Source organism: Sciurus vulgaris (genome assembly GCF_902686455.1).
Source record: "Sciurus vulgaris genome assembly, chromosome: 3".
In the NCBI taxonomy this organism is placed as follows: Eukaryota; Metazoa; Chordata; class Mammalia; order Rodentia; family Sciuridae; genus Sciurus; species Sciurus vulgaris.
In genome coordinates this window covers 23,693,172-23,833,121 of record NC_136463.1, presented here as the reverse complement: position 1 = coordinate 23,833,121, position 139,950 = coordinate 23,693,172, and the positions used below count along the sequence as shown (strand labels likewise).

At 43.2% G+C, this 139,950-nt stretch overlaps 4 protein-coding genes across 11 annotated transcripts; 2 read left to right on the top strand and 2 right to left on the bottom strand.

Annotated features, from left to right (window-relative positions):
* Positions 1 to 5,586: 5,586 nt before the first annotated feature.
* ERBB2 (erb-b2 receptor tyrosine kinase 2) lies at positions 5,587 to 27,880 on the top strand. Its single transcript, XM_079134274.1, has 27 exons — positions 5,587 to 5,909; positions 12,082 to 12,233; positions 13,116 to 13,329; positions 14,307 to 14,441; positions 14,746 to 14,814; positions 14,988 to 15,103; positions 15,237 to 15,378; positions 16,196 to 16,315; positions 16,600 to 16,726; positions 18,543 to 18,616; positions 18,707 to 18,797; positions 19,001 to 19,200; positions 19,373 to 19,505; positions 19,587 to 19,677; positions 20,356 to 20,516; positions 22,282 to 22,329; positions 23,406 to 23,544; positions 23,625 to 23,747; positions 23,971 to 24,069; positions 24,327 to 24,512; positions 24,653 to 24,808; positions 24,927 to 25,002; positions 25,272 to 25,418; positions 25,814 to 25,911; positions 26,065 to 26,253; positions 26,518 to 26,770; positions 26,891 to 27,880. The coding sequence occupies exons 1-27, from the start codon at positions 5,837 to 5,839 to the stop codon at positions 27,244 to 27,246; spliced, it is 3,768 nt and encodes a 1,255-aa protein (XP_078990400.1). The 5' UTR covers positions 5,587 to 5,836; the 3' UTR covers positions 27,247 to 27,880.
* A 574-nt stretch (positions 27,881 to 28,454) lies between these two features.
* Positions 28,455 to 29,862, bottom strand: MIEN1 (migration and invasion enhancer 1). Its single transcript, XM_079134275.1, has 4 exons — positions 29,704 to 29,862; positions 29,503 to 29,600; positions 28,980 to 29,056; positions 28,455 to 28,897 (listed from the first exon to the last, which is right to left on the bottom strand). Exons 1-4 carry the CDS (start codon positions 29,790 to 29,792, stop codon positions 28,814 to 28,816), a joined length of 348 nt encoding a protein of 115 aa, XP_078990401.1. The 5' UTR covers positions 29,793 to 29,862; the 3' UTR covers positions 28,455 to 28,813.
* Positions 29,863 to 35,321: 5,459 nt separating this feature from the next.
* On the top strand, positions 35,322 to 43,286 carry GRB7 (growth factor receptor bound protein 7). 5 transcript variants are annotated; one of them, XM_079132917.1, is made up of 15 exons: positions 35,322 to 35,518; positions 39,177 to 39,375; positions 39,466 to 39,616; positions 39,740 to 39,896; positions 40,020 to 40,141; positions 40,234 to 40,311; positions 40,544 to 40,681; positions 40,913 to 41,023; positions 41,247 to 41,345; positions 41,588 to 41,668; positions 41,779 to 41,895; positions 42,062 to 42,122; positions 42,251 to 42,338; positions 42,456 to 42,549; positions 42,762 to 43,286. In XM_079132917.1, exons 2-15 carry the CDS (start codon positions 39,224 to 39,226, stop codon positions 42,906 to 42,908), a joined length of 1,596 nt encoding a protein of 531 aa, XP_078989043.1. In that variant the 5' UTR covers positions 35,322 to 35,518; positions 39,177 to 39,223; the 3' UTR covers positions 42,909 to 43,286. The 5 variants fall into 5 exon arrangements, with proteins under 5 accessions (XP_078989043.1, XP_078989040.1, XP_078989039.1 ...); XM_079132914.1 differs by having other exon boundaries at positions 35,380 to 35,518; positions 39,716 to 39,896; XM_079132913.1 differs by lacking the exon at positions 35,322 to 35,518 and adding an exon at positions 35,580 to 35,787 and having other exon boundaries at positions 39,716 to 39,896.
* Positions 43,287 to 51,518: 8,232 nt separating this feature from the next.
* IKZF3 (IKAROS family zinc finger 3) lies at positions 51,519 to 137,311 on the bottom strand. Of its 4 annotated transcripts, XM_079135403.1 has the most exons (9): positions 136,978 to 137,311; positions 110,412 to 110,465; positions 109,171 to 109,272; positions 104,036 to 104,071; positions 79,680 to 79,940; positions 78,525 to 78,692; positions 76,225 to 76,341; positions 68,013 to 68,129; positions 51,519 to 57,751 (listed from the first exon to the last, which is right to left on the bottom strand). In XM_079135403.1, the coding sequence occupies exons 1-9, from the start codon at positions 136,982 to 136,984 to the stop codon at positions 57,048 to 57,050; spliced, it is 1,566 nt and encodes a 521-aa protein (XP_078991529.1). In that variant the 5' UTR covers positions 136,985 to 137,311; the 3' UTR covers positions 51,519 to 57,047. The 4 variants fall into 4 exon arrangements, with proteins under 4 accessions (XP_078991529.1, XP_078991530.1, XP_078991531.1 ...); XM_079135404.1 differs by lacking the exon at positions 104,036 to 104,071 and having other exon boundaries at positions 136,978 to 137,309; XM_079135405.1 differs by lacking the exons at positions 104,036 to 104,071; positions 109,171 to 109,272; positions 110,412 to 110,465; positions 136,978 to 137,311 and adding an exon at positions 80,865 to 81,055.
* Positions 137,312 to 139,950: the final 2,639 nt, after the last annotated feature.

Sequence of the window (139,950 nt, the reverse complement as noted above, 5' to 3'; positions counted from 1 at the left end):
AGATGATGGTTAATGGAATAGTGACAGCAGGCAGGGAAGGGAAGACTATTTTGAATTGGGTGATCATAGAAGGTCTTTTAAGCTGAAACCTGCATGACCAGAAAGAACTAGCCCAGCAAAGCCCCGGGGCGGTTACCTGTTAGTTGAGGGAAGGGTCAGTGCAAAGGCCCTCAGGCAGAAACAAGCTTGGCATCTTTAAAAAACAGAAAAGAAGCCTCTGTGGCTGTCATGCTGTGAGACTGAAGCAGCAGCCAGGGGCCAGGCCCTTTCCGGTCTCATGAGTCTTGTGGAAATTGTAGGCAATGAAAGACCATTTGAGGGGTATTTCAGCCAGGGGGAATTACATGATCTGGTTTAAGTTCAAAATATTTATTTGGCTGCTGTGGGAAAGGGGCCAAAAAAGTGGTATTTTAGCCCAAAGGAGAAATGATAAGAGGCTTAGACTGCCCAGTGGTAGAAAAAGCATCAGTGTATTGGAAGAGGAGTCGATAGATCTCTAGGAATGATTGGGTATACAGGGCAAGGAAAGAACAGGATCAACGAGGTAGTTTAGTGAGTGCAATCATCTGAAACTGGAATTGTCCCCCAAGAAGGACTTTGGGATTGCCATAGCTGTATGTTTCTGAAAGTTTCTTAGTCTTGTCTTTGTAACACCAAAAGCCAGAGGTGAGCGTGTCCTCATTCATACCCCAGGAAACCCCCAGAAACAGGGAAGATGAACTTGGGGTCCTGAAGGGCCTAGAGGAGCAGGAAGACTCAGAGCCCATGGAACAAGGAATCTGGAATCTAGAAAGGGATGGCTCAATGAATCTATCAAGGGATGAGTAGGGAGGTTTAAGGGGTTACTACCCTCAAACGAAATCCTAAAGCATTAACCAGAAACTGTGAGCAGTAGCAAGCACTTGTACTCAGGAGTGGCAAGTTCCATCTACTCAGGAGACTGAGGCAAGAGGATTGCTCTGAGTTCAGGAGTTTGTGACCAATCTGGGAAACAGTGAAACCCTTTCTCAAAACAACTGAAGCAGGAGGGTTTCTCGAGTCCATGAGTTTGAGATCAGTCTGGGCAAAAGAGTGTGACCCTGTCTCAAAAACAAAAAACAAAAACAAACAAAAAAAACAACAAACCATTGACCAGGAATCACTCTGCCCAAGTCTCTTGTATTTCAGATGGCAAAGTACAGAAGCAGAGCTATCATCTAAGGAATGACCCATGGGCAAACTAAGGGCACATATTCAGTGGCCAGCACAAACACACTGACAGCCTTGCAGGCAGGGGATATGATGGAAGTGCCACCTTGAACACGCATAAAAACTCGGTGAGTCCAAGGACAGAGGAGCACTCTTTGTTCCTTCGAAGCAGCCTTGAGAGACAAAGGCAAACTGGGACCCTTGGTTTTGCATTCCTGAGACACTGGTAAAGAGGGGCTTGCTGTTGACCTAAGCAGGCCCGGGGGCAGTGCAGTTGGCAAATGGGCTCTGTCCTTCTGCTGTCCTGCCGAGTGAGGTCAACCCTGGGCCAGGGAACAGCCTTCCAGTGGTTAGACTACATATTACGGGTATTCATGAAAGGCTGCTTTTAGAAAGGGTCACTGTTTTGTTTTGTTATGTTTTTAAAGGTATTAGGATTGTACCCAGAGCCACTTCACCACTGAGCTAACTCCCCAGCACTTTTTATTTTTATTTTAAGACACTGCAGTCACAGTGTCTGGTCCTGCTCATGCTAGAGAAGGGAAGAGAATGCAAGTGGGTGAGTGACACTTGTCTGTGACTGCAGAAGCTGTATTGTCTGCTAGGACTAGACCTCTCCAATTTCAGTGGGGAGCTGAGCCCAGGATCCACGTACCACCCACATCTCATTAGGGAAATATCACTTCTCACTAATGACCTACATCTTTTAAATACTTCAGTGTGAGGGCAATGGTTAGGGAACATAGTCTTGCTAAATTGGTGAGACTGGCCTCAAACTTGCCATAATCCTGCCTCAGTCGCAAGTAGCTGGGATTACAGGCATGTGCCACCATGCCCAGCTTGGACCGTTGTTCTGATCATTAACTTCTCAATGACTCCCCTTTGGTCCCGGGGAGGCCTTATGCCTATCCTGGGGGACTCCTTCCAAGTAAATAATCCATACACACACCCCCAGTCTCAAGGTCTGTGGGGTAGGCCCCAGTTTGTAGCCTGTACCTCGGACTGTGGACTGAACCATCTCCTCCCTTTTTCTGTTTGTTTGTAGTCCTCTGACCCCAGGCTGGCTGGTAAGGTAGGCAGAGGGGAGGAGACTTCACACACACACACACACACACACACACACACACACACACACACACACACAGGTCTCCTGTGTCCCCCAGTCTCAGAGACTGGTCAATGATTGACTGACATTTTACAGGCCGCTGGTTTCAGACCCTAGCCTGGTAACCCTTAGAGGTCACCTCCAGAAACCACAGCCCCTTGCTGCCTCTTTGGTGTCAGTGGCCACCTCCACTGCTTGCTGGCCTGGTACCTGTGCCTAGAGCTAAGCCTGGGTTTGAGGCCCCCTGTCCCGCGGCCACCCCTCCCTCTGTAGCCCAGTCTCCCAGTCTCTCAGGCCCCTCGCTGGGTTCTTCTCACACAACTCTGCAGTTCCAACAATCCCCCTTTTCTCCCCGAGGCTCCCCCCTCGGTCTTTGTCCTTCAGACATCCTCTTTCCTTGGCTCTCCTGCCAGGCCCGGCTGGACGGACCGTTGAGGAAAGAATCAAATCAGCAGCGCCCACCCTGCCCCCCTTCCTCTCCTCTTGTCAAACACCAGACAAGGTTTTTCCCTCTTCCTTCCCGGCTCTGAATGCGCTTTCTCTCTGGGAGGCCCGGCCCTCCCGAGCCTCCTCCCCAGCCTCCTCCCCGGGGCGTGAGTTCTGACCCCAGCCCCGCCCCCCTGCCCCGCCCCCGCGCTCCGCCCCGCCCTCCCGCAGCCCACTAGGATGGAGCCTTGTCCGCCAGCGCCCGTTCTTCCTGGGATCTGGGATGCTGAGGGTGGACGCTCCTCGGCGTGGGTCAGGGAGTGAAGGGAGGGGGGAGGAGGGATGTTTTTCGATGGAGGGGCCCTGGTGGCTTTTGGAACGAGCCACCTCTTACTGTCTTACAACGGCCTGGGGAAAGAGTGGGCTTGTGGTACCCCTGATTCTTGGCTCGAGAGGATAATGGTTGGAAGCCAAAGCTTCCGTGGCTCAGTTCCCAGCTCGGCTTGGAAAAAAGTTCCTTTACCTCTCGGAATCTCAGGGCTCCTCTTCTGCCAAGTGGGAAAGGATGATACCTGTCTCCTCTGGAACTTCAAAGATCCAGTGAAATGAGGGATGTGGCTCCAGGACAGAGTGGCACAAAGTAGAGGCCAATAAGGACAGCATCCACAGCAGCTTTCCCAGCAGGATGAGCCCTTCCCAATCAGAGGGCATGGGAGGGGTGGGGTCTGGAGGATAAGAGACACCTCTAATTTTGACCTTAACCTCCTGATAGTTTCTCTAAGGCCATAGACACACTTGCCCAGGCACAAGCCCTCCAGTAAATCGCCAGCTAGTGAATACGGAAATAAGGTCAGTGTATCCTCTCCCTGAAGGACTTAGAAGTTGCAGGTCCTGAAGACCTATGGGCTAGGACCTGGGCAGGATGATGGGGTGAGGGTGAGGGCTGGGTTTTGCTGGATGCTTAACTTCTGTTGGTCCTAAGATATCCTAGACAAATTGCTTAACCCCAATCCCAAACTACCCCAAGAGAGAATGGGAATATTGATGGCCGTCCTGAGGGACCACTGTATTTCTTGAATGTTCTTGACAATAATCAGGGAATAAATCCATTTTTTAACATCACACATACATATATACAAAATTACACCTGATGTTACCACAGATATGTTTGGATCTTTTCTATTCCATTCTTTTTTTTTCCTTTTCTTGTTTTTCTTTTTGCAATGTTGGAGACCAAATGCAGGATCTTGCACATGCTAGACAAGTGATCTACCATGGACCTACAACCCTATATCCCATTCTGTTTCTTTAAAAAGAAAAAAAAAAAAAACCTCAACTTATAATCTAAAATGGTAAGAAAGGGTAAACTTTGAGCCCTGATTTGCATATATGTGCCTAACTTTGTATTCCTTTTCTTAAATAGAGTCCCTCAAATTCTATAAATTTCAGGCTCCACAAAACCTGGATCTACTCCAGTATATAAATATGGGATCATATACTGAGCAATTATTGTGTGCCAAGTTCTGTGCTGAGCATTTCCGCAGCATTATCACCTTTAACCCCTAGGACAGTAAGCCAGATCCTATTTTACAGATAAGCAAACTGAGATCCAGAGAAGCTCAATAACTTGCCCAGGTCACCAGCTGCCAAGTGATGTACTCAAGACTTGAACCCAGGTCATCAGGATACCGGAACCCCCATTCTCAACTCCCCTACTGTGGAAGTGCCTGCATAGAACTGTGCTCAGCAAGGCCAGGTGATGGTGAATGCCTGTAATCCCAGCGGCTGGGAAGGCTCCGGCAGGAGGATTGTGAGTTCAAAGCCAGACTCAGCAATTAGTGATGCCCTAAGCAACTCAGTGAGACCCTGTCTCTGAATAAAATACAAAAAGGTCTGGGGGTGTGGCTCAGTGATTAGGTGCCCCTGGGTTTAATCCTCAGAACTGTGCTCAACAATGAAACAAATTAAGAAACTCTAGTATCCTTTGTTTTCTTGCCCCCAATAGGTTCCTATTATCCCCTCTTATCCAGTGCAGGTGTGTTCTTGGCTATAGCATTTCAACTAGCATTGCCAGATTTAGCAAATAAAAATAAGGATGCCCAGTTAAATTTGAATTTCAGATAAACAATGAGTAATTTGTTAGTATAAATATGTCCCATGCAATATGTTGTTGGAATTTTCAACAAAATTATGCCTTCTTTCCATCCCCACCCTACCACCAAGTCTTAGGAAGAGGGTCAGGGATTCCAGGTGGACTTAACAAGCTAATAAAAGGCAAGGAACTGAGAAGAAACTTTGAATGAATTGGGTGTCTAGTGTCCCCCAAAAGAAACAGGAAAGATGTTCTTGGCAGGATGGAGACAGAAGTCCCTTCAATCTGACTGTCTCCTCCCAGATTTGAAGAACCCCTTAAGATCATGCTTTTTTGACTGGTGATACCCAAAAGATTCGAGAAGATATTTCAAGGAATCCTGGAAGTCACAAGTTAGACACCACACATTCCCCTCCTTGACTGTCGATTTTACTTGAGAATGTAGCGGAGAAACCATCATTTGATATTAAAACAAATAGGGTTGTGATGGAGTAGGTTGCAAACTCCCCAGGAAAGTTTAAGATAAAAACTTGAGGTTTCAAAGGGTCAAGGATGGCAGCCTAGAGAATTTGAGCCAGACTCCCTGAGAGGAGGCTCACCCTCGTCTGCTTTTAGGGTTTCTCCACGGAAATGGGTGAGAACGGCAGGCAACCCAGGCGACCGGGCGCTGGGAGGGACGCACCCAGGCCTGCGCCGAGAGGGAGAAAGTGAAGCTGGGAGTTGCCACTCCCAGACTTGTTGGAATGCAGTTGGAGGGGTGGGGGGGCGAGCCGGGAGCGCGCTGCTCCCAATCACGGGCGGCGGAGGAGGTGGAGGAGGAGGGCTGCTTGAGGAAGTACAGCATGAAGTTGTGGAGCTGAGATTCCCCTCCACCGGGACCCTAGAGCCGGAGAGCCCCGCGGGCAGCCGCGCGCCCCTGCCCAGGCCGCCTTTCCGGGCCGCGCGCCCGGCCCTTGCCCCCGCCGCGCCCCGCACGCGCAGCCCGGTGCAGCCCGAGCCATGGGGCCGGAGCCGCAGTGAGCACCATGGAGCTGGCGGCCTGGTGCCGCTGGGGGCTCCTCCTCGCCCTCTTGCCCCTCGGAGCCGCGGGCACCCAAGGTGGGTCCGGTGTGGTGAGGGGACGGAGCGGCGACCGGCCCTGCAGCCAGAGTCCCCGCGACAGCCGGGGCGGGCAGAGCCGCCCGGCGACTGTGCGACAGTCCGGGGACTCGGGGCCGCGGGGCCCACGGCCGAGAGGGGGCGGAGAAGGTGGGGCGGGGGGCGATCACGCTGAAGCGGCGCCGGACAGCCCATTGTAGGGAGCCGAGCTTTCGCGACTCGGAGAGGGCGCCAGGAACTTGTCAGGAAAGTTCTCTGAGATTGTTCAGAAAGTTTTCCTCCGGAGGGTGTTTGCGTGGGGTGTGTGTGTGAGAAAGAGAGAGAGAGAGAGTGTGTGAGTGAGCGTGCGTGTGTTCCCCCTTCTGAGCCTCCCGACCCTTTCTCAAAGCTTTTCCAGTTGGCAGCCTCGCCTCGGGACTGGACTGGGCTGGATTCCTCGGGGGTCCCCTCCGCCCTGCCCCTCCCCCTCCCCGCCCCCCTTCAGCAGATTGGGTTTAGTTACTCCAGCTTCAGGCCGGGTGGGGAGGAGGGGGGCAGTGGGGAAAGGAACCTGTCCTGCCGAGCGCGGAGGAGGGGTGGCCGGTACGTTGCAGAGTAGCCTCATGCTGGGGTCTGGGTTGGGGGGAGGGGCAGGCATTTGTTTTGAACAACTCCCCACCCCCGCTCCTGTGCCGGGGATGGTACCCAGAGCCTCCAGCATGCTAGGCAAACGCTCTAGGGCCAGCTTAGGCACTGTGTGCTTTGGGACTTTTGGAGAGTGTGGGCCATGGAGGTTGGTGGTGGGTTTTCTGGTTTCTAGCTTAGTACAGTGGGAGAGTTCCAAGAAGGGGTGGTTGAGGGAAGGGAAGCTAAAAGAAATAAGGCCGGAAGGGGGTGAAGAGAGGGCTGGGTTGTTCTGCAGCCTCTTCCTTCATGCTGCTTGTGTGTAGGGGGATGACCCCCACGGTGTATATCCTCACCCATCTGTCCATCTGTACCAGTAATGATAAAAGCTGACATGCACTCGGGGCTGGGTCTACGCTGCCAGGCACCATGGTGTGTTGTGTGCATTCCCTCCTTTAATCCTGGGAACAACTTTAGAGTAGAAGTCCTATTAGCATCCCATTTTTCAGGTGAAAACCTGGGCTGAGAGAGGTTAAGTAGCAACCAGTGGTGGTGCTGGGGGTGGGGAAGGGGAGGCTCAGATTGGACTCTGGGCAGTGTAACCACACATACCACATCACAATATTAATCCACCTGGAACAATGGGGGACACCACTCTCTGCATCACTGGTTTATGGGAAAGAAAAAAGATAGGGTGTTCTGGGAGCAGTGGGTAGTCTCCATAGATCAGAGAATCTGGGGAGGCGGTGGGTATCCTGGAGTGTGGTGTTGCCCCGGTGGCCCTGTCAGTGCATCTCTGTACTATCTGTGGGTGCCCATGTGTGTGTCCGAGGCTGTGTGTCTACCCTGAGTTGTGTGGTCTCTATGTTTGTGTGTCTGGCTTTGTGTTGCCAAACAGTAGTCTCCCTGCTGACTTGGGGACACAAGCTGAACTCTGCCCTCTCCAGGAACTCCCTCAAGGTGTTGGGCCAGATCTGCTGTAAACAATGGGAGGTGGCCCTTGCCTCCTTGCCTAGGAAGAAGGCTCCTCTCCAGGGAGCCCATCCTTCTCCTCGCTGTTTCCCAGGCGGCATCTTCACCTCTGACCTTCTGATGAGAAGGGTGAGGCCAGGCTGGGCTGTGCCCTCCTCACCTTGGCCTGGGAGTGGAGCTGGCAGGGAGTGGCCTGGTGCTGCAGAACTGGGATCTGAGGGGTGGGTTCTCTCCACTGGGGCCTCCTCCTGTCTTGCACCCCTCAACATGGGCGCAGAGTCACCGAGTGTGATGTGCAGGTGGAGCATCCAGATTATATCCCAGGACTGGGGGCTAGGGCAGGGGTGTGGGAAAAGGGAGACAGAAGGGGTGTGGGAAAGGGGAAGGCCCAGAAGTTTGGGATTTTGCTGAGAGCCTTTCTTTGAGATCAAAGTTTTAGAAATTGCAGCAAAAACACCCTTTTAATCTTGTAGAGCTCATTTATATCTTAATTCCAGTATGCTTCTTCTAACAGCCTCCTTCCTTCTTTTTACCTTACGTAGGAAAGTACTCATTTTTTGATATTCAAGAAAAATAATTGAAAAGAGAAGATAAAATATAAAAAAGATAAAATATATTGCATTCTGAAGTCAAACAGAAAGCACTTCTTATTTTGGTTTGGGATTACCCACCCTGCTGTATGATCCTCTCTCACCTTAACTTTTAAAATATGTACAGTATGCTTCCCATATGCCAGATCTAATCCAGAGGTGGTTTCACTTGATCTCGACAACATACTGTGAAGTAGGTGCACAGATGAGAAAAGTGGAGTTCAGAGAAAAGAGGAGACTCATCAAAGGCTCCCCAGTTATCCAATAATGTTCTGGGGATTTGGGGACTCTAATGAGGAGGCATCAAGTGTTGGTTAAAGTCTTATTTCATTCAACGGGGAATGACTTGAACCAAGTCTTGGGGCAGCCAGGTAGCACAGGGGAGAAGAGAGCTACCATGTTACTCAGAAGCACGGCCTTCCCACCCGCTTACCCAGGCTGCAGAAGGTGGGCTGAGGGCCTGAGGAGTCTTCTCCCTTCCTGTCTGGCCCATACCTGCTTTCCTCTTGGGTCCTCCCAGTATGGCCAGGGATGGAGGTCAGTAGAGGGCAGAGGCCAGGGGGACACACATGCCTGTGGGCCAGGGAGGCAGCTGGAGTGGAAGTATGAGGGGCCAGTTCGAGGCTGGACTGGGGATCTGTTATGGGGTCCAGGGTAGGTGTGCCTGCTCCAAGGCAATGGAATGACCTGGGAAGAGATCCCCTCCCTGCCTCCACCTGTGGAAAACCCTTCTGGAGTGACACTTCCATGTTTTGCTAGGTCACCCATTATCCCTAGCCCTGGAAGAGAGCCCAAGTAGGGGCAGGGGCTGTGTGCTCACACGAGGAGTGGGAGAATTATTATAGCTCATGTTTGTGTTGCCCCAGTTCTGTTTACAAGGCCTTGTCATGTTTACAGACTGCTCTGGATTCATCCTCTCTTTTAATCTCATGGACCTTCTCTGAGGGAGTAAGAGTTGTTAGGGCCAAGTTTAGGTCCGTAAATATTCTCTGAGTGGCGACTAAATTGAGGCACTGCTGGGTGTAGAGATGACTGATTTGGCTTCTGCCCTGGATGTCTAGGGATGTGCTCAAGGTCACACAGTGAGTGGCTGAGCAAGCATTTTGCTCCAAAGACCCTGAGCCCAGGCCCTGGTCTGATACCAGGCTCCATACTCCAGGTGTGTGTGGCAGGTGAGCTCTGGCCTTATGGGTTGGGGAGCAGCGTGCTTTGGCAATGCCTGTGGTTTCCTGGTAGTGTCAATGGAGATGGAAGGACACTGTTGCTTTTATGCTGTAAGCAAGAGAAGCAGCTGTGGCTGAAGGCCACGGGGAGGAGAATTCACTTGAGAACTCCTAGGGCTGGGGCCACCAAAGTCCAGCAGAAGGGACATGGACTGTAACCAGCTCAGGCAGAGGGATGGATACTGTGACCTCAGATGGTCCCTTTTGGTTTGCCCACCTGGACATATTCATTCATTCATTCATTTGGCAGCACTCATTTATGGGCCCTGCCCTGGCTTTGGACTGGTCCTGCCTCAGTGTTTGCCCCAGAAAGTTGGAGGATGGGGCTCCTGAGAGGCAGGTGCCCTAGGGACAAAGAGCACCCTGTCTGGATTTGGACCATCTGGCCCCCCAAGAAAATCAATGAAGGCAGAATGGCCATGGGAACCTTGGTGAAGACTGGGGAGGGGCAGACTGGTCTGGGGGTGGGGAGTCAGGCAAAAGGTGTCCAGGAGGCCTTTTTGACCTCTCCTCTTCAGCTCAGTGTGGGGCTTGGTGGGCGTGTTAACCTCCAGCTCCCTCTGCATAGGTCTCAGGGTACCAATTTTACCACCTGTCTACCAATGCTTTTTAAGTCTTACTCAAATCAGCCACAAATCAGGTTAACAAAATCTCTAGTGAGGCGGGGCCCCGTTCTTTCTGACCTGCTGCCCAGCCCAGCCACCGTGCCCTGCTTTGTGTGTTGATTGGCGCATTGGGAGAGTTGGTGTGTGTTTACGTTTGTGCGGGGAGTGGCATGTTATTTGTGTGTGCAGTTAGGCTTAATGGCAAGAACGTGAGATCTAAGTCAGACAGACCTGAGTTCGAAGCCAACCTCTGTCACTCACAAGCTTTATGACCTGACCTTGGGAGGATCTAATCCCTGTCCGCCTGTTTTCTTCTTTGCAAAATAGAGGTGGTAGCCCGAGTCTCTGGAGGATGAGGAGGCTCCACTGAGTTTCTACTGAACACACAGTAGGACCTCAGCTCCGTTGCTGGTGGTGGTTGTCACTGTTGTTTTCTGTTGCTTGGCTGCCACAGCTGGTGTCCCTTGGAGGCTGCAGAAGGCCTAAGGGGTGGACTGTCTCAGGGGGTGGGTCCCTGTCCCCAGCTTGGCCAGGGCCTGGGGTCTGGGCCTAGAGACAGCTGTGTCTGTAAAGCAGCTGAAGCTGGGAGGCCGAGGCCGGGGGAGGTCCTGGCAGCAGCACGTTATTTTGGGCCTGGCCTGCCGCCCCCAGCTCCTGTTTCTCTTGGGAGGAGGGCCTGAGAAAGGGGAGTGGGTGCAAGTGGGTGTGGCATGGAGTGGGGAGGCCTGACAGTCTCTCTCTTCATATGGGAGATGGACCCTGGAGCTCTATTTTGGGACCCTCCCCCTCCTTCCTCTTTGCCTCCTTTTCTATCTGCCCAGAGAAGTGCCAGTAGAGATCACTGTGGGTGTCACTGAGAGGCTACCAGCCTGTGGCCATTGGCAGGTGGGAATCCCAGGGACTTGCCCTCCAACCTCCCCTGCTCTCTGGAGGCAGGTGGAAATCTTTTCACCCCCTAGTATTTGACCTTAGGCTCCAAGTCCCTGGGAGAGCAGGTCCCCTGGCGTCAGCTCCGGTAGCTGGGTATTGGGCTGTCCTTTGAATCTGCACTAGTCCCTGGGAGGTAGAGCAGCAATTGCCAGGAATTCTGGGCATCAGGCACCTGTGGGCCTGTGTGTCCAAGGGTGCCCTCCCCCTTCCGCTCCCCAGCCTCCTGGGCAAGACGCACCAGGTGATTCATCTTCTCACCAGAGCAGAAAAACAAGTTGAACTGGGCACTTTAATCTCCCCCCTGCCGGCAGGCCTGGTCCTAACTGCTGCCCAGAGCCCCCTCCCAGGGTAGTTTACCCTTCCAGTACACCTGGGCTTAGTGGGTGCTTCTGATCTCAAGGACACCAGGCTGAGATGCAGGTGGGGAAGGTGTGGCAGTTCATCCTGATGCCCCTTGGCGGACGGTTGGTGCTGGGCAGGTACACAGAGCTGACGTAGTGCCCCGGTGGCAGGAGTTTCGTGGCGTAGATTGTGCCAACTGGTTCTGGAGCTTTGCCCCGAGGAGGTGGCAAGGGTGAGGGTGCTGGCGTCAGAAGCTGTAGAGCACGCTTCTCCCTGGCCCGTGATCTGCAGCTGGGGTCTCTTAACTGGGCTCTGAAACTCCCTTCCTCTGCATGGGGGAATTCCAGAGGTCCTGCAGTGATGACCAGCCCCTGGGTGCCCCACGCTGCAGCTATGACTCCAGTTTACTCTCCTTTCCCACTTGATGGGTCCCATTGTGGCGGCCCGTATCCCTTGCCAGGAGGTGGGCACGTGGGTGTGTTGGGGCATGCCCTGAGTTGGCTTGGAGAGGCGCAGGGGGTATCTAGAGGGTCCGTGATTCATCGTCACTTCTTGGGGGATTTTTACCGCTTGGCCCTGGGTTGTGCCTTTGGGACAAAGGAAGGCTTTCTTTGCCAGCTGACACCCTGTATTGGCAGCAAGCCCTACAGGGCTGACACACTGGGGCCCCTCTGAATGCTCAGGGTGGCCCAGCCAGAAGGACCGTTGTCCCAAATTTCCCTGATCATCCCAAACACAAAAGCTTTCTTCTGCTGTTGATCCCGTAGGTGCAAGGACCTGGGAGGAGGGGGCCGGCAACCATGCTTTCTTCCTGTCACAAATGGCATGACTCCCAGGAGTGGTGTGGAGGAGGGGGCCAGCAGAGGTCACTGGGCAGTGTCCTGACCCATCTGCTCTCTTCCACCAGTGTGCACGGGCACAGACATGAAGCTGCGGCTCCCGGCCAGTCCAGAGACCCATCTGGACATGCTCCGCCACCTCTACCAGGGCTGTCAGGTGGTGCAGGGTAACTTGGAACTGACCTACCTGCCTGCTAATGCCAGCCTCTCCTTCCTGCAGGTGAGGCCCATGGGCAAGCTAGCCAGGCCACCCGGTGGGGCTGAGCTCTCTGCTTATTGGTGGGTGGTAGAAGAAGGGACTCTTTCCCTATATTTCCCTCTCTTGTAGTTCCTCAACCAGGAAGTCCTTTCTGATGTCTAACCCCCATTCCTTCTGCAAAATTGGTTGACTCCCTCTGTAATGTGACTGGCCATGGACATCTCTGAGTGGGATGCATTTCTGTTCCTGCTAAATTTTGTACTATATCTCGCCAGCATGATCAATTCCCCTCTCCATCTGTCCCTCTAACCGTCGTTATCCCTCTCCCACCTAGAGTGGTAGAAAGGGTTGGTGGGAGATATGGGCTCCGGGTCCAGTTCTGCCACTGACCAGGGATGTGAGTGTGGTCTAGGCTCCTTAGCTTCACCAGGTCTCAGTTTCCCTATCTGTCTATTGGGACCAATAGGCATCCTGGGGAACCCACTGTGAAGGTTACAGAGAAATACCTGTGGAAAGGTTAGGAGCAGAAGAGAGACCAGCCTGCTGTGTCCTGGAGTGGGGCTGCATGTGCACTAGGTGGCAGATGTCATCTTACCTGGGTCTTCCCTTTTATAGAAGAAGATCCTGAGATGCAGAGCAAGTATGCAGATACTTGCTCGCAGCTTACAAAGCGCTCCCACCCCACCCATCAGCCCCAGCATTATCTTTCTTGATCATCCAAGAATCTGGTGAGGCCAGATGGGGAACGGCCTCCATCTCTGTTTCATGCCTGAGGGGGTAGGCCTGCTCAGTGGCTGGGGGCCTTACCAAAGATCCCCGAGCAGCCCCAGGAGGCCCAGGGGGATGGTAGTGGTCCAGGGCCCAGACCCGCCTCAGCCCCCAGCCTGCCCTGTTCCCTCCCAGGACATCCAGGAGGTGCAGGGCTACATGCTCATCGCTCACAACCAAGTGAGGCGAGTCCCCCTGCAGAGGCTGCGGATTGTACGAGGCACCCAGCTCTTCGAGGACAGCTATGCCTTGGCTGTGCTAGACAATGGAGACCCTCGGGATGGTGCCACCCCTGCCCCGGGGGCTGCCCCGGGAGGGCTGCGGGAGCTGCAGCTTCGAAGCCTCACAGGTAGCCCTCAGCATCATTGAAGCCTTCCCCGGGTTATTGGGAGCTGAGCGGGCGCTCCTAGCCGCAGAGGAGGTTGGTGCGAATTATAATCAGTGTCCCCGCTGGGTAGAAGCGGCAGGGTCTGGAAGGAGCCCTGTGAAGATCAGAAAGAGGGCTGCAGTGCGGTTAGTGGGAGAGCGCTTGTCTAGAACCCGCCAGGCTCCGGTTGCATGCCCAGCCCCTCACACACACAACAACAAACAGGTCTCCTTTCTCTCCACTAAGTCGCGGCCTGTGCGGGCATGCGCGATTTAATCATTAGAATGCAGCCTGGGTGTTTGCCCCCACTTGACTGAGTCCAAGTATGCAGTCAACCACTTATGGAATTCTAGGTGACGGCCCTGGAGGTGACAGTGTCCCAACCTGTGCATGCCAGGTGCTCTTCATGCAGGATACAATAATCCTGTGAACCCTGCTCCTAATCCAGCTGAGTTATTCTCATTTTACAGATGAGTAAACCGAGGCTTACAGAGGATACGTGACTTGCCCAGGGTTATACAGCAAGTGACGGGTTAATCTGGGTTCCAGGCTTTAGAGCCTCTTGTTTTTTGTGGTGCTGGGGATCAGACCCAGGCTCTCGCACGTGCTGAGTTGTTTTTCTACCACGGAGCTGCACCTCCAGCCCCAGTGACCCTTTTTTACCACCAAGCAGTGTGCAAGGGTGAGGGGAAAGAGAAGGAGAGCATCCATACCCATAGGAACACCTGGAGTGTCCGTTCACTCCTGCCTGGTCTCAGGTTGTCCCTGTGCGTGTGGTGGGCGGAGATGGCGGGGCGGATGGGTGTCAGCAGGGTTGAAAGATTTGAAAGATGTCTTTCTGCTTTTTGGGGAGCCAGGGGGTTGTTTAGGAGGCCTGCTCCCTGCAGAAGGCAGGAGGCCCCAAGGGAGGACAGTGGACCCATGAGAATAGGATCCACCGATTACTGCCTACCCCGCAGAGATCCTGAAGGGAGGCGTCTTGATCCAGCGGAACCCCCAGCTCTGCTACCAGGACATGGTTTTGTGGAAGGACATCTTCCACAAGAACAACCAGCTGGCTCTTACTGTGATAGACACCAACCGCTCACGGGCCTGTAAGCCACGTCCCTCCCTGCCTGTGTCCTTCCCTGCGTGTGGCCTCTTCTCTGACAGCCCACCCAACCCAACTCCTGACCTACAGCCACACTCCTGCCACAACCTCCCACTTCCCCTTTCTCAGTCCCTCCTGCTGTTCCTGTGTCTCTTGTCTCTGTGTTTGTCCCTCTGCTTCCAGCGCCGCTAGAGGCCTCTTCTGGGTCTCCTGTGGCGTCTGCCTCCCGCTTTGTGCTGTGTGTCTCTGGTCAGCCCGCCCTCTCACCGCACTCCATCTCCTGCCGCCTCTCCCTGCTTCTCCCCTAGGCCCACCGTGTTCTCCAGCCTGTAGAGCCAACCACTGCTGGGGAGAAGGTTCCGAGGACTGTCAGAGCCGTGAGTCTCAGGGAGGTCCAGCATCTAGGGCGGGGTGCAAAAACGGGTGACGTGGGAGGGGTGGGATAACAGGTCTGGGGTGACTTCCCTGGAGCAGGAAGCCAGAAGCGGATGCTGGTGAGGATCAGAGCCTGGGCCGCTCCATGGCCCTCAGCCTGTCTTTTGCCCAACAGTGACGCGCACCATTTGTGCCAGTGGCTGTGCCCGCTGCAAGGGCACGCTGCCCACTGACTGCTGCCATGAGCAGTGTGCCGCTGGCTGCACGGGCCCCAAGCATTCCGACTGTCTGGTATGTGCCTCTCTGCCCACTGGGCCTCCCCACCAAGGTGCAAGCAGGTAGACGCTTGGCCTGGTATGCCCTGTTGCCCCTGGGACACCAGGGGAAAACAGCTCGGTGACATCCAGCTGCTTGTCCCCATCAGGCTTGCCTCCACTTCAACCATAGTGGCATCTGTGAGCTGCATTGCCCAGCCCTGGTCACTTACAACACGGACACCTTTGAGTCCATGCCCAACCCTGAGGGCCGTTATACCTTCGGTGCCAGCTGTGTGACCACCTGCCCCTGTGAGTGCTGGGGAGAAAAGCATGGTTTTAATCCTTTGTCTGGAGGACCGTGTGTGTAGGTGGCGGTGTGTTGTGATACTGTGTGCCCTTGCTTTGGAGGGCTGTTCACCGGGTTCTTTTAACAGCTAAGGAGGAGGTGATAGTAAAGATAGGCAGCTGAGAGCCCAGACTGGGAGCCAGACTGCTGGGTTTTAATCTGGCCCTACCGCTTACTAGGCATGTAGCCTGGCTTGGCCTCAGTTGTCTCATCTGTAAAATGGGACAATAATAGTTCTAACCTCATAAGGGGATTATAAAGTTTGCATGAGTTACTATTTGTCAAGCTTTTAGAACACTGCCTAAAAGCTAGTTTAAGCATTTCTAAAGAATAGTTTTTATTTTATGGTCTGCAGAGATCTGGGTTTTATTTAATGCACCTCTATTCACTGATGGACATTTAGGGACTGGGCTTGGACCTGGGGAATCTCTTTCCTTATCTTGTGGGAGACTGTAGTGGTCCAGCCTGCACCTCCTTTTGGTGGGTGAGAGGACAAGGTGCACAGCCAGACCCACTCCTGGCTCTTCCACTTACTAACATAATGACCTTGAATAATTTACATAACTCTGTGCTTTGGTTTCCTTTTTGGCAAAATGAAAATATAACAGAGCTGATCACATTCAGTTGTCGCAAGAGTTAATGAATGTCAAGTGCTCAGACACAGTAAGGGCATTCAAGTGTTGGTTGATAGTACTCTTCTTGTACCTGGGCGTGGTGACACTGCTCATGAAGAGGTACAAAGGAGAAGAGCACATGGATACACGTTTCTTATCTCTGCAGACAACTACCTATCTACGGATGTGGGATCCTGCACCCTGGTCTGCCCTCTGCATAACCAAGAGGTGACAGCAGAGGACGGAACACAGCGGTGTGAGAAATGCAGCAAGCCCTGTGCCCGAGGTACCCAAGCCCTGCTCCCAGGCCAACTGCATTTCCTGTCCCTGTGCATACCCAGCCTGGTTCAGGCCACTCTGTTCTACCATTCCTTGAACCCTTCTGGAACCTGGTCCTTTTCTCCCACTGTCTCTGCTCCTGTCCCTCCCCAGATCAGTCCCCCCAGTATCCCTGTGTGTCCTGCCTGTGTGGGGAAAGGATCTGGGGCCCTGGTGTGGACTGCAGACAGGACCCTGGTGCTCCACATGGGGCTGACACAGCTCCTTCACCCCTGGCCCCTACTCCTGCAGTGTGCTATGGTCTGGGCATGGAACACCTGCGGGCGGCGAGGGCAGTGACCAGCACCAATATCCAGGAGTTTGTTGGCTGCAAGAAGATCTTTGGGAGCCTGGCGTTTTTGCCAGAGAGCTTTGATGGGTAAGGGTGGGCGATGGCCTGAGGCAGTGTCAGGGCAGATACCACATTCTGAAGGCCTAGTCATAGCAGCAGCATCTCTGGGGGACAGAGGGAGAGAGAGGTAGGAAGTCAGGAATGCAAAGGGGACAGGTGGAGGACCAGCAGGAGCCGGGAAGTAGAGGGGAATTTTTGCAAATGACATGTTATCCATGAACATGGTCTTGTATGGATATCAAGCCATTCAGATAAGTAAAAGTCCCTAAGTTTATAGCAGCTTTATTCATAAATAGCCTCAAATTGGAAATGATCCAAATGAGTATCAGTTGGTGAACGAATAAGCCAACGGTGATACATTCAGAGAGTGCAGTCCTGCACACAGCAAAAAGAAATGAACCGCCCGTACACACACTGGGAATGGATCTCAAAAAACATTATGTTAAGCAGAAGAGGCCAGAATCATACAGGTTCTACACCGTGTGATTCTCTTTAATGAACAGATAAAACCACTCTTTGGTGAGCTGGGATGGCACATGCCTGTAATCCCAGCAGCTTGGGAGGCTGAGGAAGGAGGATCTCAAGTTCAAGGCCAGCCTCAGCAACTTGGCAAGACCCTAAGCAATTTAGCAAGACTGTCTCAAAAGAGGGCTAGGGATGTGGCTCAGTGGTAAAGTGCCCTTTCAGTTCAATCCCCAGTACCTGGCGGGAAACAAAACACTGTTGTGGGAAGATCAATGGTTGCCCCAGGCAGAGGCCTGGAGAGGGACAATAGGGTATTTCTGAGGAGGTGGAAATGTACTGCGTTATTGATGGGTGGATATATGAGTGAATGCAATTGTCAACAGTCATCACACTGTACACTAAAAATCTGCATTTTATTGTATGTCAATTATGCTTTGACTAAAAATAATACTCAAAAAGAAGAAATTCCCTTCAACACTTCCTTCACTTTTATTCCCCAACCCAAAGGGAACCACTATCACTTGTGTACATTTGTAGACATATATACAGAGAAGCAGTTTTCATGGTTGGGCTGGGAGGATGGATTATTTAAACAGAAGTGTGTTGTGAGTAACCATGTGCCCTTGCTTTGGAGAACTGCTTGGTTGGTATTGTACTGCCCGACTCTTTTAACAACTGCTGAGCAGGTGGCAGCAAAGACAGGCAGCTGAGAGCCCAGACTTGGTTTGAAACCAGGCTCTACCACTTATGAGTCCTGTTGCTCTGTCTCAGTTTCCTCATCTGTAAAATGGGGTCAACAATAGTCCTGATGTCATAAGGTGGTTATAAAGTCTGAGTTAAGGGTTCGGGATATAGCTCAGTTGGTAGAGTGCTTGCCTCACATGCACAAGGCCCTGGGTTCAATCCCCAGCACCACAAAAAATAAAATAAAATGAAGTCTGGGTTAAAATTGGTTATACCCAGAACAGAGCCAATAGATGCTGAACACTGCTAGGTTTTCATTCTACAGTCTGTGTACATCAGGGTTTATTTAACAGCACCCCTCTTCATTGGTGGACACTGAGGTCATTTTCAGTTTTTGCTCACTCAAACAGTTCTGCCTTGTAAATGCCTCTGGCAACAGAGGCCAGCGTCTCTGGGCCACATTCCTAGAAGTAAAGATTTCTAGATCAAAGGATACAAATATTGTTTTGATAGATGCTGCCAAACTAGGGCCTGAGCTTTGAAGCTCAGAATGGGAACAGCTGGGTTCAGTGGTCAAAGGGGTTAAGTGAGGGCCTTATGGGGCAGTGGAGAGTGGGGTGGCAGGGCCCTCTCTGTATGGGATCATGCCCTGGTCCTGCTTCCTGGTCCTGCTGATTCCTCCTGATCCTTCCAGGGATCCTGCCTCTAACACGGCCCCTCTACAGCCTGAGCAGCTCAAAGTGTTTGAGACCCTGGAGGAGATCACAGGTGGGCTCCGGATGTCTGCATCCTGGTCTGTGGGGGCCGGACGGGCTGTCACCCTGTTTCCACACCTCTGACCTCACGCTCTGCCTGCAGGTTACCTGTACATCTCAGCGTGGCCAGACAGCCTGCCTGATCTCAGTGTCTTCCAGAACCTGCGAGTCATCCGGGGTCGAGTTCTGCATGAGTGAGCACCGGAAAGTGGGGAGGGCTCTCTGGGAGAAGCTCTGAGTGTGGGTGGGTACCCCTGTTCCCCAGGGACCCTGCAGTAACCTTTCCACAGGAGTTCGCAGGGTGTGCTGGGGACAGGAGGAAAGCAAGGGCAGCTCTTGCTGACCTGGAAGGGCTGGGGGTCAGTGCCCCTGTGTCTGAGTGCCCCTCCTCCCACAGTGGCGCCTACTCATTGACCCTGCAAGGGCTGAACATCAGCTGGCTGGGACTGCGTTCACTGAGGGAGCTGGGCAGCGGGCTGGCCCTCATTCACCGCAACACCCGTCTCTGCTTCGTGCACACGGTGCCCTGGGACCAGCTCTTCCGGAACCCCCACCAGGCCCTGCTCCACAGTGGCAACCGGCCGGAGGATGAGTGCGGTGAGACTGGGAGCCCAGCACTGGGGGCCCCTGGCAGCAGCTTCCCGTCTCTGCACAGACTGCCAGGCCCTGGAGCCCCATTCTTGACTTGGCCCATAGCCCCTTCCCCTGACTCATGCGGACCCACAGTTTCCCCTAAGAGTGCCCTCTGACCCCTTTCTCCTAACTGCAGCGGGTGAGGGACTGGCCTGCTACCCGCTGTGTGCCAATGGACACTGCTGGGGGCCAGGGCCCACCCAGTGTGTCAACTGCAGCCAGTTCCTTCGGGGCCAAGAGTGCGTGGAGGAATGCCGAGCGCTGCAGGGGTATGTGGGGCAGAGGAGCAGGGAGCTGGAGGGGTGTGCAGGTTCTGCTCAGGCCCCTTCACCACGCATCCCTTCTCCCAGGCTCCCCAGGGAGTATGTGAGTGACAGGCACTGTCTGCCATGCCACCCCGAGTGTCAGCCCCAGAATGGCTCCGTGACCTGCTTTGGATCGGTGAGGTGCTGGTGTGCTCAGAGCTGCGGGGAGGGGTACACAGAAGGGGGACCGGCAGGAACCTGGCAGATTGGTGAGAGGTGTCTGGAGAGTGCTCAGGACTCAGACCTGGACGGCAGAGGGCAGAAGGGCAGGGAAGCTGGAATGTGGGGACTGCCAGCCTAGGGCTGCCCCTTCAGACTGGGAGCCTAGTACCTTTCAGACTGTGACAAGGTCCCCAGGAGGTCTGTGTTCTTGGCTGTGGCTGAGCTAAGGAGATCAGACCTGTGCACTCTGGCATCAGATTCTCTGGGTTCAAATCCAGGCCCTGCTTCCAACCTTGGTTTTCTCATTTATAAAGTGAATGTTGTAATGGTACTTACCTCGTGGGGGTGTGGTAAGAACAAAATTAAATAGAGTTTGGCACAGCACCTAGACACTGGAGAGGCTTTCTATGTAACAGTGATTGGCATTACTCGCTGTTACGCCTTGGGTAATACATAGCCCTCTCTGGGCACCTTCAGTTTCTCCTCTGAAACCCCTGCTTGGGATCAAGTTTTGGAGGAGGGGTGCTGAGGGAGGGTACACCAGATTGGGTGAAGAGTAGGAAGACAAATCCTGCTGAGTGACCAGGAGCAGGGCACAAAGGGGGCCTATGGGCCTGATCCTGCTGCCCACAAACCTTTTCTCCCCATCCAGAAGGCTGACCAGTGTGTGGCCTGTGCACACTACAAGGACCCTCCCTCCTGTGTGGCTCGCTGCCCCAGTGGTGTTAAAGCCGATGTCTCCTACATGCCCATCTGGAAGTTCCCGGATGAGGAGGGCATGTGCCAGCCCTGCCCAATCAACTGCACCCACTCGTGAGTCTGGGGGCCTCTTCTGGTGAAAGAAGGGCTTTCCTCACAGGAGCCTCTCTGGAAAAGGGGGACAACTCTACCTTCACGTACTCAAAGACTTAATTTTTCATATCTTTTTTTTTTTTCTATTCACAAAAGTAGCATGATAACAAAATTTAAACCAACACTCGAACTATAAATGAAGGTTGCTAGTAGATCTATCCTCGGTTAATAATTTGGAGCCGAGCACAATAGAGCACACCTGTAATCCCAGCAACTGAGAAGACTGAGGCAGGAGGATCACAAGTTTGAGATTAGCCTCAGCAACTTAGCGAGGCCCTAAGCAACTTAGGGAGACCCTGTCTCAAAATAAAAAATAAAAAGGGCTGGGGTGGGCTGGGGTTGTGGCTCAGCAGTAGAGTGCTCGCCTAGCAGTGTGAGGCACTGGGTTTGATCCACATATGAGTAAGTAAAATAAAGGTTAAAAAGAGAAGGGGCTGGGAATGTGACTCAGTGGTTAAACACCCCTGGGTTCAGTCCCTGGTACCAGAGTAATGATGATGATGATGATGATGATGATCATGGCGATTCGGAATACTTTTCCTCTATTTTTTTTCCCCATGCTGGGGCTCAAACCCAGCATATGCATGCTACGCCTATGTTCTACCTGTGAGCTACACTCCCAGCCTACTTATCTGTGTACATTCTTACATATTTCTTTTTCAAAATGGAATCATAGACCATACATATCATTTCCAATTTTTTTTTTTTTTTAAACAGAATCTCACAATGTCTTCCTATGTTCTAAATATGCACTTTCACTTGACTCCTCTAGCGAGCTCTGCTCCCTGCGGGGAACCACTGGATTAACTTCTGTGTGTATATCCTTCCAGACTTTTTACATTCTTACATATACATGTATTTCACTTATATTAGCTTGAATCATATAAAATTGTTCTTTGTGGGGCTAGGGTGTAGCTCGATCCCCAACACCAAAAAAAAAAAAAGATTGCTGTTTGTGTCAGTCCAAAATGGTCAATTTCATATAGTTCAACTTTTCTGTTTATCTTGTGTGCATTTCTTAATGTAAATGGACCATGCTCTGCATATTATTCTGAACTTTGCTTTCTCTCTTTATTTCATGTATCCTTTCTTGTGAGTCCATATAGATTTATCTTCTTTTTTAAAGCTACTCACTCTGTAGCATGGATATAATTTAACCCGGTCCTTATTTGAAGGCTATTGGGCTTACTTCTTCTTCTTCTTTTTTTTTTTAACAGTTTATTGCAATTCAGCTCCATGTGCAGAGGAACATCCTGCGCATGCCTCCTAGCACGCTGCCATTGGCATTTTTAGGGTGCATACTGACAGGTCGCACTGCTGATTGATTGCCTGGTGTTGGGGATTGAACCCAGGACCTTGCACAGGCTAAGCATGTGCTTTACCACTGAGCTACATTCTCAGTTCCATGTTGTTTCATAGGCATTTCCAGATTAGTGTCAGAAGTTATGCAGTTTACCCTGGGAGTCTTTCATGGAAGGAATAATTGAGCTTCCAGGCCCAATGCTTCTCTGGGTGCTCCCCACCCCTACCCACCACAGGGAGGTACAGGGGAGCCAGGCATGTGGGCTCCTGGTCTGGAGAAGGAATTACCTTGTGGAGTGATAGAAAGAACACTGGTGACCTTGAGCCCAGTTTCTGTCTTTGTCAAAATGGGGAGAATAACCCAGCCACACTCACCCAAGGAGGCTGGTTCCCTGAGTTGTTGATGGGACTCTCTTTCCCGCAGCTGCGTGGACCTGGATGACAAGGGCTGCCCAGCCGAGCAGAGAGCCAGGTGGGCCTAGGGCCTAAGAGGTACCCATGTTGCCCCCCCGGGGGGGTCACTGCTGTAGAGAGGGATTGCCTGACATGCGACCTTTCCCAGGGCATTCTTCCACTGTTGATCCTCCTTTCAATTCGCTTCAACAAGTGGATGGAGGACCTGTTCAGGATGCTGGGTATGGGGGTTGCAGGGAAAGGGGGCTAATACACCCAGTATCTCCCACCCTGGAGTAGCTTGATATTTTGGGGGCCACAGGCCAAGTTCAACTCCCTGGAATTCAAGGTAGATTGAGGAGGAATTAGTGAATTCTTCACTGGGGGCAGTGGGAGGCTTCCAGAAGGAGATGGCATTTGAACCCGACCTTGAAAGAGTGGCAGGCATTTCCCTTGCATTCAGGTGGAAAGCATGGGGAAGCAGAGTCAGGGAAATCTAGGGTTGATCAAAGGTTCTGGTGTTGTGGTCACGTTAGGGCCAGATCTGGAGGGCAGGTGCCTTGACCACCAAGCCACAGAACTTGGTTGTCTGGGCAGTGGGGAGCTTTGGAAAGGAGAAAACCAGACTGAAATATGTCCTAGGCAATCATTTGTCCATGAAGCAAACATTGAGTCTTAAGAGATGACCCCGTGGAGAAATGGTGATCCTGGCAGTAGGAATATCATGTGAAAGGCTGGGGGTGTAGAAAATTATGACCTGGGGTGAAAAAACTGGCTATAACATTGGAATCACTGGGCACACATTCCTGGCCCCACCCCAGGCAGCAGTCAGAATCTCTGGGAGTAGGACTCCAGAACTGTGAATACTCCCCCTTGGTGAGGTTTTTGCCATGAAGTTTTAGAGCCCTGAGTTAGAGCCAAGGGCAAGAGCACAGATGGTAGGGAGATGGGAATGTCTGCAAGTGTTCACAGGAGTTTAGTCTTTATTATGAAGGCAATAGGGAGCCAAGACAGGTTATACACTAGGAAAGAAAGGGTCAGAACCTGTGGGTCACCTTTCCAAGTGCCAGAGACCTTTATGTCTTTCCATGGGGTTCCTTCAAAGCCCCAGCCCCAGACTGTCCCCCAATCCCTGACCCTGGCTTCTGTCTCCAGCCCTGTGACATCTATCATTGCTGCTGTGGTGGGCATTCTGCTGTTTGTGGTCATGGGGCTGGTCTTTGGGATCCTAATCAAGCGAAGGCGACAGAAGATTCGGAAGTACACAATGCGGAGGCTGCTGCAGGAAACCGAGGTGAGGCAGGCCGAGGACCTCTCAGCCAGCTTGGGGTCTGTAGCCCAATCCCAGCACTGACCCACTGCTCCCTCACTCAGCTGGTAGAGCCACTGACGCCCAGCGGCGCAATGCCCAACCAGGCTCAGATGCGAATCCTGAAAGAGACAGAGCTAAGGAAGGTGAAAGTTCTTGGATCCGGAGCTTTTGGCACAGTCTACAAGGTCAGGGGCAGCCAGGCTCTGGGTGGGTGCCTAGGGACGGGGGGTGGTCAGGAGTTCTGATATGGAGTGGGGGTGACAGCCAAGAGCATGGGCAGTGCTGTTTGGGAGGGGGAGTGGGCCAAGCTGGCAGGCAGAGAAGGTGTTCAGAGCACAGGGACTGACCTCTTGAGGCCAGCGGGAGCTGGCCCACAATCCTCACTCATACACCCCTCTTTCTGCTCAGGGCATCTGGATTCCTGACGGGGAGAATGTGAAAATCCCTGTGGCCATCAAAGTGTTGAGGGAAAACACGTCCCCCAAAGCCAACAAGGAAATCTTGGATGTAAGCCCCTCGAGAATCTAATGAGGGACCTCCTGGCTGCAGGGCTTGGGGGCTGTTCTCTCTTCACTGGGGTTGAAGTTGGTGGAGCCTCTAAACCTTGACTAACCCGTCTGTAGAGCCCAGCTGTGGTGTGTGATGGACAGAGTCAGCTGGGGCAGGGCGAGGGTCCCTAACCACACCCTCACCCCTTGGGAGGGAAGGGTGGTAGCTGGGGGTTTTTGGTCTCCCATGTTCTCTTGGTGTGCCCGTGTCCCCAGGAAGCATATGTGATGGCTGGTGTGGGCTCCCCATATGTGTCCCGACTCCTGGGCATCTGCCTGACATCCACGGTGCAACTGGTGACACAGCTTATGCCCTATGGCTGCCTCCTGGACCACGTCCGAGAACACCGTGGCCGCCTGGGCTCCCAGGACCTGCTAAATTGGTGTGTGCAGATTGCTAAGGTATGCACTTGGGAGCCTGGCTCTGCTGCCCCTTGGGAGCAAGCCCTTCTTGCCACACAGAGCTAGGATGGGATGTTTCCTGGCAGCATGGCCAGGGTGAGGCCTGACTCCAAGATCCACCCTGGTATCTCCCATTCCAGGGGATGAGCTACCTGGAGGATGTGCGGCTCGTGCACAGGGACCTAGCTGCCCGGAATGTGCTGGTCAAGAGTCCCAACCATGTGAAGATTACAGACTTCGGCCTGGCTCGGCTGCTGGACATTGATGAGACAGAGTACCATGCAGATGGCGGCAAGGTCAGAGGCGGGAGCAGAGCTAGACAGGGCAGAGTGGGATGCTGCCCCCCCAAGAACTCTGAGAAGGGCTACCTCCCCACCACGTCCAGTTGGAGGACTTCCTCCTCTGCTCTCCCAGGTGCCCATCAAGTGGATGGCGTTGGAGTCCATTCTTCGTCGGCGGTTCACCCATCAGAGTGATGTGTGGAGCTATGGTGCGTTATGGGGCCAGCGGCAGGGCGGGATGAGGGGCCATGGTGGGGTGGGGAAGGCTGGTGGAAGGATGAGAACACGGTTGGAGGAGGGAGGGAGGGAGAAGAGCTACCTGTGCCTCGCCCTGCAGGCTCTGTGCTCATCCAGGGGTTTGTGGAAAGACTGGGTAGATCCTGTCTGTTGACAGTATGTCTCCCTCTCTCTGCCAGGACACCAGGCTCCTGGGCAGAGCCTCTGGTTCCCCTCCTCCTGATGCCCGTCTCTGTCCTAGGTGTCACTGTGTGGGAGCTGATGACTTTTGGGGCCAAACCCTATGATGGGATCCCAGCCCGGGAGATCCCTGACCTGCTGGAGAAGGGGGAGCGACTGCCCCAGCCTCCCATCTGTACCATCGATGTCTACATGATCATGGTTAAATGTGTGTGGCGGGGCTGTGCTGGCTGCATGGAGGAAGGGTGGCAAGTGCTGGGTGGAGGGGCCCAACAAGGTACTTGGCGGGGACAAAAAGCAGAATGTGAATGGACCTAGGGGCCCTGGTATACTTGAAGGAGCCTCAAAACCATCTCATATCCTATTCACAGTGGAAGTCCTGAGGTGCTGTAGAGGAAGAACTAGCCAAAGACTTTCATGCAAAAGGAAACCAATAGAAATGCCCCAAGGTTCTAGTTCAAAACCCCAGAGTCCAGTTCTGCTTCTCTACCACGTGAGAGGCTTTGGGCCTCACTGGGAGTTGTCTAGGTCAGACAGGAGAGGGGGTGGGGGAGGAGAGGCAGCTAGCACCCAGGCTGCATGCTGAGCTCCCTCACACCCCAGGTTGGATGATAGACTCCGAATGTCGGCCAAGATTCCGGGAGTTGGTGGCTGAATTCTCTCGCATGGCCAGGGATCCCCAGCGCTTTGTAGTCATCCAGGTACTGGGTGTTCCTGCCTCTCACTACCTCTGACTAAGCGCACCCTCCTTCTCAGAGGGTGGGAAAGGCAGAGGATGCCGGGGCGCCAGGCTTTCCTGGGAGGCCATGCTCTGGGTTGGTGAGGAGCTGCCCCCCTCTCTCCTTCCTCCCTAGAATGAGGACTTGGGTCCAGCCAGCCCCTTGGACAGCACCTTCTACCGCTCACTGCTGGAGGATGATGACATGGGGGATTTGGTGGATGCTGAGGAGTATCTGGTACCCCAACAGGGCTTCTTCTGCCCAGACCCTGCCCCAGGTGCTGGGGGCACAGCCCACCGCAGGCACCGCAGCTCATCCACCAGGGTCAGTGCCTTTGGTCCCACTGGTGGTCGTTTGCTTACCTCCCCCGCCCCAATGGACGAGGGTCCTTTTCTCTGATGTTTCCCAACCTTCACCTCTTCACTGTCCCTAGGGAAGATTCTTGCTGCATCCCATCCCATTCTTTCCACCGTGACTGTCATACCCCAAAGGTGACCTGTTTTTCTCCTGTGATACTGTCACCTTCCATAGAGTCCCCCTCCTAGACCCAGAAGTGACCCCCATCATAATTTTCTCTTTTGTCCCCAGAGTGGTGCTGGTGAGCTGACACTGGGGCTGGAGCCCTCTGAAGAAGAGCCCCCAAGGTCTCCTCTGGCCCCCTCAGAAGGGGCTGGCTCTGATGTGTTTGATGGTGACCTGGGAATAGGGGCAGCCAAGGGGCTGCAGAGCCTCCCCACACATGACCCCAACCCTCTACAGCGGTACAGCGAGGACCCCACAGTGCCCCTGCCCCCTGAGACTGATGGCTACGTTGCCCCCTTGACCTGCAGCCCCCAGCCCGGTATGGAATCCAAGCCCAAGCTGGGAGATGTGGAAGTGGGGGAGTTGGGGCTGGCTGTGGGGGCAGTAATAGGGGCTGGGACACCTGGTTCTTTCTTTAACAAGTCCTCTTCCCTTTCAGAATATGTGAACCAGCCAGAGGTTCGGCCACAGCCACCTTCACCCTTGGAGGGTCCTCTGCCTACTGTCCGCCCTGCTGGTACCACTCTGGAAAGACCCAAGACTCTCTCCCCTGGGAAGAATGGGGTTGTCAAAGACGTTTTTGCCTTTGGGGGTACTGTGGAGAACCCTGAGTACTTGGCACCCAGGGGAGGTGCTGCCCCTCAGCCCCACCCTCCTCCTGCCTTCAGCCCAGCCTTTGACAACCTCTATTACTGGGACCAGGACCCATCAGAGCGGGGATCTCCACCCAGCACCTTTGAAGGGACCCCAACAGCAGAGAACCCCGAGTACCTGGGCCTGGATGTGCCAGTGTGAGCCAGAGGCCAAGTCTGCTGAGGCCCTGCTGTGCTCTCAGGGAGTGGGAAGGCCTGACTTGTGGCCACGTCATCGTGAAACCCTCTGACCATGTCTAGGGGAAACTGCCATGCCAGGAATGTGCCTAAGGAATCTTCCTTCCTGCTTGAATTCCCAGGCAGCTGAGAGGGACTCAGCCTGGTGGGACATGGAGGCAGCACTGGTGTGTCTGGGTGGATTTTGGAGCCCTGCCCCACTAGACTTTAGGGTCAAATGGATGCCAAGGCCACAGTCTCCTCACCTGCGGCTATGACCCAGCCTGGCCCTCTTCCAGATCCTTCCTACTGAAGAATCAAGAGCAAGAGAGAAGCTGGATCTAGGAGGAAAGAGGCCCCAAGGGAGTTTCTGAGAACAAGACACTGGGAGCCTGTCCCTGAGACCAAGTGCCGCTCTCCAGAAGTAAGGGAGCTGTACTAGCATCCAGACCAATCCTTGTACAGAGTGCTTTTTTGTTTTGTTTTTACTTGTTTTTTTCTTGCCTCAGTACCAAGAATCCAATGCAGGGCCTAGCACATGCTAGGCAAGCACTCTACCACTGACCTACACCCCAGCCCTTGTTTTTACTTGTTTTTTAAAGAAGAATTAAGGACCCAGAGGGAGAGTGGGTGTTGTGTGGAAAGGGGAGGGAGGTGTCCCTAGGGTGGGGAGAGATGTCCCTTCTCTACACCCATTTTCTCCATTTCATTTGCAAATAGATTTTGGAAAAGAGCTGAGCCCCAGCCTATATCTGGGGGTGAATCTATGCTAGACTCTACTGTTCACCTTATAGGTAAACACTTCCGAAGTGTTCACTTCACTTTACAGAGTGAGTGGGAAGAATCTTCCCCGAGCTTGAATGGCTTGGGTTTGGGTTGGGGGTATTGGGAAGTTAGGAATCTGATCTGGGAGCCTTTTGACAACCAGATCATTCCTGCTTAAACAAATTCATTCCTAAGACCACCAACTAGACTAGGGTCATTTCCTCCCTATGGGGGTAGAAAGGGGAAAGAAGCGAGAGTGTCTATTATGTGGCTCATTTTCCTTGCCTTAGCTAAGAAAGGGACTCACTGAACTAAGCAGCAGTTGTACAGCAAAAGCCCACCCACCAGGTAGTGTCAAGGCCAGGCTGACCTCTGTGCCCCCCATCCCCAATCCTAGAATGGACACAAATACACATTAGTTGGCACAAATGTTCATAGTGCCTCTTTATTGCCAACTGCTGACACTGCCCAGGGCTCGGGAATAAATTAAATCTGTGGCATTTGACAGGTATTGCCAAGTTGGGGAGGGGAGTGGGCTTTTGTGGGCACTGATTCTGAGAAGTGGGTATTAAGGTGGATGTGAAATGTCCACAGAGAGCATCACTTTCTTACCCTCAAGACCACAGAAGCTTCTGTTCCCTTCTATTGCCCAAAGGGGCAAAGTGGAGGCAGGATCTCTTAGCTACCAGGAGCTAAGTGAGGGGAAGAGGCAGGGTTGTTCCCAGCAGGACCAGGGGAAACCAAGGTCTGGATCCCAGAACAGAGCAGGAACCCAGAACTGTGTGCAGTCACAGGATGACACAGGGAGGACGACTGTTGGTGATCTTTTCTAGGGGTTCTCCATTACTGGCTCTTCGGATGGCCTCGATGAGCTAGAGGGTAGAGATGTGGAATGGGATGATGCACTGCTAGGGCAGGATGTCCCAGGGTCCCCCCAAGGCTGCAAATACTCACATCTTTCTCATAAGGAAAGCCCCCATTCTCCAGCTTGGAGAATACCAGCTGTCCGTTGATCTCAATCTCAAAGGCTCCTAGTATGAAATAAAGGCATGAAGGAATAGTATGCGGAGAACAGGCAAAATTCAGGGGAGGCCCTCCACATTCCTTAGGCTCCTCACAGGCTCCTTCATGTTACCCCATCAGCCCCATCAGAGACATCTGTAGCTCCTTCAGCTATTCCTCAGCTGAGTGTCAACTCAATGGGACACAGAGGAGGCCTCAACTAGGTGTCCCTTTGTCATTTAATGAAGGGCTCCCTACACTCCAAACCCACCCTATTACGTCTAACAGGTTACTCCTTATTGGCCTTATCCGTTGCTCCCTGACCTATGCAAGGGGACGTACGGTGGCTGGGCATTTTTACTATGTGCAAAACACTGCTGGGCACTTTGTATAAAGCAGCCAATATCAGACCTAGAAAGTAGGAGAGCTGATTTTAGAACACAGACTGACTCAGCAGGTGTTCTGTGGACCTCACCTGTCCCCCCCAATCGCGACTCGATCTCAATGCCCGGATACTCCTCCTTCACAGCACTCGCTAGCTCCAGGTAGGTCGCTTCGAAGCCGCAGGGTTCACTAGGGAGAAGAGACAGGGTGCGCTGGGGTTTCGGGGGAGGGGCCTCCCGTGGACCCACCTCCATCCGGGACAGTGAGGGGCCCTTTCAGCCAGACTGCTCACCAGTATTCCACCACGATGCGGACCCCACTGCCCGGCTCGACCTCCCCGGGAGGAGGCGCTACAGACACTTGCCCCGAATCCCCGCTCATCGCTGCCGGCTCTGCTCCGGCCGCTGCTTCCGGGTGTGACGCGATGCCGCGAGCACGTGACGGGGCGTGGCCGCGGGGCGTGGCGGGACCGCGCGCAGCGTCTGGGCGCCCCTTGCAGGCTGCTGCTAGTGCTACGTATTGGTCCTGTACCGCAGCTCGCAGAACCAGAGTCCACGAGCCGGCTGGGCCCGCGCGTCCACACCTTTCCTGTCCCCGAGTCTCAGAGCGGGTGTCTTGCCCCGCACCTAGGGTCCGCCGGACTTCGTGGCCCTGCTTAAGCTGATGAACTTAGGCTGCAAAGGGCTTTCCAGTTTATAAAAGGGAGAGAAAGTGGTGGGCAAGCATTCTAGGGATAGGGATGGAGTGACTGATGGTTTGTAATAGTTGCCATTTTTCGCTGGTATGCTCCTAGTATTTTAAAACACCCCAGGGTCCTACGTTCAAGTTCTTTGGACTCCGAAGCCCCAACGCCGTTCCTTTTCCAATATTTTGCGACTGCCTCTTGGTGCACTTCGGGGTCCCCATCACTTGCACACAGTTCCTGCACATCCCCTGTCTCATCTCGACTTCTCACTAGAGGACTGGCATGAGCATTACCATTTTGCAACTTGGGAAGCAGAGGCTGCCTAAGTCCTCGCTGCCTCTTCCCTCTCTGGAGCATCGTGATAGTATCCTAATAAGTCACCCACTGCAGTGTCCCTTTAAACTGCCCCTCCCACACTTTTTTTTTTTTTTAAATAATTCAGTGATCTGTATGGTTGTGCAACTGTCATCACAATCCAGTTACAAAACACAGCCTAATAAGGTCCCTTCTGCCTGTTTGTCATCCTTTCAGGTCCCAACTCCAGTCATAGGCAACCACTAAACTGCTTTCTGTCTTTATAAGCTTCCCTTTCCTGGATATTTCTTATGAATGGAATCATACAATATGTGGTCTTTTGCTTCTGATTTCTTTCACTTCGTATAATATTTGTAGAGGATCATCGTCCTACAAGCAGTAGTTCCTTTTCCATTGCGGAGTGGTATTCCATTCTATGGATAAAAACATTTTATTTATCTATTTCCCAGTTGATGGACATTTCCAGTCTGTTTTGAATAATACTGCTATAAATATCATGCAGGCGTGTTTGTATCGATGTGTATTTTCATTTCATTTCATTTCCTATGAGTAGTATTACTGGATTCTATGGTTAAGATTATGTTTAAATTTTTTAAGAAATTGCCAAACCGTTTTTCTTTCTTTTTAAAAATATTTTTAGATGTTGATAGATCTTTATTTTATTCTCTTATTTATATGCAGTGCTGAGAATCAAACCCAGTGCCTCACACGTTAGGCAAGTGCCCTACTACTGAGCCACAACCCCAGTCCCACCAAACCCTTTTTCAACCATGTTACATTCCCACCAGCAATACAATATACAAGGATATTTTTTCCCTCTCTATCCTCATCAATACTTGTCTGTCTCTTTGATGATAACTATTCTAGTGAGTGAAAGGTGGTATATTACTGTGGTTTTAATTTGCATTTCTAATCACTAATGATTTTGAACGTCTTTTCATGTAGTCATTAGCCATGCATATATATTACTGGAAGAAACATCTATTCAGATCTTTGCCTTTGTTTTTTTTTTTTTGTACCAAAGACTGAACTCAGGGACACTTAGTTAGCCACATCCCCAGCTCTTTTTTGTATTTTATTTAGAGACAGGGTCTCACTGAGTTGCTTTAGTGCCTCACTAAGTTAATGAAGCTGGCTTTGAACTCAAGATCCTCCTGTCTCAACCTCCCTAGCCACTGAGATTACAGGCATGTGCCACCTCTCCCAGCTATTTCACCTATTTTAAATTGGGTTACTTATCTCTTTATTGTCCATATGTAAGAGATATTTATATATTATATATGTATATATTAAAAAATATATATATACACACACACACACTTTTTTGGGAGGGAGGAGTGGGTACCAGGGATTGAACTCAGGGGCCCTTAACCACTGAGGTACATCCAAGCCCTTTTTAATTTTTATTTTGAGACAGGTCTTGAATTTGTGATCCTCCTGCTTTAGCTTCCCCAGCCGCTGGAATTGCAGACTTGAACCACCTCACCCACTTCTTTATATATTCTTGATACAAAGCCTGTAATGAGATACATGATGTTCAGGTAGTTTCTCCAAGTCTTTGACTAGCTTCCCTGTCTCATCCTTACACTGGGGATTAAACTCAGGACCTCACTTATGCTACACAAGCACTGTACAACTGAGCTATACCCAGCCCTTTTTACCCCACATAATGATTTTTTTCTTTTCTTTTTTTCCATAATGATGTTTTTTAAAATGCACTTTTTGGGGGTACTGGGGGATGGAACCCAGGGGCACACAACACTAAGCTACATCCCCAGGTCCCCCACCTTTTTTGAGACAGCTTCTCACTAGGTTGCTGAGGCTTGCCTTGATCTTGAAATCCTTCTGCCTCAGTCTCCCATGTCACTGGGATTACAAGTATGCCACTACACCCACCTAAAGTGCAAAATTTTTAATTTTTAATTTATTTTTGGCAGTGTTGGAAATTGTACCCAGAGCCTCACACATGGTATGTAAGTGCTCTGTCACTGAGTTGTAGTCCAAGCTCCTCAAATTTTAAATTTTGATGAAGTCTAATATATAATTTTCTATGACAATTGTGTTTTTGCTGTTGTTTTAGACATTTTTTTTTTTTCTTAACCCAAGGTCACAAAGATTTCTTCTTGTGGCTTTTTATTTTTTAATCCTTTTTAATTTCTTCCCGTGATTTTATCTAGAAAAAATGGCTTCATGGCTTCAGCTCTTACATTTAGGTGCATGATATATTTAGAGTTAATATTTGTGTATCCTCTGAGGTAAGTATCTCATTCATCTTTTGGTATGTGGGTATTCAATTGCCACAGCACTATTTATTGAAAAGACTATCTTTTATAGCCAGTGGCATGTGCCTGTAGTCCCAGCCACTTAGGAGGCTAAGGCAGGAGGATTCCTTGAGTTCAAGATCAACCTGGGCAATACAGCAAGACTAAGTCTCAAAAAAAAAAAAAAAAAAGGGAGGGGTCTGGAGCAGAGTAGCTCGGTGATAGAGCAGTTGCTGAGCATCAGCAGGCCCTGGGTTCCAGCCCCCTCATTTTCCTCCCCCAAAGACTATCTTTTCCCCTATCAAATTGTCTTGACACTTTTGCCAAATATCAATTGGTCAGGCACACACTGTGGCACACACCTGTAACATGGGACTCTGAAGCAGGAGGATTGGAAGTTCAAGACCAATCTCAGTGGCTTAGCAAGGTCCTCAGTAATTTAGTGAGACCCTGTCTCAAAAGAAAAAATAAAGAGGGTTGGGGATATGACTCAGTGGTAAAGTGTCCCTAAGCTCAATCCCCAATACTAAAATAAATAAATAAATTAATTAATAAATAATTTATTGACTAGAATTGTAAGGGTTTATATTTAAACTCTCAATTCTTTTGTTCCATTGACCTATGCAGACGGTTCCTGACTTACCACTATTTGATTTATGATTTTTTGACTTTACAATGTGGTGAATGTGATAAGGATTCAGTAGAAACTTGACCCATGCTTGGTAGGGTAGGTGTATTAAATGCATTTTCAACTCAAGATACTTTCAATTTATGTTGGGTTTATTGGGACGAAACCCCCTCATAAGTTAAGAAGCATTTGCAAATCTATCTTTTTGTTTTTTTTTCTTTTATTTAAAAAATTCAGATATAATTTATACATCCTTTGAGTGGATCTTTCTGTGATAAACCCACAATTGTGCATCCACCATCATAGCTCCATGACCTCACCCAAGTCCCTGTGTCACCAACTACCAACACCTCTCCCTCCTCCACAACCCCAGATCTGCTTTGTCCTTATAGTTCCATCTCCTCCAAAAAGCCACAGAAGTGCAGTCCTACAGCACTCAGCCCTGGCTCCCTTCTTCAACCCATCTTTCAACATCCAGAGTGATCTTTACAAAATGTAAACCTGACCACTGCTTTGTCCTCTACTTAGGCCCAGATGGAACCTGCAGGGTCTGGCCTCTGCCCACCACTCCTGTCAATCTGGACAAACAGGACAGATAGCTCTCAGACCCGGTTTGTAGAACAGCCACCTGAGGGCTTGTCAATACCACGCATTCCTGGGACTCTGCCCCAGAGATGGAGATTTAGTAGCTGGGGAGGCCCAATGATCTGTTTTTCTCAGAAGCCTAGGAGCCATGAAGACCCGTGGTCCCAGGCTACCCTTTCAGAAGCACAGTTGCTTTTCTCCACACCTGCTCAGGCTAACCTGTGTGGCCTCTTTCCCCTCTCTCCCCACCATGTCAGTTTTTGCAGGTTGTGTCCCCTCCTGCCAAGGGCATTGGCACTTCTCTGCTCAATTGTCATTTCCACAGAGAGGGCTTCCCTAAGTCCCTGTGTGAACCAGTCTCAGCATAGTTGTCACCTTTCATTTCTTATTTGTGAGACTGTTTGGTAGGTCTCCCTAACTGGGTTGCACCTAAGGGTGGGGTTTGTTTTTGTTGCATGTACCAAGCATGGGGCTGGCTTATGGTAGGTACTTAAAACAGCTGACTACATGAGTGAGTGAATTGTCTGCTCTACCTCTGATCAAGCTGCTCTGTGGCCTGGGTGCTCTTGCTGCTCCCCCACTGCTTTTCTTGGCCCACTCACACAACTTTTTCAAGGAAAATTCATTTTGGAGAAACTCGAGGCTGGAGCCACTTCCCCGTGCTCCCCCAGGGCAGACCTCTTATCACCCCATGGATTGTTTGTTTTCTCAACTGTAACCAACAACGAGCTGGGAGGTGGCCCCTGCCTTGGATCATGGCTACCCGGCCCCTCTCCCCTGTGTTTTTATCTAAGGCTGAATGAAAAAGCTAGAGTATTACTCTAACAGGAGTTGCCTGCGGCCGGGCCAGAGCTTTCTACAGATCGCCGTGGCCCCTCCCGCTGTGCGACCTGCCTGACCCTTTCGATTAAAAATAAAAATAAATAAATAAATAAAAGGTGAGACCTGGACTTTGCTCAGAGGGAGGGCAAACCTTGGGTGCCTCTAAGGGGCCGGGGTGCAGCCTGGGTGGCCAAAATGTAATTGGAGGTCAAGGGGCAGGACCGGTTGCTGGACACCCCTTTGGTGTCTCTTTTTCTGAGTGCCCTTTGCCCTAAGGGGTGGAACCCAAAGCTGCCGACGGGCCCCCTAGCAAGGCCAATGAACTGACCAGCATTGGGAAGGGGCGTGGGGAAGAGTGAGCAGGGCCGTTTCCCCTTATCTTCAAGTCCCTAAAACCAGGTAGTCACGTCTCTTGAACTTCGCTCTCCAGGCTGTTTTGTTCGACCGTCTTCCCCGCCTCTCCCCAGGTACTTGACCCTCCCCTGGCACCTGCTGCCAGGCTAGGAAGGGCAAAAACAATCCCAGTCGCGTAGTGTCTGGAGTCCCCGCCCCTCCTCCTTTGCTTCCTCCTCCCGGGCGCCTCCCTAGGCCCCGCCCCCACCTGCCCAAGATAATTTTAGTTTCCCTGGGCCTGGAATCTGGACACGCAGAGCTCCCGCCTCCTCCCCCGACTTCTACGTCCAAAGTCGGGACACTATCCGACCACCCGTAGAGAAGCCGGAGTGTTTTTGTAATCAAATTCAGGTACCTGGGGTCCCTAGACAGAGCCAGACTGTGACCCGGTGTCCTGCTACTGCTGGGGCTCGTTCAGGTAAGCGGATCGAGATCTGTCTCAGGACAGCCTGCTCCTACCCCCCAACCCTGCAGCACTAGGGCCCCAGGCTGTGCCCTTTTCAGTCGGAGCTGGCCGGCTGCCCAGGTGGGTGGACAGACGGCCGCCTGGCTCTCCCCCTCTCCTTCCCCGCTTGGTGATGTCAGGCCAGGGGCGGGGGTGAGGGGGAAGGACAGGTAGTTAAGGGCCTGACGTCTTCCTCCCCAAACCGGTGGCTCCAGCCAGGTATTCCGACGCCCAGGGTCCAGGTAAGGACCAAAGTGGGCACTTCATCTTGGGGACGGGATGCAGGGCAGGTCTGGGCTCCGCATGGGAAGATTCTTTCTCCTGCTGTGTTACCCTGCGGCCTCCCAATTTCTCTTTTCCTCCCATCTCCCATTCGTCCCCCCCCCCCCCCCCTTTTCATTTCCCGCCCTCCGCATTCCCTCCTTCCCTCCCCGCCGGACACACACAAGCCAGTCGATGCAGATGGGATGTGAGATCTCGGAGTGGTTCCTCTAGGAGGCTCGTTTTCCCGCGGAAACGAGCCCTTCCCCACCTACCGAGAAAGAGCTGGAAAGGGGTCCAGATACCGAGATGGCCCTCCCTCCCTTGCTCAGTCCAACTGACCTCAGTTTGTGTTACCCCAAGTCTCTACTAAGATGCCTCAGCGGGCGGGGTGGGGGGCACCTTCGAATTTGGAGGGCAGCAAAGGAGAGGGATTTTCCAAATCACTGAAGCGCCATCTCTCCTCATTGTATTCCCCGGTCGGGAACACAGCGTACTGCCCGCGATGGAAACGTGGGACCGGGCCCGGGGTCCCGCCTGGCTTCTGAATGAAGAGATGGATGCTGGGGGTTACAGTGCAGTGGGGCCCGTGGAGGGTGTGTGAGTGGGGGGCAGGTGGTTTTGTTTGATGAGAGTGGGAAAAGACCCAGCTTGGGGTCTGAGGCTGGCGGGTTGGGGACACAGAATGCACCTGTGGACTAGGTAGTAGGGTCCCCCAATCCCTCTGTCCTCCAGAAATGCCCCCGGCTTGCCAGGCCTGGACTCTGCGCTACCTTTTTCCCCAGAGGTCCTGTTGTGTGCGTGTTGGAGGGGGGAGAACCTCCCTGAAGGCAAAATAATGATTAACTCCACAGGGGACGCTTTAGCATTCTTCCCAAATTAAACTTTAAAAGAGCTGCCCCCCTCTCTCCCATTGGGTGTTTTTTCCAGAGAGTCAGTGGGCGGGGCCTCGGTGTCCTGGGCCCGCCCTCGACTGCGGGTCATCTAGGGGTTTCCCACCTCCTCACCTGGACCCTGCACCGCCCCCCCCCCCGCCAAGCCCCGCCTCCAGTAAATCCCCGAGGGGCTGGCCTGCAGTCCTGGGCCCGACCCCGACCTCCTGCCCCTCAGGTCCCAGCACAGGCCTGGCCCTGCCAGCCCCTCCCCACACCCTGGGACGGTGGCCCTGTTTTCTGTTTGCCCTAAACACTGGGCCTCGCCACCCGCCCTTGGGGCCCGCCAGGTGGGGCAGGATTCAGGAAGTAAACACGGCGGCTGCGAGGGTAGGGAGGAGGGTGGGGTTGGAGCCGCTGGGGCAGGAGAGGCAGTTGGGGAAGCCCTGGTTTGTAATTGCGGTGATGGGGGGACAAATTGATTTTGGGGACCGGTCTCTCCAGCAAGCTTTGCTGAGACCCCAGTCAGAAAGCTTCAGACCTCTTGGGAGGGGTCGCCTCCTCCCACCTCTTCTCTTTGATCAGTACTGTCCCATTCTCCCCATCCTTGGGAGGGTCTGAAGGGCAGGCTGGGTGGAGGGATCCCCTCCTGGAGGTCGCCCGGCCCCCGCCTTGAATCTACTTCCCCGCTCGCCACTGTTGGTCCCTCTTTGGGGAAGGAGCAGCCGCCGCAGGGGATGGGGCCCTGAGCGTTGGTGTTCGAGTGCTAGTGTCTGGTGACCTGGATGGTGGTGTTTCTTACCCTTGCTGGTCCTGGTAGGACCCGTACTGCACCAACTCTCCCAGGCTCCCTGGGACCTTTCACCCCGCCTGCCAATCTGCCCACTTGGGTATTTTGACTTTTCAGTCCTGCTCCTGTGGTAACTGCTGGTCAGGACACTTAGAACGTGTTAGGAGGAACCTCATGCCCAGGGTGATGCAGAAAAGCCCCTGGGCCGGATATGACCTCCTCAGCCCTATGGGTTATCCACTGTGAAATGGGAGCCTGCTGGGCCCCAGACCCATGGTAGGAAAATCTGGGCGCCCCTCTGGGTGGAGGTAGAGGGGCTACACGAGGAGATGAGCTCCATTCCAGACAGGCCTCTGTAATCCAGGCCGGGCATTTCCTCTCACCTTCCTGGGCAAGTGGGCTTGTGGCTGGGTGGTGGCTGGGGACTGGGAGGTGGGCAGATTGCTGCGGTCCCACCTGGACTGGATGTAGGCCAAGGGTGGGGAGGAGGAGGTGATGTCAGAGAAGCCTCAGGCCGGCATCCTCCTTCTCCCCATCCTGTTCCTTCCAGGGCCTCCCCCATCCTCCCAGGCTACCTGTAGATTGGGGATGGCAGGGGGCAGGGTTGTTTGTGTTTCTCTTAAGCCAGGAAGTTGTGTGGATGAGTCAAGGTTGAATGTAGAGCCTCCAGCAGTGCTGTCCCGCCCCACCCTGACTCACCTGTCCCCCAAAGTCCCTCGTGCCCTCACTGAACGGCCAGGTGCCTGCCCTATGGGAGGTGGCAACCCTGAGTGCCCCCCAAAGCATCATAGTACTGGTCCAGTGTCTGGAGAGCATTCTCCTAGTCCTCTCAGGTCTCCACGCAGCCCAAGGCTCTGCTTGGTTTCTGCAGAAAGGCCGGCAGTACTGCCTCTGCCACCAGGGGCATCTTTGCCCCTTTCCTATCCTTAACACCTGAGGGTGCTAAGACGGATGAGACTGGCTCAGCCTGGGAAGCGCGATGCTCCATGCCCTCAGACCAGTGTGGGTAAGACAGGTGCACACTAACTGTGCAGAGGCCCTAGCACAGCCCTGAGAGGGAGCCATTCAGTCTGAGTGTGGAAAATCCAGGAAGACTTCTCAGAGGACGTGGCTCTAGCACTGAGGATACTGGAAAGAGTTGGGCAGGTCGAGGGGTCTGGGGAGGGCACACAGGTTTAGGGAGTGCTGGGACGAGGGCCCCCAGCTAGACCTTCCCCTCCCACCACAGCTGAACCACCCTCCTGCCCTCCGGTTCCTGTCCTTTTCCAACTTCTCCCCTTCTGTGTATCACTCATCACTTGGTGTTGCCACAACAGGCTTGGCAACTGGGTCTGGCAGGGAAGTGCTGGAAAAACCCGGGGCAGAGCCGTGCAGAGTGAGTGTCCCACACTTGGAGGTGTAGGGGTGGCCTTTGCCCTGACTCTGCACTGAGTCCCTGACAGTCTGTGGGGTGTGGAGTCGGTCGCTGTTGTTTCAGTGGGACCCTCTTAGCTCTTCCACTGAATGACTTTGGCTGGAAGAGCACTGGACTCAGAGTCCAAACACCTGTCCTTAGGGGCATGAAGGCCTCCTTCTCTGGGCCTCAGGGCCCCCTTTTAGAAAATGGGGCTCATTCTGTCCTCAGGGCTCTGGGGAACTCCATTTAGAAGGGGACCCTGCCAGCTCTGTGAGGTCAGCAGGCCTTAGTTCTCTTGGCCCCTCTCCCCAGGACAAGGCACACAAGCAGCTGCATTCAGACCCTGTCACTCAGATGTCATGGAGCTGGATCTCTCTCCACCTCATCTCAGCAGCTCCCCAGAAGAACTGTGCCCAGCCCCGGGCACCCCCCCTGGAACTCCCCCACCCCCTGAGGCCCCTTTGCCTGGGGAGGTGAAGAGGTCCCAGCCTCTGCCCATCCCGACCAGCAGGTACAGTGGAGGGAAGGGGCTGGGGAGGGCCTGCTGGGGACATCAGCACCTGATAGTACACGGGGGCTCCTTGCCCTCCTCTTGCCGCAGGAAACTCCCAGAGGAGGAGCGGCAGGCGACCTCTCTACCCTCCATCCCAAACCCCTTCCCTGAGCTCTGTAGCCCTCCCTCACAGACCCCCCTTCTTGGAGTGCCCTCCAGTGCAAGGGGTCTGCTACCTCGAGATGCCAGCTGTCCTCATGTGAGTTCTGGGAAAGGAAAGGCAGGGATGGGGGTGCCCTGGACCCAGGGTGGAGCTGGGCACCTCGGCCAGGGGTCCCACCCTTTGCCCTGCCTCAAGTCATCCGCAGTTCCTGGGGTGCAGGTGGTGAAGGTGTACAGCGAGGATGGGGCCTGCCGCTCTGTGGAGGTGGTGGCGGGCGCCACGGCTCGCCACGTGTGCGAGATGCTGGTGCAGCGAGCACACGGCCTGAGCGACGAGCACTGGGGGCTGGTGGAGTGCCACCCCTGCCTGGCACTGGGTGAGTTGGGGCGTGGGAGCCGCACAAGCCAGGATGCGAGGCCTCACATTTTGGGCCAGGCTTGGCTCACCTGGGAGGCCTGGTTAATCTCCGCTAACCACTGCTTTTTGCCCTTGACCCCAGAGCGAGGTCTGGAGGACCATGAGTCCGTGGTGGAAGTGCAGGCAGCCTGGCCCGTTGGTGGAGACAGCCGCTTCGTCTTCCGGAAAAACTTCGCCAAGTACGAACTATTCAAGAGCTCCCCAGTGAGTGTATGAGAGGGGACTCTGGGCGCTGGAGCACCCCGATCCTCAGCCTGGACCCCTGAGCCCTGACCCCTGCTCCCTTTCTCCCCTAGCACTCCCTGTTCCCAGAAAAGATGGTGTCCAGCTGTTTGGACGCACACACAGGTGTATCCCACGAAGACCTCATTCAGGTGAGAGGATCGCCCACTTTGCCACGTATTCCCAACTCTCCCAAATCACCCAGGGTTTCCCTGCCTGAAGCCTGTGCCTCCCCTTTATGTGACTGTGGACAAGTCACCGTCCTTACCTGAGCATCAGTTTCTCATCTACTGAATGGGACGATAGGTGCAGACTGAGCACCTCCCCACAGGGCCGGAGGGGAGGGAAGAGGACGAGGCCTCTCACCCTGTGCTCTCTCCTCAGAACTTCCTGAATGCAGGCAGCTTCCCCGAGATCCAAGGCTTCCTGCAGCTGAGGGGCTCAGGTCGCAAGCTGTGGAAACGCTTCTTCTGCTTCCTGCGCCGGTCTGGCCTCTATTACTCCACCAAGGGTACCTCCAAGGTGAGGTCATGAGGGTGCCAGTCCCAGCCCCTCAACTACCCATTCCCTGTTGGAACTCCTGGACCCTCCTCCTACCCAGGCCCTGGACCCTCAAGTTAGGCTTTGCCTCTATTTGCTGTGTGACCTCGGGTACTTCCCTGCCCTTCTCTGGTCCTGAAATCTCATCCGGCTTGGAGACAGTAATAGGGAGACGTGATCTGCCTCTACCAAGTCCTGCTTATTCATGCTCAGGATCCAAGGCACCTACAGTATGTGGCAGATGTGAATGAATCCAATGTGTATGTGGTGACCCAGGGCCGAAAACTCTACGGGATGCCCACGGACTTTGGCTTCTGTGTCAAGGTGATGACCCTGGCCTGGTCCTGGGGTGTGGGGGCAGGGGTGGTCAGGATCTACTTTGACATCAGGGCCCTACCTAGGGCCTCTGAGCTCCATCTTGGGTACCCACACAATTCTCTCCATAATCTGCACTGCTGGAGACTCCTTGGGTCTCCATGGGACATCCGAGGACAGGTATCTGGTTCCAGCGGCAGATACGGGACCAGTCCATTTTCTCTCTCCGCAGCCCAACAAGCTTCGAAATGGCCACAAGGGGCTTCGCATCTTCTGCAGTGAGGATGAGCAGAGCCGTACCTGCTGGCTGTCTGCCTTCCGTCTCTTCAAGGTGAGGCCCTGAGAGTGTAGGGAGTGCAGATCCTGCCTGAGGGGTCCCTAGTATGGGGGAGCCCTCTGGAAGTCTCCTGGATGAGGAGGGCATCACCACCTTGCTCTTTGAGAACCTGAGTCTGGCTTTAGGAGGCTTCTAGCCAAGAGCAGAAACAACCCTGCTCCTGAGGAGCCCTGGTTTGGGAGGTGCCAGTTCTCAGACCCTCTTGACCTCAGCCCTCTTTCTTTCCCTGCCCTTAGTACGGGGTGCAGCTGTATAAGAATTATCAGCAGGCCCAGTCGCGCCACCTTCGTCCATCCTACCTGGGTTCCCCGCCCTTGGTGAGTGTACCCAAGGGTGTTGGGTGGGGGTGGGGGTGGACACCCAGGCCCTGGTTCAGAGCAGTTGTTCTGACCCATCCCCTCCCCTCCCCATCCTGTTCCATCTCCAGAGGAGTGTCTCAGATAATACCCTGGTGGCCATGGACTTCTCGGGCCATGCTGGGCGAGTCATCGAGAACCCCCGGGAAGCTCTGAGTGCGGCTCTGGAGGAGGCCCAGGCCTGGAGGGTGAGGGGCCTGCATCCATCTGCATGTTTGTGTGGGGACCCTTCTCCATAGGGGTTTTCATGGAGTGAGAAGAAAGAAGAGAGGGGCTGGGGAAGGTCCCCCAGCTGGGGGTTGCCAGGTTACGCTCCCAACCATGCCCCAACTCCCCATGTCCCCTCCACTGCAGAAGAAGACGAACCACCGCCTCAGCCTGCCCACCCCGAGCTCAGGCACAAGCCTCAGTGCAGGTGGGTGATGACCCAGAGCCCTAGGGATGGGCGGGGGTGGGGGGGCTGCCGAAGCTTCTCTGAGCATTCCTGGTGGAATGGGGATCCCCTCCCCTGAGTGACAGCCCATCCACTTCCCCCCACTCCAGCCATCCACCGCACCCAGCCCTGGTTCCATGGACGCATTTCCCGTGAGGAGAGCCAGCGGCTCATTGGGCAGCAGGGCCTGGTGGATGGGTAAGGGCAGGGTTGGGTGGGGCTCAGACCCTCAGGGACCAGAGACCCTGGGATCACAGACCCTGGGGCAAGGCGGCAACCACGAATCCTCAGTAATGCTGCCCTATTTCCCCGCAGCCTGTTCCTGGTCCGGGAGAGTCAGCGAAACCCACAGGGCTTTGTCCTCTCCTTGTGCCACCTGCAGAAAGTTAAGCACTATCTTATCCTGCCAGTGAGTAGCCCCCGTTGTTCCTGGATTCCTGCAGTGGGGAACATAGGACTCCCAGCGGCCCGTTTTCCTCATCAGTGTCCCATAAGGAGTTCCCCAGTCCCCAGTCTGTCTCCTTTCTCCCTGCACAAAAAATCAGGGGCCTCAGCCCTGGCCCAGGAGGCAGCTCCTGACCCGGTGCCCTCCCTGACCTTTTGCCTCTGTGCCGTGCCCAGAGCGAGGACGAGGGCTGCCTGTACTTCAGCATGGACGACGGCCAGACCCGCTTCACCGACCTGCTGCAGCTCGTGGAGTTCCACCAGCTGAACCGCGGCATCCTGCCATGCCTGCTGCGCCTCTGCTGCACCCGCGTGGCCTTCTGATGGCCACCCTCGCCCAGGCCCGTCTCAGCTCGGCATCAGGCGACCCGCCATACCAACCAAGTGGACTCGGGGGGTGCGGAAGGTGAGGTGGGGTGATGGACAATCGAGGGACTTCCCCACTCCAGCTTTCCCGTTTCTTTACCTCCCTCAGGCAGAAGATGCCCCTGCCCTATACACCCTCCACCCTTTTCCCCAAGGGGAAGCACTTGGAGGCCCTCTCCCCTTCTGGAGCTCCTGGGGCACTGCTCCGGGGCAGGGCATTCTGAGAAAAGTGGGGAGAGCCCAGCTGGTCTCATGCCCTGCACCTCATACAGACTGAGAGGCCAGTCAGTCTTCTGTGTTTTATACTTGTGACAATAAAGGTTATTTTTTGATACACCCATGAGTTCCGTTTGGCAAGATCTGGCTAGTTAGTGTCATGAAGGGGCCCAGAAGAGGCAGACACCGGCGATGACCTTGGTGAAGGGGTCAGATGGGCAGAGGCCACATCCTGGCCTGTCTGGATGTTTCTTGAGGGAGGGCAGGGGCAGGGGTGGGTCATGATTATCTGAGAGTCTCTGTGCTCATCAGGGAGCCTGGCATACTCTGGGTGCCTAATAATTGCTTGTCAAGTTAATGAATGGATAACAAGGGAGGGACTATCGTCCAGGTTAGATATCCTGACAGCGTAGAACTACACAAGTGACCCTAACTGGGCCTGGGAACTGGAAATGAGTCCATAGTACCCTTGTCTTCGGCTGGTAGGACATTTTGAGACACGGCTGTTTCTCCAGCACTAAGGCCAAGACAATGGCTCCATGACTTCCTTCTGCTGCCACTGCCTCTCCCGCAACCCCCACCCAACCCCAGATCTGCTTTGTCCTTACAATTCCACCTCCTCCAGAAAGCCACAGACGTGCAGTCCCACAGCACCCAGCCCTGAGTCTGGCTCCCTTCTCCAGCCCATCCCTCAACACCCAGAGTGATCATTCCAAAATGTAAACCTGCCAGCTGTGCAGCCAGTTCAGGTGTTTGGGCAAGAGTTTTCTAGCCAGAGCTCTCACCTGATGGGAACTTCGTAATGAGCATATCCGACTGACAATACCTGAACCTGCTGCTCAAATCACAGCCACACCCTTCTAGACATGGAGCCCCAAGCAGGCATTCTTCCTGCCAGAAAGTCAACTCTGAATCGGATTTCTTGGATCCAGCTACTAGTTTACAAGAAATGCAAAGAGGAACATGTGAGATGACACATGGGATAGAATTACCAAAATCTGGATGGGGACACTCTACAGAACAGATAACCCAATTTCTTCTTTGACAACAACAACAGCAAAAGAAAAAATTACAAGAAAAGTAAAGATGGGGAATCTCTAGATTCCAAGAAATTCAGATACATGTCAACCAAATGTGATGTGTTGACCTTATTTGATTCAAATCTAAACTAACTGCAAATCATTCATAAGCAATTTGGGGGAAATTTGAACTCTGCTGAGATACTTGATGATATTAAGGAATAAGGTTAATTTTTGAGGTGTGATAATGGTGCTGTGGGTTTTTTTTTTTTTTTCTTTCTTTCTTTCTTTCTTTCAGTCTTTAAGAGACTCATTGTGAAGTATTAAAGGTGAAATGACCTGATGCTTTGTTTTTAAAATAATCCAGAGGTGAGGGGAGTGGATGTGGGTATAGCTATGGGTTGTCCCTGAGAGCTGGCTGATAGTACATGGGATTTGTTAAATTATTCCCTGTACTTTTCCATAATTGTGGGGCTAGGGATGTAATTCAGTGGTAGGGTGCTTTCCTGCATGTGTGAGGCCCTGGCTCCAATCCCCAGTATCACCAAAGAAAAAGAAAGAAAGGAGAGAGAGAGAGAGAGAGAGAGAGAGAGAGAGAGAGAGAGAGAGAGAGAGAGAGAGAGAGAGAGAGAGAGAGAGAGAAAAAGAAATCTGTAATTCTTTTTAAATGGAGAGCTTCTCCCCAAGCCTTTGAGACTGGTTAGGTCCTAGACAGGAAGACCCCCTTTTACAGGCAAGGACAGTCCCTTCCTAGCCCTGTCACCTCCTTGTCCTGGTTGAAGTCCTGGCTGTCTCTGGGATTCTGGGCACACGCTGCCCCCTATCTGGTTGACCTGCAGGTGGAACCTCTAAGCCACAGTGGGAGTATTTGTGGCCTGCAGGGCAGTCCTCCCTGGAGAGCCCCTTCCTTCTCTGCAGGCCTAGTCTCTGAAGTCAGGCTGTCCTGAGGTGAACTTGAGAAGGGTCAGCCATGGTAATGGGCCTCTGGGCCAGGCTTGGAGCTCTGGCAGCCACTTGTGACCAAGGCACCCCCATCCTTGGCTAATCCCAAGCCCGGGAGCTTGGAGCCAGGCCTGGCAGACAGACAGGGGCAGAGAGGCCCCTTTCACACTCCACCTGTAACCTACTGGAGATCTATCAAGTGCGGGCAGATTTTGCTTCTTTTTTACCTGGATTCGAGACAGGGACCATTGCCACCTTCCACCTGCCATGATTCCCCCATCACTAGCTGCTCCTGGGGCATTAAAGAGTTTGGATGTTCAGGGCCACTTCTGAGGGGTAGGGTTAGGGTGTCAGGGTTCCAGGCTGGGGTAACAGTCAAAGTGAGTCAGCTCTTAAGTTCATCCAGAGGTTTAGGCTGCTCAAAAAGAGGATCCAGTGCCCCTTAACTGCCCAAGGAACTGTGAAGGGGACAAAGTCCTTCTAAGTCAATTGTTAATCGCAGTCTCTGTGAGACTGATATGTGGAAGCATATCAAATGCGAAAAACTGAGGCTTGAAGAGAGTGACCCCTCTGCAGTCACAGAAGAAGTTAGGGACAGAGTCAGCCTGAATTGCAGCTGTTGGGGCCTCCTCCCTTCTCACACTGGCCATTATGAGGGCCCTGGGCTGCTGGGAGTCCTTAGAAGTGGTGGCATTTGGCGCAGAGCTGGATATTGGAGACTGGCAGCTAGACATCCTGGGTGAGTGGCTAGGAATTCTGGCTTCTTGGAGGACATGCAGCAACTGAAAAAGTAGGGGACTGAACCAGCTCACAGAAGGACCCTAGGTGAGAAACACTAGTTCTGAGGATGTGGGCTGCTCTCTTCCGCCAAAGAGCCTGCAGCGAGACCTACAGAGGCTGGACAGCAGAAGGGACTGTCAAGGGCAGAGGCAGTGCTGGAGAGTGAAAGCTTGTTCTGAGGACATCTGGACGGGAGGGAAGAAAGCAGGGTTTTTTTTTTTTTTTTTTCCCTAGTGGAGAAAGCAGAGGCTTGGACCTCAAATTCTGTCTTTTCAAAATTAATTGAGTTGATTATAAAAAATGTACATGCTTATTAAATAACATTTTAGAGATCATAAAAAGAATTTGGGGAAAAAAATGTAAGGTCCCCAACATCTCCCCATGCTTGGAGGACCCAGGCATTGAAAGAGGTTTGATGCAGGGCCCATATCCAGGGAGCTGGCCCTAAGTGGCCTTTAATGCCTCCTAGACGCCAGCTTCTTGGGACCAGTGTGGTTCATGTGAGCCTAGAGCCAGGGACATGCCATCCCTGGCAGCACCATGGGCCTCTACCCAGGTAGAGGTCCTATCTGGAGGGCGTGGGTGACTCTAACTTCTTCTGTGACTACATCCGGGTCATTCACTCACTCTACTTGGTCAAGTGTGGAGGGCAGGGAGGCCTAGTGTCTACTTTCTGGGCTCTGGAATGGAATTCTAGGGGAGCCCACCTCCCCGGGCAGGCCATTCAGAAAAAGCTTTGACCAGTTCCTGCTCTCTCTCCTCCCCAGATACCACATGCCATTTAATGAAATCAACACAACAGGCAGAAAAAGGAAGTTCAAGGAAGATCAGGGGTGCACTGGGCAGGGGTCTGGGACAAAGATTGCTTCCCTGTCCTGTGCTGTCTGCAGAATCTCAGCTCTGGGGCCCTGCAGAGTGGCCCAACCGCCCAGCTGAGGTGGGGATTTAGGAGAGGAGGTAAACAAGGGAAGTGGATCTTGAGGGGGCTTTGAGTGATGCAGACCAGACTCTACAGCTCAGGGAATGGGTGATCCTGGGGCTGAGGCTAGTCCTCTTGTGGGCTCAGAAGCTCCATACAGGAAGTGGGTTTGGGAAAGTGAGGGTGCCATCTGGGCTCAATAGGCTCGTGCTCCACCAGAGCCTAATGGTGGCACCTTGCAGGGTTATTGCAAAGGAACAAGTTATTCTTTGTTGGGTACCCGGGGAACTGTAGAACTGGACATGTGTTTTTGTGGCAGGTAGTTCGCAGTTGTTTTTACTTGGATTGGGTTTATCTGGGATGGTCTGGGGAAGACTGAATCCACCCCGTTAGGGCCCACCATGGATCCCCTTAGGGTGTCAGTAGTGAAAATGGGCCCTGTGACCATGAAGTCTGGGAGGAAGTTGTATGCAGGAATATAGTAGGTTGCCTGCACTCCACATATGGGTGGCCAATGGCAGTGTACATCTACACTTAACCCAATTTCCATGGCCTGGGTCAGATCCTCCAGGACATAGAAGTGGGCATTCCTATTGGGCCCTATTCCAAAGCTTCAAAGGATTCCAGGGATCTCCTCTTTCCTTAGCCTTTGCCCAACCCCGCCTTCTTACACGCATCAGTCCCTATACAGGTCCCCCATCTTTGAGTTCCGTCCTCCCAAGCTGAGCTACCGGTCCCACAAATCTAAGGGATAAGCTTGGTGAGTAGGGGGCTGGAGGGGTGAGTAACGCGTGACCCATCAGGTGAGGCTGCAGTAGGAGGGAGGATGCACCTGGGCACGCATCCCACCAGTTGTCTGAGCATGTGTGCAAAGCAATCTACGCCCACCTTCTTCTCCCCCAAACCGGGTCTGCACTGGGAAGCTACTACGGCTCACACCCCGCGCTGTTTAGAGCTCTGCCCAGCAAGATTCCATGTCGCTCCGTCTGTCCTTGGACCGCGTGAGGGGCTCGCGTGGGCCACAGCCACGAACCTATCGCCATGCGGAAGCCAGTCTTTTTCTTCGCGAGATGGTGGGCTAGGTCCGGGCCTCTAGACACCAGGCAGTGGAGGGAAGTGTGAGCACCACCCACCGCACCGCCAGGCAGATCACCGCGCCCAGCCCTCGACGGCTTCAGAGCCAGCCCAGCCGCGCGGCTGCAGTGACACCCAGCGGCGGTCTGGGGAAGTGCGGGCGCGGCGCCCTCGGCTCCCGGCGCTGGGGCCGCGCCTCGCGAGGTTCCCGGTGGTGGTTAGGAGCGGGCACCCCCAGGAGAGGCCGCGCTCTGCAGCGGCTGCCCGCGGGTCACTTCCCCTTCCCCTCCCCCGTTTCCTCCTTTGCTCTCGCCCGAGCGCCGGGAGATCCTGCCCGGCTGCAGTGCCCGGAAGGGCGGGGCGGGGCGCAGCGGCGGCGCTGGGCTGTGACCCGGAGCGGTTTCACTTCTGGATCCCGCTCCGGCGGTGATGGGAGGGTACCTGGGCGGGGGCGGCGGGGGGACACGCGGGCAGGCCAGGTCCAGGGCTCGGGACCCCCGGGATGTCACGCGACCCACGCCTTCCTCGGTTTTCCACCCGCCTTGGGTTCCGCCCCGCTGTCCCCCTGAGCTGCAGCTCCTCCCTTGCAACCGCCGCCCCCACCGGGGCTACCGACCCCCGGAGAGGCCCCGAGCGGCGTGGGCGGCGGCAGGAGCGAGCTGTGAAGCCGCAGGCGGGGGGTTAGGCTGCGGGCTGCTGAGACGCCGAGCTGTTTCTCAGAAGTGCAGCTGCCCCGCCCCTCACACCCCCTCGGCTCCCACCTCTCCTCGCACCCCTTCCCCTCTTGGCCCCCGCGGTGCTTGCTTCTCCCAGGCCCCCAACCCGGGAATCTGCGTCTGGTCCATGCGGAATCAAAAGAGTCCTGGAAAGGGTGCTTGACTCTGCAGAGCCTCCTACAGTTCCACAGGTGAGGGGACAGGAGTCTGGCACCTCTCTGTCCCCCACCCCTATGGGCAGGATTGAAATTTCATAGAACAGTTGAGAAAGTGACCTTTTAAGAAAATCACAGACCGCCACCACCAGCAACATCGTGGCCCCTCTCTCCCAGGTCCTGAGGGGACACAGGGAATAAGTCCTCAGGCACCCTGGTCTGATTTCTGGAGTTCGCAGGAAGTTCTGGAGCCTGGTAGAGCAATGAGGTTGAGGCTGAGTTTAGAGCCCCATTTGGAAGGACTTTAAAAGACCTCTGACTCCAGGGAGGCCCAGAGAGGACAAGTAAAGTGTTGGCTGGTAACCAGCGAGCAGCAATGCTGAGACTGGAACCCAGTAGTTGGGGTGCTCCGAGGAGCCTGCTCCAGGCTGTCTTGCTGGGACTTAAGAGTGTTGGTGGATTCACTTTTTTACCCCTTCCCAAGAGTCTGTGAGTGGGGAGGCTGAGAATGTAATTCCAGTGGGGGTGGGATTGGAATTGTGCTACTGGCAGGACAAGCCTGGGGAGGAGGTGGCACCTGCCCCCCTAGTTCCCATCTAACAGCCACCCCCAGGGCTGTGGTTTATTTGACTAGGCAGCTCTTCTGGTCTGGGGGGCTGGTGGGCTGAGCAGGGAGGTAAGGTGATGGGAAAGGGCTGTTCTGGGGCTTCCTGTCCCCTCACTCTGAGAGGGGGGCAGGGGGGGCAGGTTACATCACCCATAGGCCCTCTAACCTCCAATATTTCCACTGTAGTGCTCTCTCCTTGGGTATGTGCATGTTATTCTGGGGGAAGGTCTGTTATTTTGGGGGCAGGGAGGCAGCTGCCTACTTCACAGGTCAAGATAGAGTTAAAAAAAAAAAAAAAAAAAACCGCAGCAAACTCAACACCCCATGTCCTTCAGGGACTTTCCATGACACCTTCCTTCCACTCTCCCCCAAGTCAGGGAGTACCTCCCCAGAGGGCCTCCCCACCCCAGGTGCAGTGGCTTTTGGCTTTTATGCAAACAACTGTCTGAATTGGGAATGCTCCACAGCTAGAACCTCTGGCCTGGGCTGAGTGTGCCCATCCTCCAACTCCAGAAGGTCCCATGCTCTGGCCTTTGCAGAGCTCTGGCTTCTCCAAAGCTCTGGCCTCCACTCCTCCTCAGACCTTGGATTCTAAGAAATGGGGAAAAGGGTAGGGAGCTTAGTCCTTTGCCCTGCCTGTCCTTGGGTGTCAGTTGCCTGCAGGTGGAGGTTTGGCCCTGGCAGCATGAATGACCTGGGGTGTTGAGGGATGGGGGAGGAAGAGAAGGAGGCTGCAGGTGTGGAGTGGCTTCCCCTCCAGGAGGCTCACCACCTCCTAAACCAACAAGTTGGTTCCCAAGAATTAGGAAAGAAAACTATCCTCCGGCTGGAAGGAAGTAGGATCTCTCCCCTGTTCCTTGGCAAAAGGGATCAAGGCCTCCCTCCCTGTCTTTTCTCCCTGAACTGCTTCTGCCTGGGGAAGGGAGTGGGGCTGGGGAAGTCCACATACCATTCTCTCTGAGGCTGATGATCAGCAAGGGAGAGGCCGATTTGAATTATTTAATGTTAAAATACAAAGGCAGGCTGCTCTGCCATTTCTTTCTCCCTGCCCTTGGTGTGGAGGGGAACGGGAAACCTGCTGGAGTTCCTCAAAGCAGAAGGGAGGGAGATGGTGCTCCACACAGAGCCAGGGCACACTGCCATCAACCTGGCTTGCTGACCCCAAACTCCAGAAGATCCCAAGCTCCAGAAGTCTCCTGTCTCTTCCACAGATGAGGGCAAGGTGGGTGGGGATGGTTTAGATGAGGCTAGGTAGAAGACTGGATCATCTCTCAAACCATTCTTAACATTGTCTAAGATGACAAGACAGGAAGAGTTGCCTGATCCTGTGCCACTCTCCCAGGAGTTTTTTCCCAACACCTTAGGTTTGGTTCTCCAAGTACCTACAGACTGTATTATATCAGTTTTTGAGACGGGTCCTTTTCACTGTGTTGCCCAGGCTGATCTGGAACTCCTGGGCTCAAGCAATTCTCCTGCTTTCGTCTCCCAGGTAGCTGGGACTACAGGCATGCACACCATCCCCAGCTTACGGACTGTATTTAATGGGGCTGAGTTTAATGATTACAACTTGAATTTCCCAATGAGAATGTTTATGAGAACTCACAGATGAAAAAGCTAGGTCTTGGCTAGTGTTTAGGAAGACTGTTGAGGGAGAGCAAGGAGGGGCATCGAGTAGGAAGAAACTATGCTATCAGTGTATTGATCCTGCCAAGTCTAGGCCCTCTCAGCCTCCTTGAGTTCCCTTCCCCAGCTAAGGACCAGGAGAACCAGAACTCTACCGTGGGGGCCTCGGGCCAGAAGCAGGACACCAAGGGCAGGCTCAACAAAGCCTTAGGGGAGATGCTTTATTTAAGTGATAATTTCATTTGTCTTGATATTTGGACTTTAAGAAACAGCCAGTGGAGGGTTCAGGATATAGCCCAGTGGTTAGAGCTTTTGCCGAGCATGTGTGAGACCCTGTGTTTGATTCCCATCATGGCCAAAAAAAAAAAAAAAAAAAAGGTGCGGGGGCGGGGCGGGGGAGAGAAAGAAATAGCCAGAAGGACTAAATTAAGGAAATATTCTTTGGGGCAGAATGAAATCCTTCCATTTTCTGACAGCAGCAACTACAAATGATAGGCACGCACCAGGACTAATTTTAAACACACCAGGATTTTTTTATTTTTTTCAGTGTAAAAATTGAACACGGTAAGGAGACATTGACAGTATCAGCAGGGCTGTTTCACATGCGAGGATGCGCTCATCATGTTCTGGTGAGGTCAGCACGGCTAGCTCAAAGCAGGCTTTGGCACTCTTTCCGGAGGAGGGGACACTTTACAGTGCTCCATATGGTTGGAGGATTCCAAGCAAAACTCCAGAGGAGGGGAAAAAAGATGCTACTGGTTAGGGGGCATTTCTGAGAAGCAAAGATGGGAGGGAGAGGCTCTGAGCACAGGCTGAGTGGAAACTGCTAGGCGAGGGCTCCCAGTCATGCTCCTGGTGGTAAAGCCACTCTGAGCCCCAAACCTCCTCTGTGCCTCCCTCGTCATTCTGCAGACAAGGGTCATCCACAGACCACACGTGTGGTGGCTTTGGCAACCAGACGTTTAAAATAAGCTATGGTTTTTCCAGTAGCCAAAATGATCCTTCCCCAAAGCTCATAGACTGAGAACCTGAGCATGCAAAACCACAGTCTGGGTGAAGACATGTCTACTTTTTAAATGACCTGCTAATTCTTTGCAACCCACAGTACTTTGGTTTCTGTGAACCCACAGAAGCTGGCCCACCAAGTAGGGCCTTGTCTGCTAACCTGGAAAAGTCCTTTTAAAAATGAGTCACTAGCAATGGGATCAGTCATTTTAAGGCTGCCCCATTTTCCTAACATGTTAAAATGTGTGTTCTCAGTCTCTTCAGGAGGGAAAGCAGTAAAACCACACTTATTTCAGAATATGAAACAGGCCCTGTGGATGTGTTGCAAGGGCTTGGAATGAGGTTGGCAGGATTCCTGGAGTGGGGTCAGTGAAGAGATAAGAATCCTTTGAGAAAACTTGGGGGCTAATGGTTGATGCTCAGAGACAACAAGGGAGCAAAGCTATTCTAGTTCCCTGGGTAGCTTGTGGTTAACTGACACTAGTTCCAAGGTTCTGCATGTTTTCTACCCTGATGCACTAGAACAATGTGAAGGAACCAGTGTTACACATCAGTTGCCTTCATTTGTGATGGGATCACTATTATGGCTCTAGTAGGGTCTTGGGATATTTTTCATGTCTCTAAATCCAGACTCAGTACATATAGCAGAAGATTTGCAATCATCCAACATAACCCATCCCCAACCCTCTGCCCCAAACAAAACAAAACAAAAAAGTAACACTAACCCATAGACAAAAGTTACATCAAACCTCACAACATCCTTGGAAGGTAGATATTGTGGTATCCTTACATTTTTAATTAAAACATTAATTTCCAATTTCAGATAACAACATGATCAATACCAATGTATAAGATAGTTCATTATTGTAATATTCGGAGGGAACTTGCATCAAAGTGCAAAAACCTGCTTATCATATTGGTAGCATGGCTGGGTATAGACTATTTACAGCTTGTGTTACTTTATGAGTTCACACAAGTTCTGGAAATAGAACTTCTAGGCTCTTCTGAGTCCAAGTCCTTAGAGTCAGGAGTACTCAACTCTGGGTTCATCGTTCCTACACAGGACTACTCAGTCTTGTTGCATTATAAAACAGTCTGTTTCCTAGAGTGGTTTAGTCCTTAGTTTCAGGTCTAGCCTTTGTCCTTATTTTAGGCACTTAAATCCCAAGTCATTCCTGCTTATCCTACTTATGTCTATAGATATTTCCTGAACTGTATTTTCTGTATGAGCATAAAAATAGTTTCCAGTTCTTTGAGGGATGAGAGATAGTACTCTATAGTACTTACGTTTTTCTGCTCTCGATGCTGTTTTTTTAAGGAGAGAATTTTCACCACTCCCCTTTCTTTTCTTGAGCTCACAAGTTCTCATTCTGAGTCTTTGAGTCCTCAAAGATGTCCAAGCTCTTTCACAAATCTTAAGTGTCCCTGAATTTCCAAAGCTCTACTAGAGACCCACATACTTTCTCTCAGTGGGGTGCAGTTTAAAGTTAGGACTTCGGAGAAACATTGTCATGATGGTCTGACTGCTTGCCCTGGGATATGTCTCAGAAATACTGCTTGCTTTATCTATTTTTGTGCTGGGGATGGAATCCAGGGCCTTGTACATGCTAGGCAAGTGGTCTATCACTGTGCTACATCCCAGGCCAGAAGAATCCCTTTTCCCCTGAAACCTTCTGACTCACCTTCAACAGAGGGGACAAAAAAGCAGAGGGGAATGAGAATAGCCATACAGATGCTATTTTGGAAACTGTTAATAATACAGTGTTTCAACTGAGTTAATATTTTGTGTTTCCAAACATTCTCCTTTGCAAAAGAAATCTGAGATCATTTTCTTTCTGGGACCCTGTGAATATGGGCCTAGAAAAACGTTAAGTGCTGTATTTATAAGGTAAGAAATTTTGTCATTGGCAAAGTCAGAAGCTGAGTCAGGAACAGCTAAGAATGGGTACCAAAGCCTAAGATTAGCTGGCTTATCAATGCCATGCAATGTCTTCTTGAAAGAGTGACTTAAGGTGGCTACAGACAGGTGGATTTATCGGTACCTCTCTCTCTCTGGTGGTGGTGGTGAAGGGTGATGGGAAAGACACTTCTGTTTCGTCTCTGCCAGGATAAAGGGCCTATGCAACACTTCAAATTGTGTTAGCATTTGGAGAGCTGAGTCTATTCTTTTTCTATCCTCACCCCAGCTCTGTGCCTTGGCTACAAAGGGGGCTTTTTGTGAGTTTGGATGGTCTCCAGATTGTGGCCTCCTTGGTGTGTGGTGGGAGCCTGCCTATAGGAGGCTGGTAGGAAAGGAAGGAGAGAGACCAAGCTCATGCTCAGGACCTCTGCTTGAGAAAGCCAATGTGCTTCCTGAACTGCCCCAGGACTTCGGTGCCCAACAGTGGTGGAAGCAATCCTGACTCTTCTCTCCAGGCATCTCCCCTCAGCCTCCACCCCAGCAAGGGTGGTGTTAGTACAAGGAGTGGTTGTGCAGAAGGAAGTGTTTCCGTGTGTGGTGGTTACCACTGAGTACCACTGGTTTCACCTGCAAGACTTAAGAACATGCAACTCCACATACACATTTTCTCTGGAGTTGATGGGCACCCACTGAGGCTCAGAATACTACCTTGAAGGTGCAGGCTTTCTGAGTATTGCCCTACTCAGAAAACAGACCTCGGAAGAATGCAAGTCATTCAGCAAGTCTGTTAGTCACAGGACAAAGGAGGGTCGGACCCATAAAGAGACCCCGGATTGGTAGAATGGGCCTTAGTTTACCATCCTGAGATGCAAAAGTTGTCTCTTCAGCAGAATTGAACAGTCATCTGGTGGGAATTCTCTCCTTCCCCAGCTTTCTCTCCTCCTAGTCCCTGCTTCCCAATTCTCTTGTCCCCCAAAGAGTCAACAGGATGTGTGATATTTCAAGCATATAATAAGCAGCTCCTCTATCACAATGAGTGTATGCGATCTGGCAGAGCTCAGAGCTGAGTATTGCAGAAATACAGTGATGTACTGAAGACTACACACCAAAATACACCTAGCCCTTTAGCTGAAAGCTCAAACATATTGGGACTGTTGCCATGGAATTTTATAACCCCCTCCCCCCTTTTTTTCCCTGAGACAGACGCCATGCTACAAAGAAGGATAAGCCATTTGTGCAGTCTGAGGTGGAACATTTTAATTACTGGCAGCACATAAATGAGTTGAATTAGAGCTGAATGCATAAGCCCTTTAGAAATTAAAACACTAATCTACCAGGAATTCGGAATTCTTGGCTCTGATAGAAATGTTCATAAAGCTGGCTCTTAATTTGTAAATAGGCTCCATGAAGTTGTCCCTGGAAGCAGAATTTATTTTCCCTTACACAAGTTCTTAAAAAAGAAAAAGGAAGAAAAAAAAAAAAGACAGAAAGAAAAAAAAAGGCTTTGGCAAGAAGCTGCAGGTGCCAATTTGTGTATATACTTTGGGCAAGATCAAAATACCTTCCTGTTTTTTGTTTCTCCTCACCATCTTGTTAACATTCACAACTTGGTGGTTAAAGGAAAAAGTTAACGCACTAACATTTTCACACCCAAGAAATGTGAAACACATTTTCATATACAGACTCTTCTGCTTAATACCCATACATTAAGAAGTTTAAATAATAAGTTGTGGTTACTGCATAATAACGTATAAATTAAGCTGGAAGGGACCATCAAGAAGGTCTAAATCCAACTCATTTTATAGTTGAGGAAACTTAGTTTTAAAAGTTAAATGATTTGTTCAAAGTCACAAACTAAGTAAGGGCAAACACAGGATTAGCAAACAGGTTTTGTGTTCTCTATTCCAGTGCTGGTTTTACAAATTATCACAGCACTTCTCTTTGATAGCTAGATGCTCGGTAATCATGACAAGATGACTGACACATCTGGAGAAGCTAGATCAGACTTTTAGGAATTTTCATGGAATGCCAGCTGCTCCATTTAAAAAGGGGAAAAGAGAGCCCACACTGGCCTAATCAAAGAGAACCTGTCAGGGGAGGTGCACCCTTCTCACCCCATCTCCAAGCTCAGCTCTGATCTAAACGACCAACGTGGTGTCCATCCCTGCCTCCCCTCCTGAAGGGAGGAGGAAGCTAAGCCTTGTTTTGGATCCTTTGTTTTTTGTGTGTGTGAAAAAAAAAATCATTTTCAAGTTTGCTTTGGGTTTGTCCTCCAATACTCCATGAAGGAGACATGAACTTTTAGTAGCTGCTGGGTTCTTTTCCCCTGTGGGGCTGCTAAACCATTTCTACTTCAGACCCTGCTGGTCCCAATCTTGATCAATGGAAATGGATGCCATCGTCCTCAGTGGACAACCTGCTGGAGTTTAAATGATGATTATATTTAAAACCATCAGTTCTTCTGGTACAGAATTTCTCCTGTAGACAACTGGATTAGACCAAAGTGGCTCAGCTTTTCACTAGTGACGAAAGGGGAAAGGGAAGAAGCAAAAGTGTCAACAAATGATGATTTGCTTGTGTGATAGGAAGTGCATCCGATGCTCTGAGAACAGGGTCTTCAGTTACTGGTAAGGGTTCTTTTACTTACTCTTGGATTATCACTTGAGATGGGGAGATTATATACTAACCCTTCAATCTTGTGTTAAGAGCAAAACGGCAAGGCCAGCTGGTCAGTTCCTCCTCTTCACAGACTTAGGCATAGGACCAAGAGGCTTTTCCGCATATGACTGATGTATCTCAGAAAGAATCTCATGCAGCACAACTGGGGGACTGTTCCTACTGGCAACAGATTTCAATGGCTGGCCTGTTTTATTGCTGCAAAATATAATGACAAGTTACTTTTTTGGCTTTTAAATTCCATAAAAATTCAACTGATGGTAAAACAAAGGTTTCACAGAAGTAACAAGAAGATCTGCAGACAATGTCTTAATGAAAACAGTGTTTTTCTGACTATCCATGGGAACATGACCCTACTAAAAATGGCGTGGAAAGGAGTGTGGATTTGAGAGCAATCTGTTAAGGTAGAGTCGCCAGTTTTTAAAAATGAGGTTGAATCCTTAGCACAATCTCTGAGATTGATGTTCATTTTAACATGGCTCTGTGTTCTCCTCTGGCTATATGAGATGAGAACTCGTATCGATCATGGCTTCGATATCCACACATGTTACACTCAAAAGGGTCACGGAAACCATGGCAACCCATGTGAATGGTGAACATTACATAATCCAGGAAGAGGACACGGCAGTGATCACACCGAAACACATCCATCACCTCCCCTTCTTTGTTGATCACTTTGATGGAGTCTCTTGGGCAGATGGGAGGGGGCTTGAGGAGTTCATAAGAGTGGGGGACCTCCTTCAGCAGTGGCATCCCATTGCGGGTCCGGGGAAGGACCATGTGATTTTGTTGATAGATGTGATTTTGGCGTTCCTCATGGTTGCTGTCAGTGTCCGTGGAGTCATGGCCACTATTGTTGGGGGAGAGGCCTCTTTCAGAGGGCAGGCTCTTCTCTGGCAGGTGGATGTTCTTCTTTTCCAGCTCTTGGGGGCCACCATTTGGCATCTCGGCCCGGGTAAGGGCTATGGGGTACATGCTGCTGATAACTGGAACCATCTCAGAGGTGGGGGCAGGTGGTGTCTGGACTAAGGGGCGCAGGGCTTCAGCCCCAAGATAGCTGATGGCATTGTTGATCGCTTGGTCCATCATCCGGGTCTGTATCATTTCATTCTCCTTCTCATACATGTAGCTGGAATTATAATTGACGTCAAAACAGTGGCGCTTCTCGCCTGGAACAAAGGAGAGGAAGAGCATGTAACTAAAGCAGAGAGTGCATGAAATTATTTTCCTCAAAAAGTGAGAAAAGGTAAGTTCAAGAACACCTAGCCCTGGTGGCATGGTTCCACAGGAGCGGAAGTCTCAAGGGACGCTATTTTCTAGCCACACATTTCGACAGTCAAAATAAAGCCAGCAAGCAAAGGGAGGGGCCAGAGATATCACCAGACAGAGGTGCCCACTGGAAAGAAAAGGAGGAAAGGAGGCTGAAGACTCTGTGATAGGCTTAGAGGGAAGATAGCGACCAGTGAGCAGGGGCTCAGACCTCTGCACCTCCATTGTGTGAAGTTTTAAGACCCAGTAAACTTCCAAACTCTCATTTAGCTATTTTTCTATTTGTAATGTTAGGGGATGCTCAGTGATCAGCCTCAGCAGCTTTAAAATTAGCTACAAGGGTAGAGAAAATAGCCCCTAACACTCCAACTTCCCACTCCCCAGCTCACCTACCACCTGCTGGACTCAGATTGAAGTAAAAGAGCTTTAAATGGAGGCAGTTCTACAAAGGCATTCTTAAGGCGCCATCTGCATCTTTGCCCCTTTCCTAAAGTGTGCTGCTCTTCACTTGAAAGGTGTATCCTAGATACATGTGGGATCCTTAGGGCCTATTTCACACTTAACTGAAGACATTTATTTGTTGTGGTCACCTTCTCCCACTTCTCATGTCAAACTGCTGAGAAATTCTGAAAACGGAGTTAGCTGCCAGCAGGGCATGTGGGTGTTGTGTGTTAGAAAACAGAGAGAAGTTCTCTGGCCACAGAGGAGGCAGGGACCATGTCTGCAGCAGTGGCAGATGTGCTTGGTGTGAGCGGCCAAGGGAAGAGAGAGTGTGGAGGATGCGTGGAGGTGAGGCTCAGGCCACTCTGTTGACCTTGGGCTCTGGAGAGATTTGTTGAGCCCTATCCTTCTCTTCTGTACCATTTTCTAGGCATGATGGGGTTCCAAAATTTGTCACTGCCACACAGAAAAGGCTTAAGTATTGAAAGAAAGACAATAATACCAGAAGAAAAAAAATCAGGAGAAACAGTTTCTGTTCTTGAGGCATTTCCAATGTAGCGGGAGAGAAATGAGACTTGTATATACTGAATTGGAGATGTTATAGGATAAAATCTGTGAAAGGGCTACTTTGCTCTAGGAAACCTTTGATTTTATTTTAAATGCCACCGTTGAAGCATTTAAGCAAGGGAATAACATGTCTTCTGTGACAAGGATTAAAAGGCAACATACAGGCAAAGTCAAGACAATAAGAACTTCCAAAGTACTTGTGGGAGAGAAAGAAAGGCATTCTCGGAAAATCTGAATTTTAAGAAGGGTCTTGATGAATTGGTAGGATTTAGATTATCTGGGGGATAAGGGAGGACATCCTAGTTGGGGGACAACAAGAAATGAAGGCAGGAAGGTGGCCTTGTGCAGGACATGACCAGGGAAGAGTGAGAGAGTCTGGCTAAAGAAGTGCACTTCAAACGCACTTTCCCTCACACACTGCAGAGAGTAGCATGAACTGTTTGACACTGACTCCATCAGTTGCTATTTGCATCATCTCATGTGAAATGGACACAGCGATTATAACTACCTTGCGGAGGTCACTGGAAAGTGCTGAGAACAGCAGCCAGCACATAAAAGACATTCGTAAATGCCGGAGTTTTTAAATTTTACTTTTTCCTTTTCTTTAAGTTTGAATCAGTTTGTGTTTTCCTTCATTTTTTCTACTATAAAAAACTTAAAGAGAACTTTATATTACTAATATAAATGGAAAACTAGAATCACTTGCTGCAAATAGCAGGTGTAACTGAAAAACAGAGACAATGTAACAGATCAATTTATTAAATTTTGATTAGATAGCTTGGCGAATACTTGGATACTAAGATCCCTTCTCTTGGTTAAAAACAGAGATTACTGACTGGGTGTGTTGGCACATGCAGTTTAGAGGCTGAGGCAGAAGAATCAGGAGTTCAAAGCCAGCCTCAGCAACTTAGCAAGGCCTTGTATCTAAATAAAAAATAAAAAAGTCTGGGGATGTGGCTCAGTGGTAAAATACCCCTAGATTCAATCCCTGGTAAAAAACAAAACACACCAAAAAACCCAGAGATTACCAAGTGAGAGATTAGTATTAAAGACAACTAGCAGCCAACTAAATCTAAATAGTTCTCCTTGGTATAAACAATCTCCTTGGAGACTGAAAGAAATCTAAAAAGAGAATTATTTCCTCAATCAAGGTTTTAAAATCCCTTGTGTCCTTCTTGTCAGTTTACATTGTATATTTTGGGAATCACTGAAAAACAACAACAAAACAGAACATTGTGGGACCAAATGACAGGTGTTCTGGTGACCAACCATAGGGCATGGATGTGAACAAACAGCAAATGGCTACGTGTCCTTGAGGAAGAGAGGCTTCGGTCAGTGTTAGGGCAATGTGAGAGACAGACCAGAAATTGAAACCAGAAAGGCCAACTAAAAGACCTAATCTAACCAGATGGATCTGCATCCTCACTACCTTAAGGTCAAGGTGATAGTTTCCAGACAAAAACCTAAAAGGAAAAAAAAAATGTGAAGAAAAATACCCTACCTTGACAACGCAATAAGAAGCAACAGAAAATTATGCCTTTGCCAAAATAAATAATAGTTCCTATTTTCAACTCCCAGACTGGATGTATCTTTGTTGAAGGCTGACTGAAAGAAAGACACTGCGAGCACGAAAGCCAGCTGAGATCACAAACATTCATTCTCGTGAAGGTGACACAGGAGTGATGAACTTTGGTTTCTAGGCTTTTCGGAGTTTTGATGATCTCCCAGTGTGGCGGGCTCTGCCAAACTCCCTAAATACCAGGAGTCCTCTTGAATCTCTTTATTTTTTTTTCATCTAATAGAGAGGCTCCAGAAAGTTTCCAGGGGTAGGGCAGGTATATCACAAACTACTTTCATCCTTTCTCCCAGGAGTCTGCTTTCCTTGCCCGGGTCTATAATTTCACAGTCTATACCACCTGCAGCATATGTCAGAACACAAGAGGTGAGCACTGAACCTGTAAGAGGCAAAACATTAAGAGGAAAATAACCCCCTGGATGAGGGAAAATATGTGACTGAGTTCTGTGGTTAACGCAGACCATTGTTCATTGTTAAGAGGGGAGGACTCAGATCTTCACGTGCAGCTTGCAACCATCAGATCCCCTCATCTATGAGTTACGGTAACTTGAGCAGTGCAGATGATTATCAGTCACCTGTAGACACGATGACTCAATGTGTATGAAACTCTGAAGGGGTAAGCTACAGTAATTGAAAAGCCAACAGCTCACGTTTCTTTAGTAACACACTCATAAAAAAGGTTAGTCAAACCACAAGAGGATAACTGCTTCCAAAGCTGCTCAGAGCCTCTGGTCCAGCTTCTAGTCAAAATCACACCACACCTTTGAATGATTCATGATACCAGCTTCAGACTGAATAGAGGTTTTCTTCCAATGAAAATACAAAGGGTAACATTGAGTCCTAAGTTTAGAAACCCAGGCTGCCTGGTTGGGCCATTTCCTCCCTATGATTCTTTTTTTTCTTTAGTACTGAAGATTAAGCGTAGGGCCTAGCACATACTAGGCAAGTGCTCCCCCACAGACCTACATCCCCAGCCCTTTTTATTTTTTTCTTTTGAGACAGGGTCTTGCTAAGTTGCCCATGCTGGCTTCAAACTTGACATCCTCCTGTCTCGGTCTTCCTAGTTGCTGGGATTACAGGAGTGAGTCACCACACCTTGCCCCTGTGATTCATTCTAAAGGTGTAGAGCTCTAGTATTCAGGCTTTGGTAAGTCTAAACTGAGCAACCACCAGACCTGAAATGATGCAATGTAGTGAGGGCATATGTTGTTGGCTTCTAACTGCCATCTTGAGCATGTGGATTCAGACCTCTGTCTTCAGAGTTGATGGTCAAATTCCATTACCTAATCCATTGGCCATTGACTTCTGGCCCTTATACTCCACAGAACCCAACAGGACACCTTATATATATGAATACAATAACAATAGCTACTTTTAATTAAGGTCCTATTGTATACACAGATTCTCTGCACTCTCATTTTATCACCTTTTAGAGGTTGATACCTTTCAAGATGTGGATTATCATCTTTTAGTCAGATGAAGAACCAAAGGCATGAACAAGTTGATTCAGTTTTCAAGGCTGCCCAGTTTTGGTGAACAGAGAACTGGGATACAATCCAAGAGCTCACATGTCTCAGCATGTGTTGGAGCATTAACTGCTGTTTCCCTGCAGCTACCTTGCCCATGCGGCTCAGGCACATCACTGACAGCAACTTCAGATACTCTGCTGGGGTGGTTCCCACAGCGTTTCTGAGATGCACAAAGTCGTGATGTCCATCAAATACTTAATGGAGTGCCTGGTATACATAAGCACTCAAAAAGTGACAGACCTATTATTATTGTTGTTGCTATTATTATTTGCTTAGTGCCATGTTGGTACTTTGAGGAATACAAATACAATTGCAACCCAATAGAGGGGATGCAGCATTTATACAATTTCATTACAAGTCAGCATTCTTAATGCTAGCCAAGTGGTAGACAAAAGTAGAAGGTGGCCAAGACAGTGGAGAGAGAAAACTATAGACTGCTTTTCAAATATACTACATACAACATGAGGAAAATATCAACCCATTCTTTTCTTTATACTTTGTAACAGAGGCAGTGGTGGTGATGGTGTTGGAGACCATCTCTCTATAATAAGAAGCAGACTACTATATGCACCTGGTGCACAGGAGAGTGGGCAGAGGGAGGCCAGGGCTGGCAGTGTGTGGGCAATGCATGCTTTTTTTTTTTTTTTTAATACTGGGGATTGAGTCCAGGGATGCTTTACATCCTCAGCCCTTTTTATTTTTTTATTTGGAGACAGGATCTCCTCCTGCCTCAGTTTCTCAAATTGCTGGGATTACGGGTAAGTGCCACCACACCCAGCTTGACAATGTATACTTGTGTGTGTGTGTGTGTGTGTGTGTGTGTCTGTGTGTGTGTGTGTGTGTGTGTACATGCTGTGGATCAAACCCAGGGTCTCACACATGCCAGGCAAACCCTCTACCACTGAACCACATCCCCATCCCCAACAATGAGCATCCAGGCAGGGCATCCAGAACAAGAACTGGGAAAGAATGAATAGACACGGTGGGAAAAGAAGCAGGGTGTGGTGGTACACACCTGTAATCCCAGCAATTCAGGATGCTGAGGTAGGAGGAGTGCAAGTTTGAGGTCAGCCTCAGCAATTTAGCAGGACTGTCTCAAAATTCAAAAACAATTTTTAGAAGGGGCCAGAGGTGCAGCTCAATGGTAGACAGCCCCCAGGTTTGATCCCTGGGACTGAAAAAAAAAAAAAAAAAGAAGAAGAAGAAGAAGAAGAAGAAAGAAGAAGGGGAAAAAAAGAGAACAGAGAAGAGAGAGGGGTATGTCACTGTGGCTAAAGCAAAGGCCTAGTAGTTAGCTGAAATGAAGAGATTAGAAAGGGTGAAGTGGAGACAGATTGTAGTAGGCTCAGTTTGTGGAAGGCCTTATTTCACCGTTGGAGCATTGAGAGGTATTTTTGAAGAGAGAGGCAAAATGACTTGAACTTCAGAAAAATACAAGTCCAATATAGTCACTATCATGGGGTAATGGGAAATACTCAGATTTTCTTTTTTCTTTTCTTTTTCTTTTTCTTTTTTCAGTACTGGAGATTGAACCCAGGTCTTCATGCATGCTAGGCAAGCACCCTACCACTGAGCTATACCGCCAGCCCTCAGGTTTCCTTTAAGTCTTTAAAATTTCTCAAGTCACTTAAATGTGTTTGCTGTTATTGCATATAATTTCCCACGTGTTATCATTCATTGTTACTGCAAGCACATATTAAATAAATAAATAAATAAAAAAGCCAAAAGTCAGTTAAGTAGAGGAAATGGAATATCCCAATAGTCATGACAGTTCTGGTCTCAACATAAATGAGACTAAAATTACCAATTCTCTTCCAGGAGGAGAACAGAACGAGTAGCAGCAGGAAAGAGGAGCAAGAACAGAGAGAGTGCGGGGGTGGCCATGAGGAGACCTGAGCTGGAGACCACATTTTGTTGCTGTAGAAGTCTTTGTCCTTCATGAGACACCACGAGGTGCTAGCTGGATGTCATCTGTTCTGACAGTCATGGGGGCAGATAGTCCTTTTCTCTAGCAGACCACTTTGTCAGGACAGATCAACTGCCATCTTCTAGGGGTTTCCTTTCACCAGTTTTCAATGACCAGGCTCACTAAGACCCCACTGGCACAAGACATACTCTGCTCTGTGACCCTCCCAAGGAAGGCCATGGGTGTGACAGCTCATAGACTTAGATTTGGCCCTGCTGTGCTACCACCAGCTGTGTTTCCCCAGCTCTTTGGTACCCCCTTCCCTCCTTGGTCAAACACCAGGTTCCTAATACTTCTAAAAGGAGATGACACTGTAAAGCTTACAGAACTATGGACATCAAGCTTTTGGGAAGGAGTGGAAGGGGTTTCTACTCTTAGACACAGGTATTAAAACTGCTTCCTGTTGCTCTGTTAACCAAAGCAGGTAATTTCTCATTAGTCATTTCATAGGGAGAATCAGTGGTGTTTGCTGAAGTGTCAAAACCTCACTCACATGTTTACCATGGGTAAGAGAGAGCTTCATCCATGCTCTTTTCGACATAAAAACTTTCTTTAATAAACTAACACATAAAACTTTTTTTTTTAAATAAGGAGATGCTGTGGTAATAACTATAGTCTGAATCACGCATCTATTTTGGGTGAAAGAATGAAAACAAGAAAGAAGGAAATGCAGACATATAGTCATTTTCCTCCTCCCTCCAGGATAGAAATCTTGCCTCCATTTTGAGCCAAGTATTTAAGATTAGCTTAATTTGGAGTCTAGCCAAGCAAATTCATAATAGTACAACAACAGTGAGAGAAAGGCAATCCCCTGGAAGGGTTAGGAGGCTACAAGTAAGCTCTTCATGTCATTTGAAAAGAACTAATCTGTACTGATGCCATAAAGATGCTGATTTCTGAAGAATGTGTGTCAATGTACTTCCTACTAGACACAAAGTGATACAAGATTTCTTGAGGATTTTTTTTAAGTTTTAATTTTCTCTTGATTGGGCAATTTGATTTTACTCTTACCTGTTAATAATAGAATTTTCATGTTTCCAAATGCATTAATGACTTAATCCAATAGGTCCCTCTTCTTCAGTTCATATATTAATAGATAAAAAAATGCTACCTGCCAGGAAAGTTGCAGGCTGACCTGATGGTATAATTTCACCTTTACCCTCACAGTTCAAGAGGTCAAGGTTGGTCTGAGTGCAGTGCAGCAGTCAGCAAGGATTAAAAGGGGTGACTCATTCTGGCTTCACACCTCCCCATTGCCATTTCCCTGGCAGCTGAGCCTTTTCAGAAAATGGTGGCTTGGAGAGGAAATGTAGGAGAGGGAAGAGTGGAAAGATTAGTCCCACGTGTTCTGTGCCACTTCATCTCCAACACTACACAGGGCCACAGATATGTTCTTTTCCCTTCCTGTGACATCACTATTTTCTGTCACAAAGGCTATTTCAGTTAAATGATTCAGGGGGTCCCTAGAAAAAATATCTCTCAAACAATAGTTTAGGAAATAAATTAATACTAGAAGATTATAACAGTGCTCAGGAACAAGAACACCATGTATCTGATAGGAGTCTGAAGAATAAAGAACGCAAGAGCAAACGAACAAGAGGCACATAGCGGCCCTGAGTAAAATATATGAATGGTGAGCTAGTGAAACTGCTTTTCTTTTCTTTTTTTTTAGATTCTCAGATTAAATAATACCTTCCTAAATTTTTTTTTAAAACCTTAAAGGCTGGGGGTGTAACTCTGGGATAGAGCATTTACCTAGCATGCTAGCATGTTCAATCCCCAGCACTACAAAAAACACAACAACATTAACAACAACAAAAACCCAACAAAACACATTCAAACATGAGATATGGTTTATGACATGAACCCCCAAGTTACACACGGCCTCTATAACGCAAAGTGGTATTCCTAATTTTTGCCTCAGATTTCTCCTCTAAGTCATACTATAGACTTGTAGATGACAGAGGCCTTCATGGTCATTTCATTACCTATTCAGTTTTCCCATTTCACAGATGAGTGAATAGAGGCCCAGCAAGGTTATGTGATTTGTCTAAACACACATAGTAAAGAAATGACAGGGCTAGAATGGAGCCTAGTCTTCTGACTTCTAATCTGGCTCTTCTGATTGAGCTGTATCACAGCTTACCAACCAGCCAACCATGTCCCCAGTTATTCTGGGACCTGAAGCCCTGAAGTTGTCACCTCAGCTGAACCAACAGCTCACTCTACTCAGTTTCTGATTCTAGCACTGAGCAGAAATCAGTACCTTTAGGGTCAGAGTCTGGAGGTGGAGGAACAAAATGGTGACAAACAGGGCTGGGATTGTGGCTTAGTGGTAGAGCACTTGCCTAGCATGTGTGAGGTACTGGGTTCAATCCTCAGCACCACAAAAAATAAAAAATAAAATAAAAAAATAAATGTATTGTGTCCATATACAAGTAAAAAAAGAATGGTGACAAAAGGGATGGATCCTTGAGATGACGAGCAGAACCATGTGGGCTTTGACACAGGAAACAAGTTGTGTTTTTTAACCCATGAAAATACCAAAGCAACTTTTATTTTAGTAAGTAAGGGTTTAGCTCAACTATACATTTAGGGCAGCTGTGAGAACTAGGTGCCCTCTCTCAAATTTTAGTTCTCTTAGACCAACGGGCATTGGCCAAAACTGGATTAAAATTAAGACACTCTACGCGGGGTTTCCTTGCCTACCTCTCCCCTAAGCCCCTCTCCATACCAGCTTCGGCCATCTGTAGAGCCAAAAACTTTCCCCAAATTAAAATACATTCATGCCATAGAATAACAATTCAAGCTTTCTTTTATGTCAGTCGGAATCTCCTCACATAAGGTCAAAAGACAAACAGGCAATGATTTAAGACAATGACTTGGACTCCCAACTGAATTTCCCCTGACATTTCTTACCAAGAAGAGAGAAGACAGTAAGGAGGAGGGAATCTCCCTAAGCTGGAATACACCAACTTTAATGTGACAATTTAGTCTCAAAGTGACTGAAAGTGTACAAAACCTTTTAACTAATAAAAATAAAATAAGCACAACACTGAGTTAGGTAATTTTGAAATATATGGGTTCTTTCAATATATTCTACAAATCACATAGAATGTCTGCTTGTAAAAATATTATCTATATCAGAATAAAATTTAGCCAGATTGAAAAACCAGGCAGGCACTTCTATCCATAAAAGTTACTGAAAAGAATAAACACAAAAGGACTGAAGTAGGATATCAATATCACCAAGCAGCTTTGAAGAAGATATTGGCAGGTTTCTAAAATATTGTTGTGTTGAGGAAGGTCTATTTTCATGTGATAACTATTTTTGTTCAATATCACCAACTTTCAATTTGTAACAAAACTGATATATTCAATCCAACCATCTACTTCCCAACTACATATCTATTTTAAATATCATGATCACATGTACGAAAACATCTGGGACAGTCCAGCAAAATATCCCTGCCATTTGGAAGTTCTAACACTTTAATGAACAGAATTATTTCTCAGTCATTTTGTTCTGCTATAGTTTTTGACAATGTGAAAACCAATGGGATAAAAATTAATTTCAGTAAGACAAATGATTAAATCAAACCACGTTATTTAAATCTGTTTGCCCAGCCACTTTCCCTTAAAACCAATTTTCCATCAAATTCAAGAAAATATGACAATATGTTTTAGAGAATGAACAAAGTTTGAGCATGCGAGCAAAACCAACTTATATAATTACAAAAATGCTATCTTGAACATCTTGCTGGTTTAAGTTGCATAAACTCATGCAACATATGTCATTCAGAGTGAAGAGGAAGGGACAGCATTTTAAACACCACCTCCATTTAGGAAATTGGATACCAAATGCTCCCATCTTCTGTTGTTAAGATTCTTCAGTTAATATCTTTTATTCTATTTTCTAGAGCCATCACAATGAATCACACCAAATAAAAGTGTACAATGGAAACCAAGTACCTTGTTTTAACAGAGGTTAAGGTAGGAAGGGCCGGTATTAGTAAGCATTCATATGTTATCTCATCCAAACTATCTGCTAACAGCAGCAGGAAAAAGGTTTGTATTCTTACCAATGAATTTCTGAGGCATTGAGCTTTTTCGTTTTGCCACATTGCTTGCTAATCTGTCCAGAACGAGAGCTCTTTCACTTCCCATCTCTGCTTTGATGTGTCTTGCCTCCGCACTTGCTGGTTTGGAGAAAAATAAAAGAAGAGGGAAAAGAACACGTTGTAAATGGAGAGAAAACAAAATCAGCTGGTGTCCATGGTCTGTTGTCATTACCTGTTATTACTGCTCAGATTTCTGCCTGGGGTACTTGGCGTGGTCAGTGAGGCTGCCACCAGGGCACATTCAAATTTTTCAGTCTTATGCTGAGATGGGAAAGCCCGACCCATGCCCAACCAGTATCTTCATTAGCAAGAGGAAGTTATTTAAGAAACAGCCTGGACGTGGTTGGTTGCAAAAAGATAGATAGATGGAGATCTTTTAACCCCCATCAGTCTTCTTTCTGATTCTGAGTAACTGCGTGTGACACCTGCACACTGATATAATTCTTCTTAACAACTTAGAAAAAAAAAAAAAAAAAAAAACATGGTGCCCCAGATTTACTGCTCTGTTAACAGCTATGTTAACAGCACTTGTGAAAATAGATACACTCACCCAGATAGCAAGAAATCTACTCAGTGATTTGTGTATTGAAATTGAGTTTTTTTTTTTTTTTTCTCTCTCTTTTTTTCTCTCAGCATGCTCCTCTCGGTTTCTATCTTTCGAATTCTATTTCTCTGGGCTCTGCATGATCTGTTTCAAATGCTCTTCCCATTTTAAAACTGTCTCAAGTTAAAATTTTTCTGAGCCCCACTGCTTTCTTGAAATTAAATTAAAAAATTGTATGATGCATTTCTATTATATTTCTAATGAAAAATGTAAATAAAAACTGCAAAGAATGTGGGATAATTGCCCATCCACAAATAGACATTTGAATGATACAGACCTGCATTTCCAGCTCTGGCTGGACAGCATGATCACCTGAAGAGCAGGTAAGAAATATCTATATTGACCCCTACCCTACCCAGATTAACTCAATCAGGCTCCTGGCAGAGGGGTCTAGGCAACAGCATTTTCAAAGCTTCCCAGGTGATTTTAAAATGCAGCCAGAATTGCAAACCACCAGAGAGTATATAAATAGTACCTATATCTAATTTACTAAAACAGCAAATTGGAACAAATATGATTTACCTTGGTATAGCAGGATTAACCGATAAGACCTCATGTCTAAGGTTCAAAGAGATACTAGAGTCTTTAAATTTAAGGCTTAAAACTTTAGCCCATGATGCTAGCCTGAGCCAAAGAGTAGCACACTATAGCAGTAAAAGGCTAGACAGTAGATATTTTAAAAATTGTCCTTATTCTATATTCTTGTGTGTTTCTGCCCCATGTCCTTTTAAATATGCAAAATCCCTGTATGAAAACAGGTTTCTGGCTGCATTTGGCCAGAGGGCCATAGCTTGCCCACCCCTGCCCTACACAAATGTATTATAAGGATTTCTCTCCATTTTACCTAAGTATTTCAGGAAGTCCAAACTAAAAAGAAGTATTCATACATTTCTAATGTATCTAAAGAAGATGAAATTGAAATTAGTTTAAGGGACTACAGTAAAAATAAGTGATGACTGCAGAATGGAATCCCCCACCCCACCCCAACCCATATATACAGAGATTCAGGAACCATCAGGCCTATTCAGTAGTTGAAGAGTACAATGTATTTGCCATGTAAAGAGATTCCCATACACAGAAATAATGTCACCAACTCCATGGTCTGTCAGACATTTGGGACCACAAATGAACATGCCCAGAGAGAACACTGGCTCCCTTTGCAGTCAATGAATGACAAGGAAAGACCTTCAGGTCCAGACTGTCAAGCCTGGTTAGAGTAAGAACCTAAACCACATTAGAAAAAGATAACTCCAAGTATTAAGTATTGTTCATTTTATTATTGGCTTAAAAATAAACTCCATGCCAGTCATTACACAAGACATTATAAAGTTCAGTGGTTTTTTTTTCTTTTTAATTCAGGAATAAAAGGAAATCTGGCTCCAAAAATGAATAAAGGAAGAGACTGGTGGCAATGACAATATTCAACTGGGCTTTGTGAGTTTCTTGTAAAAAATAATTCAAGGCTCTAAAGAAATAAATCATAGCATCCAGCCTATGCTATTAACAATTGTGTATGTAAATGAAAACAATAAGGGTCAGAATAAGGGGCCTGGGCAGTTGGCTTCTGGATTAGTGGCAGAGTAGTTGGTCTCTGGCACTTGGGGACAGGACACTGCTGTTGAGTGAAGTGGGTCAAATTCTGTCTGGTCCAGGGATAAGTTTAAATGACCAAACAGGAAACTATTATATATATTATTTCCTTTCACACAAACCACCACCAGATGTGGCAGCACCCAAAGCCCCAAGAGCAGAGAGATGAAAGCCAAAGCCTGGAATTTGAAGTAAGTCCCTGTGGCTGTCACAAGGAGGTGTTTCCTTAGAAGCAGGGGAGAAGCTCCTCAGTTTGTACTTTGACTAGGAACCTTCATTCTGGTTTGAGCAATTCTGAGAGGATTAAATCCAAATAAAGTCATTCCCTACCCTGTATTTGTTATAAAAAATGAAATGAGAATGCAGAATAGTATTTCAGGAATGTTCACCTATAACCCCACTGTACCACTGTTCTTATTAGTCTGTAGGCTAGAGCCCTACCTAGGAATTACCCCAAGCACTATTTTGCCTGCCTCATCTCCTTATTTGCCTCTCAGTTGTCAATGCCTACATTTTACCAGTCACCATCAATGACAACAAGCAACTTTCTGAGGACACGTAATCAACATCCTCTACATATGGGAGGATGCTGAAATGTGGACACATTGACCTAAATAACTGTAATTAGGGCATGTCACTAAATGGCAACCCCCTGAGATAACATCGCCTTATATTCCCGGTTACCCATCAAGCAGCTCTTAACAGTCATTTACAGATAAATCTTACTCTGTAAATTGGTGACCAAATGCCTGACATTTAAGAAAATTAAATTCTGGAGTGTTCATGGGTGGATAGATAATTTGAAGCATGGGTGGAGACTTCCTCATTTCCACAACTCTAAAAGAAATCCTCTGAAACTAATCCTCACCCCATTCACTGGTACCCTCTCCCTGAATTGCTCACTTAAGACAGCACCTCCAAGATCCCAACCCTCATTATATATGGGAACACATGATAGGGATCCAGTTCATCTTCACAGAGTTAACTGTTTTCTAACTGGCAGGTTAGGCAATGGCTCATTTTCAACTGAATAAGATGTGCTCTCATTTTCTTTCCTAAGCTACAAGTCTTTGCCTTGAAATTGTCAGACAGCTGATGCACAGAACCACCACATGAACACCCTTTACAAACACAAAGAAATACTTTGGAGCTGGACAATCTCTTTGGGATTGCACAGGGTTTAAGGCAGTGTACTGAAAATACAAACAAAAGAGGGCCATTGGCTTTTAGTCCTCTGCTCTAACTTCAGGACCCAACTATTTATATAGTCTAGACCTGCTATCTTACCATATCACCTCTCAGAAATTTAAGTGAAGGGAAACCAGTTTGGCAAGAAAGTAAGGGAATAAGATAATGGTTTTAAAATGATGAAATAGGAAATCCGTTCCTGGGTGGTGTTTGGTGGTTTAATGTTGCAAGTGGTGGGTGTGGAGAAAATGGGATGTTAGCAAGGAACAGTTTGCTTTCAAATGAGCATAGGAGTAGAACAATAACTCCGGATCAATTTCCCTTTATGTCACTTGCCTATTATATAATGGATATAACAATTTTCATTAGCAAAGTGATTTTAAATACATGTTGAAAAACAAATAGTAAAATGTAATATAAAAATCACTACCTTTACTCCCTGCATAAGCTTTAATAGTTTGGTTGTTAGTTAACTGTTTCCATGGTGCAATTTCTATCTCAAAGTGATTAGAGATTTAACTCTATAAAGGTGTTGTGTTTTTGTTTTTGTTCAAAATCAGTCATTAGGTCTTGAAGTGTTAAATGGAGCTTAAATAAGAGGCACTGCTTCCTGTCTCTTCTATGGTGTGGTCAGTCAGTAGCTCATAGAGAGTGAACAAAGGGGTGCTATTGTGCAATAAGAAGTGTTTAACAAGAGATTACTATCAAAGACTGAGGCAGGTTCTAACACAAAGTGTTACATAAAACTTGCCTTTTTGAGTAGGAAAATGAATTCAACTCATGAGATATCAATTGGAAAAATAAACAAGTTTTTAAGAACTTTTTCTTTGGTCTGCTAGAGTGGTAAAAATATGTTTATTCTGAAACCCTCATGTTTGCACTAGTTCTTTTGGAACAAGGAGAATGAAGATGGAAAGTTTTGACTTAGGATTCATCAATAAATATAATTATTTGATTACTTTAAAAATCTTATTACTATTAGAACTCATTGTTACACAAAAATATGTATGAGTCCAACTATTCATAATTTGTGTGGAATGGAGATTCATTTGAATTTCCATACCAACTGTTGGTCCCTTGAAATAGAAATCAAGCTAATGAGAAAATCAAGTCTATGGTCTACTAGATTCTTTTTTCTTCTGGCCATCCATACTCCATTAAGACAATAAAAAATGGATTATTTTGATGTGTCACTCTGATGTCCAGTATAGAAACTTGGGCTGAAGTAGCAATAACTTAGGTGTCTCTATCAGGTCTCTGCATTGTATCAATAGGTCAGTATCTTATTGGGTTGTGAATTCTTCAAGAGTAGGAGCTCAGCTTTTACTCAATCTTACAAATAGTTCTGACACTAAACAAATGCTGTCTGGATAAAATAAAATTATTAGTAAGGCCAGTTCTGTTGCCCAACATCTTTTGGCACTTTGTTTTGACTCCATGGCTTTTCTATTTATCTGCTTCCAGAAAGGCCTGCTTCCTTGTAGAGAGAACTTTGTCCCCAGGCTTAGCTTTCCTACTATACTGCACTTCCATATTTATTTCTTTACTTATTTATTTATAGTACGGGGCATGGAACCCAGGGCCTCACACGTGCTAGACAAGTGCTTTCCCACTGAGCTACATCTCCAGTCTTTTTTATTTTGAGACTAGGTCATGCTAAAAACCCAGGCTGACCTTGAACTTGTGATCTTTCTGCATCAGCCTCTCAAGTGGCTGAGATGACAGATGTGCGCCGCTGTGCCTGACCAGGGCACTTTAATTTAAATAAGCACTTGATGCATGAGTGTTATATCCATAGTAGCCACGAAACATCATCACTTTAGAGGTGAGGGATGAGGCTTAAGATGTACAGCATTGGTCAGGCTCAAAATGGAATACTCTGTCTACACCAGGCTCCCAATTTTAAGACATGAACAGAAATGGAAACCATATAGGGAGTGCTGTCAACAATTAAGGACTGGCTTGTTCTGGATGAAACATTCTTTATTATTTTGAATCTCAGAAAAAATCATGGAAACTATTTAAAACATAAAAGATAGAGTAATATATTACTGATATTCAGTATTTATACTTAAGCTGTGACTTTATACATTTTGTTACCTGAAACTACCTTTACAACATATTTGTTTAAAAAAAAAGTTAAAACTTGCTGACTTGGTTAACCTTTTATTTTTTTGCTGAGACTTAAAAGTATGTTGCACGCATCCATCAAACCACTCTATGAAATGTAAATTAACGTCTGCATTTCAACATTTCCTGAATGACCAAATACCACTGAACATAAATAAAATATTTCTTTTGAGACTTTTCCTAATTTCAAATTTCTAGTTGTGAGGATGGGAAATAAGGTAGTGGCCTTACTGTAAAACCAATAATTTTGAAGTTATTGTATGTAGAGCATAATTTACTGATTTTTCCTCCTTGATTCCAGAAGAATCAAGATATGTACATATATATGTGTGTGTCTATTAGTATGTGTTACTGTGTTTCTTTGGCTAACCCAATAATATATAACCTTTTAAAAATAAAGAAAAATCAAACCAAAAAATGGAAACCCCCAAAATGTCATTAAATAATGAATGGATAAACAGAATGTGGGTAAATCCATGCATGGAATAATTTTGAACCATAACAAAGAAATGAAGCACTAGTACCCACCACACCATGGATGAGCCTCAAAAATGTCACACTAAGTGAAAGAAGCCAGACCTAAAGGGGCACATATTGTATGATTCCATTTATATGACATGTTCCGAATAGGCAAATTCAGAGAAGTGGAAAGTAGATCATTGTTGCCAGAAGGGGTAGGAAGTGACTGCTAGTGAGTACAGGGTTTCTTCTGAGGATGATGAACTGTTCTGGAATTGGGCTGATAGTTATACCCCTTTGTAAATATACTGAAAGCTACTGAATTGTTTAATTTAAAAAGCTGAATTTTATGATATGTGACCTGTACCTCAAATTAAAAAAATAAACACAGCCAATCACAATAGCAACTGAGGCTCTAGTGATTTTTAAGTTATTCACTGAATTTTGACAAGACTCAATTTTGTCACCTCTAAAATGAGGATTAGATGTTCTCTTTTGTCCTTCTAACTGTAAATACTATAGATTCAGTTTGGATTTCTTTTAACTTGAGAATTTCTCACAGTAAGTGCTTTGTCCATTGTCTGAAATATAGAAGTGCAAGTGATGATTGCCTACATTCTGTCCTTGGGCAAATACTGCCTAACATTAAGTATGTTGCTTAATCTGAGTTTCATTTTTTTTTTTAAGGGAGTAAACATTTCTCTTCAGAAATAAGGAGGAAATCCAACTCCTTGATACTACCGAAGATGGCATCAGGATAAAAAGCAGAAGCAGTGCAAACCAACCAAATTCAGTTGGCTAGCTCCTTATAACATAAAACAGGCTTTATCTAAGAGTTTCCTCTCACTCTACAAGGGCAGTTTAAATACTCATGATTTCCACTCCATTGTTCCTGAGTTTTGCATTTATTTTTGCTATATTTTTATAATCTTTCTGCTTTAGTTTGTTCAAATTATTTGTTCAAACTTATTTGTTCAGATTTGTTCAACAGCAACTACTGTTGTCAAACACCAAATCCCATGACGATTTGTACCTTTCCTGAACAAGCAATTGGTTCACATAACCCAATAAAATATCTTTACCCCAAGTTGGAGAACCAGGCTAAGAGTGAACTGGATGGGACAAGGACAGCTTCAGAGAACACACACACACACACACACACACACACACACACACACACACACAAATCTTCAGCTGTTTCAACCAAAGAATAAGAAGGAAATGCAACCACAACTGACATATGGAAAGACATCTAGTGTTTCAACTAATGGCCAGTAAACATTTAACTCAAATCACTGAATAAAATAGGAAATCCCCAAATCCAAATATAAACATCATGATAAATCATATGAGCAGACAAGGATGTGACTTTTGGGCCCTATGCAAAGAAAATCCTTGCAGTTTTAACCAACTCTTAGCCACTCCCTAAGCTGCTCTACCATCAATTGTCATTTCAGTTAGTGACAACTCCATTCTTCATCAACCTGTTAGGAAATCCTGTTAGGTCTACCTTTTAAATAAACAAACAAACAAACAAACAAACAAACAAACATACACACTTCTCATCAATTCTATCACTAGGAAGACACAATTTTCTTGATTTGAATTCTTGCAACTGTACTCTCCAATTTCTAATCTTGCCCCAAATACAATCTATTCTCAATGAGGAGTTACAGTGATCCTTTTCAAATGAGAAGTCCAATGATGTCACCTCTCTGGATTCAAAACCCTTTAGAGATTTCACGAATAGTAAAAATCAAAGCCCTTAGAGTGGCCTATGAGACCTGATTGGATTTGGCTTCCCATTTCCTCTCTGGCTTCATGTCACATTACTCATTCTATGCAAGTCATATAAGACTATTTGCACATCAAATTTGAGCCCCAGGGCCTTTGCACTGGCCATTCCCAAGTTATCTACAGGGCTCACTTCTCATGCCTTTAAGCCTATTAAAATGTTATCTTGTTGAAGTCTTCCCTGACTTACTGTCCCCACTCATTCCTTAATTTTCTTCAATAGCACTTATTACCTTTCAACCTTCTAATATATAGTTTGCTTACTTTATTCATAATCTGTTTGTTTCCATCCAAAGACAAACTCCATGAGGGCAGAGTGTTTTTGTCATTTTATTTACTATCACATCCCACTACCTAAAAGGTCAGATGCTCACTAAATGTGTGCAGAGTGAGCATTGTGGAACTCACCAGTGTCACCCAGGTCAGAGCTCTGAAGAAATGTACGGCAGCGCTCCTTGTGCTCCTCGAGGGAACTTCTCTGCTTGTAACTTCTACCACAAAACTCACATTTGTAGGGTTTCTCCACTGGAAGGAGAGCACAAGGGCAATCAGTGACCCTCAGGAGTTTCAGGGGCTCCCTACAGATGGCATACTATGAAAGCTTCACTTTAAAATGAGAGTGCTAAACAAAGTCAGTGTATTGGGTACTTTTGAATCATTATTATTAGTTTTACATTCAGCAAGCCGTAATAAGGTTTTGGACTATGATTGATTCTATGTCAAAGTACTCTTCAAAAAGATCCTCTCCTGTCCCAGAAAAAAGGATCTGGATTTCATGACTACCATGTAGCATAGTGTTTGGCTCCAAGTTAAATAGCACTCTTCTTGTTTAACCAAAATAGGGCCCTTCTATTCTTCAAGAAGTTTAGTGTGGTGTAAGAATGAAATAGGAAGGAATTCCTTATTTTGTGATGTCCATCTGGCTGTGATAGCTTGTGGGAGTTAGCCATTTGGCTAGAAACTCTAGATCATCATCATATTTGGATAAATTAATTTCATCCTTGTCAAGTAGCTATAGCAAAGTCTGGGCTTAACCAATACAAACTGAGTCAATTAACTAAGGATAATTTTGACTAATAGAATTGAGAATGAATTATAAAAATAATCTCATTAAAATTTTTAAGATGAAGCAGAAGTTACCTCAAAAGTTCACCTACATATAATTTAGGTAATCTTTATCCTTCCAACTCCCCCCAAATACTTTATTGCTTGACATATGTAAGTAATAACTCTAACTCTCTGTGCAAGCCTGGCTTTTCTGAATTGTCCATAAAATATGCCTGAAGAATTTGTCAGTTTTAGGAACTGAGAATTTAATTTGCTTTCCATTCCTGGTGTTGGGGCTTGAACTCAGGAGCTTATGTGTGTTAGGTAAGTGCTCTACCTCTGACTTACACTCCCGACCCTAAAATTTTTTTTTTAGCTCCTCTTCCTCTGCTTAAAGCAGAAGTATTAGGATTTAAAGTGCTATAAGATCTTTATGAAATCCCAAACTAAAATAAAATGCAGATTTGCAAAAGCTAAAAACTTAAGCTTTTGCATAAATGGAGGACCTCTACAATCTGTCTTACAAATGTCTATTATTGTTGTTTCTTACTTGGAAAAGGCAACAAAAATTTTTAAAAATTTTTTGGATGAACCTCACCCTTAATTACTTTGAAAAATAAGCTGTATAAGAAAGAAACCCTCTCTGCCACCTATGATCTCTCATGAAGGGTTTTGTTGGGTTGACTTGTTTAATCACAGTCTCTGAATTGTGACAAGTTTCAAGGTTGGGGCTGGGTTTTAAAGCAGTAGATGTGGATTGACATAAAAACAAACTTTTTTTTTTCAATTAAAATTTTGTCAGATAACATCAAGAACATCAGGTCCCAAATTTGAAAATAAACCTTGTCTTATTTTTCTAAGAGGAAAATTCTGAAGGTGAAAAAGATGTATTATTTTTCCTGGTCAAAATAAGGAGTAAAAACATTTAAGAGAGTGGATGGCCTTTTATGAATTCTTATTGCTATCCATTTTTTAGAAATTGGAAATAAGTAGGCTGAATAAGGGGGAAAGTTGGGTTTAAGAAACTTAGCCAAGAATGGCCAAAAAGGACCCCTCAACAATGATTGACACCTGGTTTACAGGTTTTTTTTCCTTTAAAAAAATTTTTTTTTTATACTTTAAAAACTGTAGGGCTGGGGTTGTGGCTCAGTGCTAAAACACTTGCCTCACATGCATGGGCACCAGATTCGATCCTCAGAGCCACATAAATAAATTAAAAAACAAGTATTGTGTCCATCTATAACTACAAACTAAAAAAAAAACCTGTACATCATTTGTCCAGTTTTCTGAAGGGAACATGAGTGAGTATGTGTGTGTGTGTGTGTGTGTGTGTGTGTGTGTGGTGAGGAAAATAATCTTTTAATGAAGTTTACCATAAGAAAATACTGATGGCTCTAAATTTCTCACAGAAATTAAGGCATTTTTCCAGGGCAGGTTCTTCCTGTCTGAATGTTGTTCTCCAGGGGTGTGAGGATGTTGAGGAGATCATCTCTACTAAGGCATACGGAGAGCAATTAATGCCTTAATGGAAGTGCAATTAGCCCTAGAGGTCTGCTGTTGTAACCCTTCAGAACTGGAATGACGGATTAAAGCCTCCACACTTAACTCTTTCTAGCTTCCACACAGTTACTAGACATGGAATGTTCATTTCTCTCACTTACCAGAATGTGTCCTAAGATGCCCTGTGAGCGCATCTCTTCTTTGGCATGCGTAGTTGCAGAGGTGACACTTAAAAGGTTTTTCCCCTGTGTGCAGTTTAATGTGGCGGAGGAGGTTACCTTTCTGAGTAAAAGATGCCCCACACTGATTACACTGGAACGGGCGTTCACCTTTAAAGGGGACAAAAAAAAAAAAAAAAATCTGCTCACCAGGCAAGTGGAAAAGCACATGCACAGATTAAATGCCTATGGCAAAAACTCATCTTCTAGACAGTTCTGTTTACACTGGAATCACTTGGGAGCTGCATTTCCAGACAAGCAAGATTACTTGTAAAATCTCCCCTCCAGAAAAGAAAAAGCACCCATCTAGGATGATTATTCTAGGTACTATCTTGTCTTGAATTAGAGCAAAGAAACAAGGGTAGCTTGCAGAGCTTTCTAGATGTAAATTTTTATATTACTTAGCAATCCTTTTAATATAATTTCTTTTGAAAAAAGACTCACAGACTCAAGCCCCAATAAGGTGTTGGGGGTCAAAGAGCTTTCTCTTTTAGAGTATTCATATCAGATGTCAGATGAAATCTATTGGCTCAATGGGACTGTCAGTTGCAAGCTTTCCTATAGACTGTTTATTGTCCGAAGAAACGTTCTTTAAAACTAGTAATAAAAACTATGTCCTGGGCTGGGGTTGTGGCTCAGTGGTAGATCACTTGCCTAGCATATGTGGGGCACTGGGTTCGATCCTCAGTACCACATTAAATAAATAAATAAATAAAAACTATATCCTTTCATCTGCCATATTTGAACCCGAAACAGTAAGATCTGCTTTTATTAAAGTGCTATGCAAAAAATATACAGAAGATGTCTAAGAAACAAATCACACAATTCAAATCCTACTTACTAATGGAAGAAAAACCATTTGGCTGACCTAGAACACCGTGCAACACTGTGCTCTCTAAAGTCCCCCTCCTCCCTTTTTTTTTGTATTCGAGGATTTGTAATATGTTTGCCAAATGCACAGTGAAGCAGGAGGGGAGATACATCAAAATTACAGCAAATACCACTGGAACAATCCAAATCCCTAAATCCAACCACTTCATTCCTTAAGTGGCTGTGTTAGAACAGTTTTCAGAAGAATGCAAAAAGGGGACTATTTACCAGTATGGCTCCGCTTATGAACCATTAAGACATTGAAGCTAATGCAGGACAATCCACACACATCACAGTTCATCTTTCCACTGGTTGGCCTGCCGCTATCATACGACACAACATGTCTTTCCAGCTTAATATTTTCATACTCATTATATTCTCTTGCATAATTGTAAGGAATTTCAGGCTCTTCTGCATTTCCCAAGGGCTCTGGCTTTAAAACATTCTCATCTCTTTCACTGTATTCATCTTTCACTTTCATAGAATCATCTGCAGGGGAGAAAATGCAAGACATGAACAATGACTGCATTTGAAGCTGTGAAAGCAGTTCAGAAAGCAGAGACCCACAAGTGACAATTAAATACCAAACAGAGCTAACATAACATTGTACATCTACAAATGCCATTAGGATGATCACTCATTGCAATTCAGAACCACATTCTTAGGAAAACACACATATTCACATACACAAAAATAGATGACAATGTTTTTGCTATCCAGAAAATTAGAGATAATAGGTTTTAGCTACAACTGCTCTAAGGGACCACAAAATGAACATTTTAAGCAACCTATCTCCAAAACTAGGGGAGAAGAAAAGTTCTCAGATCTAGTACCTTTTTTGGTGGCTGTAGTTAAAAAGTCAAGGTGATGTGCTCTTAGGTTTCAAGGGGAAAATATCATTTTTATCCTTCAGACACATCCAATTTAGGCCACTAAGACTGAGAATTGAATAATTACCACTGTTTTTCAGCTTTTGAGCCACGCATCCCTTTCCATACATATGTACTGCTAAAACACATCTTATCTCCCTATCTCTCTTGAACTGACGAAGACAAAACACTAAGAGTAAAGAAAGCTGTCAGTGCTAGTGAAATAGTGTTGAGAAAGATAAAAGGAGAAGCAGTTCTTAAATACAACCTAAGGAGCCCCTTCCTTTGATGTAAGTATATGAGACTTAATTAAGCAAGGGAAGAGACACCTAGACCCAAGCAAGAAGGACTAGGCTCAAGAATTGGAGAGGAGAGGAGGATCTGGTTCCAGTGAGCTGGCTGACCAACTACCACCTTAAAAAGGGTTATCATACTCTTAAAGTGAAGAACATAAGAAACCAGCACCAACAAAACCTAAACATTTACCTGACAAGATAACACATGCTTGAAAGGGATTTTTCATGTGTAAAGTATGCTAAAATACTGTTTTAAACATGTCTCTTAGAAATTAGAAGTTGTACTTCCCTGTGAAGAATCACAAGTCAATGGAATTTAAGGCTAAAAGGGAATTTAGAGATCATCTAAACTGCCCCTCTTGTTTCTCAGATTAGGACATCTGGGGGCAGAAGTTTTCAGCAATCTGTCTGGGCTCACACAGCCAGATAGTAGCAGACATGTGATTGAAATACTAAACTTAGTCCAGACCTATCAATTACTTGGATTTGACCTCACACACTAGATATAAAAGGTCTAAGTGGTATCCTACCAACTATTTCATGCCCTCCCTTCACTGGGGTAGATGTTAAACTCAAACACTTCAAAAAAAAAAAAAAAGATATTTTTGAAAAGTACATCCCTTCCAAAACACATCAGTAAGTGTTGCTCCTGTTGCCACACAGGAGGAAGTACAGCTGCAGCTGGGCCTGACTTGTTACCTTCTACCCAAGTTTCAATTTTCACTTCTATCAAGGTTACCTTTCATCTATATTAACTGTGTTTGCTTAATAGAGCAAGACAGGGCCTAACCACCAGCAGCGGAGCCCTGGCTGCAGGCTTGTTTCACTGCTCACCACAGTCCACGGTTCACAGCTCTCCCTCTTTGGCAGAGATACAAGGCTGCAGGATAAGTGGGCCATGTTCCATATTTGCCTGTCCCATGATCTGGGTTACGTTTGAACTGACACCTATGTCCTACTGGGAAAGAGGTTCATTTTCTTCTTTCTCTGGACGGGTCTTGCCTGCTTTCAGATGGAGTATGTTTCCTTAAGTGGTTTTGTTTTAAAAAAAATTATTTTTAAAGAGAAGGATGCACCTGAGACTTATACCCTCCTTTCTTCCTCCATCACTCCAGCTGTGGGTGATATCCCACCAAAGCTTGAGTGCTCTTCAGTTTGCATGTAGGCGTTTAAAAGAACCTCAACGGAAAACTTCAGCTACTAAAAACCAAAAACAGCAGAGTGAAAGGACCAGCAGAGAAGGATCCTTTTCATCTTGGTTAGAAAATGTGACTATGACCACACTCAGGCCACCCATGGTCAGTGAATATTAAAAAATAGATCAAGGGGTGATCTTTCTGAAAACAGAAAAGGAGCTGCTCCTTTCCTCAGGGTTTTGGTCAGTCTGACGTAGAACTCAATACTACTCCAACTTGGTTCAAGGTCAGATCTTAGCTTTAATGTCCTTTCGGACTTAGCTGTAGAGCAAGGAAGACAGTATTTGAGACCAGGACCATAGGGAAAGCATAAGAGTCACATGGTCAAGACATTAGGGAAATCCTTTGGAGTACTGGACCAAAAAAGTTCCTGGTATAGTTGCTCCTCGACCAGTTTTATATAAATGACCTGCTTGACCTCTCTGCAGGTGAAGGTAAACAGTTGCATGTTAGAACAAATGAGAATCTAAGGTATGCACAGGATTTCTGAGAGATTACTGGGCTTAGCACTCAGCCTCCAAATATATCCACTGAAACATCCAGGAAAGACACTAGACTGCTCTAATAAAGAGAATCACTCCATTCCCTGGGAGGAAGACTTGTTGAGCAAAGGAAAGAAGGAAACTCTACCAAGTTTTCCTAGAAAATGCTGATGAACATGTCTAAAGTCAAACTTGTTATCTTCGACTCCAAACTTCCTTCTGATTTGTGACTGACTTATTTTTACAAATGGCATCTCCCTTCTTTTCATCTCCAAGTCCTCAAACTATGGAATCCTTTCCCTTTCCCTCTATATCAAGTCACTCTTGAAGATCTGTCAACTCTATGTCCTCAGGCTCTCTAGGTGCCACCTCCCCTTTTCATTCTGTTTGCAATTTAGTTTAGCCTCCCATCACATCATGCCCAAACTCGTCCTCTCTCAACACATTCCTTTCTTTCTTTAAAAAAAAAATACATATATATATATATATATATATTTTTTTTTTAGTTGTAGATGGACACAATACCTTTATTTATTTATTTTTATGTGGTGCTGAGGATCGAACCCAGTGCCTCACGCGTGCTAGGCAAGTGCTATACCACTGAGCCTCAACCCCAGCCCTCGACATTCCTTTCTAGTCAGATTTACTACAAGGTTATTTATGCTTACTGCCTCTGTGGCCTCAAAACTGACAATATCCCCTGTAATCTGGCTTCTGCCACCATAATTCGCTGAATCTGCTTCCCTAAAGATCACCGATAATCTCCTGATTTTTAAATCCAATGCTTTTTCCTATGCCATTCCTCCTGACTTCTTGGTAGTCCTTGACACCACTGGCCACCATTTCTTGTTCTTCTATATTCCAATTTCTTCAATGAAATCATACCTCCCTTTGCTTCCTGATTGCTTCTTTCTACCTCATTTTCCTCCCTCTGCCTCCTACCTACTTCCTTAATCTTCTGTTTTCTTCCCTCCTGTGCTAATTTCATCAATTCATAAGGCTCCAATTAGAAACTTTAAAAACATTGTTTTAGTTGTAGATGGACACAATGCCTTTATTTACGTTTATGTGGTGCTGAGGATTAAACCCACTGCCTCATATGTGCCAGGTGAGCATTCTACCACTCAGCCCCAATCCCAGCCCTCCAACTAGCATCTTAAATAATTAGTTCCCAAATATATATCTCTGGGTATAAATGCTCCCTATCTTCAGTCCTCTATTTCCACATTCTTCCAAAGTTATCTTCCCATTTTTTCAGGCTACAATCTTTAGAGTCATCCTTCCTTTTTTCTTGTTTTTTTTTCCCCACTTTCAGTCACTCATTGGTTCTCTCTTTGTACCCAAAGTCCAATTTGTGCCCCATTCACTGTTCCCTGTGCTATAATAATAATTCTCAGACTCTATTGCCTTTCCTGCAGCCCATGGTCTCCACATTGCTCTCCTTTTTCCTTTCTAGTTCACCTCGTATATTACCACAAGGTTGCCCTTCCTAAAACTATAGCTCTGGTCATATTCAACCCTGTCAAAATTTAACATGTTTTAACCAAACTAAACAACCTGTAAGTATTCTTCATTTTGTTTATATTATTTTCACTCTCTAACATTGCCACAGGTCCAAGTCCCACACATCTTCTAAGGCCAAACTCTCCCTTCTCAGTATGTCTTTTCCAATCCTCTCACCTGACAAATAACAGGTTTCTTCCTCCTCTAAGTTACTTATATAACCACCTCATCTCTCCTATTGACATGTAAACTTCCTAAGGGCAGAAGCTATACCGGGCATGTATGTGTACCTCAGTTTTCCCTATGACATTGCTTAACCTGTACCTATTAAAAGCAAAGGTTGCCTAGTGTGGTGGTCCCAGTTACTTGGGAGGTTGAACCTGGAGGATCACTTGAGCCTAGGCGTTTGAGGTCAGCCTGGGCAACATAGTGAGACCCCAACTCAAAACAAATAAATAAATAAACAAAATACCAGACGTTATATAGTTTTAAAACAGAAAATTTGGGGCATCTATCATAGATCTATAAATCTGGGTGAGGTAACTGGAAATATGTATTTTATATATATATTTTTGGTTGTAGGTGGACACAGTACCTTTATTTTTATGTGGTGCTGAGGATTGAACCCAGGGCCTCACATGTGCCAGGTGAACACTCTACCACTGAGCCACAACCCCAGCCCTGGAAGCATGCATTTAAAAACACATTTTCCAGGTAAACCTGTGTACAAAGAAGTTTGAGTACTGTTGTTCTGGAGTTTGACCCAGTGCCCTATAGACATCCAATAAATTCTTGGTACCTAAATATATCATTACATTATCCTCCTAATTGGCCTACAGAGTATGCGACCTCTGTTAAACTGTATCCTATTGCCAGATTAATCATCTTGTGGCAAAGAAACCCGTCTTAGAAATTTTTAATGATTTCGACTTGTTTACAAAATAAAGTCCAAACTCCTTAGCAAGACTTGTCCAGAACCTGCCCCACACCTACCTGATCCTCTCATTTCTCAGCCTTCTGGAATCACCTTTCTCTTTACACTTGAACCTTGCTACTTAGAAGTTCTTGGATTCAGCATCCCTTGGGAGGTTGTTAGAAATGCAGATGCTCAGTCCAGACCTACTAGATCAGAATTTGCAGTTTAACAAGATCCTTAAGGGTTCTTCTGTATAGTTTGAGAAGGACAACAGCAATCTAACTAATCATGGTACCAAGCCTGTTCTCCAGCCCTTCCCACACCTCAGATGTCCTTCCTCCACACCACTGATCGATTCACACTCCCAGATGCAACTTAAAAGCCACTTCCTCTGTGCAATCTTCCTTGATACCCTTGACCAGAAGAAAATTTTTCTTTGTTTCATATACCTGTTTCATTCAGCTTTAAATTAAGCATGATACAATTAACCTCTACATATCTATCTTTGTATAGTAGGCATGTTCATAACATGTTACATGTAAACCCAATAACATTGTCCCCTGATTAACATTGCATGCTCAGAGATGTTTATCATCATTTTTCACTGATTTTCAGTTGTCAGGGACTGGCAGCTCCTGAACTATTTAATAAAGACAGAAAATCATAAAGATCTGGCAATGAATACTCAATGTATACTTAAGTCTTTCATAAAGTGAATGGACCTTTCATAATGTGAATAATCCCCCATTTTGTTTTTGCAAATTCTAATCTTCTTATTATATGTATCAGGCTTCTTAGACATACGATTGAAATTGACACTTTAAAAAGACCTTCAAGAATCTTCAAAGACACTAGCAAAATTTTATTTCTTAAATCAGGTGATGGTTCCATGGATGCCTGTTTTGTTATTATTCTATAAACTGTACATGTAATTATATGTGTCTTTTTGTATATGATCTATTTCATAATAAAAATGTTAAAGGCTTTCTAAGTAAATTTTTTATAATTGAACTTGTGGGGAAAAGAACATAGCAAACCACAAATTGCTGATAAAGGTAATTGCTATACAGTCCCAGAGGAGGGAAAAGATGTCTAAATTGAATCTAACCCATAGGAAATTAAATTAAGCTAAACTTCTTTCTAAAGGAGCTGCTCTGGGGTACAATCGTTCCCATCTTTGCCTATGTTCAGGAGGCCTCTTAGGAAGATGACACACACTAACACACACACACACCCCAGAGAGAATTTTGTAGGCTGAAGAGAACAAAGGTCTGGCTCGTGGGGGCTGATGCACATGGTTTCATTTCCTGGGGTGATGGTTATCACATGAAAGGCTTGCACTCCAGAGTAGACATTTTTGGTTTCACCTGAGACACTGCAAAAACAATGGGTCCTGGAAAGGATCCAACATCTAAATCCTTCAGGGGCAATAGCAGTCTCAGCCAACTGTGCCTCAGTTTGTTTTTACAGGCACATAAAATGCTCGGTTGGAGAGAAGAACCTATCAAAGTCACAAACAGAACAGGCAACTTGGGTGCCTTGGAAAGCATGTTGTTACCAGGAACTTCCTCACGTTAAAAAGGAGGTTCTAAATTTCCATCCTAAACTACAGTATCTTGGAATCTGACTCTGAGAAGGACTGAGTTCAAAGTAATAGTCTCAAGTTTGTCAGTGACACTGCAAGGAGGCACAGAACAAGTCAGAGGCTGTCAGTGAAGACACAAAAGGGTGATGTTGTTTAAGTGTTTTACAAGGATCGGGGGTCATAACCATGAAATCCTCAGCACATGCAAAAGTCAACTGGATAACAAAGAAGCTTAATCATCTTAATGTGGCATTTTAATGATGCCACTGATTTGCTATGCCAATTCAGAGATAATGAGGCCCTAATGCTACAGATGTTCAGCTAGGCTAAAAGAAAGGGGGGTGGGCTTTTCGAGCATGCCATTTTCTAACTATCCAATTAAACAAATTGTGAAAGCATCTAAATAGTTTACCAGGTTTTGACAGCTGTTAATAGGATTTAGAAGCTTGAAGCACTAAAGAGCAAAATGGGAGATATATGTATTGTAGGTATTTAGCCTACAGAGTTTGTTGCTATCACCCACTCCAGCACAAACAGATGAACTACAACAGATTCCCTTATAAAATTAATATCTGTACTTCTTTCCCACAATGGCCTCTTTGTATTAGAAATGGGAACACTGAAATCAGGGGTCATTTTCATTTTCTAATTCACACTTTTATGGCTAAAGTAATGAGAGACAAAAACCTGCAGTATTTTTGGAGGCTACCCTGGATCGAACTCAGGAGCACTCGACCACTGAATCACATCCCCTGCCCTATTTTGTATTTTATTTAGAGACAGGGTCTCAGTGAGTTGCTTAGGGCCTCACTTTTGCTGAGACTGGTTTTGAACTTACCATCCTCCTGCCTCAGTCTCCTGAGTTGCTGGGATTACAGGCATGCATGCAGCCACAAACTAAACTTTTGATTATAGATTTACAGGATCCATTATGCTTTATTCTTTCTCTTCTCTAAAGCTTAAAATGATGGGCAGTTACTAACTTTAAAAAAATGTGTCTTAAAATTAGGACAAACTGGAAAAGGCGATTCAGACTAACAAGAGATATTAATATTTCAATAGCAAAGAAATCATAGATTTGAGTAATATTTGGTTGGTTTAAGTTCTCATTGAAACATGTTCTCATCAAACTTTTAAATTTCCCCCTACCGAATCTATACTGGTAATCAGTAAATCATGTCACTTCAAATGCAAGAGCATTAGCATAAAAACATGAAAAAAGTTTCAGTTGCAGAGGAGTCCCCTCAATTTTACTGACACTAATCTTTGTCTTATTATCTGATTATCAAATAGGTCATTCATTGGCATAATATAAATAATTTTGTTCAATAAGCAATTCTTTGCTTCCCCATTAGAACAAAAGGAGATTCACCACTTGTAACAACAGAAATATACTGCTCATCAGCAATAGGTAAGGTTCCTGTTGCTCAGTTGGGCTAAACTCCTTAAATGTCATGGGAACAGGTGCAATTCTTTAACTAAAACTATTGGAGGAACTGGAAACATGATGTATGAAAGTCCTTTCCAAACCATAAAGCAGTCTACAAATATAAAGCTCATGTTGTCAATTATAGAAATTTCCTTTTTCTACTACTTTACTATGAATTATATGATTTTGTATTTATATTTCTGAAAAAAAATACTATTCATCAAAAATAGTTGATGAAATACAGTTAAAGAAGCTGAGGTTTCAGATGTTGCCTAAACAGTAAAGATAGACTAAAGTATGCACCTGGTAGAAATCTCATTCATAAATTCAGAAGAAAAAAACTTACTTTGCATTTAAAATTCTCTTACATTAACTATTGACTCTATCTTTTAAAAATTAATTTAAAAATTAAAGCATTTTAAAATATAATTTTAGAAAAATTGAAAAATTGTCATCCACTACAATTAAATTGACTAAAAACATTCTGTCACCATATCAAACTCAGGACCACAGGTAAAGGGAAGGAATGAAAATGCGTTCCATATTCAGAGCCTAAGAAGGTCTTGGTATAGCTAGTGTGTGTTATGTGATACCTAACATGCATATTCCCCATAATTAAATCTAGAAGTATCTTTAATCCATGGGTTTTTAATGATATTTGTGTCCCCAGAACCTATCCGAGGGATTAGTTACTTTAGGAATTGAATGAACTAATGAATGAAGTTTTTGGACAACCTGAACCAACTTACTGATAATAACCAGGCCAGGGAAGGAAGAAGTAGCAAATGAATGAGGACAATACAGCCCCTATTGGTCTACAACAATCTGAAGCTCATATGTAGCATGTAGATTTTCTCCTTGAGAATACATCAGAAGAGGCCCAAGCCCCATGGTGATGACCAGTTTTCCAGCTGAAGTCTTTGCTCTCTGTGGCCTGTCTCCTGCCCCTCCTACTCCATCCCTTTGCAACAATATGCCCTGCTTCTTGATCCTCTTCCCTTAGCTCCATTCTTCACTGGTTCCTTCCTCATTTATTTATTTCCTCTATTTACTCCTCTGTTTCCTAGATGTGAATGATCTCCAGGGGTCTGTTTCTTGAAACTTTTGCCTCTTCACTTTACCATCTCTCCTGATCCATGTTTTATTGCTGATGATTGCCAAATCTGTATTTCCAAAAGATCTTCCTTCTAAGCCCCAGGCGTATACTTCCAATCACTTCCTGGATTTCCTACACTTGGTTCACGCTCCAACAAGTTGCAAACTAGCCCATTATTTTTCTTCTTCCTTTCCCAAACTACTCCTCCTACAACATGCCCGTTTCCCATCCACACAGTGCTATTCAATGTCAGTGTCTGTATTTTGTTCTGCTTGTATCCTCAACATTTAATACTGTGCTTGGTATAAAGCTCAGTGACTGCTTACCAAGTAGAAGGAAGGAAGGGGAAAAAATGAGAAGGAAGGAAGGAAGCAATGAACAATGACTTTGTTCTTTGCCTCAAGTACAAACTTAGGGTTGACAGTATTTTTAAAAATCACACAGATTGCAATTTTGCCTAAAGCTAGCACATTAGCTCAGAGTAGAGGGAACCGTAAATTATATTTCTAACTAAAGGTATACCAGTCAGACCCAAAAAGTATAAAGAGTTCTTAAAGGAGCGGGAAATGAGTATAACGATTAAAAATTAGAAGATTCTTGTTCTTTTTAATGTTAAATTAAATTAAAATAAAGTATACCAAAAATAATTTTAAAATTACCATCTGTAATGAATTATTTGGACTTCTGGTCCTCTCTGCTTCCTCTTCTCCACTGGTTTTCAAATAATGGGATTAGAGCACCAAGAAATATTGGAGAGACTCAATACTGTCTTCTTCTAGGTGAATGTATAACATTAAGGGCACACAAGAGAATAAGCTATCTTGTCACTGGAACATGTTCATCCCTGGGGGTGAAGACAGCAACTGCTTAACAGCTGCCCAGTTACACACTTAAAGGCTGCAAGCAAAACTGCATCCTAGATCACCCAGAAACTGTGGAGGAAATATTGTCTAGCAAAATAAAACTAGAATGGAATCTAGCCAAGAAACTGGAAAACATGTCCCTTCTATTTCAAATGGCAATTCCAAATGATCACAGATAGGTTTCTACTAATCATTCAAATAATGGAGTAGGTACTGATAATCAGGGAAGGGACAATATGGAATTTAACTCTTTTTTTTCCTACTGGAAATACATTTGAATGCTTTGCAGTAACTAGCTAGGTGACCTGAACAGGTCACTTGACTTCTATGAATTTCCTCATTTGTGCAAAGATAATATCTGTGTCTCACAGGATTGTCACATAATGAAATTAAGCAAAATAATGTATGTAAAGGTACTGGCATAGTAGCTGACACATAATGTTTATGACCTTGAGTTAGTCAAGGTCTAAGATTTCTTAGATATGACACCGAAAGCATGATTTATCTTACAAGTCAATAATAAGATAAATAACCCAATTAAAAACACAAAATATTTGAACTGACATTTCACCAAAGAAATTATACATCTGGACAATAGGTCAATGAAAAGATACTTGACATCATCAGTCATTAGAGAAATGCAAATTAAAACCACAATGAGATATCACTTCACACCCACTAGAATTTTGGTTATTACCAAAAAGACACACAATGAGTGTTGGCAAGGATGTGGAGAAAATGGTACCCTCATATGTTGTTGGGGTGATATAAAATGGTGCAGCCATTTGGAAAACAGTTTGGCAAGTAGTAGGCAGTCTTCTAAATGGTTTACAGTGATCTCTGCTTCCTCATATCCATACCCTGGTATAATCTTCCCTTGAGTTTGGCCTGGACCTAGGTGTTTGCTTCTGATGGCAAAAAGTGATGGGAGGTACCACTTCTGTGATTAGGCTATAAAAGACTGTGAGTTGGATCTTGTTCATAAATCTCTCTCTCCTTGTGTGCTTATCTGAGAATTAAGCTGGACAGCCTACATGGCAAAAATGGGAGGAAATGCTTGGCCAACCTCCAGCACAGAAACGAGGTTTTCAGTCTCACAACCCTCAGGACTGAATCCTGGCAATGATCATGAGTGAGTTAGGAGCTGATCCTTCCCTAGTCAAGTCCTTGTATGAGCCCACAGTTAGGGTCAGTCCCTTAACTGCAGACTTGGGAGGGACTATGAAGCAGGGGACCAGAGACAATGTGCCTGTATTCCTGAGATAATACACTTATATTGTTTTAAGCTGCTAAGGAGGGGTTAGGGTTGTGGCTCAGTGGTACAGCACTTGCCTAGCATGTGTGAGGCACTGGGTTTGATTCTCAGCACCACATATAAGTAAATTAATAAAATAAAGGTCTATCAACATCTAAAAATATTTTTTTAAATAAGCTACTAAGAACTGGAGTAATTTCTTACACACCAATTGATAACTAATACAGGCAGTTTCTTATAAAATTAAACAAATTTACTGTACAACCCTGAAATTCCTCTCTGAGGTATCTACTCAAAAAAATTAAGAAAAAGAAAAAGAAAACATATGTTCATACACAGACTTGTATATAAATAATCACCGCAGCATTACTCATAAAAGTTGAAAAATGTAAACAATCTGAATGTCCATCAGCCAGCCAACTGATAAATAAAATGTACTATATCAATACAATGGAATATTACTCAGAAATAAAAAGAAACAAACTCCTGATATACACAGCAACATGGATGAACTTCAAAAACTAAGCAAAAGAAACCTGAAGCAAAAGGTTTTGTATATTTATATAAAATATCCAGAAATTAAAATCTATAGAGACAAAAATAAAATTAATGATTGTCTGGGGCTGCAGGTAAGAATGGGAATTGACCACAAACAGGTACAAGAGGTTTTCAGGGTGATGGAAATGTTCTGAAACATGATGGTTGTTGCACAACTCTGTAAGTTTACCAAAAAGTCACTAAACTGAGCAATTAAGCAAGATATGAAAATTATAACAAGATGAATCCTTTTTTAAAAAGAAGAAATCTATATAGATTTAAAAAATAAAAATAAACTGATAGCTAGCTACTCTCTGACTCTTCCTCAAAGGGGAAGTTTTTCAACTACTCATTTATCAGCTACTACAAAAAGCAACATGACAAATGTATTTCTTTTTAAGCTATGAACAAACCCACGAATCCTTTAAAAGACTATCTTAGGTATTTAGGGGCTGGGATATGGCTCAGTGATAGAGCACTTAGTACATGAGAGGCACTGGGTTTGATCTCAAGTGTCACACGCACAAAAAAAGACTAACTCCTCTTTGTTCTTATGCAGATGATTTAATGTTCTTTTAAATGAAATTAACAAGAATAAATGGTTAAAAATAGAAAAAGCATCTCCTTCTTGGCAGTGGGAAAGGAGCCAAAAAAACAAAACAAAACCCAATTATAAAATAGTTGGACTGACAGGACAGGACATCTCTTGTACTTAGTTATTTAATTATCAATTTCAGACACATACCTAACTACTAATTTTTGCTTTTTCTAAATTGTGCTGTAATCCATAAGGATACAAATTTTCAAACTGTAGGTTACTTGTTTTGCCATATTTTATGCTTTATTGAGTATACTGTCTCAATGTTTATTCTTTTATTAACAGTCAACTTTGCTGGGCTATAATTATTGATTAGTAAATGGATGCATCCCTAACTTGCAAGTCAGCAGTGGTATAAATGTACATGAGGAAGTCCTCTGAAGGTTCATTCAAGGATGTGAAAGCTTACTTTTCTCATAAATCAAAGGAAGAAAATAAAGAATTATCTTTTCAATATGGTCTCAGAGAAAGAACTAGCACAACTTGAAGGACGAGAAAATCAAGCTGATGGTGACTAAGGGATAGGTCATATAAAAATGCCAGAGATGGCTTTGGGTTCCAAGCAATAAAGGAGGTAATAAAAGACCATTAAGTTGTTTCCAAATTTGGGTGGGTAGGAAGTATGGTTACAAGTCTGGACTGACTTAAATTCATCAAAAGCCTTTCATATTTTCTCTAGGGCTGCTCTGAATTTACTCAAGGGGTAACAAAGGAAAACAAAAGGCATATCTGGGATTTCTGTTTCTGTAGACGCAGGTGCAGAAAGCCTGATTCTAACAAATCTTGTCAATGTCTTTAATGCCACCAGACTGATGAATATAGTGAAATATCTGTCACAATTCCATTTTTACTTTTTCAGTTGACATAATTAACAAATCTATTAAGGGTAAGGTCACAAATTATTTTTAATTATTAAACCATGGGTCTCCATATGTTACTGTTTAGACAGCATCACCCACTGCAGAATACAGTCTTTAAGATTGTCATTCCTGCAACCTCAAATCTAGATCCAACTGCAGTCAGTTAAAGCAGATTTCAACCAGGCGGCTAAATGAAAAACATCTGGACCTACCAGTCAAACTGAGAAAGGTCACATGTTAAATCCAGATAATCTCGTTTATTGGTGTTTGAAGGTTATACACCAAGGGCTGGATTACCAGGGTCCTCTTTTAGGCCTGGCTTTGATATCTTCATTCATCTGCTGTGTGTGTGTGACACTTTGAAAACCCAAAGTCTTAAAACTACTGTATTGTTAGTGACTTCCAAATATAATTTTCCTAACTGTGAGCCCAAATATTCTGTCAACCAATTGCTGGACTTCTGATTAAATGTGGGATGAAACCACATAGTAGAACTCTCAAGGGCACACATCTATTCTTTTAAAAACTGTTTTCAGAGACGTGGGATGCAGCTCAGTGGTAGAGCACTTGCCTAGCAAACCTGAGGCCCTGGGTTCAATAACCAGCACTAAAATTTAAAAACAAAACCCAACCAAACAACAACAAAAAATCCTGTTTCAAATTTCCATCTAGCATTTTTCTATGGATGAAGGCACGTGTAACTTTCCCCATCCAAATTAAGAAAAAAGAGCCTGGCACAGTAGTGCATGCCTATAATATCAGCTACTTAGGAGGCTGAAGTAGGTGGATTCCAAGTTATAGGCCAGCATGGGCAAACTTAGTGAGACCTGTCTCAAAACAAAAAGGTTGGGGATATGGCTCAGCACTATAGCACTTGCTTAGCATGTGTGAGGCTCTGGGTTTGATCCCTAATACCACTAAAAAATGAATAAAATTTAAAGAATTAAATTAAAAGATTGCCCTAGGACAGCTTTCAGGATGGTGATAAAGAAAGGGGAATGGGTCTATCTTATTTTTTTTTATAATTAGTGTATATTATTCTATAAACATACAAAACTAAACCAAAATTGTTTATGTTGGAAGCAGTTCCACAGGCCAATAAATACAAAACCATCATGAAAAGAGTGAAGTCAAAAGCCTTAAGACCTTATATGCTTTGGTTAGATCTTTTAATCTCTTCTGGGTTGTACACTTCTGGGAAAACTATATTCTTGGACCAGAAAAATGTGCACATGCTTACAAACAAAATTTCACATACTATCAGAGAGATTTCTCAAACCCCTGAGATAGAAGGTTGAAAATCATTGCCCTAGGCCTTTAAATAAGCTCTGGCTTAAACTGAAGGTACCTCTAGGCTATTCTTTGTGTACTATATGATGATAATTGGCATTCAAACCTTTTGCTTAAGTATCCTCAAAAAAAATTTGAAGTTTTATATTTCTCCCTTACATACAAAGGACATTAAGAAGATATTAATTCTATTCAATATCGTCCTTGAAACTCTAGCCAGAGCAATTAGACAGACCAAAGAAATTAAAGGGATACGAATAGGAAAAGAAGAACTCAAACTATACCTATTTGCTGATGATATGATTATATACTTAGAGGAACCAGGAAATTCCACCAGAAAACTTTTAGAACTCATAAGTGAATTCAGTAAAGTAGCGGGATATAAGATCAATGCACATAAATCTAATGCATTTTTATACATAAGTGATGAATCTTTGGAAAGAATAATTAGGAAAACTATCCCATTCACAATAGCCTCACAATAAAATACTTGGGAATCAATCTCACAAAAGAGGTGAAAGACCTCTACAATGAAAACTACAGAACACTAAAGAAAGAAATTGAAGAAAACCTTAGAAGATGGAAAGATCTCCCATGTTCTTGGATAGGAAGAATTAATATTGTCAAAATGGCCATACTACCTAAAGTGCTAAACAGATTCAATGCAATTCCAATTAAAATCCCAATGACGTACCTTACAGAAATAGAGCAAGCAATTATGAAATTCATCTGGAAGAATAAGAAACCCAGAATAGCTAAAGCAATCCTTAGCAGGAAGAGTGAAACAGGGGGTATCGCAATACCAGATCTTCAACTCTACTACAAAGCAATAGTAACAAAAACGGCATGGTATTGGTACCAAAATAGAAAGGTAGATCAATGGTACAGAATAGAGGACATGGACACAAACCCAAATAAATACAATTTTCTCATACTAGACAAAGGGGCCAAAAATATGCAATGGTGAAAAGATAGCCTCTTCAACAAATGGTGCTGGGAGAATTGGAAATCCATATGCAACAGAATGAAACTAAACCCATATCTCTCACCATGCACGAAACTAAACTCAAAGTGGATTAAGGACCTTGGAATCAGACCAGAGACCCTGCAGATTATAGAAGAAAAAGTAGGTCCAGATCTTCAACATGTCGGCTTAGGACCAGACTTCCTCAACAGGATTCCCATAGCACAAGAAATAAAAGCAAGAATCAATAACTGGGATAGATTCAAACTAAAAAGCTTTCTCTCAGCAAAGGAAACTATCAGCAATGTGAAGAAAGAGCCTACAGAGTGGGAGAAAATCTTTGCCAATCATACTTCAGATAGAGCACTAATCTCCAGAATCTATAAAGAACTCAAAAAACTTTACACCAAGAATACAAATAATCCAATCGACAAATGGGCTAAGGAAATGCATAGACACTTCACAGAAGATCTACAAGCAATCAACAAACATATGGAAAAATGTTCAACATCTCTAGTAATAAGAGAAATGCAAATCAAAACCACCCTAAGATTCCATCTCACCCCAATTAGAATGGCGATTATCAAGAATACAAGCAAACAACAGTGTTGGCGAGGATGTGGGAAGAAAGGTACACTTATACATTGCTGGTGGGGCTGCAAATTAGTGCAGCCACTCTGGAAAGCAGTGTAGAGATTCCTTAGAAAACTTGGAATGGAACCACCATTTGACCCAGCTATCCCGCTCCTTGGCCTACACCCAAAGGACTTAAAATCAGCATACTACAGAGATACAGTCCATCAATGTTCATAGCTGCTCAATTCCACAATAGCCAGATTTGGGAACCAACCTAGATGTCCTTCAACTGATGAATGGATAAAGAAACTGTGGTATATATAACAATGGAATATTACTCAAGCCATAAAGAATGATAAAATTATGGCATTTGCAGGCAAATAGATGAATTGGAGAATATCATGCTAAGTGAGATAAGCCAATCTCAAAAACCAAAGGACGAATGATATCGCTAATAGTGGATGATGACACATAATGGGGGGAGGGAGGGGTTAGTGTTAGGGTTAGAGTTAGGGTTAGGGAGGGGGGCAAGAATGGAGGAAGGAAGGACATGTATAGAGGGAAAGAGGGGGTGGGAGGCGTGGGGGGAAGGGAAAAAAATAACAGAGTGAATCAAACAATATACCCTATGTAAATTTATGATTACACAAATGTATGCCTTTACACCATGTACAGAGAAACAACATGTATCCCATTTGAATTTGAACATTTACCTGTAATTTGTAATATAACTGCTGTGAAATACTTGAATAAAGATGATAAAAACACCACACACAAAAAAGAGATATTAAGGTGACATTTCCATTTTTCATCATGTTTTACTCTTAAAAATAGTTGTTTATTGTAAATAATGATGGTTTGAAACTATTACTGCACACCTTCAGATATACCTGATGAAACATAATAACTGCAAATTGTTTTACCCCATCATAAATTAACAAATACATAATAAGCTTTTTTAAAACTAATCAATTTTCTCCTTCAACTTCTATTTCTAGTTCACTTTACCCACAGAGTCTTATCCCAGTACGCTACTCTTACATTCTCAGGTCTTCTGTTGCTCAGCCTATTATGTTTCTCCAACATTAAAAAGAGAGAGAGAAGAGGGAGAGAGAGAGAGAAAGAGAGAGAGAAAGGTTATTTTTGTTACCAAGAAGTACAATATGTCAAAAAAATTCCTTCCAGATCAAATTTTTAGCACCAACTGTTTAAAACAATTTTGGTATATTATAATTCTTGATCAATAATCATCAAATATAAAAAGTAAAGTTTTGGGGGAATGTACCTTTTAATGAGAAGGATAAAGGGAAAATAATTTGCAAAAGTTTGATTAAAGAAATTATTGAGCTGACCCTTTGTTTGGCATCCTGAAAGTACTTGTACCTTAGAGATAGGTGAGGGATATGCCTTTCTTTAATGAAACAGAAAAGGATCATTGCAAAAGAGGAGATAGGAAAAAATGGCAGCAGCTTCTAGGGCAGATCAGTTTTAGGAAAAGAACATATGCAGTTGAGAACCTGGAATTTAATTCTCTTAAAACCATCCACATCCATTTAATCCTTGGAAAACCTTCCCAGTGTGTAAAGAACACAGTTAAAAAAAAAAAAAAAGATTCCATTACTGAAATGTACTTACATGCTCTCCTTCACTTTGATTAATTGACAATTGTTTAGTGAGTACTAAGAAATATTGTCCTTGTCATGTCTTTGAGATACAATAAAGTACAATCAGACCCTGTCACAACACAAATGTACAAATTTGGTTATAACAAGATTGGTGACTGCCTCCAGTTATCCACCTGATTTCCTTCTCAGGTAAGAGGAAGCTAAAGTTCTCATCCTGTGGGATGAGAAGTGGGCAGGAAGTAACAGCTTCATGATCCTTTGGAATTTTTAAAGTTTAATGCATGTCAACTGTGTCCAGTCTTCACTTCAACAGTTGTTGTTTTTGCTTTTTCTAACAACATATGTTCAAAATGACTACATTTCATTAACTTTACAATAATATGACCCCCATATTTTATAAGATAAAATTTCTGGATCCTAGCTACTATATTATAGGGAGATCAGGGAGATCTCATGTATTCTTGTCATCCCAAACACTATTCTTCATGCTGATTACCCTAGCCCAACAAAAGTCCCTTCTGGGTTTACAAATTACTAGGAAAAACAAACAAAAAAAACTTGTGAGTCAGGGCAGGTTTTTGTTCAGTCCTCAGGTCAGTGGTGTGCTGGTAAATGCTTAACACCAACACAGTGAGGTGGGGAAGGATTTTGCTGATTTCAGTTGTAAAAAAAAGTCCATCATGGCCAATTTCAAGCTATCAGTGTCAAGCCAGCCAGCTCACAAAATTCCTGAAAATACATAAATTTGTTTATTTATTTATTTGTATCAGGGATTAAACTCAGGGGCACTTAACCACTGAGCCACATTCCTAGACCTTTTTAAATATTTTATTTAGAAACAGAGTCTTGCTGAGTTGCTCAGAGCCTCACTAAGTTGCTGAGGCTGGTTTTGAACACCCAATACTCCTGCCTCAGCCTCCTGAGTTGCTGGGATTACAGACATGCACCATCAAGCCCAGTAAATTCTGAAAATTTAACAAGTGACTGTGAGTTGACTCTGGCACACCATAGGAACTATTCTTTTCCCTCTGCAGGGTGACTTCATGTGGCTTTCAAACTGCACCAGGGTCCATGATGGCCCAGTCAACATGGCTGGTGCCAAAACTTGTGTGAGCCCAGAACCCACTTGGCAAGAGCAGCTGCTATGAGAGTCAGCATGCTCCTCTGGGTGTTTCATGTGTCTGTTAGCCCTACTGGAAAGAGGCACCAAACAGCTCCACGGAAGAAGAAAAGGGCGAAGGGGAAACTTCCAAAGGATCCATGAAGGACAGTGGATTTTCCTTTAATTATTTCAATTGTCCATTTTTCTTTTACAGACACCAAATGTATGTCAACACGTTCCTCTTAGTTCGCTGTGCTACACAGCCTGTTTTTTTAAAATAAATATGTCCAGAGATGTTCTTTGTTAAAAAGTTTCAAGGAGACACATCTTGGTTTTATCACCAGCAAAACTGCTGTGTGACATAGTGGAAGCTGTAACACTCTGCCCAGTGTGAACACAGAGAAATCCCCTGTGAGTGAACTTGTGCAGCAATGCGCTGCTGATTTTGTAAGATAACCCCTGCATCCCATGAGCAACAGGCTTGATCTGGGCTTGAGAGATGTAATATTTTGATAAAAAATGGCACTTCCTTTTGAAGCATGTATTTGCGTGTGCTGAACCATACCGCTGGGACCTCAGTATGCTACAGGCAAGGCTGACTCGGTCTCTCCCAGCTCGCTCCAGCCACCCTCCTTCACACATCTCTTGCAGCAGCAATTAGCATTCATGAACCAATGTGGCTCGTTTTTTTTTTTTTTTTCCCTCCCCTTTCAGCTGCATCAAAGTAGTTGGTATTTCTTATAAGCACAAAACAGTTGTACACCTCAAAAGGGATGGAAGTTGTGCCATGGGAAGCTACTGAAGATGAGAGCTGTTTCCCACGTGGGAAGGATAATATTTTCAGTTCTTCAATCCAAATATCTCTACAGCACAAGGTGTCACAGTAGAGAAATTTTATTAAGGCCTTTCAATAAATTATCAAATTTGACTTTTCTTATGGAATCTGGCAAGATCCATAACCCTAACAGGACAGAAATAATCAAACAAAAACACTGAATACCACTGTATAATTAATTAAAAGGAAATCTCTTTCATGATGGGCATCAGATATGTTTGAGATTCAGTTATAAAGTCAGGAGACGAAGGGTTTGGTGTGATGATAGTGTCCTGCCAAAAATCATGTCTGCCTGGAAATCTCAGAATGTGACTATATTCAGAAACAGGGTCATTAGTTAAGATGAGGTCACACTGGATTAGGCTGGGCCCTAAATCCAATGGCTGTCATCTTTATAAGAGAAGAGGACATACAGAGAAAACTCAGGGAAGAGGGTCTTGTGCCAACAGAGGCAGAGATTAGAGTGAGGCTCCCAAAAGCAATCAACATCAAGGACTGCCAAAAGCTAGAAAGGCTTCCCTGGAGCCTTCAGAGGGAGCATGGCTCCCCAGAATGGAGAGAGAAGAAATTCATGTTGCTTTAAGCTATTTGGTGTGTGGTAATTTGTTATGGAAGCTCTGGGAAACTAACACAAAAGGTAAATGTGTAACATAGGCAGAGTAAATGACTGTTGTCAATGGGTACAGAAGGATATTGTATACCTTCTGTCCCAAGAGCAACTCTAAGAATGAATGGCTAGTCTAAGTAGGAAGAGATGAGGACTGCAGAAAAATTGGGTCAGTAGAATGTTAAATGCAGGGAGTTGGCACCCAAACTTATAGTCCCTAAATCTTCACGGAGGGAAATCAGTGCCATTGGCAAATGCACATAGACTCACAGCCTCATAGCATACATGCTCATGACAGGACCTTTCCATTCATTTTCTTTAAAAAAAAAAAAAAATATATATATATATATATATATTTTAGTTGTCAATGGACCTTTATTTTATTTATTTATATGCAGTGCCGAGAATCGAACCTGGTGCCTCACACATGCTAGGCAAACGCGCTGCCACTGAGCCACAACCCCAGTCCCCCTCCATTCATTTTCTAAGTGGGAAATGGCAAAGAATGGCAAAGATGGGAATCCAGTGTGAGAGGAGGAAAGACTGAAAGAGAAAGCTGTAAGAATTCTACCTCAGTCTTCCACTCTTAACTCCATGTCTTTTCTTCAGGGTCTTGCTGGCCTGGCACTCCACCACCTTGCACCTCATCTCTACTGCTGATATCCCTGGGTACACTAGTGTTAAACACATCTCACCTCTAGTCCTGACCTTCAAAGGCTTTTTTTTTTTTTTTTAACTGTGTTCTTCTGAGATCACAGGCTACATGTAAGCCATAGGGATATTCTTTCTCATGACATGTTTTAATATTGCTTTAGCTTCTGTTTTTGACATCACAGTATCCTGCTGACATTTTAGATTCAAGAAGAGGGTCCTAATATCCTTTGTATTCAGTGAAGTGCCAATGATACTCCCACACTCACTGGATACTAAACAAAAATAAAGAATTGGGGAACTCAAGGCCATTTACTACTGCTTATGATCAGTCTGAAGATAGTTACAGTTGGAAACTAAGAAGAGAAGCAATAGTTGTTCATAGGTGTCAATGACAAAGCTGAAAAAATAACTCTGAACCTCTTCATTCCCAGTGCTTTTCAATCCAGTTGAATTATACTACTTCACTGGAAAGCATTTCAGAAAGATGTAAATGTGGGACATTAAGGTACTTTTTTCCAAAGTTTATAACATAATGGAGTAAAATCTTGTCATATACAAACAATACCAGAAAATTAGGCATGTAAACAAGTACTAGTAGAACATATTCCAAAAACTCAGCTCTGAGACTACACTGGGTGAGCTGGAATGATGTAAGAAGGCCTCATGAAGAAACAAAGTTGAGTTGATGTAACTATCACCTGATGAACTTAAATTTTCAAGAAGAAAGAAGGAACCAACTAATAGTAACACAACATTTAATCCACATGTAGTTTTTTTCCTAATTAGTCTAAACTGCAGTAGAAGACAACTCAACTACATGTGCATGTGATGAATAGAGCTGTTAATAGTTTATATATATATATATATATATACACACATATATATATAATTTTAAAAAATATTTTGTTTTAGTTGTAGGTGGGCACAGTACCTTTATTTTATTTTTGTGTGGTGCTGAGGATCGAACCCAGAGCCTCATGCATGCTAGGCTCTACCACTGAGCCACAACCCCAACCCCTATATATAATTTTTAAAATAATAGTTTTAGAGTCCCCACTAATGCCTTTTTAAGATGTTTATATGAATGTTGTTTCTTTCAAGGACTAAAAGCTTTCTTAACTCATCAAACAATAGAAGTATACACTAGGCCAGAAGTAATAAGATTATGGCCTGCAGGTTGGCTCACTGCTTTTGTAAAAACAACTTTATTAGTACACCACTATGTCCATTCATTTTATGTATCTTCTCTGGTTGCTTTACACTATAATGGTAGAACTAAAGAGCTGTAATAGAGATTGTGTGATTCACACATTCTAAGATATTTACTATCTGTCCCTTTACTGAAAAAAAATTGCCAACCTCTATACAAGGTTCCTAGGAATATACTTTAAGAAATATAAAATAATATTTGTGGAGTGAGAAACAAGTGAATTTGAGCTACATATTAACATCTATGAAATTTTTCCAAATATTTTTATTTTGTTTTTCAACCAATTCTAATTCAATAAAGACTTTTCCCCCTAAAAATTAGTCTGTCTTTCCAAAAAAGAAGAAATAGAGTGTGCCCATCAGGGCCTGAAATTTTCTATAAAGCAACTTACTAAGAGCTGGAAACTTGTAAACAGGTACATAACATTTAATTTTTTTAAGATGTAAATTAAACATTACAATTATTCAGAATTTAAAGCACCCTAGACAGGTTAGTTTCTAAAACCTTTCAAAGGACATCTTAAAAAAGGCTTCCTTTAAACTTAAAATAGAACAGGATTTTCTAAAGTATGCTTTTTATAATTGTTATTACATTTTAGCTAAATTTCCCTAATTACTTTTAAAAGTAAAATCCTAACACTTGGTTTTTTGTTTTTTGTTTTTTATACTGGGGGGTTAAACCCAGTACCAAAGTTAAGGACACACTAAGCCACATCCCCAGGCCTTTTTATTTGGAGACAGGCTCTCCCTAAGTTGCCTAGGGTCTTACTAAATTGCTGAGCTGTCCTTGAACTTTCCATCTTCCTGTCTCAGCCTCCAGAGTCGCTGGGATTACAGGTGTGGCCACCACACCCAGCCTAACTCCAGTCTTTATGTGCCCTTGTGCTGCATGTGGCAGAAGTATCTTATTATGCAGTAGGTGTATCTTCTACCAGGCAATGCTACTTTTCAATTCTTTTGCTTCCATAATTTAGTACATATAATTTGAACATATTGATCATATTGCATCTGTTTTAAAAGCAGGACCCTGTAATCACTTTTTCCAAAGTTATATAGTTCAAATTAAGAGTCAACATTAACAGTAGTAATAAGTTTGGAAGTTAATTATGAAAGAATGGAATAGGGGCTGGGGTTGTGGCTCAGTGGTACAGCACTTGCCTAGCACGTGTGAGGCACTGGGTTCAATCCTCACCACCACATAAAAATAAGTAAATAAAAAATAAAGGTGTAAAAAAAAAAAGAATAGAATAATCCATCTCAATAATCAGACTAGACTAAAATTAACTTATTTGTTTCTTTCTGAGTGAGTCTTAGAGGAAAGAACTGTTTCTTCTCTCTTCCCCAAATTATTTGGGATGATTGATCATGTTTTCTAGTGTCTCCCAAGAACAGCATGACACTTCCAGATCCTTAGCAACTGGAAAAAATAATTTCTACACACAGATGTCCTATTAAGACATTGACAAGTTGTTGGAAGTAAGGTGACAGAAATGGCATAGGCTGCTATAATAGTCAAAGAGAACCCACACTAAATGGACCACAGAAACTGAATTGCCCTCTTATTCTTCTCCTTAGTAACAAAATAGAACATATTTTATAATATTTATTCTAAATCCTACTGTTGAATGAAAATTAATTGGTTTCTTATTTATGTTGGGGTATTCAATCTCCCCTACCCCCAACTACTTGAAAATACAAAATCTATAGGCTACTTCTGCACTCAGAGCAAAGTCTAACACAAATGATTACTTCCCAGAGCAATGGTTGTATAGGGATCACTATTTCAAATACAAACTTAATGGTGTTGCCTACCAGAACTCAGAAGCACTAACTCAGAAAAATGGAAGTCAAAGGCACAGCTACCCTTTGCCTCATTCTGAGTGTGACTCCATGGATGTCACCTTCAAGAAGCTGCATGAAACTGATACATCATATGCCTTTCCTCAGCACAAATGACCACATCCTGTGCCAGGCAGCATTTTTCTGTCTCTGTGGTTAAAAACTGGTACAAATTAATGTATAGCTCGGCAGAGCTGGAATGTTAGTTGAAGCTGTGATTTGAATCTCAGAAGTTTTAGACAAAGAATGCCATTTCTTGGTCTTAAGCAATCAAAGACAAAATGAAAAGACTGAGAAGATATTTTCTTTCTCCAAGAAACACACATATATATGCAAATATAATTAACCCAGGACTTTCATTTAGTCAATTACTCATCAAATATTTATTGCACATCTACCTATGGACCAAGTACTGTTCTTGGTGTTGCAAGTACCTGGCAGTGAAAAAGACAGTCCAGAATTCAAGGTCAATAAAAGGTGGAAGGAGATATATTTCTTCTATCTCACTTAATAAATGAGCAAATAAATCTATGATAAGTGTCATGTAGAGAATTAAAATAGGGTACTGGGTTAAAATAATAACTGGGTTATAACAGGAGCCCTCTCTGAAGAAATGATATTTAAAATGAGGTCTGAGTGACATTTATAAAGAAACATTTATGACCCAATTACCAGCATAAAATGTGAGCAACATAAACATAAACAGTGCTTAAAGTTCACACAAAAAGCCTAAGAGTAAGTATTCCACAATGCCTTGGGTGGTAGGATAAAGATTTTTTTCTTTCTACTTAAATGAACTTTACAAACTTCAGTATTAATACGAAAGCATATTTGGTCTTTGTTCCTGTTCCCAGTTCTGGGCACAGAGCTCCTAAGTCTCTTGCAATTTACTTTGTTATAGAAGTATCATTGTTAATCCTAACAAGCCTCTTTCAATAGCACCTGAGTTTATGCTAATGAGTAACTTAAGTTGGGGTCCCTAGAAAGCTTCAGGATGGAACTGGTAAACAGAAAAATAAGTGATTAGATGGTTGGAGCTGAAAGTTCTAGAAAGGCAGAAAGGGCCTGGAGATTGAATTCTATAAAAATTCTGAACAACAAAGAGAGCTTCCAGGTTGAGGAACCCATTGAGGTGCTGGGAAGGTGATATGCCTGGAGAGGGTACAACTGCCCCACCTACCTTGTCTTATGCAGCTCTTCCATTTGGCTGTTTATGAGTTGTATTATTTATAATAAACCAGTAATAGTAAGTAAAGTGATTTCCTGAGTTCTGCCAGTCATTCAAGCAAATCATCATTCCTGGGCATTGTGGGAGCCCCTAAATTTGCCTAGGTTTTACCAGAGGTATGGGTAACCTAGGGACTTGGTACTTAAAATCAATGTTTGAAATAGGGGTAATTGTATGGGATTTAGCCCTTAACTTGTGGGGTTTGCCCTAAGTCTGGGAATTAATATTAGATTTGAATTGAATTGTGGGACACCCATCAACTAAATTGTTGTCTGAAGAACTAACTGGTTGTTCAAGTTGGAAAACATCCCAGAATTGGGGTCAGGAGTGGAATTTGTTAGCCCACGGTTGGTGCATAGAAATGTGGTTTGGAATGAAAAAGGATAGTGATACAGAAACATTGATCCTTGGATGGCCATATGGTCACTCATGGTATGGAGCAGCAGCTACTAAGGGTAAAAATTACCAAGGGAATTTAGAAATGGACCCAACTCTTGAGGAACTGGTTCACTGGATGCATTAGAAATGCCAACTGATAGGGAAAAAGTGAAATATGTAATCCTTTCTTAACTGTTATCTGTAATAGCTACAATGGAAGAAAAAGCACTGGGTCAGATTTTGACACTAGACAAAACTCAGGGTTCAGTTGCCCTGAGCTTTGGATTCAATTCAAAGCTGCCCCTAAAGGGGAATATTATGTGGGAACAACAGAAAAACTATAAGGTCTCTGGACCAAAGATGGTGGTCCAGGTAAGGGAGGGAAAAACCAAGAAACTACTGAAACCAGGGGATATGGTATAAAATAATTATTTTATTTTATAAATCAGTATCATTAGCTTCCTCCAGAACCCTTACAAAAATGTATTGTGAGAAAAACAAATTTACTGGCAGTATGTTGGTTTTTGTTTTTGTTTTTCTTTTCTTTTTTTCTTTGTGGTGCTGGGGATTGAACCTAGGTCCTGGTGTTTGCCAAGCATGTGCTTTAATGTTGAGCTACACCCGCAGCTCTGTATCTTGGTTTTTAAATGCTACAGAGTGGAAAAGCATGTTTAGGTTGATGTAGCACCCCAGCTCACTGTGGAACAATCACAGATGGCAACACATGGTCTAGAAAACATTACTCCTGAGGGAACCACCTGCCTGGTTTTCAATAAAGTTACCTCATTCACATAAACTCAGGTGCTAGTGAAAGCCACTGTAAGGTCTATTTAACCCCAAGAAGTGTGTTCAACTCCCCCTACAAATGTCAAGTGGAACACCTCAGATGAAGAAGCTGATATGCTTCACATTTGTGGAATTGACTTTATGATAATCAGGATATTTACTTTCTGAATATGTCCATTCCCAGGTCATGGTAAATGCCAGGGTTAAGGTGGTATCCAAGAATGCACATATTGGATATGGTATGGTAAAATTAGTGTAGTCACAGAGAAAATGAGGATAAGCTTTGGAAGGAAGAAGTTTATTATATTCACTGTGCTATGCAGGGTGTAGCACCAGTGTAGTCAGGAAGAAAAAAGAAGAGAGAAAGAATTAGGCCACAGATTTTATTGAGGTTTCTGTAGCAAAGGCAAGGCAGGACAGGGTAAGCAGCTTAGATAGGCTGTGTGTATGTATGTGTGTATGTGTGTGTGTATGTGTGTGTTGCTAGGAATTAAACCTAAGGGTGCTTTATCACTGAGTTACAACCCCAGTCCTTGCATTTTTTATTTTGAGGCAGGGTCTTACTAAATTGCCCAAGTTGGCCTTGAACTTTCGATCTCCTGCCTCAGCCTCAGGAACACTGGGATTACAGACATGGGTCACCACACCTGGCTAGGATAGGCTATTTTGAATAATCTTGTCAGGCTTGGGATGATAGGGATGGTCTGTAATTGGCTGATACCAGGTCTTAAAATGAGTTAGGTCAGGAGAAATATTGGCTTGGTGTGTGAGATGTAGATAAGGAGATAACTTTGGTTATAGATTCAGGACTGGTTGGTTTTTATATGAAAAGTATGCTCCCAGATGAGACCTTTACTATATCTAAGAATTGCCTATCCCTGTGAGGAACAGTCTCTCTTTGGGTCTATAATGCCTCAAATGCCAAAGCATCAAGAATACAAATAATAAGAAAATAGAGTATAATTGACCTCTATGAATGCATGCCAAGTAGACAAATACAGATGCCAAGAAAATGTGGTTGGTACAAGGGGACACCCCAGGTTAATTTACTGCTGCAAAACTGAGCCACAGTCCAAGAAGCCTTATTGAATTTGCTGTCTTAGGTTCCCCTCATAGGTCTTACAGATACCAACAAGAATGTTAGATTGATTAACAAGAAAATGGGGGGAGAAGAAGGGAGAGCCAAAGGACTCATCCCATCAAGGTGGACATTTTTAAATGGTTATTAAGAGGTAAGCTGAACTAAGGAAATCTTCACAGGGTGAAACAAAGAGGAAAATAAAAGGGGGAGAATCAAGGGACTCATTCCTAGCAGGGTGTTATTAAGAAATGGGTTAAATAAAACATTGATGGGATTGAAACAAAGGTCTCAATAGAGACTATTTAAGGTTGGGTGGACAAAGGGGAACCCTTGTTGGTCCTCCTGCATTGAAGAGCCCCAAACAAATTCACTCTATTTACTCCAGTTGGGAAAAAATTTTAAAGCCAGAAGGCAAAGATGGTAATGAGAAATCTAATGTTAATTGCTTAGGGCAACAGGCAGATTAATCATGATAAATATTTAAAAAGAGCCCTAAAATAGATTCCAACGCCTATAGTCCCAGCAACTTGGGAGGCTGAGGCAGGAGGATGACAAGTTAAAAGCCAGCCTCAGCAAATTAGTAAGACCCAGTCTCAAAGTGAAAAAACAAAAAGGGATGGGGAATTAGCTCAGTAGTAAAGCATCCCTGAATTCAATCCCCAGTTCCAAAAATGAAAAAAAGAGACCTAACTGCACTCTAGGGACCCAAAAGCCCTTTTACATATGAGAAGATAAAATGGTCTAGAGGTGGAAAAGTTGTTTTGGGGACTCCTTGACATGGAAGCTTCATATACTATGGTACCAAAAGTTGCTGGCAAAGCCCTAACACAGCTTTACATTAGATTAGAGAATACAGAAATATGAGAGTTGAGAGGGTTAAGGTAGAGATTTAGATGAAAAAGGAAATTCTCCAGACATGGATGGAAACTGCCACTATGTTTGAAGGACAAAAAATAATCTTAAACCCCAAGATACCCATGATGTCTTGGGTGATGTCAGGGAAATACTCCAATGGGGAGGGCCATGCACAGAAGAGTTCCATCATGAAATGGAAATGGTTTCTACCTGGGGACTGAAGGAAGAGATTCACAAGCATCGAGCTTCTTCGCCAGTTTAGAATTATGTAAGAAGCTGTCAGATTCTATCGACACAGTGCCCTATAAAGTAGCCCTTGACTGATCAACAAATTGCTGCTTGGTTTTAGATGGCAGTTCTAAGGCAAAGGGACAACATCATCTTTGGAAGACACTTCTCTGCTTGAACAAGGTGATAGCAAATCAGTTTAGCGGGCTGAATTACCTGATGTTTGTTTAGCAGTCATGGAAGAACTGAACTATATAAGTGCCTCTGTTTCTACTGATTCATGGGTGATGGTCAGTGTCTGGTCATATGGTAAAGCAAAAGGGCAATGGGAACTTGGCTTAGTAAAGGAATTCCTGTGTGGGGTATAGCCTTATGGAAATCATTATGACAGAAAGAAGGAGAAATAGTAGCTGAGGGTAAAGGAATGAACAAATGGGTTATGTAGCAAGTTCTTTGAGTCATCCTAGCAAATTATTGAGCCTGGGGATGGGGGCAGTGGGAGCCCTTAAGTTTGCAGATAAATCAGACAGAAGTGTAAGTAACACCTGGGGACCTGGTACTTGAAACTGGTGTCCAAGTGGGATCAGTCTTGTGGGACTGAGCCCTTAACCTGTAGGACCTGTGCTAACTCTGGGAGTTAGTACCAGAATTGAATTGAATTGAATTGAATTGTTGGACATCCAGTAATTGTCTAGAGAATAGGAGAATTGGCTGATGGTATTGGAAAACATCCTCACAGACTTTCTCAAATAACTATGTGCTACTTTTATAATGGAAAAGAGTACAATAAACATTTTTTAAGTGAAGTTAATATAACTTGCTGATATCCTGTAACATACTATTAAATATAAATACTTTTGAAAAAACAAATCAGAAACCCACAAAAGAAAGTTTCCCTTGGAGGACTAATTTCTCCTTCACACTAACCTGTGACTATACTATAACCATTAGATTTAAATCTGTACACTATGACTCACCTCCTGTATCTTCATCTTCATTGGCTGGGGCTTCTACACTGTCCACATTTTCTATTTCATGAGGTTTGGTTAAATTGTAGTCACTCAAAACTGTTGGACTTTCTAAAAGACAAAAAGAGTTCTAAGTATGCAATCAATGTTAAAGGATTTTTATAAATATGTATTAAGTACATGCCATTTAATGATCAGCTTTACAGAATCCTTTAGTAATACAGTATTACCCTCACATATACCTAAAAGGGATATGTATGAAAACTCTTCAAGTGTAGAAACTACACAGAGGGTTAGGGTTAGGTTATAGTGCACACCTGATCAATTAATGTGAGGTTCAGGTTCAATTAAAGATGAGGTTCAGCTCAATAATACAAAAAAGCACTTAAGTAATACATTTTATAATATGAAATAAGTTTTGATTCAAGCAAAGTGAGTTAACTGATGGAGAAATCATAGACATTATTTTTAGGAAATAAATTATTTTAAATGTTTATAGTTTATCCTAGAGAAGGGGTCAATGAACTATGGCTTGAAGGCCAAGTCTGACTGGCGTGTTTCTGTATGAGCCCAGGAAGCAGGAATGGTTTTTACATTTTTAAAGGGTAGTAAAAATACAAAGAATATGGGACAGACTACAAATGGCCTGCAAAGTCTAAAATATTTACAATCTAGCCCTTTACAAAAAAAAAAAAAAAAAAAAAAAAAAGCTGTTCTACAGTAAAGCACAAGTCATTCAAAGTTAAGCTACCATAATATTTAACAAAATTTGTCTTTATCAAGACCAATGATTTGAAAAATTTTTTAAAGGAAAAGAAAAACCCAGAAATCAACATTGGGCAGAATGCTGTGAGGCCCTATATTGCAAAAGAATTCATATGATCCAAATGAGGGAGTTATTTTTTTTAATTAGCAAAAGTAACAGTTGTTGTTGGTGGTGGTGCCACTTTTGTACTAGGGATTGAACCCAGGGACACTTAATCACTGAGCCACAACCCCAGTCCTTTTTATTTTTTATTTTCAGGCAGGGTCTCACCAAGTTCCTTAGGGCCTCACGAAGTTCCTGAGGCCGGTTTTGAACTTGTAATCCTCCTGTTTCAGCTTCTCTAACCCGTGAACCATCATGCCACACTGACAACAGTATTTTTTTTAAAAACATAGCATTTTTACTGCAACCAGAATAAGAACACTCTTCTTTCTTTGGTATTTTCAGCAAAGGTATGTTTCTAGAAAGGAAAGATCCAAGTTACCTGCAGACACAGGCTGCTCCTGAGTGCTTTTCAGTTCAACATTTGGTTGTATATCTAAAAAGAAAGAGATTATAAAATAAATGGATAGGATACAATGACAGATTTCAGCATTCCAAATTTAATAAGGATTGCATTTTGGAAACTTAGCAACAGAATTCCTCTTTCAGAGCAGGACTACACTTCCTCTATGATCTCCCTAAAAGTGCCTCAAGGAGAATGAAAGGAATTATTGATGCAGTAATGTTATTCTGAGAACTTTCCCCTAGAGGTTTACTTATACCAAGAACAGTGAGCAAAACATGGGGCCCAAAAGAAAGAATCTCAGATATCCTGTATTGTTCCTCCCAATATTTTATTATAAATATTTTCAAACATATAGATAGAAAAGTTAAAATAATCACAAGGTGAATATGCATGACCCATGGACTAGATTTTATAATTACATTATGCTATTTTTGCTTTTTCAAAAATATTTTCACCTATCCATCATTCTACCCGTCCATCAATCCATCTTACTTATTTGAAGCATTCCAAAAGAAGTTGTAGATATCAGCATACTTCACCTCAAAAACTTCAGCATGTATATTATTAACTAGAGTTCCATATTTGTTTATAAGATTTCTTAAGGTAAAAGTTACATACAGCTGGGTGTGGTAGCACATGCCTATTATCCTAGTGACTCAGGAGGCTAAGGCAGGAGGATCACAAGTTCAACGCCAGCCTCAACAACTTAATGAGGCCTTAAGTAACTTAGTGAGACCCTGTCTCAAAATAAAAAAATAAAAAGACTGGGAATGTGGCTTAGTGGTTAAGCAACCCTGGGTTCAATCCCTGGTACAAAAAGAAAAAAAGTTATGTACAGCAAAATGCATAGATCTTAAGTATACCATTCAGTGACTTTTTAAAAAGGCATATTCTTGTGTAATGCAAATCCCAGTCAAGATATAGAACATTACCATCATCCCATGTCCCTTCCTAGTCCCCACCCACATACTCGAGACAGCTACTGTTTTTTTTTCCATTGTAGACTATAGTTTATTCCAGAAATTTATAAAAATGGAATCATACAGACACATGGTATAAATTATTTTGCCCAAGGCTTCTTTCACTCAACATAATGTTTCTGAGATACATTCCTTCTGGGGTGTTTATCAGTAGTTCACTCTTTTTATTATTAAGTAGTATTCCACTAAATGAATATACCAGTTTGTTTACCCACTCTCCTGTTGAAGGACACTTAGAGTGTTTCCAGTTTTGGCTATTATGAGTAAAACTACTCTCTTTTTTTAAAATAATAAATTTAAAATTTAAAATAAATTTAGAATAAATTTAGAATACAGAAAAATTATAAAGATGGTGCAGAATTCCCATATACTTCATACTCAGTTTCTTCTATCATCATATTACATCTTATATTAGTATGGTACATTTGTTACAACTAATGAACAAATACCAATACCTTGTTATTATCTATGTATTCAGATATCCTTAGTTTTCATCTAAAGTTCTTTTCCTGTCCCAGGATCCCACATTACATTAGTCATTGTGTCTTTGGCTCCTCTTGGTTGTTCAGCTTCTCAGACTTCCTTGTTTTGCTGACCTTGACAGTTTTGGGGAATACTGCGCAGGTATTTTGTAGAATGTGCCTCAACTGGGATTTGTTTGCTCTTCTCATGATTAGATTGGGGTATGTTCATCCTTGTTAAAGTCTTTATGTGGCCATATGCTTTCCTATCTCTTGAGTAAATATTCAGGTACGGAATTACTGGGTCATAGAGCAGGCATATTTAGTTTTAATAGAAACTGCTAGACTTGTTTAAAAGTGGTTGTAACATCAGCAACATAAGAGTTCTTCCAGTTGCTCTGCATCCTCACCAATATTTGGTATCATCAGACTTTTAAATTAGAGTCATTCTGGTAGATGTATATTGGCATCTCATTTTGATTTAAATTTATATCTCCCTGAAGAACCAATAATATTGAGCATCTTTTTTTGTGCTTATTCATATATTTTTCTTTGGAAGTATCTGTTCAAGTCTCTTGCTCATTTTTATTAGTCTTTATTTTTATAGGAGTTATTTGCATTTAACCAATACCAATCCTTTGTCAGATATATGATTTGGCACTATTTTCTTCTGTTCTGTGAATTGCTTATTCATTATTTTAATGGTATTTTTTTTCCTGGTGTTGGGAATCAAACCCAGGGCCTCGGAAATGCTTGGCAAGCACTCACCACAGCCCCAACTCCCTTAATAGATCTTTTGATATTCAGAAGTCTGAAAATTTGAAGTCTAATGTATCCATTTTAAAGTGGATATTGCTTTCTGTTTCTTGCTTAAGAAAACTCTGTTATCCCAAACTTACGAAGACATTCTATTTTCTTCTATAAGCATCATAGTTTGGGCTTCACGTTTTTTTCTCCATTGGATTGCTTTGATGCCTTTGTCAAAAATCAAGTGACTTTAAGAGTATAGGTGTATTTCATAGCTTTTTATTGTGATCCAGTGATGTACTGACTGTCATTATACCAGTGCCATGATGTCTTGATGTTTTAAAGAAGTTATAAAGAAGTCAGGTAGTAAAAATCCTCCAATTGTGTTTTCCTTTTTAAAATTGCTTTAGCTTTGTTATGTCCTTTGCATTCCCATATAAATTTTAAAATAAGATAATTTGCTCACTTAAAAATCTTAGAGGCATTATGATTGGAATTGAACTGTATCTATAGATCAGTTTGAGTTTTAATAATATTGAATCTTTTAATGCATCAACATGATACCAGTTATTTAGGGCTTATTTAATTTTCTTCAGCAATATTTTGATTTTCATATAACAGTCTTGCATATCTTTTGTTAAAGTTATTCCTAAATACTATGTATTTTATGATACTATTTTAAATCATATTTTAAAATTTTATTTTCCAATTGTTTTCAGGTAGTATATAAAAATATAATGGTTTTTGTCTAATGATCTCATATGCTAATATCTTACTAAATTAACTTAGTTTTAGTGGTTGTTTGGTATCTTCAATATAAATAATCAGTTTTACATCTTCCTTTCCAATTTTTACATATTTAATTTCTTCTCTAGCATTATTGCATTGGCTAGAATTCTTGGCAAAATTGAACAGAAGTGATAAGAGGGGTCATCCTTTCCCTGTTTCCAATTTTATGGAGGAAATGTTCAGTATTTCATCATAAATTATTTTAACTGTAAGTTTTGCAGAGCTCAAGAAGTTCCCATCTAAATTTGCTAAGAGGGCTTTTTGTTTTGTCTTTATAATGAACAAATATTGAAATTTGTCAAATACTTTTTCTGAAGCTATTAGTATGTTTTTTCTGCATCTATTCTGTCAATTTGAATGAATTACAAACCCTGATATAAACTCCTGGGATTACATCCTTTGTACTACTGAGACAAACCCCTGACACAGTTTCTGCTTTGTGTATTAGCCTATTAAGGACTTATTAACAGTTTATTAAGGATTTGTGCATTATATTCATGAATGACTTGGATTTGTAATTTTATTTCTTTAAGGTGTTCATTACATTTTGGTATCAGAATTTTTTTATCATTCTCTCCTCCTTTATTTTATGAAAGAGTTGTGTAAGATTTATTTCCTCCTTAAATATTTGGTAAAATTTAACTGTTTAATTGTGATACCATTTGGGCCTGGAGTTTTTGTTTTGTTTAATGTTCTTTTAGTTGTAGACGAACACAATCTTTATTTTATTTATTTATTTTTATGTGGTGCTGAGGATCCAGCCTAGTGTTCTACCACTGAGCCACAACCCCAGCCCTAGGTGTTGAATTTTCTTTTTTTATTTTATTTCTTTTCTTTTTTTTTTTTTTAAAGACAGGATCTTGCTAACTCTGCCAACTCCAGCCTTGAACCTCCTGCCTCCACCTCCCAAGTAGCTGACATAACAAGTCTGGACAACCATACCCACCTAGAGTTTTCTTTTGATAATAATTTCAATTTCTTGAATTGTACAAATCAATTCATATTTTTAAATGCCATTTTGCATTAGTTTCAGCAAGTTTTATTTTTCAAAGAATTTATCTTCTTGCCTAAATTGTCAAATTTATTTGCATAAGATTGTGACATTTCCTTGTTATCCTTTTAATATCTGTAAGATTTGTAGTTATGTTTTCTTTTTCATTTTTGACATTGATAATTTGTAGTCTCTTTTCCTTGTCAGTGTAGCTAGAAGTTTCTCAAATTTTTAAAAAATCTCTTCTAAGAAACAATTTCTGAGTCAGTTAATTTTCTAGGTTTTTTGTTGTTGTTGTTGATTTCTTTTTTTTTTTTTTTGTCAATATCCATAATACCTTTATATTTAGGAATGACTCGCTTTTAATTTCTTCTTTTATAGTTATTTTCTTCCTTCTACTTATTTTGGGTTTAATTTACCCTTCCTTTTCCAGCATCTTAAGATGAAAACTTTTGTAAATGATTTTATCCCTGCCCTCTTTCCTCTTCCTTCTTCCTCTTCTTCTTCTTCTTCTTCTTCTTATTATTATTACTATTAATATTATTACTATTTCAGTACTAAGGATTGAACCCAGGGTTGCTTTACCACTGAGCTACACTTTGAGCCCTTCTTACATTTTATTTTGAGAAAGCTAAAATTGCTAAATTGCTCATGCTGGTCTCAAACTACTGATCCTTATGCTTCAGCCTCTTGAGTAGCTGGTATTACAGGTGTGCAACACAGCACCTGGTAGGAAGGACAACTGTTTTTTAGTTTTCATTTATTTGGAGATGTCTTTATTTTGCTTTCAGTCTTACAGGTCAATTTTGCTAGATAAAGAACTCTGGGTTGGCACCTTTTTTTTATTTTGCTTTGTATTGTTTCTTCAAGCTCTTTGAAGATGTCATTTCACTGAATTCTAACCTCTTTGTTTCTGATGAGAAGTCACTGATGTGTTGAAGTGTTGTTTTCTTAATTCACAATTAATTCTTTTTTTCTGAATGCTTTTGAGATTTTCTTTTTATTTTTGGTCTTCAGTCATTTAACTATGATACAATTAAGTATATTTTTATTTGCATTTATTCTGGGTTCACTGAACTTCTTAAATTTATAAAGTTAGGTTTTTCATCAAATTTTGGAAATCATCGGTCATTAGTTCTTCTAGTACTTTTTCTGCTCATCCTGTCACTCCTTCCCTTCTATAACTTCAGTGAATGTATATTAGATCTTTTCATATTTTTCCACACTTCCTTGGGACTGTTCATTCCCCCACCAGTGTTTTTTGTTTTTCAGTTTGAATAATTTCTATTATTATAGCTTCAATTTCACTTATTCTTTCTTCTGTCATTTTAATTTGCTGTTAAAGCTATATGATGAATTTTCAGATACTGTAATTTTAATTCTATAATTTTTGTTATGGTTTTTCTGCTGAGATTTCCTATTTGTTAATTCATTATAAACACATTTTTCTTTACAGCTTTGAATATTACTGCCATTTCAATATGTATGTCATCATGAGGTCACTCATCATTGAATTCCTTCTCTCTAGAGGAAGGGTCACATTTTCCTGCTTCTTCATATGACCTAATAATTTTGGATCATATCCTGGATATTATGAATGATATGTTATAGAAATTCTGAATTCTTTTATGTTCCTCTGAACTGTATAGGAGTTTTGCTTTTCTTTTCTTTTGTTTTTTTTTTTCTTTTCTTTCATGTGTGTGTGTCAGTAATGAAGATTGAACCTAAGGACATTCTACCAGTGAGCTAAATCCCCAGTCCTGTTTATTTTTTATTTTGAGACAGGGTTCTCACTAAGTTGCCCAGGCTGGCCTCAAATTTGTGATCCTCTTACCTCAGCATCCAGAGTCACTGGGATTACAAGTGTGCAATACATTGCCTGATTTGGGAGTTTTTATTTGTTTGTTTTACTTTTCTAAGCATGTGGTTAACTTGCCTGGTATCAAACTCAAATTCTGTCTCATCTATGGTAAGTGGCAGTTAGGGTGACCAAATGTCCCATTATACCAGTATTGAGTTCTCCATAATATAGAACTGTGATAGTCTTGAGGCAACTGGGATGAGTTGGTCACTTGCAGAAACATTAATTTCTATTTAGTCATTTTAGCCTCAGATGGGCTACTTAAAGTGTGACCCTACAAATATGTAGTTCCAAGATCAGTCAGATAATTCATATACAAAAAAGTTCTATCTAGCTTTCTCCATTTCAGAATTCCCCCCTCACTTCTCAATGTTGTGGTTGCCAGTTTTTTAAGCCAGTAAGACTGTAGATTTTCTATCCAGTTTTAGAAAATCAGAGTCTTCAGAGCAGACTGCTGAAGATGGTCAGCATGAAGAGGGTGTCCCTGCAGGGTGGGCAGTCTGAATAAGTCAGAGAGGATTTCCACATGTGGGGACAGACAGCAAGGTATGTCAGAGCCCCAATGGGGTAAAGCAGGGCCTTCAGGCAGGGGAACTGCCTGATTTGTAGTGCTGGAGTCTGAGAAGGGTGGAGAGAATATCCAAGTTAAGGGACAGCCTACCATGGAGTATCAGAAGATGAGTACAGCAAGGACATCTGTGCTGTTGGACAGTCTGGTGTGGGGTTTTAGGAACTAAACAGACTGAGCTGGGTACCTACTCCCAAGGGTGATGACTAGCAGCATGAAGCCCAAATGGAGTGAAGAGAACTTCCATGTATGGAAGTGCTCCAATGAGAAGTGTCAGACTTTGAGTGGGGTGAAGAGGGCATCCATAGTTCAGAGTTAGTCTTGCATGTGGATGTCAGAGCCAAAACAGTGTCCGCAGAGTGGTGGTCATGGTGTGAGATATCAGACCCAAATTAGACAAGAAGAACACTGGTACTGAGGAGATGGTAGTAGCAATGGATGATGTGCTGTATAAAGGCAGATGGGTCAAACATAATACAAACAACAAGAGTCAGGTTTTTCCCTTTATCAGAGAAAAAAGTTACAAATGTTGAAAACTGTAGTACTATACTAGAGTTGGCAGTATTGGCATAAAGAGATATAAAATATAGATGTAAATGTATGTATATGCATATACATCAATACAGTCCCTCACCCTGTTCCCTGGGAGCACCTGAGAGCAGTGACACACTCCTACAGCTTCTAACACCCATATACTTTTTCAAATATTTTAGTTGTAGATGGACACAATACCTTTATTTTCTTTATTTATTTTTATGTGGCCCTAAGAATCAAACCCAGTTCCTCACATGTGCAAGGTAAGCACTTTACCCCAGCCCCCAGATACTAACTTTTAAATATCATTCTTAAGGAAGCCAGGCTCCTTGGAGAAATGGCTAGTTCCAGGGAGTTCCAGGGTTGGGACATAGAAAGTACAAGATGAATATAACATTTTTCTGTGCCAGAAAGCAAGGAGGAGTTCACGGAATGAAAAAAATATCTTAGGAGTCTATATAAGTCATCATGAAAAGGTTTCTACTGGCCAAATCTGGGATAAGGGAGCACTAAAATCATTATGATAGTATTGGGTTACAATCCATTGAAAAAAATGAATTCATGAGTCCATTCTAATATGAATAAGTAGGTGAAAAAATTGAAAGCCTGATGACAAATGGGACATTTATATAGTTTCAGAGTTCTTGTCCCCCACCCAAATGCCTATTAATTACAAAAGTAAAAGAGTAACCATACAATGGAGAAGACTGGTTGACAAGACTAACTGAGTGAAGTTACATGAGATCATCTAATAATGGGACAAATGAAAATGATATGCTGCCTGATGACGAGCAGAACAGAGTTACATTTGTGATATTCCTGCCACATGAATCAAGCCATGAGGAAACAGACAAACTCCAATCAAGAGAGAGTTTACACAGCAACTGACCTGTAATCCTCAAGTGTCAAGGTCACGAAAGATTGAGGAACAGTTCCAGGTTGAAGGATAGCAAAGAGATATGCCAACCAAATACAATGTGTGATTCTGAACTGAACTGTCTTGCAGTATGGAACATTACAGAAACAACCGGAGAAGACTGGGTTGGGTTGGGGATTGAATGACAGTAATGCATCAGTGTTGATTTCCTGGGTTTGATGGTTTTACTGTGGTTATGCAGGAGAAGACAGAGCATATACTCTCAAGTATTTGAAAGTGATAGGGATCATGTCAGCAAATTACTCTCAAAATTTCCGGAAAAAAATACGTGTTGTTTTTTTTTTTTTTGTACTAATCTGCAACTTTTCTGTAAGTTTGATAGTGTTTTTAAGTTGAAAAAAGCTAACTGTGAAACTTTCAACTGCACACTGAAAGGATTCTTAACAGGAAAACAAAGAAAGAAAGAAAGAAAACTAGTTCAAAGGTTTCACATGAGCAACCGTCATGTGGGAACATCTTTTGGTTAAACATAGCAAGACAGCTTTTGAGATGAGGACCTACAGGCAACAAGGTACTGGTCTTCTGAACCTTTTAAACTGACAATGACATTTAAATAGCTCTCGATAATATTTTTTAAGTGCCCTGTGTGTACTGTAAATAACATCAGAAGGAACAGAGTACAGATTCTAAGAGAAAAAGGAGATTCTGACTAGCTTTACATTCATAACTTCAAAGAGACATTGAAACTCTCTAAATCAGGCCACATAAATGTCTTTCTTAGGTATTGAAAAACACTTAAAACACATGGACAAAATAGACTGAGGTCCATTTCCCCCTTAAAATTAAAGGTCTTTATAAGAACACAAAGCTCATCCAAAGACAATAGTGGATAGATGGTGAAGGAATTCCCAAATGAAGGCAAGAAAATTGTTGAACATTCTTAAGAACTGTTGAATATTCTTAATTTTTAATTCATTGTGAAATTTCCTTGAACTTAACCCAAAAATCAAAAACCCACAAAATATTTCCATTTGATGGGGTCTACTGGGGTCTTTTTAATGTGTTGGCAATCAGCATAGTTTTAAAATATTTTCCAAAAGAATACTCTAGAAAGCTCAAGTAGAAAGGATCCTCATATTCACAAAGAAGATTACATTGTGGATGGAGAGGAAGTAGGATGATTGCTATCGGTATGGGATTTTTTGGGGGGGCGTAGTGAAAATGTTCCAAAATTATTTGTTAGTGATGACTGTAAAATCTGTGAATGTTAAGATTCGTTGAATTATATACTTTAAATGAGTGAATTGTATAGTATGTGAGTTATATCTCAATAAAACTGTCACAAAACAAACAACAAGGGGATGGGATTGTAGCTCAGTGATAGAGTGCTTGCCTAGCATGTGTGAGGCACTAGGTTCAATTCTCAGCACCACATATAAATAAATGAATAAAATAAAGATCTATCAACATCTTTAAAATATTTAAAACAAATAAACAACAGGATCCTTATAGAGCTACTAACAGAAATAAAGTTTCCAGGACCGATGTTTATACATACTTGGTACACGTGGGTTAATTTTGTCAAAATATAAATCTCATTGATCTTCTACATTTCTCTTATTACTTAAACAGGTAAAGCATGTTCCTGCCTTTGCCATTTACCTTTACCTCTGGCTATAATGCTGTCCCCCATACCAGTGCCCAACAACAACAACCAAAAAGTCACTTCTCTGTTCAAACAGGTGTCTGCTCAAAAGTCACATTATCCAACCAACTTTACCATACTATCCTCTACCCTAGACATCCTATCCTAAAGTCATCCTTCTCTGCCCCTCTCTTTCCCCTTACCTTATTTTAAAATTTCTTAATTATCACTTTTTTTTGAGACAGGTTCTCACACATTTGTCCAGAATGGCCTTGAACCTGCAATCCTCTTGCCTCAGACTCCTGAGTCACTGGAATCATAGGCCTATACCACAATGCCTGACCATTGTTTATTTTTCAATGTCTTTCCCTACTAGAATGTAAATTCCCTATGAACAGAGATGTTGTCTGTTATAACTGTATCTTCAGCCCTCAAAAGAGTGTCCACTCATGATGGGCACTCAATAACATCTGTTAAATGAATGCATGATTTTTTACATCTTTACTGTGATCCCTGTGAATGCTCTGGATCAAGGTTTGGCAAACTATGGCTTGCACCTGTTTTTGTACATCCTGTGAAATAAGAATGGTTTTTATATTTTTAAATGGTTTAAAATAATCAGAAAAATGTATAGTTCATGATACTTGAATATTACATGAAATTTCAATTTCAATGTCCATCAAAGTTTTATTGAAACACAGCCAAAGTCATTCATTTTCATACTGTCTATAACTGTTTTTGTACAACAGCAGAGTTGAGTAGTTGAAACAGAGGCTATGTAACCTGCAAAGCCTGAAATATTGACTATTTTGGTCCTGTACAGAAAAAATGTGCAGAGTCTTACTCTAAATTTGTTACTACTAATAATACTATACTGTCCAGTACAGTAGCCATTAGCTACATGAGCCTATTTAAGTTTAATTTTAAATTGACTTAAATTTAAAATTTGATGTTTCAGTCTCACCAGTCACATTTCAAGCACTCAGCAGAACTCCAATGGGCACTGAACTATATAGTACCTATAAACAACTTTTCCATCATCACACAAAGTTCTTCTGAACAGCACTGCTCTAAATTCTGGAACTTCTTGATGCTGCTTGGGAAACCACTGCAAAGTTACTTAAGACAAACATTTAAAACTCTGAGTCATTGCAGCATGATTCACAAGAGTCAAGATATGGAATTATCCTAAGCATCCATCATTGAATAAATGGATAAAGAAAATGTGGTAATATACACAAAGGAGTACTATTCAGCCTTGCTGGGGATGTGGCTCAAGTGGTAGGGTGCTTGCTTGCCTATCATGCATAAAGCCCTGGGTTCCATCCCCAGCACCATCAAAAAGTCTCTATTAGAATTAATAAATAAATGTAATAAGGTCTTGGGAATACTATTCAGCCTTAAAAAGGAATTCTGTCAATTGTGACAACATGGATGAACCCAGAGGATATTATGTTAAGTGAAATAAGCCAGACACAGTAAATACTGCATGATCTCACTTCACTTACAGGTAGAATCAAACTCATAGAAAAAGACTGGCGGTTTCCAGAGGCTGGGGAGTGGGTAAAGATAGGGAGATGTTGGACAAAGATACAGTTTCAGTTTGACTGAAGGAATAAATTGTTGAGACCTATTGTATAGCAGGTAACTATAGTTAATAATATATTAGAAATGCTAAGAGTAAATTTCAAATGTTTCATAATAAAAATAAGGAGGCGAAGTAATGATATGCTAATTATCTTGATTTAATCATACCACATTGTATACATGTGTTGAAACAACATACTGTACCCCACAGATGTATAAAATTCTAATCTGCCAAATATAATACTAATAAAAACAAGCTAGAAACTAGAAAGTTAAAAAAAAAAAAGCTAACAATTCTGGATAGAGCCAAAAGAAGAAAATCAAACTACGTGTAAAAGTTAAATATCAAACAAAACATCAAAATCTATACTGGAAACAGCTTAACAATGACCATTTTCTATTCTTAATTCCAAAACCCTGTAATTGAAGTTTTCAGGAAAAAGTTGTGATTTTTCATTAACATAGTAACCAAAGAAATAAAGCATTTAGACAACACTTTTCATACCAAGCACTTTACAAATTTCACTGATTTAAAAGTTAATGTGCAGGCTGGGAATGTAGCTCAGTGGTAGAGCACTTGCCTAGCATGTTATGAAGCCCTGGATTCATTCCCAAGGAAAGAAAGGAAGAGGGAGGGGAAAAGAGAGAGGGAGAAAGAAGGGAAAGAAAAAAACAGAAAGGTTGGTTGGCTGATATGGCAATCTACCACACGATGCCAAATGTGGATAAAATATTTTCAAATGTACTTACATGTATGTGTATGAGTATATACCTAACATCATGTTTTCATCAGGACTTTTTGGTATTATTAGATATAACCATTTCTTACCTCATTTAAAAGACAAAATTGGGCCAGATGTGGTGGTGCTTGCCTGTAATCCCAGTGGCTCAGGCGACTGAGGCAGGAGGATTGCATGTTAAAAACCAGACTCAGCAAAAGCAAGGCGCTAAGTAACTCGGTGAGACCCTGTCTCTAAATAGAATTCAAAATAGGGCTGGGATGTGGCTCAGTGGTCGAGTGCCCCAGGGTTCCATCCCCAGTACCAAAAAAAAAAAAAAAAAAAAAAAAAGAAAGAAAGAAAAAAGTAAAAGCCAAAATTATAATACAGCAGATTGTAAATCCTAGTTAACACTCATTCATAAAATATCTTTTACCTTTCTGCACTTCTCATGAGAGTATTTAAAGTCTACTTAAACCATAAGTATTTTCCATTAATACTTCACCTCCTCGTAAAGGACATAATTATTCTATTATTGAGATAGGTGATACATCTGGATACATTGGATAGTAAATGTTAAAAGTTATTTATTGGGGCTGGGGGTTATGGCTCAGTGGTAGAGCACTTGCCTCAAATGTGTGAGGCACTGGGTTCGATTCTCAGCACCACATATACATAAATGAATAAAATAAAGGTCCATCAACAACTAAAAAACATTTTTAAAAAGCTATTTATTTCGTAGCATTCTACTATTATTAGCTATTCCTAGCTGTACTAGGGATCTCAAATTGGTTTCTACTAGTATTGAAAAGAAGCCTTTGTCACATTCTTACTGACAGATGAAATTTCAAATTTGTTTTCATTCCTTCACATTCTCTTTTAACTGATAGAGATACCATCTAAAATTTTCACTTGTTAGAAATTTAAAGATGCCAGAGATTCTAACATTTCATGTGCTACAGAATTAAAAGAGACAATTTGCAAATAAAATTTAAACTTGGAACCAGCAGTAGACCAGTTGAGATTTTGTCAAAGCTCATGTGAATGTTTACTCTTAGCTCCAGTATAAATTATCTATTAATAAAATCAAATATTTACATTAGCAGCAACATTTGCAACCACATTTTTTACTCAAGTAGCTACAAATTTGCCTTTATTTCTGATACTATTAAATAACAATTATTATAAATATTAGTTAACAAAATTCTCTTTGCTTCAGAAATCATATTTCTACTCACTGGTATGTTTTCCTCATAGACTCTAAAGGAAAGCAAAAGACAAATTTCAAAGAGAATCCTGTACTGAATTTGCCAACTGCAGGTAGTGCTCAAGCCTGACAGGTGCCAGGAAGCTATCTCTAAATGCTGATATTTCCTTTTTATCTTCACAACAGTAAACTGACACCCTAATCTCAATGTCTCTTTTTTAAAAAAAGTTTCTCTAATGTAAAATGTCCACTTTTGTTTCTTCACTAAACATTTGGAAACTGAGGCACTGACAAGTATGTTTTCACTATTGCAATATTAATACCTGGGACTACAAACATGGCAGAAGAGTGTCAGCTACCATTTCTGAAAAGCCCTTTGCCTGTTCTCTTTATCACCAACACATACCATCATTCCTGGAATTCTAATACCATAAGAACAAGATGAAAATTGATCCTTATAACTGATGACATCAGAATATTAGAATTGGAATGCATATCTTAACTAGTTTTCCACTCCTTCTCCTGCCACCTCATGCTTACGTTTCCTTTAATATTCTCCTACTGTACAACCTCTGCTTAGACATTTCCAATACAGAAGTTATTCTTTTCCATTTCAGGGCAACTCAAGAGTATTTTTTTTTTAATTTTAAAGTTCTTTAAATGTAGCTGAACTCAATTTCCTGAAATGTCCACTTCAGGACCTAGTTCAGCTTTCTGGAAACACATATTACTGATGCCACCTCTCGGCTCCCTAACCATATTGAGGGTTTTCTTTTGAACATGTTTTTGTTTGCATGTGGTCCTTCAAAAACGTGGCACTGGGTTGGGGATATAGCTCAGTTGATAGAGTACTTGCCTCACATGTACGAGACCCTGGGTTCAATCCCCAGCACCACAAAAAACAAAACTTGTCATCAAGTACTCAACCCAGTAGTGCAATGAGATTTTTTTTTTAATCTCATAGCATTGCTAAAAGAAAACCAAATGTAATGGCATTTATTAGTTCCCATTTTTAAGAAAAGATCTAAGACACACAGAATGACCATATTTTAAAAAAAGGGGAAAATCAAGTAATTATATAGGAATGGGATTCCTCTCTTGAGTTTCATTGTTGCAGAGAATATAATTATGTTTTAAATGCCTTCCTACACAAATTGTAGGTCTTAGAAAGTCAAAACTGAAGATATTTTAGGTTCAATTAATTTCAAATATCTCAGTTGACTAATTTTGTGTATTACTGTTGATTGAAGGGAAAAGATTTTTTTTTTAAATGAAGAGCATGGCTTACAGTGAGAGTAATCTCTCCAGCCACAAAAATACTTCCTTCCCTACTTCCCTGGACTAAGGTAAAACATTAAGAAACATTAAGATTATTTGTCTAAGGGCACCAGGTCAAACAGCCCACATTAGCATTTCTGTTCTTCCTACCCTACCCTTGTATATAAAGCATTCCATTTTCCCCTGGATTAAGTGTCTAATGAGGAAATTATAGACTGTAAAGCATAGATGAATTGTTGTCAACTATAGCTAAAACAACAAATTCAATATCTAGTGTTATTTTCCTTGAGAAATCAGTTACACTAAAGTTGTAAAATTGTTATTTGTGTGTGTGTGTGTGTGTGTGTGTGTGTGTGTGTATAAAATATATCGTGTAGAAAGAAAAGGAAGAATGGATATTTCATGTCAGTGCTACTTAAAAGAAAATGTGCTAAAATGACTGAATCCATCAAATTCAAATTGAGACTTTATTTTACAACTTTAAAATGCCTAGTATTTGTTATAAAATAATTAGGGTCAAAATAGAATTTATAATTTAAAGTGTGTAATTGACCTAAATGTGAAAATTTAAACAATCAAATTTCTAGAGGAATAACTAAGAGGCTATTTTCATGGTCTTAGGGAAGGCAAAGATTTCTTAAACAGGACATAAAAGCACCTCATCACAAAAGAAAGACAATTGATAAATTAGTCATTAAAATTTGGAATTCTATTCATCAAGTAGACTAATAAACAAGTCATAGACTGGGTGAAAATACTTTCAATACACATCTGACAAAATATATGTCTCCAAAATGTTTTTTTTTTTTTTTTTTTTGGTGGTTGGGATAGAACCCCCAGGGCCTTGTGCTTGCAAGGCAAGCACTCTACCGACTGAGCTATCTCCCCAGCCCTCCAAAATGTTTTTTAAATGCTTACAAAATCAGTAAGAAAAGAGAAAATCAATCAAAACAACAACAACAACAACAAAAAAAACTTAAATAACCAGGAAAGAATATATCCAAATGGCCAATAAACATAGGAAAGATACTTAATGTCTTTACTCATCAGAAAATGCAAATTAAAATCACAAGGAAATACTACTACACACCCATCACAATGGTTAAAATTAAAAAGACTGACAATAGTAAGTGTTGACAAGATGTGGAACATATGAAACACTCATACATTGACAGTGTAGGGTAAAGTGGTCCAACCACTTTGGAAACTACAGCAATATGTATCAAAGTTGAACATACGCCTATATTTTGACCCAGAAATGCTAAGTCCTAGATAGATTCAAGAGGCATGAATGTATATGTTCACCAAAAGACACATATAAGAATGTTCATAACATAGCTAAATACTAGAAACAATCAAATGTTCAACAGTAGATGAATAAATAAACTGTGGTACATTCATATTATTCAATGACAATACAGATGCATCTCAAAATATGTTAAGGAAAAGAAGCCAGATGTTAGAAAAAAATCACAACTTGTCTAATTCCATTTATATGGAATTCAAGAACAGGAAAACTAATCTATGATGACAGAAGTCGAAGTGTTTAATTGGGGACAAAAGGAGATATAAATAATAAATAGACACAAGGAATCCTTCCGGAGGAATAGTCCATACCTTAATCTGGAAGGTTGTATATAAGTTAAAAACAATCAAACTATATATGTTAAGACATATACTTTATTGTATATGTTATTTCTTAATTTAAAAAAATTTATCAAGCACAAACTTTCATCAGGCATCTAATATCCTAAATCTTAGAGATGCAATTGTAGCAATATCTTCCCACTGTGAGGAAGAGTTTCTAATGGATCTATCATAGAATCTTTACTATATCTATATTAATCACCCACTGAATGGGCTCCATGTAGCTTAAAAATTCTCAGTTTTAAGGACCGTGATTTATATGCTATGATTTGATAGGTTTGAGTTTCTCCCAAGGGTATGTGTGTTGGAAACTTGGTGCTCAAGGAAGTGGTACTGGGAGATGGTGGAACCTAGTAGAAGGTCCTTAGGTGATCAAGGGCACTATCCTGAAAAGGGGATTAAAGAAGTTCTAGTGCAAGTCCCAGGTAGCTCTATCCATACCCTCTGTCCCACTTTTGGTAGTTCTGGAGGGAGGATTATACAAACAGCAAGTCTGGCCTCTCCCTCTTTTCTGCTTCCTGATTTGAGATGTGTTCACTTGCTCTTACATGTACTCCTAACATGATGTGATACCACCTACCATCTCCCCAGAGGCTTAACCAATGGGGCTGCATAATCCTGAACTTTAAACCTCCGAACTGTGTGCTAAATAAACCTCTTTTCTTCATAAAGTAGATATGTATTTCATTATAGTAACACAAAATTGATTTACATGTGTTGTGTGACAATTAAATGTAAAGATATTTTCAGTGATAGTTAATTCCAGAATCTCCCTGAGAACTGGGATTTCAAAATCTGTTTTTATTTTACTCTTTTTTTCCCTAATACACTTAGGCTACAGATTATATGTATACCACTTATCTATAGAAAAAACAAAAATAAATAAACAAACAAAAAAACCTCTTTATCCACATTTCCCTCCAGCAGCAGCCCCATTAATTTCTTCACCTTGTAGCTAAGTTTCTGGGGGGAAGAAACAGTCTGTTATCAACATTTCTACTTCCTGTATTCCTATTTCTGTTTTAACCACTTTGATTTGGTTTCTTAACCATCTCTCCACAGAAACCATTTTTGTCAAGGTCTCTACAAAGTCTTATGTGACCAAAACCAGTCCACACTTTTGGTCCTCATCTTGCTTAATTTCTCAGTCATGTTCAACATAACTGAGCATTCACTTCTTAATGAGTATCCTATCTTTAATCCTGTTACACCACACTCCCCTGGTTTTCCTCCTGTCTCACTGGTTGCTTTCTCTTTTGCTGCCCTGCCTCCTCTACATGACCAAATGTGGAATTTCTTAGGGCTCTATCTTGAGCCCCCTTCTTTAAGTACACTCTCTTTTCAAGTGATTCCACATTCATTCTCTTGGCTTTAAATATCATTTACATAAATGATAGGATGACCAAATTCCCATATCTAATCTCTCTCCTTTAGAAGTCACCAATTCTTCCCTCTACCATTAGTTCCCATATTAGTGTTCTTTTTATTTCCTTCATAGAACTTAGAAAAATTTTATGTGTCTATTTTCCTTACCCAACTAAATTCCACTAGGGTCAATAGTTTTTCATCACTGCATTTCCTATATTTTGCATACATGGCACAAAAAAAGGCATTCAATAAATTTTTAAATAAAGAATGTGGTGCTGACGATACAGCCCACCTCGTAGGGAACTTGCCTAGCATGCAGAAGGACCAGGGTTTGAATCCCCAGCACCAAGGGATGGAAAAAAATAAAAATTAAAAAAATAAAGAATGCATAAAGCTTTCTGACCTTTTGAATTACATTGTGTAATAAATGTCGTATTACAAAATTAGCCAAAATTAAATATTTTAAAGCTTTCATTGTTCAACTACCTTTAAAAATACAAACAATAAAAAACATACACTAAATCTACATATAAAGATGATCCATCACTGATGCAACATGTGCTGAGTGTCAATAGGTTTCACTGATCTGTGCAAACCCTGGGCAATGCTTGTCAAACTTTAATGTGCACAAAAATTCCCTAGGGATTTTTTTTTAAATGCAGCTCCTGATTCAGTAAGTCTTGCCTGAGTTTCTACATTTGCAGCAATTGTTAGGGTTACAATTGATGCTCATGCTGCTGTCCACAGGCCATATTTAGATTAGCAAGGCTCTAAAGAATACCCTCAAAGGACTTCTGCACTAAACTGAATATTTGCTGAACCCTAATTTTGTGTCTAGTATTATGCAAGGTGATTTCATACACATTATCTTACTTAAATGGTGACTGGCCTCTTGTGGTATAGGAAACTCTTATTTACCCAAAAGAGTAGTTCTCAATCTTACCAAGACCTAGTGCCCTCGTTTAGACAACAGTATCTTATAATATCTTTTACTAATGTGAATTAAATATTGCCTATCAACACGTCCATTTTCTTTTTTAAAAAATAAGGCCCCAATTGTAAACATGAAATGAATGAAAATCAAATAATAATAAAACATATAATCTATATTTCAAAATATAAATTTACCAGCACAATTATTTTAGAAGGCAGAATAAGAAGACAGTCGAATGTATTTGTTGAATCACTGTGAATGAAACACCCAAATGCAGAAGGATACAAAAGTATCATCAACAGTGGTAAAATTATTCGTTCTGGCTGGGAATGGTCCACTTGTAATCCCAGGGACTTGAGAGGCTGAGGAAGGAGTATTGCAAGTTTGAGTTCAGCCTCAGCAAGTTAAGAAGGCCTTAAACAACTTAGCAAGACCCTTTCTCAAAATAAAAAAATAAGAAGGGTTGGAGATGTAGTTCAGTGAAAATGGACTCTAGGTTTCAATCCCCATTACCAAAAATAATAATAATAAAAATTATTCATAGAGTATTGGTTCTGAACCAAACAAAAAAGTCACCCTCCCTCAATTTACCCGGTAGTTGAAATCCTAAACAAATTAGAGTGAACTAAAACCATGCAAAAATACTTCATGTTTAGGGGTTGGGGGTGTGGCTCAATGGTAGACTGCTTGCTGGCATGCATGAGGACCTAGGTTCGATCCCCAGAACTACAAAAGAAAAAAGACTTCATGTTTAAACAAAAAATGGAGTAAGAGTCTAGTAGTCATCAGACTCAAAATGTCACAAAGTGTCAACAAAGGAACAAAATCTTCCTAGAATAAGGGGTGGCTTTCTAAAGGAGATGGCATTTGGGATGGTCCGTTATCAACAAGTGAAGATTTCAATTGACTATTAACATTGGGAAGCCAGGAGATTAGATAGATTTGGAGTGGAAATTAGTTCATTTTTGTACTTCTTAAAATGGAAAAACAGGATTAGAAAAATGCAGTCAGTGTTCAGGGAACAGTAACCACTTTAGAATAACACTGAGGACAGGGGATTCAGCTGGAAAGGTTTGTGAAGGCTACACTGTGGAGCATCTAAAATGCCCAACTAAGAAATACTTAAAATGGGTTTTGAGTAGGGGATTAATTTGATATTTATGTAGATCATTCTGGCACCAATCAAGAGAAGCAAGCTGAGATAAGGTTACCAGTGGGCGACAGGGGGCATGCAATGGTCCGAATCAGCAGTTTCCAAGATGTGTTTGTTCTATGGAACTCTGGGATTCCAGAGGGCCACCAAAGGTGCTGATCTTTGGCAGAGGAAATGCAAGCCTCACAGTAGTCTCTTGCTTCCTCCCCCCTCTCTCATCTGGAGCACCACACATGCATCTGTCCCACATAAGAATCTGGTATAAGAGGGTGTTTCTTTGTTAAAAACAAGGTTTTTTGTTTTGTTTTGTTTTGTTTTTGTGTCTAATTCTTGTTGAACTATGATGGTCTCAAGGCCATCATCCAATCAACAAGTGTCATGGAATAGAGTAGAAGCCATAAGATCTATAGGCACTAGATGATTTTTTAATATCAACTTGTTCAATCATTATTTGTCCTACTATATAGATTATATCTCCCTCCCCAAATTAGATTTAAAATTTCTATTTAGGTTTGGGGCAATTAGGACATTATGCCACTGATTTTTGCAATGGTGATCTGTGGAGTCCTTTAAGAAACTCCAAATTTCTTTCAATGAAATGTGCATGCCAAGCAATTGGCTTGGCACAGTTAGAAGCTATTTATTTGCTTGTGCATTTTTGTTTCCTAATTCTACTAATTTGAGTTTTATATACATTATCCCACTTAAATCTTTATAGAAGGTATAACATTTACAAATTGTCAAGTATTATTATGTTCTTTCAGGGTGATTCACAAAGAGTCAAAAACTGGTTACATTCATAAGTGCCAAGGGTCTATTTTATAGTAAATTCTTGTTTGTCAAGTTTACTTGTCAATATTACTTCTATAATGCATGAAAATGTTAAAATGCTATCTCTTCTTAATTCTTTCATCTACTCACAAAAATATCATTCATTCTGGGAGATTTTGCTTTAGAGTAGCAAGCAGAAGTGTGTTGGTTAGGATGGTTCATAAATCCTTTTGTTCTGCTAAAATGGCTTGGAAACCAAAAGAAGTATAGAACCAGTACTTTACAGCAGTTATGAATAATTTCTCTTTCCTAGCCCCCCTTGAATCTATTGGCACATCATTCATTACTTTAGACAAATATTTTTTGTAAGTTATTGGTCCATCTATTTCTCAAAGTCTGAAAGGTGTAGCATAATACCTACAGTACCAAAATGGAGCTAGGATGTTTCTTGTAACAGAAGAAGTTGTTTAGCTCTAGGGTCCAGAGGTTTAACTTCATTCAGTCATGCATTCTATTGAACTTGCTGAATCTTAGTCATGCTGGCTCCCAGAGGCTATTTAGTAGGAAAGTGACTGTTTTGATACTACTAGTTTTAAACCTTTATAAAAGAGGCATTTTGTTTTTTCAAATGAAATCTTAAATGGATTTACCATATATATAAAACAGATAAAGGGTTGTCTTAGTAATGTATAATAATAATTCCAAATATGTAATAACTATTAAAAAGTCAAACCATGAGAACAAGAAGACTTTTAATAAACAAAACTAAAAACTTTTGAGTTGTGGATGAAAACTGCAGATTTATCCATCAATTTCAGGGATGGGGTATAGCTCAGCATCAGAGTACTTGCCTAGCATGCATGAGGCCCTAAGTTCAATCCCCAGCACCACACAAAAAGGTTTAGGTTTATCTGTCAGTTTCAACACATTTATCAGTTCTGTATTTTGTCTTATTTGCCAATATGGAACAAATTGAAGATGCACACATGTAAAAACTATTACCACTTAAAAGTGCTTCACCTGGGTTGGGGTTGTAGAGCAGTGGTAGAGCTCTTGCCTAGCATGTGTGAGGCACTGGATCCAATTCTCAGCACCGCATATAAACAAAATAAAGGTCCATTGACAACTTAAAAAAATATTTTTCTTAAAAAAGTGCTTCACCTTCTTATTTCAGAATTCTTTTGTGTGTGTGGTACTGGGGATCAAACCTGGGGCCTCACACATGCTGGGCATGTGCTCTGAAACTAAGCTATATCCCAGGCCCAGAATAATGTTTAATTAAATAATTCTCAAACATTTGGAAAATAAAGTAAGCAAACTTTGAAAGTGGAATCACTGAAGATATTTAATATTCATAATTCTGAATGAATACTGAACATAAAAATCAGTCAAGAACTCAACCTTATAATAAATATTTAAAAGATTTATAATATATAATCAGGATGTTCTTGTTTGTTATACTGATAACAAAAGCATGTTCTAAGCACCTGAATTGAGTCTTTATTAGACACTAGATTATTATGTATAGGGAATAAGAGAATTAGTAGTATTCTTAGTTAAATTATTTTATGTGAGCAAATAAATACAAGAGAGAAGAGATCAGTAAGAATCCACAATCTTACTCAAGTCACATTTATAAAATTTTACTCTTTCCAGAGATGGCAAAAAAAAAGTTCTATTTTGAGTTCGGGGGATAAATTTATATATTGATAATTTTCAATGCATTAAAATTTGGAATGTTGGGGCTGGGGTTGTAGAGTGTTTGCCTAGCGTGCATGAGGCACTGGGTTCAGTTCTCAGCACCACATATAAATAAATAAAATAAAGGTCCATTGACAACTAAAAAAATTTTTTTTTAAATTTGGAATGTCATGTGAAAATCAAATGAAAATTTAAATCAAGTTAGGCTCTGAAGCATATTTGTGAGACTGGCTACCCTGTATACAAGCATATAATCAACTATTAAGGAGTGTAAGAAGTTGAGGTCAACTGATTCTTAATTGCAGAAATAAAGGCAAATGACAGCAGAAAGGATTAATTGTTAAATATTATCAAAATTAATTTATTTTAGTTTTCAGACTGGAAGAAATTAATTTCCATTAGTTATGATGTAATTCATATCTATAAACAATGTTTATAGGTTGGTAAGGGTAATATTTTATTCATTTCTACAGATTCTGTATGTCTACTTTGACAAAAAATTATTTTGATGTACCAAATAGTCTGGTAAAGTGATAATCTCTCAAATAGACATTACTTCTCACATGAACTGCTATTGCTGTGACAGAAAACTCAAATGAAACAAGTTTTTCTCAACAACTTTAAAAAATCTAAGGCCTAGCTCAGTAGAAGAGCACTTGCCTAACATGTGTGAGGCACTGGGTTTGAGTCTTAGAACCACACATAAACAAATAAAATAAAGTCCATCAATAACTAAGAAATATTTTTAAAAAGAATCTAAACATTTGTTGTGAAAAATGGCTTACTGTGGAAATTGCAATATATCACTGAAATAAAAATGTATCAACATTTTTAGACAAATCCAAAAGCTACAAGGCACTATTTTGTTTTTGTTTTTGTTTTCTAGAGCAGAACCAATACTGGATTAGAAAACGATGGTAGTATTTATCATATTGGATTTAGCCAAATCCAGTCTCTTCTGCTAGGACTTCAATAGCACCTCTGACAAGTTAACCAGCAAAATTAACCTGTTTCAATATCACTATACATTGAGTAATCCTTATCTGAAGTGTTTGGGACCTGAAATGTTTCAGATTTTGGATTTTTCATCTTGGAATATAACACATACATAATGAGATATCCTAGGGATGGGACCCAAATCTAAACATGAAATTCATTTATGTTTCACATATACTTATACACATAGCCTAACTTTAGTTTTACACAACATTTTAAGTGCTCTTGCATTTTTACTTCAACAAGTCACATGAGGTTAGAGGTAAATTTTCCACTTGGGGCATCATGTCAGCACTCAAAAAGTTTCAGATTTTATGCTGGGTGTAGTGGTGCATGCCTATAATCCCAGCAACTCAGGAGGCTGATACAAGAGGATCACAAGTTCAAAGCCAGTCTCAGCACCTTAACAAGGCCCTAAGCAACTTAGTGAGACCCTGTCTCAAAATAAAAAATAAAAAGGGCTGGGGACATGGCTCAGTAGCTAAGCACCCCTAGATTTAATCCCTAGTCACAAAAAGTTTCAGATTTTGGATTAGAGATGCTCAATTGGTATTTTAAAAGTATCACTTCCAGTGATGCTGATTTTGTGGCACTATCTATATCTTACTAATTTATTTTAATGAACTAATATGTGATCCTTAAATCTACTTATATAAAGTTAATAGTTGATATTTGGTTTTAAGTGACAATCTAGCAAAAAAAAATCAGTAACAATTTTATTGTTTAAACTTTGTACATTTATATCATTTAAGTACTTTAAAAAATTACTTGAGTATGTAACAAAGAATCTCTAGCACTAATATCCTACTCACAAAAAATTGTTTAAATAAAATGCATCATGATTAACACAATGAAAATTATTTTTCAGCATTATTTTTCCTAATTGAATGCAACAAACTCTGAGGGGCCTGCTATGAACCAGCAACTGCCCCTGACACTTAGCATACAAAAATAAAAGAGTCTCTGCCCTCCAAAAGTCTAAAGACCAGAGGAGGAATAAATGTTTAAGTCAATAAATAATTTTAATACACTGTGGTAGAAGTAGACACAGAAGGGACAGGCTCTTAACCTAGGTGGAGGGAGACAGGGACTGGATAGGGGTTATCACCAGAAGGTACAGGGGGAAGTCATCCTAAGAAGAACATCAAAGCTATCAATCATTACCTACAAGAAAACTACCAATCATTACCTGTGAAAGTCATTTTGTGGACCACCTCATTTCCCAATCATACTAAATAGAAGAGATTATAATGCAAATAATAAAATTTAGAGATACATAAAGAGTCTTTGGATAGAAAATATTTAGGGTCATCTCAGCACCCAAAAAAAAAAAAAAAAATTTAGGGTCACATATTGTGAGAAAAGAAAAAGGTTATCAAGTTTGGCTTATTATATGCATTAACTCTTCATTTTTACATGACAAGATTTCTATTTCAAAAGCTTATTTCATCCAATATCTTCAAACATGAAAAGTCTCAATAAAAATAAATGTCCTGGGGCTGGGGATATAGCTCAGTTGGTAGAATGCTTGCCTAGCAAGCACAAGGCCGTGAGTTTGATCCCCAACACCACAAAAAAATAATAAATAAATAAATGTCCATTAATGAAGGGAAATATAAATGAATGAAGAACTATTTTATATATTGAAAGGATGGACAATACAGTCTTACACTTTAGAACAGACTACAGTATATTGATTTGACCCCCAAATTAAGCAGAAAATAAAGGTAATCCATAAAATAATCTACTTTCTTACATTGCCAAGAAAGGTATGTGCTGTAGGTCAAAAATGCTATTCTTAGATTGAACCCAAACTATCAAAATGATAATAAAAATATTTTAAATGTCAAAAACAAAACCCAGATTAGTCAATCGTGCATGACTATAAAGAATTAGATGCTTTACTACATCAACTACTCTGTCCTCAGGACCTGATGTTCATCATATCTTATTTTTTCCTTTAAATGTTTAAGTTTTTGCATTAAGCATACTATACACCATATATCTCTATGGACCAATAAATTTAAAGTCATCTAAGCTCATAACCTTCTAAAATCACTGATCTGTATTCTCTCTTTTTCACTTACAGTCTATATATCCTGAATTAAATTTTATACAAGTTTTCATCCCTTTCCTCTTCATAGTCTCTTTATCAGGATTACCTAAAAGTATGTTAGGACACCAATATCCTAAAACACACCATGTAGTTTAATTTCTTTATTTCACATTGAATAAATGAATTCAGTAATAACGTTTATAGAGAAATACTCCAGTTTCTATGGATTTACACCAATTTCATACATTATTCTTGATAAGTGATATTATTAAAACTAGGAAAAAATAATGGTGGAATATTGATTTATAACTTCACAAAAACAAATTAATTACTTGCAGTAATTAAAGTATTAGCGCTTTTGAAAATTATTTTTCCCATAATATACAGCAACCCAAGTTGTTTTTTTTTTTCCTGTTCTTGGCCAATAAAACATTTATGTTGAAAATAACACTTCATAAACCATTACTGAAATGTTCAAAGTGCAAAACGTTCTAAGTAATTTTCTAAACCCTGATAATCAAAAAATTAAAAACATAAGGATATTTTCACAAAACATTTGAAGCATTATTCAATAATGGTCATTTAAAAGTTCCTATTTAATAAATAATACTGCTCATTGAATTATATCATTTGGCATTTTATTTAGAAAAATGAAATGTTTATGTGGACCAAGGCAGTAAAAATAATGTTGTAAGCAAATCCATGTAGAAATTGAGGATTTAGGACTGTATTATTACACTTAATCATATAGTGAAACAAAAGCCTTACCATATTTATCTGTATCCCAAAGTATTTATTCATATTTTCATAACTTCACATGCTCTAGAACTAAAACTGCCAAAGATCAAGGTTCATTGTCAATAAGAGATACTTCAATTATTGTGAAGAAAAATTTGCTCATAGCTACCAAAAAAAAAATCTTTCAAGTAGTTGTGTCAGTATTTCACTTTTAAACAGAATGTTTTTTAAATTCTCATTTTCTAAATACCGCCTCTTCTTCCCAGTTGAGACACATCTGCCATTTTCAAACTTTTGATGAAAAGACTATTGAAGATTCTACAATAGCAGTGTAGTTTGGTACCCCATGAAAATACGTTATTTTTTTTTTTTTTTAGAAGAAAGGATATTTTTATGACTTCCAAGTTAATTCAAATGAAACTCTTAATGTAACCTGAATTGTGCTTTGGGGGAAATAAGAGTTCATTAGAAGACAGAATTCCAAAGAAACTGCAAGTGGCAACAACTTTAAAATGGACCTTTCCCATATGATGGCATTGACTCTTAGAAGAAAAAAGTAGTCACTTTATTCAGAACAAATCACTCCGCCCAGCCTAATTCCAATGGATGCTGTGATCCCAAACATCACAAAGCACTGTTTTACCCCAGGTTTGTTGCTAATTCAGGAACGACCCATAAATACTCTTCCTCTGCAGACTTCGCACCGACCCCTCGTGTCTGACAACCCATAAGAAACAAATGCGGAGAAGTTATAACTTTTTAAAGTTGGTGAAGGGAATGTATGAGAACCTACATGATCTGCCCTCTGAAATACTTCGCATTTACTTTTGACAAAAGAAATAACTAGAGGCAAAACCGAGATTCAGAAGGAACTCTGCCGCGTGTACTGGCAGAGCTCCTCAAAGACCCTTCAAGAAAAGTGCTGGAGGCTCACCTTCCATGTCGCCGCCGGGCTCCGCAGGTCTGGAGCCGCCGCTCTGGCTGCCCTGCCGCTCCACGTGCTCCTGCCGTCGCCAGGACGCAGCGCGCAGCTGGCGGGAGATTCCCGACTCGGGGAGTCCCCGGGATCTGGCCGCGCGTCGGCGCAGATTGAAGGGGCCCCCGGAGCCGGCGACCCGGCGGTGAGCGGGGTTACAGCGGCGCTGGCTGGCGGCGGCTTTAAAGGACGCTCATGCTCACCGCCGAGCGCCGCAGGTTTCGGCACCTTCAGCCGGTTTTGAACCTCAAACCCGAGGAACCCAGGTAGTATGGAAGGAGCGCATCAATGAATTGTCTCAGAACTCTATTTTGAAGGATAAGGGATGAGAGAGTAATGTCACATAGAGAGGGTGTCTGTATTGCTTTCTCAGCCAGCTCAAGTTCACAGAGGTGTGTCTTAAATGGAAAGACCTAAATTTATTTATTTATTTTTGTCTAACTGCAGAGACCATAGCCTTGAAAACCAATCACTGAGAACTCACCTCATGGAAGGTACTCATTGTGGGGTTTTTTCCTTCCTCAGTTTTTTACTTCATTTGATAAAAGCTCTTGTCCAAGTTTTCAGATCGTTCAAAAGTATGTTAGGACTTTTATCCACTGAACTTTTTTTTAATTTGGGAGAGCAATTATTTCATTTTTGTTTTCCCTTCTGGGAACTAGTTGGTTTGTTTGCCACAACTCATAAAATTCAACTCTCTTTATGCATGTTTATTTTCTACTACCCCTTCTCCTCCTAAATAGTACACTTACAAATACACATATATAATGTATTAGAAAACCAAGTAAAGAAAGTGGAGAGAGGAGGGATGAGATAGTAAAACTGACTGAAAGATGTTAGTTCACAGAGAGGGACTGGTCAGTATTTTCCCCAACATCCTCCCCTCTTTATAGATGTAAAGCATATATCTGATTGGAGGGAGAAGAAAAGGGAAGTTCCCTTTTTCCTTTTCCTCTTCCTTAGAGAGTAGTAATGCAGTCCACTGTTGCATATTAAGAACGTTGTTATGGAAGATAATAAAAGTTTTAAAATAAAAGGTAACCTTATCTCACACAAGATCTTAAGGGACATAATTTAGGTGAGTCCTTCCAATGATGCCCAATGTGTTGAGTGGACAGTATACAAACGATTCCACTGCCATCTTTGTTAGAAAATCATATTGTTGGTGTGTACAAATATATTTGATACTTAAAGTTGAGGACTTTTACATCAGCAAACCATATCAAAAGAAACTGTTTAGGAGTTAAAACATACACAGTGTATGCTTATGAAGTTTAAATACCACCTTGGTATATAGGTGATCTGTGCTATTTATATTTTTTTAATTTTTTAAACTGTCTAACTTGTACTTGCTTTAGGATCAAATACCACAGTAGCATCTCTACAGCTATGAGTTGGGAGAACCCCAACAGTTCCTGCAGAACTCCAGGATAATATCAATTTCAGAGAAATACTCTATAAACACTAGGTTTAATTTTAGTACTGAAAGGGGAAATCTGTTGTTTGTTTCTAAAAGCAAAAAATAGAACATCAAAAGTAGCAGAAGAGGAACTATAAACTTTCACAGGGATGGTGTGAGGATGAATCCTTATTTGGTTATTAAAAAGTTACAAAGAAACTTCTATTATCTGCCATAACAACTAACAATGGACTGCATGGCTACTCTGTAAATATTTAGTTAAGTATTGAGTATTTTAGACTCTACAGTGATATCTTAAAGGATAAAAAAAAGAATAAAATAATTTATGTAGCTACTACATCCTCAAGGTGGAGTATAAATCCCACTCTAAGTGTAGCCTGCACATAGTGTCTTCCTTCCAAAAATTACTGGAAGGGGAAAGGGAGTAACTTTTTAATGGAAAAAACTGACAAAACCCTACCTTTGCCAGGCATTCAAGGTTAACATCAACAGTTGAAAGACAGGTTGACAGTATGTACTCTTGATAAGATGTAATGAGAATGTCACATAATTTTACCTTGGAGGTCTTCCTCTCAAAACTCCACAGTTCTAGACTAATAACAAGAAAAACATCAGATAATTTCCAACCGAGGCTTTCTTAAAAAATACTGATCACTTAAGCCCAGGTCAAGATCATCAAAAACAAGAAAATATGAGACACTGTCACAGCCAAGGGGGATTGACAAATTTAGCGTAAGAAACTGAATGGGCCCCTGGAGCAGAAAAACTAAGGTGAAAACTACCAAAATCTGAATAAAGTATGGACTTCATTTAATAGTAATGTATTGATTTCCTAATTGTGTGAAACATACCATACTAATGGAAGATGTCAAATAACAGGAAAAACTGGGGGAGGATACATGAGAATTCTACACGGTCTTTGCAATTTTTCTGTAAATGGAAAACCTCTAAAATAAATTTATTTAAAGAGTGGATGGGTACTTTGAACAGACAACTACTACACTATTGATGAAGACTCATCTCATCAGAGCCAAAATGTATTGCATGGGTGTCACAAGGATCAATTACTTTATGGTAAGTGGGAAGTCAGAGAAACACTGTAGGTATATAATGTTTGATTAAAACTGCAATGACAAACTTACAGGGAATCGGAGACCGAATAAATGTGTCTTCATCATCACCACCTCAAAAAAGGGAACAGTTGAGACTAAACCATGAATCTAGACACTGGCAACTGACACTGGGTGGATCTGACTCATTGAATCACATTTCACGGTTCAGTCTATGTAGGCAAAATTAACAGTGACTAAAAATGAGATTACTGACAAAGGTTGCTCCCGGACCATCTGAGATAGTCCAAATACTGACTCGACTCTAGGGAAATAAAACTGAAAACTCTTGGTCTCAACCAAAATAACCATTCTGCACCCTGTCTGAACCTTGGGCTCTCTGCCTACCAGCCTACTCAAAACCACTACTGAGGGTGGCGTCCCGCTGCTAAGAAATAGACA

Excerpts from the sequence above, each read along its gene's own strand:
- ERBB2 (XM_079134274.1), top strand. The coding sequence starts at position 5,837 with ATGGAGCTGGCGGCCTGGTGCCGCTGGGGGCTCCTCCTCGCCCTCTTG. Across the intron at positions 15,379-16,195 it reads CTGTGTGACCACCTGCCCCT|ACAACTACCTATCTACGGAT; the intron begins GTGAGTGCTGGG and ends TTATCTCTGCAG. Across the intron at positions 23,545-23,624 it reads GGCTGCTGCAGGAAACCGAG|CTGGTAGAGCCACTGACGCC; the intron begins GTGAGGCAGGCC and ends TCCCTCACTCAG.
- MIEN1 (XM_079134275.1), bottom strand. The coding sequence starts at position 29,792 with ATGAGCGGGGATTCGGGGCAAGTGTCTGTAGCGCCTCCTCCCGGGGAG. Across the intron at positions 29,057-29,502 it reads GTCGCGATTGGGGGGGACAG|GAGCCTTTGAGATTGAGATC; the intron begins GTGAGGTCCACA and ends ATTTCATACTAG. Across the intron at positions 28,898-28,979 it reads GCTTTCCTTATGAGAAAGAT|CTCATCGAGGCCATCCGAAG; the intron begins GTGAGTATTTGC and ends TCTACCCTCTAG.
- GRB7 (XM_079132914.1), top strand. The coding sequence starts at position 39,224 with ATGGAGCTGGATCTCTCTCCACCTCATCTCAGCAGCTCCCCAGAAGAA. Across the intron at positions 40,682-40,912 it reads CCACCAAGGGTACCTCCAAG|GATCCAAGGCACCTACAGTA; the intron begins GTGAGGTCATGA and ends ATTCATGCTCAG. Across the intron at positions 42,123-42,250 it reads AGGCACAAGCCTCAGTGCAG|CCATCCACCGCACCCAGCCC; the intron begins GTGGGTGATGAC and ends CCCCCACTCCAG.
- IKZF3 (XM_079135403.1), bottom strand. Across the intron at positions 79,941-104,035 it reads GAACAGTACTTGGTCCATAG|ATGATTCTATGAAAGTGAAA; the intron begins GTAGATGTGCAA and ends TCTCCCCTGCAG. Across the intron at positions 68,130-76,224 it reads CTCTGACCTGGGTGACACTG|CAAGTGCGGAGGCAAGACAC; the intron begins GTGAGTTCCACA and ends TCTCCAAACCAG.